At 36.7% G+C, this 136,413-nt stretch overlaps 4 protein-coding genes across 4 annotated transcripts in view; 2 read left to right on the forward strand and 2 right to left on the reverse strand.

Moving 5' to 3' along the window:
* Window positions 1–28,739: 28,739 nt before the first annotated feature.
* On the reverse strand, window positions 28,740–39,730 carry eci2 (enoyl-CoA delta isomerase 2). Its single transcript, XM_073830906.1, has 10 exons — window positions 39,593–39,730; window positions 39,094–39,256; window positions 36,693–36,791; window positions 35,004–35,186; window positions 32,720–32,789; window positions 32,529–32,631; window positions 32,314–32,434; window positions 32,137–32,226; window positions 29,421–29,564; window positions 28,740–29,334 (listed from the first exon to the last, which is right to left on the reverse strand). Exons 1-10 carry the CDS (start codon window positions 39,643–39,645, stop codon window positions 29,179–29,181), a joined length of 1,182 nt encoding a protein of 393 aa, XP_073687007.1. The 5' UTR covers window positions 39,646–39,730; the 3' UTR covers window positions 28,740–29,178.
* A 7,766-nt stretch (window positions 39,731–47,496) lies between these two features.
* Window positions 47,497–84,895, forward strand: LOC141300430 (coagulation factor XIII A chain-like). Its single transcript, XM_073830709.1, has 15 exons — window positions 47,497–47,527; window positions 50,412–50,566; window positions 73,775–73,960; window positions 78,676–78,927; window positions 79,043–79,161; window positions 79,276–79,383; window positions 80,180–80,357; window positions 80,464–80,602; window positions 80,684–80,787; window positions 82,628–82,716; window positions 82,844–82,997; window positions 83,078–83,356; window positions 83,444–83,604; window positions 83,690–83,826; window positions 83,994–84,895. Exons 2-15 carry the CDS (start codon window positions 50,440–50,442, stop codon window positions 84,130–84,132), a joined length of 2,172 nt encoding a protein of 723 aa, XP_073686810.1. The 5' UTR covers window positions 47,497–47,527; window positions 50,412–50,439; the 3' UTR covers window positions 84,133–84,895.
* Window positions 84,896–92,751: 7,856 nt separating this feature from the next.
* On the forward strand, window positions 92,752–98,895 carry nrn1a (neuritin 1a). Its single transcript, XM_073830999.1, has 3 exons — window positions 92,752–93,080; window positions 95,664–95,808; window positions 97,279–98,895. Exons 1-3 carry the CDS (start codon window positions 93,026–93,028, stop codon window positions 97,505–97,507), a joined length of 429 nt encoding a protein of 142 aa, XP_073687100.1. The 5' UTR covers window positions 92,752–93,025; the 3' UTR covers window positions 97,508–98,895.
* Window positions 98,896–130,982: 32,087 nt separating this feature from the next.
* fars2 (phenylalanyl-tRNA synthetase 2, mitochondrial) overlaps window positions 130,983–136,413 on the reverse strand; it is a 107,713-nt gene continuing 102,282 nt past the window's right edge. The window contains exon 6 of the mRNA XM_073830869.1: window positions 130,983–132,841. Coding sequence (XP_073686970.1) covers window positions 132,703–132,841 — 139 coding nt within the window. The 3' untranslated portion in view covers window positions 130,983–132,702. The remainder of the gene's footprint in view (window positions 132,842–136,413) is intronic.

Raw genomic sequence — 136,413 nt, forward strand, 5'->3', positions numbered from 1 at the left:
CAATCCTTTTGTTTTGATCTACACTCCCACGCTCCTCCTCCTCTGCCAGACGCTTTCCTTCTCTCATTTTCAACCCTCCTGGCTGACTGTGATTCACCTTCACGTGACGTCAGTGAAGGTACGTCACACCTGGAAGTTTGTACTTTTGATCTAACACAGAGCACTGTCCTATGCTTGCCGAATTCACAGTTTAAGAGAGGAGCAGAAAACATTATTAGCCCCAGAAGTGCACTTTATATTTTACTGCACTAACCATCATTACTATTATGGACCAGCATGAATATTCCTACTTGTTTTTTTAGTAGGGTTGTCATATTGTAATTTATGGCTCAGATGATTGGCAGTCCCCTTACACTTCACAAACAATTACATATTTCTGTTTGAATAGTTTGCAGTGAAGTTCAAATTGGGGTTATTATAGTAAACTAAAATCAAATCCATTAAAAATGTGTTACTTGAAATAAAATTAAATATACAAAAAAATATTCTATTTCAGCTAAATAAAATAATAAAAAAATAAATTAATGAAAATCTATAGATATACAAAACTAATATAAATGTTAAAAGCACAAAACAAAATAAATTAAAAAAAACATATGAACTAATTCAAAATAATAATAGAAATCAAAGTGATGATACTGAACATGTCGAGTAGCTAGTCGCCTGTTTTGATTTTTAAATATGTAAAAAAAAAAAAAAAAAAAAGTTATTTTGCAGTAATTTATCTTGGAGCTGACTGATTTGGTACATACCTTTTTTATCTTTATCGAAAAAATGAATGGAAAAAAACAACTCTTTGGAACAAAGAGTTGGGCGGATACTGTTGCTCTCTATTTCATCACATGCTGTAGATGCCAACAACAGAATATGTCCAAAAACAGAGATAACAATGTCAGTTTCTACAGTTAAAAAACATTACATCAACTGATTGGACACAGTACACCCTGCTAAAAAAAATGAATGAATAAAATATAATAATAACTTAATAATAAAATAAATAAAGCTGCGAGCATTGATTACCAGGGTTTAAGCGCTTTGAGCCATATAAGCGTTTTTTATTTCTTTTTTATATATTTATGACTATTATAGCACCAGCTGTGGTCCAGATCTCCCTAAAAACTTAAGGGAGGTTTCACAAGGTTTTGTGAAGTTTTAAGCTTTCGTTTATTCTTTATAGGCTTTTTGGTATATTTGGACAGGCCCCTTTTCTAAATGACCCTGTTATAGCCTCTCAAGGGTAAATTTCAACATTTTTTATATTATTGACCTAGATAGTCCAGAGAATTGTACTGCTGTGTTTTTTTTTTTTTTCAGATTTAGCAAAAAACACAGGACTAGTTTGCAAAAGTAGGTTTTTTACATTTTCTCAATCATTTAACAAACAGTTTGACTGATGGCAGTGGTTGTAGAGGCAAAGATGTTATGAATGAGGAGGTCTATCCAGTAATGTGAAAAATCACACAATATACAATCATTTATGCCCTTGAAAAATGCACCCCCAGTGGCCGATGTCTTTCAAATTTCTCACAGACAAACAGGCCCACCAAGTTTCGTTCCGATCTGCCTCCATTAACCTGGTCTAATAGGTGCTCAATTTCTGCCTATGGTGACCATGTTTTTTGAGATACGCAAATGTCCTTATAGTCACTTGCGACACTTTGGATCAAGCCTGTGTGTAGCAATTTTCATGTTGATAAGACAAACGGTTGCATAGTTATGGACGTTTTTATCTTTTTCCCCCTCTTATAGCGCCACTAAGTGGCGCTTTTTTTTTGGTTAAGCCCATCCTCGACCTCTATTGGACCCCCCCCCCCCCCCTGCAGAGGGGAGACTGACAGATGGTATCAATGTCCTCACCAGCTAAAGAGGCCCCCTGTTCCACCGATGCACCGAAGGCCCCCGCAACAGGGCCAGGCTCATACGCAAGCACAAACCCACGCTCCCGGCGGCACACCAACCAGGACCCAAGCCCCCCAGGCCCAGCCGGAATCCCAGCCCGGAAGCAGAGCGCCCCCAGAACCCCAAGCCCTCCCCGGACCTTTTACCCTGGAGCAGTACGGCCGCTAGGCCGGCAACCTACGTCCGCCGACACAGGCCTCCTGACAGCGAATCAAAGACATTTAGTGCAACCAGCGAGATCATCACACACAGATGACTCAATCCGGCTCTTTTAACAAACCGAAGCAGTTTATTTTGATATCTTTGTGTATGTTAATGACTTACAGCTTAACTGTAAACTATTTTCAAAAGTATGTTGTTCAGTAGCTTGCATCTTCAAGATTGTCCGAACCTTTGATAAATGGTGTCGGTGGTCCCGAACAAACAACTGTTATGAACTGCTTCTTTTTAGTGAATCAAAGACATTTAATGCATCACACACACAAATGACTCAATCATCAATCCGGATCTTTTAACAAACCAAAGGAGTTTTTTTTGATATCTTAGCGTATATTACTATTTTCAAAAGTATTACTATTTTTATGCATACTATTTTCAAAAGTATATTGTTCAGTAGCTTGAATCTTCAAGATTGTCCGAACCTTTGATAACTGGCGTCACGTGACAACAACGCATTTGGCCGTGTCCAGTCCATCATATGCTGAAGTTGAGAAACAAATCCAGGTACTGAATTACTGTAATACTTAACAAATGAATGTTGAATTAAGGTAAATGAAATAAAAAAAATTGTAAGTGTTGCCTGAGATAGTTGCTTGCTAGTTATATGACAACTAAATAGCAAGCTTTTTTAATCAGTCACGTTAGCCTTATTACCTTGTTAGCTGTTCGAAATTGTTCAGTGTAGTGTATGTTTGGAAAGTAATAAAGTCTAAACGTCATACTTGTTGCATCTCCCAGGATACTATGAAAAGAAAGGCTGACATCCAGAGTTTTTTTTAAACCAAAAAGAAAAGGAAAATCAGAATCAGATACTGTGGGAGTGGAAGGTACAGATAAGACAGAAAAGGGTACAAAAGAAGTTGTGGAAGACAGAGCAGGGGATGGAGTGTTGGAAGAAAGAAATATAGAAACTGATGACAAAGAGCTAGAAAGAAGTGAAGAAGCAGAAGATATCCAGCATGAAGTGAGTGAAGAGGTGGAAGAAAACAGGTTAAGAGAGGAAGAGAGCTCAGACATTGAAAGAGAGGAGAGAGAGCTTGAAACACCAGCACCCTGTTTGTCAGATGACCATGGTATGTTGTTCATTGTGCTTTTCAAATATTTTTTTACACAAATAAAAAATAAGCAAAACCTATTTGATTTATTTAACCTATAATCATTTAAAAAAAACATAGCTCAATATGTGCTTAACTTTGCTTATCTTGGTTACATTCAGTGTTCTTTAATAGATATCGTTGAGATATATGCCCAAAAAACCTTTAGACAAAGGTTGCTGCAGTAGTAGCTCTACATTAACAATTAGGTGTTAAATGTTTTGTACTGTAACATTTTAATATAAGTGATTTTTATTTTACTTTACTTCTAGGTATATCAAAATTTAGGTCAGAAGGCCCGACCCAGCCAAAACTACATAACTTCCCAAAGAAGACCTTTCCAGGCGGAGTTCGGAGGAGCTTCCGTGCTGATTGGTACCAAACACATCCATGGCTTGAATACTCACAGTCTAAAGATGCCTGCTACTGTTTTGCATGTAGACATTTTTCTCTTCCTGATGCTCCAAAGAGTGTTTTTACCTCCTCTGAGGGGTACAGTAATTGGAAGAAGGCTACATTTAAAGATAGTGGGTTTTCTTCTCATGCCAAATCTGAGAACCATGTAAACGCAATGGTAGCATGGGCAGAGAACAAAAAAATGCAAGACAAAAATACTTCACTGTTGGGTGTCATGGATGAACATTATCAGAAAAAGGTAATCGAAAATACATCAAAACATTGGCCGAAATTCTTTTCCTAACTGCTTCTGAAAATATAGCCCAGCGGGGTCACAGAGAGTCCCCAGACTCAGACAGACAAGGTGTTTTTCTGGCCATGCTAGATTTGTTGGGCAAACATGATCCCATTGTTAAAAAGAGACTTGAACAGCAAGCTAAAAATGCTAAGTATACAAGTAAAACCATCCAGAATGAAATACTGTCTTGTCTGGCAGAAATGATAAAAGAGGAAATCATGCAAGAAGTTCAAGAGAGTGTACAGTTTTCTGTGATTGTAGATGAGACTAAAGATGTTCAGAAAAAAAGAGCAAATGTCAATTGTTCTGAGATACTACTACAATGGTCTGAATTATGAGAGCTTTTTAGAATTTCAAGAGGCAGAAAAGCTTGATGCTGCTGGGTTAACTGAGAAAATAATTGGCTGTTTAGAGAAGTATGGTTTGGAGTACAAGAAGAATCTTGTAGGTCAGGGGTACGATGGAGCCGCTGTAATGAGTGGGGCCCATTCAGGTGTCCAAGCGAGAATAAAAGCAGTGGCCAAGGATGCATTTTATGTGCATTGCAGTGCACACGGTCTCAACCTGGTCATAGTAGATGCCGTCAAAAATGTGCCAGACGCTGGGAATTTTTTTCTTTGTTGGAAAGACTTTGTGTTCTTGTCTGGATCTTACGTCCATCAAAAATGGCTTGAAGTAACCAATTGCTTGAAGATACCAATGGCTTGAAGATACCAATTGCAACATCATGAAAGGCATTCAGGCTTTAAATCCTTCAAGCTGTAGTTTTTTAAGGGAGGAAGATATTGTCTCTTTTGCTAATGCTTATGAGTCAAGTGTTGAAGATCTTAAACATGAGCTTCAACAGGTAGGAAGAGTCCTAGATAGACTTAAGATGAATGGAAAAGAAAGTCCAACTACTCTGATGGAGTTTGTTCATTTTCTGGAACCATAGAAGCTTGTTTTCTTTGAGCTGTTTAGGTTGTGCAAAATAGCTGTAGTGTTACCAGTTAGCAGCGCAACATGTGAAAGGAGTTTTTCAGCTCTGAAGATAATCAAAAATCACCTAAGGTCTACAATGGCAGAGAGTAGATTGTCTAGTTTGGCTGTTCTCAGCATTGAATCAAAACGCACCAAGGCCTTGAATTTAGATGACTTTGTTAAAAGATTTGCTGAACAACATGGCAATCGTCGCATTCAGTTACAGTAGGTTCAATTACTTGCATATTCTTTAGATGCGAGTATGTCTACAACTGTAATGTCAATATGTCTGCAACTGTACAAAGGTTCACCAAAGCTGTTTGTGAATGGTTCAATAAACTGCTGGTCATGACCTTGTTACAGCAAAATTTGTTATTTAGTTTTCGGTCCATGCAAATTTGTTGGTTTGTTAAAAAAGAGATACTTGGACTTAAAGGGACTTTTGTTGCTTTACTTGCACTAAAATTATTAAATTAAAGTGATTTATTTTATTCATTTTGAAGATATTTGTTGGTGATTTAAATGTGGTTTCTGTATATTTATTATGTGTTTTTGACTTAAGGAAACTTGATCCACTGAGACTTTGTATCCATATGCAGTCTGCATTGTTTGTCATGCTTTGTAAATTAAACTTGGCATAGACTTAAACTCGCTACAGGTTTGCATAGAACTCAACTCCAATCCAGATATCAGGTTCAAGTCAATCACACATCAGCCTTTATTTCATTTTTATAAGACAATGTAAAAATGTGCACCCTAGTGTATACACCGAATAAGAATAGCATTCCTTGAATCCACAAAAAACATGCAAGGATGCTTTCTTCAGTGTTGCCACCCCTCATAATTTTATTGCCACCCCATGAATCATTTTCTAGATCCGCCCCTGTGTAGCATCCATGTCAGGCCGATTGGGGTGAGCCTTGGTGACTTGATGACCCTAGATCACAAAACCAGTCATAAGGGTCAATTTTCAATTTAATCATCTGAAAGCTGAATAAATAAGCTTTCCATTGATGTCTTAGGATAGGAAACTATTTAGCTGAGATACAACTATTTGAAAGTCTAAAATCTGAGGTTGCAAAACAATCAAAATACTGAGGAAATTGCCTTTAAAGTTGTCCAAATGAAGTTCTTAGCAATGCATATTACTAATCAAAAATTATGTTTTTACATATTTACGGTAGTAGATTTACAAAATATCTTAATGGAACATGATCTTTACTTAATATCCTAATGATTTTTGGCATACAAACTATCATTTTGACCCATACAATGTATTTTTGGCTATTGCTACAAATATACCCGGGCTACTTAAGGCCGTTTTTGTGGTCCAGGGTCACATATAATGACTTCAAAGTTTTTGAACCAAATAATGATTATAATGAAGTTAACCAGTTGGAGTATACAGTAGTTACATAGTATATAGTAAACAGTTAAACTTTACACAAATATGGTTTATATACTAAATTGTTACACATTATACAAATACGGTTTGTTATTTATTTAAACATTTATTCCATTTAATTTGATTACAACACAACCAATTGCTCATAGTTTGAAGTAGATTCATATCATTATTTTACTTTGTCATTTAGTTGATAATATACTAGATCACTGTAATTATTCTGATTTTTAAAGTAAACATTCTCTTTCCTCTCATTACGACGGTAAACCCAGAACAGATGGATTGTTATCGAGGAATCTCAGAAATAACATGAATGGGTTCCAAGTTACTCTCATGAACAGCTTATTACATCTGTCAATATGAAATTCTTTGCTATTAATTCGTTTGTAGTAGGGAGTTGCTTTGTCACACATGAATTGGCTTGCTGATGGAGCATATCTGATGCTGTTGGGTCCTTTTTTAATACCTAAGCACCAACTTTAAAGCACAAAAAAAAAAAGATGAACATTTTGTACATCTCACTGAAGTCACTGAAGTTTTATTTTGCCAACCACAGTCTTTTTGTCACCCTCATGTTTAATTTGGGTTTATTTCTTGTTTACATATGTATAATTAAAAATAGGTGTGATTTCTCCTCATTTTATTAAAGAAAAGGGAAAACCTTTATGCGTTGTTCTCTTCAAACTGTCCCAAGAAAGCATGTCTAGACAGCCACTTAAAAACGTTATTTCCTTTAATGCAAACCACTTCTATTGGCAAATGCGTTAGATCTGTTTTGTGTTCTTTGCTTGATGTTTAAGATTCCTGGAAATTCCATGAAATAATTAATCAGTGCTTGTAATTCCAAAATCCTCAGGTTTTTGCTGACTTTCACATCCCACACTTGTTTCTTTGGCCCATCCTGGGACTCGCTCTTGTTGGAGTCGTAAATGTCTGTTTGCCTCCAAAAATATCTGTCTTGCCAATAGATTTGTCTGAATATGCTGGAATATATATATATATATATATATCAGGAATGAGATTTGTTTTGACATTACAGTAATGAGAACGAGGATGCTTATTTATGAAAACATTGCGAATAATGTTTAAAGCAGAGTAATGCTTTATTTTTTAAGCAAAGTAATTGAATTTCTTTTTGTTTTTGTTGCGCATTATCTACCCAATACAACTGCCAAAAGCTGACTTTAAAGTCTCTAGAAGTTTCACATGCCAAGGCTTTAATTTGTCCCCTCAAAGCGATTTCCTAAACGCCTCTCTTAACTCCTCCAGGTGTTTAGCCTCCGGACCGTCCAGATGCTTTCCCAAATGCACATAAACAGTTCGTCTTATTCTGCATCTGTGGATTCTCTGACCTGAGCTTTTTTACGACAACATTTTTTTGACCTGTGATAATGTCATCCATGGCTGAGTTTAAATAGTCTATGAGCGTGTCTATGTTGGACGTCGTCTGCCAGTAAATGGCTCTTCTGATAAATCTGTCACAAAGGCAGAGAGATCGACATCCTCCCCTGCTTGTAATCCAGACACACGCCCTCCCTACAGAGAACCGAAGCACTTAAAGTGACACTCACGGCTCTTCACAAGTCATGTTTTATTGCCCGTTATAAAATGGTAATCTTTCTCTCACCAGCAGCCTTCTCTTCTGGAGCTTTTGGCCTGTCTGGAACGAATGGAGTATGGATCTACGGCACTTCGTTTTAATAGACCACTTACACATTCTACTAACTATACGTAACTTTGCAAGTATATGCCAACTTAGGGTGTTTCTACACAGCCAAGTTAAGGCTGCTCTGTGCCTGCTCAAAATTCAGTGAGAAGATGCAATGTTGTATCAAAGCCAGATTAAATTATACCTCCTCAGGCTCACCTCAGCCCTAATATCGAGATATACAGTTGTAATTGCTGTGTAAATGCATTTAAGCCGTCTCTAATAGCATCTGTGTACAGACACCTAAATGGCACTTCATAAGCTTCTGTGCTGCCTTTGAAGTGTAAATTTGGCATTTTTTTTACTGACCATAAACATTTCAGCAACTATTTTAGTATATCTTCTCAAAGGACAATACTATAGAAATGAAACTTGGATATATTTTAGAGTAGTCAATGTGCAGCTTGTATAGCAGTATAGATTTAGTGTCCCCTGAAAATTACTCAACATACAGCCATTATTGTCAAAATAGCTGGCAACAAAAGTGAGTACACCCTAAGTGAACTTGCCAAAGTGTCAATACATTGTGTTAGCACCATTGTGATCTGGCACTGCCTCAATCATCCTGGGCATGGAATTGACCAGAGCTGCACAGGTTGTTGCTGGGATCCTCTTGCACTCCTCACAGAGCTGCTGGACATTAGACACATGGTGCTTCTTCACCTTACGCTTGAGGATGCCCCACAGGTGTTAATAGGGTTCAGGTCTGGAGACATGCTTGGGCCCCCGCCATCACCTTCACCTTCAGCTTCCTCAGCAAGGCAGTTGTCATCTTGGTGGTGTGTTTGGGGTCGTTATCATGTTGGAAAACTGACGTTCTGTCTAGTTTCTGGCGAGAAGGCATCATGTTCTGCTTCAGAATGTACAGTACATAATGAAATCCATGTTCCCTCAATGAACTGCAGCTCCCCAGTACCAGCCTCACTCATGCAGCCCCAGACCATGATGCTACCACCACCATGCTTGACTGTAGGCACGACACAATTTTCTTGGTACTCCTCACCACATGCTGGACACCATCTGAGCCGAACAAGTTTATCTTATAGTCTCATCAGACCACAGGACATGGTTCCAGTAATTCATGCCCTTGGACAGGTTGTCTTCAGCAAACTGTTTGTGGCCTTTCTTGTGAGCCAGCTTCATGCAAACTGACTTGTTGCAGTGTGCGGCGTATGGTCTGAGCACTGACGAGCTGACATTCTACTTCTCCAACTATTAAAGCAATGCTGGCAGCACTCATGCATCTGTTTTTTGAAGCCAGGTTCTGCACCTGACACACAGAACGATTGCTCAACTTCGTTGATCGACCCTTGCAATCATCTTGGAAAACCTCTGTATGACCCTGACCACTGTAGTGTAACTTGTGTTACTGAGTGTTACTAAACCTCTAATAGCCTTGGCCATCTTTGTGGAGAGCAACAATTCTAATTCTCAAATCCTCAGAGAGTTCTTTGCCATGAGATGCCATGTTGAACATCCAGCAGTCAGTATGAGAGAACTGTTTGATACACATGTTTGTATGGTCCTGTCAAGCAGACAAAAGCGTAAACATGATGAATAGGACATGTGGCTTTGAATGGTTAAACAACATACTGCTGTTATCACTTAGGGTGCCACTTTTGTTGCCAGCTATTTTGACAATGATGGCTGTATGTTGAGTTATTTTCAGAGGACAGTAAATATATACTGCTATATAAGCTGCACAGTGACTACTCCAAAATATATCCAAGTTTCATTTCTATAGTATTGTCCCTTGAGAAGATATACTAAAATGGTTGCTGAAATATGAGGGGTGTAGGGGAGACCGGGGCACAACCTAACACTTTTTGAATTTCGCGGTTTATGTAAATCCACGTGGGGTTCAGAGTACAATTTTTATCCACATTATTTTCACACTTGTCTAGTACAAATATATCGCTTTGTTTCATATTTACAGTGTATACGTTTTTCGTTATTTACCTCAAAAGAAAGGAAGTGAAATGTGACAACATGCCCCGTAGGTGTGGTACATTGTAACATCTGAGGGGCACGTTGTAACACGACAATATGACATCTTAAAATGTTATCTGATCGAATGAAAAAAATATACACAACTAAAATATTTTGTCAGTAAAATACATGTTAACTTTTTCAAATAAAGTAATGACGTTTTTTTTTTTTTTAAATAAAAATTATCTAATTTTGGAGTTTGACCGGCTTTGAACGGCCCTGATCTCAACACACAGCTGTACAGTAGTAGAAAAAAAAGTTGTGGACAAATAGATGAAACACATTTAGACATTCAGAAAAACATTCCCGTCCCTCCACACACAGCTCTCATAGAACACCACACACATAAACCAGCCAAAATGCTTTACATTTCTTGAAATAATAACTGAACATCTGAACATTAAACATTGATTGTCAGCCTTTATTCACCTGTTTCTTGTGGTTTCTTATCAAAATCCTTATAAGCCAATAGTGTAAATTGCATCGCTAATGTCATAGAAAAGCATAGTTTAATAACAGCGGGGCATATTGTCACACAGTGTTACAACGTTCCCCATCTGCGCCACTGGAGTTTAAAACAGGTTAGTGTCTTTGCTGGTCTGCCAAGCATTAATAAACTATCTAAACTGATAAATAACAAATTGGAGATTAAAATAATAGCAGTTTTGTCTAATTTTAAATGAATACTAAAAACTGAAATGAAAAGTTTACTTCAGCCAGAAATGTACTTTTACTATGGTAAAATAAATATTCAGCAATATCTTCAAAATGCTTTTGAATTTTGGCGCTCTTTTTTCTCTGCATAGCGTTGCTATGGAAACTAGTAAATACCGTAAATTTGGTTATGCTAGCATGTGTGGAAATATTTGAACCACGTGTGTCACAATTAACCCCGCGTTAGGTTGTGCCCCGCTCACCCCTACTCACTTTAAGTTAAGGCAAGTTAATTTAACATAATGCTGCATTTAATCTGTGGCATCCTTACACTGAATTTTGAGCAGACACAGAGCAGCCTTAACTCAGCTGTGTAAAAATGCCTTAATAGTAGAATGTCAAAAGTGAACTATTGAAATATGTCAGATTTACACTGCAAAGGTGACACAGAAGCACTTCTAAAGAGGTGTCTTTACACAGTTTAATACTGCTCAGAGGTGGCATAAATGCATTTACACAGCAATTACAACTGTACACTTTGATAGTAGGGCTGAGGTGGGTCATAGCAGGCATGATTTAGTCTGATTTTTAGACAGACATGGGACCAGAATGTTTCTCTTGGAGCTGTTTTTTTTAATCAAATGCTGATTAATTAATTGCAATCATATATAATGAAATATTGTATTTAATATTATTACATATTTTATATATTATTAAATATATAATATAAAAAATATACATGCATATATGTTCAGACATTACTTCTGTTATGTTTCACTCTGGCTGGGACCCCTATAATTAGGTGACAGGTCTGGATGGCAGTCCAACATTTTCATATTTGTGCTGCACATAGATCCACTGAGACGATGTGTCGATCTTAGCTATGTCAAATCTTAGCTGTTGAACTAGGCTTTTCCTCTGGGTCAGCATTAGCAGGACCTCCATGAGCCTGGGAAGCAGCCATGATTTAAAGATCCAGCAGAGAGATCCAGACCTGTCACATATAGTGTAGTGCAATCCAACCAGACCAAACTCACTGCCAAAGCCTGTGTTTACTTCTTAAAAATACAGTATGACAAGAGCAAATCCAGGAGAAGACCTGCTGTTATCTCGTCTTAGATCATCTGATGTTCTTATCTCTATGCAGTGACTACAGATTAGACAGCGATCCAACACCTAACAGCACAGAGACATTGCGACCTCCAACCATTTAATTGCATCAGTGTAAATGCTGTTTTAATGGTGTATTTTAAATATGACTGATACTTATTCCATGCAACTTCATGCTGATATAATGAATGGACTGAAGTCACTTAAAAGAGTCTGCCAAAATGCATAAATGTAAATTGTGTTGGGTTGTCAGCCTATAAAGATGCGGAAGTACAGAGAAACGCCTGGAGCTTTTCAGGGTTTGTGCCAAGGTGGAAGCCGTGAAGCCAATAATGACAAATTTGCAGACTTTATTTTGCTGAATTTACTGTGTTACTGCGTGAAAGCAGCAGGGCATGCTGACTGAAAGAAGGTCAGTGTCGCAGAAGCAGTCCTCGTATGACTTTTCCACATTCATCAAATATACATATACTACAGAAATGAACGCAAGAGAATGTTTCACATCTGGAATCAACTTTATAGTCAGTGTAAAGCTTTTCTGTTGCAGTATTCTCTAGGATTTTCTTTAATAAACTATTTCCTCTTTATTTGACCCTAAATCTGACCCTATTTCCATTAACACATGTTCCTAGACTGATGCTTCCACTCTACGTCAGACCAAATAAGAAATAAATGTCTTCAGAACCTTTCATCAAATTGTAACAACTTGTGCTGTCTCTAAAACTTCAAAGTTCAAGTCACCTTGACAATGTAATCTGTTTCCTGACTAAAATGCCTTAGATATAAAGAAATTATCAGTATTTGTACATGTTGAGATCGCATGACCATGAAAGCTGGTTTCCGCCGTGGGATAAAAAATGACTTTTTGCTACTTTTTATCTCACAGTTCTGATTTGTTTCATTTAATTCTGAGAAGCAGAGATTGTGAGATGTAAAAAGTTGAAATTACCTTTATGGCAGAAAGGGAAATATATATATATATATATATATTAGGGCCGGGACTCGATTAAAAAATTTAATCTAATTAATTAGAGGCTTTGTAATTAATTAATCGAAATTAATCGCATTTTAATCGCATGTAAATATTTGACCTGAGAACAGTGAGAATTAAGAATTTTACATGGATTTTTAGTATACCATTGAATAATGACTAAATACATAAGCTTAAGCAACAAAATATTGCTTATTTTTGTTCAACCAAGTCCACCAGACCAGTACAATATTGCCATTAAATGTAGCAAGAGGCACGTTCTTAACGAGTCTTTCATTCCGAGAACTCTGCTCTTGTGTTTGCTTAATTATGCATTTAAACGTTAATGACGACACCTATCATTATAAAAGTTGCTGCACATGGAATATAATGCGGATAACATTTAAAAAATAGTTTTTATCAGGTTACACACTGATTATTTATCACTCAAACCCCTTTCTCTACCTGTCCGTTGGTCGCGTATATCCTCCATGTTTGTAGTTTTTTAACACTTTTTATGCGTGTTTGTAGTTCTAATCGAATCCTCGTTCACGGCGCAGTGTGTTGCGGGCAATATTAGCAGTTAAAAGTGTGCATTGATCGTTAATTGTAGACCATCCGGGAATCTTTGGAATACTTTTTAAACATACTACGATTTGGGACATACAATACTATTTAGGACGGACGTCTTTGGCTTGTCTGAACGCTAGTTTGTGCTCCAGTATAATCGGTCCGCCTAATCTCATCCAGTGAGAAACGTTCCGCGGTGCAAAACTTAGTGCGATTAAAATGCGTTAAAAAATTTTAACGCGTTATTTTTGTGTAATTAATTAATCTAAATTAACGCGTTAAAGTCCCGGCCCTATATATATATATATATATATATATATATATATATATATATATATATATATATATATATTAGGGGTGGGCATAGATTAATTTTTTTAATCTAGATTAATCTAGATTAAATCTTGGAATTAATCTAGATTAATCTAGATTAAAATGGCTAATTTGAGTTCTGCTGAAGGCATTCAGAATATGTGTGCTACCCAAATAATGACTAAAAGTAAGTCTTTGAGAATGGATCATAAAGCTCATAAAGCTGTTCTATGATAATTTGTTGATGAAAATAAATTATGTTCAATTAGATGTACTTGTGTTTACTAACTAACTAACAATGAAATTATTTTTTCTACCTATTAGATTGTGTTTTTTTTAACGTCAACACCTACCCAGCCCATTACATGTTACACCGTACTTTTATTTTGACAGGTTGCCGTGACGTTTCTGTGTCATACAGTATGATATGATGCTAGTTTTCTCAAATAAAACGGTAAAAGTGACACTCACAGCAGTTTTGGAGATTGAGTTTATCTGTTCATGTGAGATGAAAATGCCAAAAATTACCGGGAGCGTCACGTGTGTTTCAGTATGCGTGTAGTAAAAGCTCGTCTCCGCCATGCATACATACAGCTAGGCAAACGGAACATATCGGATTCATATTAAAACGGTCTTTTTGCATTTCAGTTTTCACATACACTAGTCCATATCGCGATTTGAATTAAGTGACTGACCAACATCTGATTTATGAATCCAAAAAACGACGAATTTACGTGGCATTTCGCGCTATAGTAGATTCGGTTTTCATGAATGGAGGACGACGCGATCCTGTCTGTGTTTTGGTGGAGGAGATTTAAACGCGTGACCATATTCGGTATACATCCGCGTTAAACTATCAAGGTGAAAGTCATCATAGCTTGCGTAGTTTAGACCCAGCTCCCAACCCAAATATGAGAATAGATTAACGGCGATATTTTTTTTATCGCACGATAAGAGTTTCGCGTTAACGCAGCACGTTAACGCCGATAACGGCCCACCACTAATATATATATATATATATATATATATAATTGTTAGACGTAAACTCAAAAATAAAGTTTATATCTTTAAAAGTTTAAAAGTACATTTTTAGAAATAAACCCAGAATTTGATTATTACAGTATACTGATTACTACAGATCAAGTAGACCGATAACCAATAGTTTGAACCGATATATATATATGTCTGGTGTAAGAATTAAAATTAATGTCAAAATTAAGAATAACAAGGGCTCTGACAAATGCTTGTAAATTATTTTTAAAATGACCCATACCGATAACCATAAAAATGTTTAATATCGGCGCCGATAATCGGTTGACCTCTACATTACAGTCCAAATTTTGAGGTAAAAAGCTGCAATAGCCTTTATTTTTGGGGGAAAGAAAAAAGTTAAGAACTGTGAGATGTAAACTCAGAATTGTGAGAAAAAAGTTTACATCTCGCAACAGCAAGAAAAAAGTATCCATTTTACATATAAACTCGAATGGTCGACCATTTTGTGTTTTTCAGGGGAGATGCCAATACCAATTATTACAGTTCAAGTAGACCAAAAACCGATAATTTGAACCAATGTATATGTCTGGTGTAAAAATAAAAATGTCAAAATGAAGAATAACAAGGGCTCTGACAAAAACTTTCTTTAAATGCTTTTACATAATTTTATCAGCAAATGGGTTTTGAAGATGACCGATAACGTTAACCAAAAAAATATCTCAACTTAAGCTTAATATCGGCACCGATAATCGGCCAGGCCAATAATCAATAAGCCCCTAAATTAAAGTCATGAGTTTGAGAGAAATAGCTGCAGTTTTTTTTTTCTTCTAAAACTAAACTGTGAGAATTGTGAGAAAATAGTCTGAATTCTGAACTTATATTTTGCAACAGCAAGAAAAAGAAAAAAAAAAAAGAAACAAACTCAGAATTATAAGAATTAATGTAGAGGTCGACCGATATGTGTTTTTCAGGGCTAGACCGATAACCGATATTTTGAACCATATATATATATAACTTAAACTCAAAATTTTAATTATTTTATCAGCAAATCGTTTTTTGAAAATGACCGATGCGATAACAATTAAAATGCTTAATATCAGCTGCAATCACCTTTATTTTTTATTCTGTGGCGGAAAGAACAAAAATTCTCAATTGTGAGATGTAAATTCAGAATTGTGAGAAAAAAAGTAATTCTGAGTTTACATCTCGCAACAGCAAGAAAAAAGTATACATTTTACATATAGGCTCTGATAAATTATTTAATTGCAAACTGGTTTTGAAAATGACCGATAACAATAAAAATGCTTAATATCGGGGCTGATAATCGGCCAGGCCAATAATCGGTCAACCCCTAAATTAAAGTCAGAATTTTGAGATAAAAATCTCCAATATCCTTTTTATTTTTTATTCTGTGGTAGAAAGAAAAAAAAATCAGAATTGCAAGATGTAAACTCAGAATTGTGAGGAAATAATCAGACTTCTGAATTTGTATCTTGCAACAGCAAGAAAAAACTATATGTTTTGAGATATAAATTCAGAATTGTAAGAACTAACGTAGAGGTCGACTGATATGTGTTTTTCAGGGCCTATGCTGTTACTGATTATTACAGATTAAGTAGACGGGTAACCGATATTTTGAACCGATATATATGTCTGGTGTAAAAATTAAAATTAATGTCAAAAGTAAGAATAACAAGGGCTCTGACAAAAACTTTCTTTAAATGCTTTTAATTTATTCTATTGACAAATTGATTTTGAAAATCACAGACACTGTTAACCATAAAAATGCTAACTATCGGCACAGATAATCAGCCAGGCCAATAATCAGTCAATTTTGAGATTAAAAATTGCATTTATGTCCTTTTTATTTTTTTATTCTGTGGTGGAAAGAAAAAAAAATCTGAATTGCAAGATGTAAACACAGAATTGTGAGGGAAAAGGCAGACTTCTGAGTTTATATTTTGCAACCGCAAGAAAAAAAGTATACATTTTGAGATATAAAATCTGAATTGCAAGATGTAAACTGTGAGAAAAAAGCCAGACTTCTCAGCTTATATCTTGCAACTGTAATGAAAAAGTCTAAATTGTGAGATCTAAACTGAGATAATAAGTCACAATTACCTTTTTATTTCTGTATCCCAAGGCAGAAACAAAGCTTTTTAATTATACAGCATGACCATGACCAATGCATTTATTTGCACAACTTGATTAAAATTGCATCTAATTTAATCTACAGTTGGTTTTTCTGCAAGGATCGGTGGACTGAATTTGAATTTGTTTGGCTTTCCATTTGGCTCATAACTAAATAAAGCAGGCTTTGTGACAGTGAAGAATACACTGCATAGTTGACTCAGCAAATGTCTGTCCACACTTTAATGGCAGACGCTCTTAAATGATGTCCTTCATCTATAGAATGATCAAAGATTTAAAGTGAACATGAAGGCAATGAGCTCTTTAAACTCTTTCAAGACAACACCTCTGAAATATAATTTCCCAAAGACACCTCTGTTCAAAAGAACATCAAAGCTTTTGAGTCAACATACAGTGGAGTGAAGTTAACCTGCTTCTGATGCCAAGTCGAATTACAGCACACTCTATCGTAGGACAGCCGTTATGCTTTCTTTATGACACCATCCTCAGGCCGCCGGACGTGTCACCATGTCGTTGTTTTCCTTACAACCACAGTACTTCATTCACACAAGCCCTTTGATGAGAGCATAGAGAAGTGACGCACCTGAGAGACTCTCTCAACACGTAAAACTCTCTCGCTTATTAAACACATGCAGCTATAGCAGACGGCTGGCTACATGAAAGAATGACATCACAGATAGACGAGGTGTTTCCTGCTTTGACGGCAGGATTTGTCAGATGCGTAGCTCAGTGTTTCTGTCATACAGACACCTGCATTGGTCAGGCTTTACATCACCAGCCGGCTGATTCAGGAACGGCTTCCTTTGGACAAAGCTGGAGCTCCGTGGGGGTTTCTAATAAAACATGGCAACCTGTAAAAAGAGTTGATTCATGCAGTGAATCATGAGCAGCTAATGAGAGGCAGTGAAATTTGGCTTTGTGCAGAAGTGCTATTGAATAAAAAAAGGAGCAAGTAGGTTTACAGCCTACATGGAATTAAGTATGTTTAAAGTAATTTTCATTTATTAATTAGTCATTTTGCTCAGTCATTACCTAGCAGGGCTCCAAAGGATTTAAGAAGGTCTGTGATTTTGCTTTGTTGAACCTACACTGCTGTTCAAAAGTTTGGGGTTGGTACGATGTTTTGAAAGATGTCTCTTTTGTAGATTACAGCCTATAGGAGTCGTTCAGCATTTGCAGATGAACTCATTCTTTAGCAATTTGTTGATAATACCATATAATCATGTCATTTGGCCGTAAGTGACCCTCTTGTAACGTCACCGCACATGTCTAGATCTCTCGTAAATGGGCCAGGGTTTACACTAGTTCTGAAATAAACATTTGTGGGTTTATCTGGTGTGTCTCTAGCGTGTCTGGTGGTTGGCACAGTTGCAGGGATTACCTCAGGACGCTCTCCGCCTCGGCAGTATGTTAGGGGGAAACAGAGAAATACTGAATGGTTCGTCACGTGAATGGCTCAGGACGCAAGGCCCACTAAATCCCTCTCAGGAGGAACGTGCCGAGGTCAGAGAGTATATTCCAGTTTCATCTGCTGAGATCTTCCCAAGATTATCCGCTGACAGACTAAACTACAACACAGTCATGTGTAAACACATGCACTCATTCACAAGGTCATGCACATCGCAAATCATTTTAATGTGCTTTGCCAGTGCTTGCTGGAGACATGCTCTATTTTCATGGGACGCTGTGCTTTAAGGAGAAAAACAAGCGAAAGGAATCTTGACCTTAAAATTATTTTTTTCGCTTTATTATGCCAACTCAAAACTATTACTTATTAAGTTTTATACTTCGGCATGTGCTATAGCATCTCCCACATTGTTTGTGATGTGGACATATGGATGCCAGGACATACAGTTTTTGTTAAAATGTTCTTTCATTACAGGACCAAATTTAGTATACAATATACAATAAAACATACTATATACAGGCAAGCAGATGAACCCAGAATATAAATGCAATGCATAAAGTTTCACATTACAGAAACCATTAGAAAGAAATTGCTTAATGTGCAATTTAGTGCATTTTGCTCATATTCTGAGTTTATCTGCTTGACTGTGTATTGTGCGCATCATTAATAACGTGTGTATTGAATTTGATGTTTTAAAACATTTGAGCACATTAAGCGTTTTTCACGTTAAAGGAGAACTCCGGTGTGATATTGACCTAAAGTGTATTGAATCATGATACCGAGTGTGAACGTACCTTGCATATCTCATCTCGGTTTGTGTCCAGCTGTCCGAAATCTGGGGTCAGTTAGCCGATGCTCACAACAGCTTGTCAATGAGAGTCAATGGGGCATCGAAGCAGTCATGTAAATAAATCACTGTTTTACGCCATTTACGAGGCACAAAGTAGCGCCACACTTCATCGGTAGACTTCCAAGGGCCCCGACATTTAAAACGAGACATTGAGAACTCAGAAAAAGCACCGGTAGTTTATTTACAAGAAGATAGTAACTGCAAGATGTTAAGCGGTCGCCGCCATTTTGAATGTAGTCACGTTAAGTCGAGTGACGAGCAGGAAGGAAACAACAACCTGATAAGTTGAAAACCTGATACGTTCCTTCCTGCTCGTCACTCGACTTAATGTGACTACATTCAAGATGGCGGCGGCCGCTAAACATCTTGCAGTTACTGTCTGTATAAATCTTCTCGTAAATAAACTACCGGTGCTTTTTCTGAGTTCTCAATGTCTCGTTTTAAATGTCGGGGCCCTTGGAAGTCTACCGATGAAGTGTGGCGCTACTTTGTGCCTCGTAAATGGCGTAAAACAGTGATTTATTTACATGACTGCTTCGATGCCCCATTGACTCTCATTGACAAGCTGTTGTGAGCATCGGCTAACTGACCCCAGATTTCGGACAGCTGGACACAAACCGAGATGAAATATGCAAGGTACGTTCACACTCGGTATCATGATTCAATACACTTTAGGTCAATATCACACCGGAGTTCTCCTTTAAGGGGTTATGAAATACCTTTTTTTAAATGATTTGCACACAATATTTTGTTTGTTTTTTCAGTCAAAAAGTAAGAGTTGTAATGTTTTTAAAGAAAGTCTCTTATGCTCATCAGTGCTGCATTTGTTTAATCAAAAATATAGGAAAAAAACTGTAATATAGCAAAATGTTATGACAATATAAAATAGTGGTTTCTATTGTAATGTACTTTAAAATTAAATGTATTCCTGTGATGCAAAGCTGAATTTTCATCAGCCATTACTTCAGTCTTAACTGTCACATGATCCTTCAGAAATCATTCTAATATACTGATTTATTATTAGAATGATCTATATTGGATCTATATTGGATTATATATTGCAACAGTTGCCCTGAAAAGTATTTTAGAAATTGTGATATTTTTTCAGGATTCTTTGATGAATAAAAAGCTAAAAAAAACAGCATTTATTCAAAATATAAATATTTTCTAACAATGTAAGTATTTGCTATCACTTTTTATCAATTTAACACACCCTTGGTGAATAAAAGAATTAATTTCTTTCAAAAAAAAAAAAAAAAAGAAGAAAAATTTACTGGATATATATTATATATATATCCAGTACAATACATGGCAAATTTTCTAAAGGAAAAAAAAAATCAACTAATGCTGTGAATGATACATGAATACGAATACTAAATGTTAAAATTAACTAATTGGTAAACAAACACTTACATTACAGTACTATAATACTAAATTTACAATTTATACTAACTTTTTAACAGCTATAATACTAACTTTACAATTACCTAATTAGATTTCTACTCCAATTTGTTTATTGAAATATAAACATTTAAATGCTGGCTGTCATAAAAAAAACTAGACAAATTTATTGAAACATAAATTAAATATTGAAGAACAGTGAACATTATAATGAATGTGTTATATGGTGCTGTATTTAGCAAAATGCTCCTCTCTAGAGCGTTTTCTAGCTGACTAACCAGTTTATGGTAACATAAATGTGACGTTATGTAACATATCAGCCCCTTTCACACAGTAATACCTGTAAATTGCTGTAGAATGACTTTACCGGTAAATACAAAAAGATTTCGTCTTTTACCGATTCACACATCAGTCTCGAAATACCGGTAAATTCTGTGGCATCATTAACCAGAATTTACCTCTAAACGGCTACGCTGATCATTTTGTGTCAAACTTTGACTTTTATGCATTTTAAACATTGTATCACACGACTTTAGACATTTCTTTGACTTCCGGCCCAGAGTAGTCATGTTACGTCTTATGTCAGAACTCTTAATTGCTCAAACCGATAATCTCATTCTGCGTTCACACAGAGCACATTACCGGTAATTTAATGTTACAACTTGTACTCTTTCTTTTAACATGTAACTAGTATTAAAGCAGAGGAGATGATAAGTTAACATTCGCTTTGTCAAGTCAAGATTATTTATACAGCGCTTTTTACAATACACGTTGTGTCAAAGCAACCTTACAGTATTAAAATAAGACAATAAAGTGTCAATAATAATGCAAAAGTTCCATGTTGCCACAAAGTCAGATTGGAGAGGACTCATCTTGTTTTTGCAGTCTTGCGTTGCTGGCCGTCTGGGTGATGAGGTCTGATGATCTGTCTCTGGGACTCATCAAGTTGACATGGATTCTCTTCTGCTTTGTGGTGCCACTTCACTTGAACTGAGGCACTACAGCGATCTGTCACTTTACGTTAAACCACCAAAATATAATTTATACTTTGAATATTGTAATAAAATGGACAGAATTTGAAATCTGACACTTTGTTTCGATTTATTGGCTGGGAGGCGTGCTACAATGTTCCGTTCATTTACTGAAAACAGGCTAGAATTTCTTAGGATTTCTTTTAATATTTTTATTTATTCTAATTTTGAACGCTCTGTTGGAAGGGGCTTGTCTGCGGTGAGACTCAAACGCCCACTGCTTTGAGTGGCTAATGTATTTGCATGTAAAATGAGCACTGGATGTGGAACTCTTGAAAACTTTAACTTCGTTTTCACTATAACAGCGGCCAAGATGAACTAACCATGAAAAGCTATTATAAAGAGAACGATCTTTGATCGATTTCTGTATGTACTGTAAAATAATCACAATATTAATAACTTATGTTTTTTTTTTTTCACTCTACTAACAGGAACAGTGTGAAGTACATTGTTTAGCCACTGGTTTGATTTACTACAACAGAAGAGTAAAAAATAATAATATATATATATTTTTCAACTGTGGAGTCAGTTTTGTGTACTAAACTTGCAGTATGTTTTTTCCATGTGTGAATATCAAGAACATTTTGATTCTCCATTTCGTGACTTTGTTTTAGAATGTCCCAGTTTTGAAATACTGCGGCACAGACAAACTTCCAGTTTGTCCACATATTTTTGTTTTTCTTCTTTTGAGAGGATGTCTAAATATTCCTGGCTTGAAACGGATGGAAAATTGACAGGCCTGTGCTGCAGTTATTTAAATGTTTTGCCCTCCGGGCCTGGACGCCAGTCACATGACTGCAAGCTATGAATATGAGGGGTTTTGAATATTGTGTTTGACAATATAGGGTGCCTCCAAGTAAAACAAAAAAAAGGTTGAGAACCACTGATTTGGCACATGTTTCTTCTGATTATGGTTTCATGGTATGGTTTTACTTTTAAGAGAATGGCAAACATTTTTCACAACTTCTTTCTTGTTCAACAAGAAGGAAAGTCGTACGGCTTTGAAACGACATAACGAGTTTCCTCCAAATGATGATGGTTTCCACCAGTGTGTTGAAGATCTCAACCCCAGCTAGACAAACACTGGCCTGAACTGTGAGCCAGTGCTCAGGCCTGCCAATAGCGTAGCTCTGTGATGGATGTGTTTTGTCTTTCCACACTCCCAGCACCTGGTGGGATTCCTGTGTTTGTACAAGGTGTATCCTATTCTTGCCCCTGGAGTTGATATTTGCAGTAGCATGCGGAGTGAACACCCTGACAATGGATGTGAGAATGCAATGGTGAAAAAGACAGAAAGCTCGCAGACCAGTGAAACTCAGTCTGGGTTTGGAAGAAGATGGCCTTTAAATCACAACCTGCAGCTTTACGAGACTTGGAAAGGTCCATTTTTTATGGTCTCTGTAGGATGACCCAAAAGATACCTAACGTATTCGTTTAGCTGCAAAGGGAATTATGGATTCAGCCACAGGTGACATAAGTAGTCTTCAGAGGAGGCATATTAGCGCATAACTCGAAACATGCGCTCTTTAAGAGAAGCCATGCTTTTTAAAATTTGGACAGAGATGTCTCGTGGGTTTTCATATCGGACTGTCTTAGCAAAACTGGGGCACAGACTGAAATACAAAGCTCAGCGTAGCTTTTCTTTGTCCTCAGCTGTGAGGTTAGACCTCAACTCTGGAGAGATTTCCCCTCAGCTTGGAGGAAATCATCTACCGTTTTGCTGGAGTTTCCACAGGGTCTTATTTTTACATATTAGCGTAACTGTAGGCCTTTTCCTGTGGGTGATTCCAAACGTAAGCAGGATGCTCGTTCATCAGCTGTGCAGCAGCGTTTTTAACTGCTATCTGTCAAACAGTGACTGGAAAGAGGCATGGACCTTGCTTCGTTTCCTCTAGTGTTTTACAAGCATCAGCTTTCAGCTGGGAACACAGTACCCACTGTCAGGATCTGTTTTATTGTATTTATGGGCATTTATGGCCTTTTTAGGAAATAGAGTGACAGAAATGTGATGCATGCCAGATTCGAACCTGCGTCCCCATGAGAGAACCACAGTTCAACACATGCAAACCACAGATCTGCTGTCAGATTCTGAGTTTTGCTGAGCTTCAGATGGGTTCGAAAAGATCATCAGTTCTGCTACAGTTGAAGTCAAAAGTTTACATACACCTTGCAGAATCTGCAAAATGTTAACTATTTTAACATAATAAGGGGAATCATACAAAATGCTTATTTCTTTAGTTCTGACCTGAATAAGATCTCACATAAAAGACGTTTACATATAGTCCACTTATAAAAATGACCCTGTTCAAAAGTTCACATACACTCGATTCTTAATACGGAGTTGTTACCTCTATGATTGTCAGCTGGTTGTTTGTTGCTTTTCAGCATTTTTGTGTATTTGAACCTTGTCCAACATTGACTGTGTAATTTTGAGATCCATCTTTTCACACTGAGGACAACTGAGAGACTCGTATGCAACTATTCCAGAAGGTTCAAACGCTCACTGATGCTCCAGAAGGAAACACGATGCATTAAGAGATGGGGGGGGTGAAAACCTTTGAACAAAATTATGGGTATATTTTTCTTATTTTGCCTAAATATCATATTCTTTTCATTTAGCACTGCCCTTCAGAAGCTACAGAAGATACATGTTCCCCAGAACACAAAAGTAGTTACATTTACCCAGATCTTTAAATTTAAAAACTTTTGTAAATGCATTCCATTTGAACCTTCTGTAATAGTTGCATATGAGTCGATTAGTTCTCCTCAATGTGAAAAGATGGATTGAAAATCATATGGCCATTGTTGGAAAAGTTCAAGTAGACAAAACTGCTAAAAATCCAAAGAATTTGTTGGACCTAAAGGGTTTTTTTGAAGAACAGCTGGCAGTTAAAAAAAAAAAAAGGTGTATGTAATGTATTTAAGTGTATGTAAACTTTTGAACGGGGTCATTTTTATTAATTTAACTATTATTTTCTCTTGTGGACTATGTAAATGTCTTTTATGTGAAATATCCTATTAAGGTCAGTACTAAATAAAATAAAAAATAACATGCGTTTTGTATAATTTCTCTTATTTTGGAAAACCAATTAACATTTTACAGCTTCTGCAAGGTGTATGTAAATTTTTTAAGTTGATATAGCTAAAGCGATGGGTCATATATTACAATTGTGTATGTGTAAATGAATCCAGTCAGTGTTTTAGTCCCAACTCCCAATGGGTATAACAATTAAAACAACTTAAAACAATTACATAAGCCTACCTAAAGTTCAATTCATAAGAAATTTCTAAGAAATCATCATCATTTGGCGTTATGAAGCTCACTTACCAAAAGGAAAGTTATAAAATAAACTTTCTTAATTGAGTTTTGGCCACTTTGACGCCACACTTCGCATCCTGAAGACATTCATTGTGCAGTTCAGCGACAGAATGCAAATGGCTTTTTCCATAGCATCAACACGTTGCGTAATCAGCATGTGGTTTTTCACAGCATTTCGCGTCTGTTAATTTGAATATGACCAAAATACACTTGTTGTTGTTAAATTACTCTTTCCAAACAGAGAAAAAGGTCACTCGACAAGCAGACTGCGCGTCTGACTGAATGATGTGGCAACACTAGCTAGCGCGATTGATTGAATGATAATCCACGAGTTTGCTCCGTTCTCCAGTCGCTCTGTACAGACTCAGACGGGGGAATTAGGTGTTCCTTCCTGCCATTCATAATCCCCGGTAACGTACTGTACAATGAGTCACTGAACCCTCACATAGACAAATCAATACCCACCAACTCCAGACAGAAGTTTTGCCCACGGATGATAAAGAGTTCCTAACCTTTCAGGCGCGACATCACTTTCCCTAACACAACTAGAAAAGGTTTTCGCTATCGGTCACAAAGCGGTTAGGCAAACGAAGCAGGAGATGCAAAGTGTGTGCGGGAATAGCCTACCTGTTACACGTGGCGGTGTTTTCAGATATAGAAATGCAAATGACAGAATTTGTAATGGTTTTACTGGTTATAATGGAAACTCAAATGGACCTTGTGGGGTCGCTTTCTGTTGGTGGCTTGTTAAAACTACCAAATCCTAATGGAATATTTCCCAAAACACACTAGAGGAAACCACTTTTTGGTTACACTTTCTATGAAGCCCCTATTTATAAAACATTATATGTGACTCTGGACCACAAAACCAGTCATAAGGTTAAATTTTACAAAACTGAGATGTATAGAACATATGAAAGCTCAATAAATAAGCTTTCTATTGATATATGGTTTGTTAGGACAGGACAATATTTGGCCGAGATACATCTATTTGAAAATCTGGAATCTGAGGGTGCAAAAAAAAAATAAAAAATCATCAAAATACTGAGAAAATCACCTTTAAAGTTGTCCTTAACAATGCATATTACTAATCAAAAATTACATTTTGATATATTTATAGTAGGAATTTTACAAAAAATCTTCATGGAACAGGATCTTTACTTAATATCCTAATGATTTTTGGCATAAAAGAAAAATCATTAATTTTGACCAATACAATGTATTTTTGGCTATTGCTACAAATATACCCCAGCGACTTAAGACTGGTTTTGTGGTCCAGGGTCACATATAGGTATTTCTAAGGCATTATAATGAATGCAAAATGCCTTTTATAATAGGTTAAATCATCTCATGAATACTCATAACAACGGTTATAACTTTTAGGATTATGATTATTTATAATGCACAATGGACACCATATTAAATCTACTTCATTTATAATGGACTATATTATATAAAGTTTTTTTACATTATATCGCATTTTATTTTGATAGTCTATTGACTATAAGCAACTTACTTACACTAACTTAGGCTTGTTGACATGCATTTGCAGAGTTACTTAACAGAAGCTGTCTATTCATCTGATCTGATACCTGATCTTGTGGCTCTTTGAGAAAAAATATTATTATTAGTACTTAAAAGTGGTCTTTGTATGCTTTTAGTAAAGTGACATAAGTAACATGGCAAGATATGAGACTTATAATGCGTTATAACTATGAGGAGTATAATCCATGGTAACTGAAGTGAATGCAATGTGTACATTGTGTTATAAATAATCATACTTTGTTATAACACATTAAAAATGTTCTCATGAATTCTCATGAGATGATACAACAGATTATACGTTTTTTTTTATAATGCATTACGCATTCATTACAATGCCTTAAGAATACCCTTATATGGTTTGTAATGGTATTATTGTAATGTTTTTTTTTTTTTTGGCAGTTTATTAAAATGTATCCAAAGTGCACTTGAAAACAACATTCATACTTTATTTATTATAACAACTGCTGCATATTACCTAAAGAAAACCATTAACTTTTCACTGGTGTGCTCTGCCATCTGCTGGGTTTACTTTGTAATGACCACCCTTTGGAGTAACATGAGTGATATCTACTTGCAAATTGTAGCCATTACACAATTTAGTTCATATAATCATATTAGTTTTTGATTACTTTCAAATTACTTTTGATCAAACACATTTATACGATACTCTTTTACTACACTACAAATCTTACAGTTCAAACACTTTTGACTGGTAATGTTTTTCTAGAAGTCTTTTCTAAGCACCAAGCCTGCATTTATTTGAATCAAAGTACAGCAAAAACTGTACAATTCTAAAACATTTTTAGTATTTAAAATAATTGTTTTCTATTTGACTATATTTTAAAATGTAATTTATTCCTGTGATTTCAAAGCCGTTTTTTTATCACCATTACTCCTGTCATGTGATTCTTCAGAAATCATTCTAATATTCTGATTTGCTGCTCAAAAAACATCTATTGTTATTATGTTGAAAACAGTAGAATTTTTCAGGTTCCTTCGATGAATAGAAAATTTAGAAGAATAGCGTTTTTCTGAAATAGAAATCTTCTGTAACTATAAATGTCTTTATCAATACTTGATCATTTTAAAACATCTTGAATTTCTTTTCCAGACTTTTGAATGATATAGTGTATTATGTTACAAAAGCTTTTTATTTCAGATAAATGGTGAATTCTGGATCTGTCTATTGATCAAAGAATCCTGAAAAAATGTACTGAAGTGTTTTAAATATTAATAATAATTAATAATAATAATAATAATAATATAATTAATAATAATATAAAAATATGCTGGAATAAATTACAGTTTAAAATATAGTTAAGTAGAAAGCAGAAACATTTTAAATAGTAAAAATATTTCGCAATTTGAATGTTTTTGCTGTACTTTGGATCAAATAAATGCAGACTTGGTGAGCAGAAAAGACAAACATTAAACATTAAGGGGAGATACTGCAGGCAAAAATGCTTTTTTTAATGCACCTGTCAAATGTGAGATTTTGGGCTTTTTGGTTTTTCATAGTGGTTTTTTTAGACTAGTGGAAAGAAACATCCAAAAGACACTTTTACGTGTTTCTTTTATAGCACTTTTTCTGTTTGTGTCAATAGATTTCAATTACAATACATATTTTTAAAGGCCGTTTTCTCAAAATGAGTTTTGTCTCCTACACTGAGCCATAAATCTCCACTTTAGTAGCACTTACACACACACCAAACTTCACATTTTTATTCCAGTCTATATTCTGAAGGTATTTACATTTTTTACATTTGCTTGATTTGATTTTTTTTTTTACATTTTTATATATAATTTGCTTGATTTTTTTTTTACATTTTATTCCTCAAAAAGTTGTAAAAAAAAAAAAAAATAATAATAATATATATATATATATATATATATATATATATATATATATATATATATAGTGTTTCTTGACTGTTCCAAGTTTTTTTCTGAATTATGTGATTTTTGTACAAGAAATGTATGCAAATTAGCACATATTCCAACAAATAATGCCTCCTTTGCATATTTAAATATACATTTTAGAAAACTTGTAATACAAAAAATGTTTGCAGTTATCAATGTAATCAATCAACTGGGTAAGTAAGGCGATACATAGTTATTTTTTTTTACCCTATTCACCTGCAGCGTCTCGCCTTAAAAACTTGACTGTTGTGTATACTAATATAAAATACAAAGAGAAAGAAAATATATTCTATTCGTTGTTTTTAACAACATAAAGTGCAATAAACATTGGGACTTGTGAAGAAAATACTGGGGGTTAAGAGTTTAATGAATAATGTATTGCTATTGTATGAATAATATGTAATATAACCTTAATATTTTCTGGATTATGTAAATCCAGATGACGTAATCACTCACTAACCAAAGTCGAAAATAATAATATAGTTGATCGTATACAGGCATTTGCATTTAATATATAAAATAAGACACTTACAGGTGTTTAAGTGTGTATTAAAACTGTATTTCAAGACATAATGTCAAAGGACTTTACAAATTAATGTATTAATACCTCTGATACTGCACATACAGTATAGCACTGAATTTTGGCCCTCAGATGAAAGCACACAAATGCATTCACTTTAGTAAGGCACTGAGTGTTACAACCTACTAAGTGCACATCTGGTACAGTTAATGGAACATTTTGTTTTAAAATGCTATATTACATAGTCAATCTGTCATAACAGCTCAATTAGACGACCAAGTAAAATGTCTCGTGTTGTGTATACATCATCCAGTGCTATACACACCATATACAATTTTGGACAACATACCGTTTAGATGAGTTGGGAGGGTGCTTGTAGAATATGATTAACTGGAAAAACAACAGCAAGTTAAGAGTTAACTTTGAAAGGAAGCTGAATGGCTCCATGCACACTTCTCAAAGTTTAGACTTGGCCTGGAAGAAGCTCATGATGGCCTGCATGCATTCGTCCGACAGCCAGCGCTCCACCAGTCTCTCCACCTCTGCGTCATTCACGGCGTGAAGTTTCTCTTTCTCCACGCTGCGGATCAGCTGCTTCGACAGAGCCAGAGACTAAAGGGGTAGGAGAGGATGACAAGAAGTGGTATTTGTTTTCATGCAACCACATCCTTTTACCTGAGTATATTTTTTACACTTACGTTCCTGGGCAGTTGGGCGTAGGCCTTCAGTCTGGTCCAAACCTCGGACTGGAAGGAGCTTTCAGGAAAGACCTCGGTCACCAGACCCAATTCACAGGCCTGTGCGGCCGTCAGCTTCTTATTAAATAACAGCATCTCACTAGCCTGGACGGAGAGGAGAGTTAAATAGTCTCTAAAGAACATATGTGACCCAGGACCACAAAACCAGTCATAAGGTTAAATTTTACAAAACTGAGATATATACATCATATGAAAGCTCAATAAATAAGCTTTCTATTGATGTATGGTTTGTTAGGATAGGACAATATTTGGCCGAGATACATCTATTTGAAAATCTGGAATCTAAGGGTGCAAAAAATCAAAATACTGAGAAAATCACCTTTAAAGTTGTCCAAATTAAGTTCTTAGCAATGCATATTACTAATCAAAAATTACATTTTGATAGGTTTACAGTAGGAATTTTACAAAAAATCTTTATGGAACATGATCTTTACTTAATTTCCTAATGATTTTTGGCATAAAAGAAAAATCAATAATTTTGACCCATGCAATGTATTTTTGGCTATTGCTACAAATATACCCCAGCGACTTAAGACTGGTTTTGTGGTCCAGGGTCACATATCTGAGACAAATATTAGCCCAGAGTTGAAGGTGAAGTGTTCTATTTCTGTGTCAACCAAAGAAATTAGAAAAAAATTAAGACTGTTTTCAAACAGGTTTCCAGAATGCTTTTCTTCTATCTGCAATTGGTTGGCTGAAAAGATTGCTCTGCCCCAATCTCGTGTCATTGGTTGACCTGTTGCTGGGCAGGACTGGTCTATGTGTTCATTTGATTGCAACACTAACTCAGAATTCAACATACAAATGACATTTCTCAGAGTTATTTATTTATTATGATTATTTTCACTCAATCACCCACCAGGCTAAAATAGTAAGCCAAATTGTTGAAATTTTACAAATGTTAAAAGAAACTGATTTATTGACTTTGCAGCATCATCAGATGTTTGAACACTGAATTATTTTGCAATGAAATGTCAATACCAATTTACTCCATATTAAAATACAATAATTAATGAAAAAACATCATAATACTACACAAAGTTCTTTTTAAAGTCTGTCATCTTTTAAAAGTCTACACATTTGTGACCCTGGACCACAAAACCAGTCATAAGGTTAAATTTTACAAAACTGAGATGTGTATAGAATATGAAAGCTCAGTAAATAAGCTTTCTATTGATGTATGGTTTGTTAGGATAGGACAATATTTGGCCGAGATACATCTATTTGAAAATCTGGAATCTGAGGGTGCAAAAAAATCTAAATCCTGAGAAAATCACCTTTAAAGTTGTCCAAATTACTAAAATTACTAATCAAAAATTACATTTTGATACATTTACAGTAGGAATTTTACAAAAAAATCTTCATGGAACATGATCTTTACTTAATTTCCTAATGATTTTTGGCATAAAAGAAAAATCAATAATTTTGACCCATGCAATGTATTTTTGGCTATTGCTACAAACATACCCCAGCGACTTAAGACTGGTTTTGTGGTCCAGGGTCACATTTAAGGATCAACTATCAAACAAAAAAAAATTATTATTGCAGGTTTAATATTTGAAAATGGAAAAAAATGAACAGCTGTAAATATTAGTATTGTAATTTCACAGTTGTACTATAAAATAAAATTAGCTGCATAATTATTTTTTTTATAATTTTGAATATTGTATTTTTATAGTAAATCATTCAAATAAGAATATGTAGTATTTTGCAATGTTATTATTATTTATTTTATTTTTTTTTAATAGTGATGTTATATAAACCACAACATAAGGCCAAATCTTGCTTCCCTATAAATGGAGTTTATATTTATTTAATTATTTATTTAAATTTATTACATTTAAGACTTCTTATCTGAAAAAAAAAGAAATAGCAAGCCAAATATTAACAAGGGTTTCCACCAAAATAAAAGCTTGATGGTTTAATATTTGAAAATGAAAAAAAAAATGAAGACAGTTGTAAATAGTATTGTAATTTCACAGCTGTACTAAAAAAAGTTAACTATTAGTTGCATTATTTTTTTTAATACTTTAAAGAATTATTAAAATTTACTATTTACTATTGTGTGTAATATTTTTATTGAGTAGTAGCAATGATAATAAAACTAATATTTACTATTATTATTATTTCATAGTCATGCTGCTATATAAATCACAACACTTCTGGCCAAATTTTGCATTAATGCAAAAAAGCACAGCCAACCTGGAGCTTTTAATTTATTTACTTATTTATTTTTTCATTTCAATGAGATTTCTATCAGAAAAAGAAAAAAACATTACAATTACATTTTACCCCATATAAAATAGCAAACCAAATAAACAAAAATAGTGGTTTTCCACCAAAATAAAAGCTTGATGGTTTAATATTTAAGAAAAAAAAAAATGAATACAGCTGTAAATATTAGTATTGTAATTTCACAGCTGTTCTAAACAAAAACTAAATTTGTTTATTATATTACTTTTTTCAAATAAGAATATTTCACTATTCATTATTTCATAATAACAATTATAATAAAACTAATATTCATCATTAGTATTATTATAGTCATGTTGTTAAATAAAACATTTCTAAAACAAAAAAAAACGTTTTTATTTAGTATATATTTATTTAGTTTCATTTCAATCTGATTAATCTCATTTTTTGTGGATGTTCATACCTTTGCTACGCCCATAAGTTTGGGGAAAAGATATGAAGAGCAGCCCTCTGGACTCTGACCCAGCTGACTGAAGGGTGTGTGAAACGTCGCCTAGAGATAAAACAAATGGGGCAGTTAAGCTAAATAACATTAGACGCACATCATTGATCACTGATACACTGTTGGAAAGCAGCTCACCCTCTCTGTGGCATAAACAACATCAAAAAGTCCCAACACGGTGACTGACACACCCACCGCAGGTCCATTTATGACTCCAACCAGGGGTTTGGGGAAGTCAATGTAGGCTTTTACATACCTCCTAAAACAACACAAGCACGCGTGTCCATCATAACATTCAATCAGCTTTGAAAATAGTATAAACTGGATTAGAGTAAAGCAAAACTAGACTTTACCTCAGTAACTCCCCAGATTCTTTAGCCAACTTCTCTACTCCGCCCGCAGGGATTTTTGTGAAGTTGTTCAGGTCATTTCCACTGCAGTAATAATCTCCATTACCTTCACAGACACGGTTCAAAGGAAGATAAACACACTGATTTACAGAGGAATGTCTGTAAACAGTGAAAGGTAAAGCAGAGAACTTCACCTGTTATCACTGTAATGACAGAATCGTCTTTTCCAGCAAGGTCCAAAGCTTCAATTAGCTCATTGTACATCTACAAAGACGCAAAAAACATCAAAGAAGAACTAGTGATGTTATTGTAAACTAACACTGAAAGTCTTAAAAAAAAAAATACAATCTGTTACTCGAATTAAGTTGAAATAAAATGGCAATATTACATAAAACATACAGTAAATATAAATGAAAATTGAAAAATAAAATAAGCAATAAAAGATAAAGTACTAAAATTAAAAATAAAATAAAACCCCAAAATGAATAATAATGGCATAAGCACATGACAAAACTGCTAAAACTTATTAAAAATAAAAGTATTCAAAACATTACTACAGTTATAGCATATAAATATATGATTTAGGGCTGGGCGATTAATCGAAAAATAATCGAAATCGACATTCAGAACCTATAATCGTTAAAATTTTTCCAGGAAGATTATTTCAATTACTTTCCCTTTAAAAAACACAAGCGCTCCGTTACGTTATTCCGCCGACATGTCGAAGGAGAGCTTAAACAGTATTTATACAGTAAAAAGTATTTACAGGATATACAAGGGTAATTTTATTTAGAGGAGATACTGCTTATTTTCTACTTTTAATATGAAAAACATTGAAAATTATTTATTTTGTTTCCAATAGTGCAAGTTATTTATTTTCACTAATTTAAGAAAAATGTGACTTTTAATTTTAAGCAATGCTTGCTTTAATTTCAGTTGTTCAACACTGATGTTCAATTAATAATCATAGATCGTAGATAGTGTGTTTCCTTCAATTATTTTAAAATCAAGTAATGCACCCTTCATCCAAAAATCTCTCGCTTGTAATATGTGAACATATTTACTGTACAAAACTTGTCAGTGAACTATGAGGGCAAAAAAATAATTATTATATAAATATAATTAAATATAATTTTATTAATAAATAAAATAATCGTTCATTAATCGTAATCGGGTTAAAATGTTCAATTAATCGAGATTTTGATTCTAAGCCAAATTGCCCAGCCCTAATATGATTTATAACACTAAAATAATAAGGATGCACCTAATTATTCAATTCAATCCAATGACATGGCACCATAGCATAGAGGCGCGCACTAATGCAGCAAACATGTCGGCAGAGTGGAAGCATATAAAACTGTCTGAGAAAGACGCAAAAATCATTACAAGCACCGACAGTGAGACTGTTTAGTATCACATCGCATGTCTTCCATCAGTAAAGAAAAAGGGCTGGTTGTTGCTGGATACTGAATGATGACTGAAATCATGAAATGGCCTTAAACCATTTGTAAATAAACTACAGAACGTTATGTTGTCTAATACCTGCATGGATTCTATGTATTCTGACAGAGCTGCATGAGCTCTATAGCCAGGGTTCAAAGTTCAAAGTCCAAAGCGCGAGGGAAATCAGCGCGACGAGAATCATTCATTAATCTGCTGCCGTCAGCAAAAAGTAGTACTGAGGTCTTTTTGAGGTTTTCCGCCAAAATAAAAGTCAACATTCATAAATGTTCTTGTAATTGTTCTGTTGTTTCGCAAAATAGAATAAAAAAGGCCAAAATAATGCTAACAAACATTACAACATCTCTATTAATACATTTATTATAAAATGTTCCTTTGCTCAGCAAGGCTGCATTTATTTGTACATTAAAAACACATGAAGGGGTCTTTAAGATTTAAAAGATTTAAAAATTATTATTTTTAAGTTAAATTGTGCTTTCTTGGTAGGCTATAATGTCTACTAGAATGTTAAAAAATGTTCAGTGTCAAATAAATATTTTTAAATAGTTGTTTTGTAATTGATTTTTTTCTTTGAAAAGGAAGACAAAACTGTAAAAAGCAGATATTGGCTATTTAATGTATGCAATAGTGAAAAAACGTGAAAAACCCTGTTCGGTTTGTTCGGCCCAGTGTGTAATTTTGTTCGGTGCATCCCTATAAAATAACACTGCCTTTTCAACAGACACATCAACCATATAAATTTAATTTTGCCATGTGCCATGTAGTATTTAATTTTTGACAAATACATTATATATATTATATTATTAGTAATGTTATAATATCTTTATTAGATTGTTCTCTGGAATAATTCTGATTGGTCAGTCTTGACGTGTTCAAATATATTGATGTATAATTGACCAATATCCTACACAACTGACATCCTATATAACTGTATAAGTTTAGAGCCTTCAAAATTAAATTTAAAAAATCTTTTTTTTTTCCAAACCATCATTCTTTTTTTTTTTTTTTTTAAATTACCTCCACAGTGATGGCGTTCTTTTTCTCAGGTCTGTTGAGTCGGATGGTGGTGATGTTGTCCTCTGTGCTGACCAGCAGGGTCTGGAAGCCCTTTGTGCCCCCGGTCGGCTGCGCTGACACCGCAGGAGCTTCTGCTCCCACCAGAGACGTGATGAGATCCACATACTGCTGCCTGGCCTCCTCCTAATACAGCCACATTACAACATCGAACCCACAGTCATCATCTGTATGCTGGACACAGTTTTATACAAGCTCTTTCTTTATTTAGAGGACTATTAGGTTTAAAGCATGAGACCTTGTCCTGAGACCTAAAGGAAAACCTTTGGCCTGGTATTGTCAAATCCAAACTTGTTATCAGTAATTGAAATAAAAACGATTAAGATTAAAGATGAATAATATAAGTATTAGATGTATAAAATATAAAATGAACTTGAACTTAAAAAAATGTTACAACTGAATTAAAGTTTAATTTGAAGTACTAAAATTATTAAAAATGATGAAAATGATGAAAATAAAGACAAAAAATAACAAACGCACATAACAAAAGTACTAACACTTACAGTGCCATGCAAAAGTATTCATACCCCTTCATTTTTTTCACATTTTGTTTTGTTGCAGCATTATGTTTTAAATTACTTTTTTTCCCCACATCAATCTGCATCTCGTACACCATAATGACAAAGCACAACACAGGTTTGTAATAACTTTGCAAATTTATTAGAAATAAAAAACTGAAAAGATCCCGCTGCATAAGTATTCATACCCTTTTCTGGGACACTCGAAATTTAGCTCAGGAGCATTCATATTGCTTCTAGATGTTACTACACTTGGAGTGGAGTTAAACTGTGGCAAATTCATTTGAATGAGTCTGATTTAGAAAGGCACACACCTCTTAGAAAAGGTCTAACAGCTGAAAATGCATATCAGAGCAAAAACCAAGTCCTGAGGTCAAGATAACTGCCTGTAGAGCTCAGTAGATCAGTAGAGCGTTAAGGCAATGATCTAGGGAAGAGTTCAGAAAAAAATCTGCTGCACTGAAGGTTCACAGAAGCATTGTCCATAATGGAAGACGATTGGAACAACTAGGACTCGAGAAAATGTCTGCCAGCCCCCATCCAAGCTGACAGAGCTTGAGAGGTGAAAAGGTGAGGCAAAGAATGGCAGATAATTGCCAAATGCAGATGTGCAAAGATTGTCACATCAGACCCCAAAAGACTTGAGGCTGTAAAGGTGCTTCAACTATATACTGAGTTAAGGGTATATGCATTGTACTTATTTCAGGGTTTTATTTTTAATAAATTTATAAATCTGGTTTTTGCTTTGTCATTATTATGGTGTATGGTGTGTAAACTGATGTGGGGGAAAAACTAATTTAAAGCAGTTTAACATAATGCTGCAACAAAACGTGAAAAAAAATGAAGGGGTATGAATACTTTTGCAAGGCACTGTATGTGCATGCAAGTTATATTAAAATTAAAACAAACTACTTGACAGCTATATTTAATAATATTTTATTTTTAATAAAGTAAAAAAAAATGTTTTTATAATTAATTACAAAACTTTGTAATTTGAATACAAGCCTGTAGTAATAAATGAAAACTTGAAACAAAATAGGGTTTTCTTTATATTCACTAAGCATAGTGTGAAAAAATAATTATGTCTTTGATGGTGTGTGGTGTTTCCTCTCACCTGTGACACAGAGCCCAAACTCTTCCACGCGTCCCATTTGGCTTTATTCACAAAGTCCAACATGCCGGGTTTGGGGGTGTTGCAGGGTCCTTGTGTGGCCTGATCATTTACAGAACAGAAAACCATCAGAATTGAGAGATGAATACAATCTGGTCTTGTAGATGGGGTCAACATCTGTTATAACAGTTTGGTTTAGTAAATTTGTCAGTAAAAATGTTTTACTTATGTAAAACACAATAAAATCCCTATTCTTTTATATATATTAAAATGTACAAGTCAGAATAAGCATATTGTTTGAATTTGTACATAAATATTGTGTTACACTAAATGAGAATGTAACAATATTTCAACCAAATTTTGACTTAGGACTATGGGTCAAAGACGAAAAAGGTATTAGAACATAAAAATAATAAGTGTAATACTGCTTGTTGTTTTTCCCAAAAATTTTTTAAAAAGTTTTCTGTTTAATTTAATTGCATTTTTGTTTTTCTGAGCCTAAAATAAATATCATACATTTTCCCTCATTTACAGAAGACACCCACTAAAAAGTAATTCAGAGTAACAATCTTGTCAGGCAAAAATCAATTTAAGGCTTATTAAAAGACGAATTCCTTTCACCCCAAATACTAATTAGTTGTAATTTTACATTTTTTAAAAGTGCCACTATCCTAGGCTTTGCCCATTTGTCAGTAAGAATTTTTTACTCATTTAAAACACAATAAAATTTAAAATGCAAAAAATGTAACATTATTTCAACTAAATTTTGACATAAATATATTAAAATTATTCCCATAAAACATATTTGAATCCTTATAAGTAGACACTTTATTTACATTAAATGTGCTATCTATTGACATGAAATCACTTTTGTAAATTTCTTCTGATGTGGAAATCTTAACGTCTTTGAACATTATAGTAAAACACCTGAACCTGCTGAACAAATGAATCCAAAATATGCTTAAAGGAACACTCCACTTTTTTGGAAAAGGCTCATTCTCCAACTCCTCCCGAGTAAATAAGTTGAGTTTTACCATTTTGAAATCCATTCAGCCGTTCTCCTGTTCTGGCGATATCACTTTTAGCATAGCTTAGTAGGGCTGGGCAATTTGGCTTAGAATCAAAATCTCGATTAATTGAACATTTTAACCCGATTACGATTAATGAACGATTATTTTATTTATTAATAAAATTATATCTAATTATATTTATATAATATTTATTTTTTTGCCCTCATAGTTCACTGACAAGTTTTGTACAGTAAATATGTTCACATATTACAAGCGAGAGATTTTTGGATGAAGGGTGCATTACTTGATTTTAAAATAATTGAAGGAAACACACTATCTACGATCTATGATTATTAATTGAACATCAGTGTTGAACAACTGAAATTTAAGCAAGGATTGCTTAAAACGAAAAGTCACATTTTTCTTAAATTAGTGAAAATAAATAACTTGCACTATTGGAAACAAAATAAATAATTTTCAATGTTTTTCATATTAAAAGTAGAAAATAAGCAGTATCTCCTCTAAATAAAATTACCCTTGTATATCCTGTAAATACTTTTTACTGTATAAATACTGTTTAAGCTCTCCATCGACATGTCGGCGGAATAACGGAACGGAGTGCTTGTGTTTTTTAAAGGGAAAGTAATTGAAATAATCTTCCTGGAAAAATTTTAACGATTATAGGTTCTGAATGTCGATTTCGATTATTTTTCGATTAATCGCCCAGCCCTATAGCTTAGCATAGATCATTGAATCCTATGAGACCAATAGCATCACGTTCAAAAATGACCAACGAGTTTCGATATTTGTCCTATTTAAAACGTAATAGTCAAGGAAGATTGCTGCCGTAATAAGGCCGAAGCAGGCGCAGTAATATCACGCAGCACATTATGCTAACCTAGCTGGGAACTAATTTCAGGCGCTGCGTGATAATACTCCGCCTGCTTCAGCCTTATTACGGCAGCAAACTTCCTTGACTATTACGCCGGAATGGGAATGTAGTTCCTAATCTTATCGGCCTAGAAAATCACAGCTTTACATTTTCCGCTGGTCTTAGTGCACGATATAACTACAGAAGAGTCAAGTTTTAAATAGGACAAATACCGAAACTCGTTGGTCATTTTTTAACGCGATGCTATTGGTCTAATAGGATTCAATGATCTATGCTAAGCTATGCTAAAAGTGGTATCGCCAGAACAGGAGAACGGCTGAATGGATTTCAAAACAGTAAAACTCAACTTATTAACTCGGGGGGAGTTGGAGAATGAGCCTATTTCCAAATAAAGTGGAGTGTTCATTTAATACATACTTTTTTAAAGATTTCTCACTTCTGTAGGCAGGTTTATGTCTCTGTGCTATATTGCAAGATCAATACGTTACTGATCATTTCTCACCTGTTTAAAGAGTGCATAGATCTTGAGTTTGACTTCATTCCCTGGATCCTTTTTCAGAGTTCCTAGTTTGTCTTTGGCCTGGTTGAACTCTTCAACTGATGCTCCCATAACTACAGCAGTGCTGTGCAGCTGAACACACGGTATGAATGCAACCCTACTCGCTCTGGACACAAATCATAAAAATATTACAATGTCAGCACTACAATTCAGTGTCTCAGTATGTGCTTTGATGTGAAAATATTAATGAGAGCGCGTTCGCGTGTGTGAAGTGTGTGAGAGGTGAAGATCTGAGAGCATGATTTAGGATAAAGGTCAAAGCAAACTCAAGGTAGCGCAAGGTACATGAGTATTTCTGTTGCAAAGCACAACATGATACCACACATAATTATGTTCAGAACAATAACAGAAATACAAAAGATTATAATGCATCTTTTGTCTGAAACTGCTCGAAATAAACGCTCAGTTCCACACGTTATATATCTAATAAGATTTCTCTTACCGAGCCAGTCGGTCAAATCTCCACGGCGAGAGAAGTTTGATAACAGCAGCCATAACCCTGACGCAAACTGATCAAAGTTTATGTTCACAAAAACCAGTCGATTCTGAAGCTGTGCGCTGCTGTCAATCACCTGTCAGTTCATCTAACCCCGCCCACTAAACAAGACGTTAGCCAATCAGACAGCATCATATTCTCACTCTCTGAATTGAATGCGGACATGTATTGGTTCGAACACAATACTGCCACCTCTGGGTTGGAAGAATCGGATTTGCTTTTTGGCTTGAGGAAAGAATTACACAGGTATTATTATTATTTAAGAGAATATTGAACTAGGATATTTGAAACAACGCATTATAGGAACGCATTACAACTAACACAAGTTACGTAATAATATTACTTTTCCAAATACTACTAAAGTAGCCTAACGCATTACTTTTTAACTGACAAGAAAATATTATGGTAGTTACTTTTTCAAATAAGTAACGGCAGTTACGTTTTCCCTTCCTATTTATTGATTAAAAGCTCTCTTGTCTCTATGTTGAGAGAAATTGTGAGTAAGATGTTAGCTACTTTAGTTCTATAAATCTGAACATGCATTGATTCATCTCACTCACTAAAAAAAACAGATACAGTATTCACAAATCTGTTAATGCTGGTCTTTTGCTGGTTTATGCTGGTCATGTTGCTGGTCAATGACCAGCATAAACCAGCAAAGGACCAGCATAAACCAGCAAAAACCAGCAAAGGACCAGCATAAACCAGCAAAGGACCATAAACCAGCAAAGGACCAGCATAAACCAGCAAAAACCAGCAAAGGACCAGCATAAACCAGCAAAGGACCAGCATAAACCAGCAAACGACCATAAACCAGCAAAGGACCAGCATAAACCAGCAAAGGACCATAAACCAGCAAAGGACCAGCATAAACCAGCAAAGGACCAGCATAAACCAGCAAAAACCAGCAAAGGACCAGCATAAACCAGCAAAGGACCAGCATAAACCAGCAAAGGGACCATAAACCAGCAAAGGACCATAAACCAGCAAAGGACCAGCATAAACCAGCAAAGGACCATAAACCAGCATAAACCAGCAAAGGACCAGCATAAACCAGCTAAGGGCCAGCATAAACCAGCAAAGGGACCAGCATAAACCAGCAAAGGACCAGCATAAACCAGCAAAGGGACCAGCATAAACCAGCAAAGGACCAGCATAAACCAGCAAAGGACCATAAACCAGCAAAGGACCAGCATAAACCAGCAAAGGGACCAGCATAAACCAGCAAAGGACCATAAACCAGCAAAGGACCAGCATAAACCAGCAAAGGACCAGCATAAACCAGCAAAAACCAGCAAAGGACCAGCATAAACCAGCAAAGGACCAGCATAAACCAGCAAAGGGGCCATAAACCAGCAAAGGACCATAAACCAGCAAAGGACCAGCATAAACCAGCAAAGGACCATAAACCAGCAAAGGACCAGCATAAACCAGCAAAGGACCAGCATAAACCAGCTAAGGGCCAGCATAAACCAGCAAAGGACCAGCATAAACCAGCAAAGGGACCAGCATAAACCAGCAAAGGACCATAAACCAGCAAAGGACCAGCATAAACCAGCAAAGGACCAGCATAAACCAGCAAAGGACCATAAACCAGCAAAGGACCAGCATAAACCAGCAAAGGGACCAGCATAAACCAGCAAAGGACCAGCATAAACCAGCAAAGGACCAGCATAAACCAGCAAAGGACCATAAACCAGCAAAGGACCAGCATAAACCAGCAAAGGACCAGCATAAACCAGCTAAGAGACCAGCATAAACCAGCAAAGGACCAGCATAAACCAGCAAAGGGACCATAAACCAGCAAAGGACCAGCATAAACCAGCAAAGGACCAGCATAAACCAGCAAAGGACCAGCATAAACCAGCAAAGGACCATAAACCAGCAAAGGACCAGCATAAACCAGCAAAGGACCATAAACCAGCAAAGGACCAGCATAAACCAGCAAAGGACCATAAACCAGCTAAGGGCCAGCATAAACCAGCAAAGGGACCAGCATAAACCAGCAAAGGACCAGCATAAACCAGCAAAGGGACCATAAACCAGCAAAGAACCAGCATAAACCAGCAAAGGACCAGCATAAACCAGCAAAGGACCAGCATAAACCAGCAAAGGACCATAAACCAGCAAAGGACCATCATAAACCAGCAAAGGACCATAAACCAGCAAAGGACCAGCATAAACCAGCAAAGGACCAGCATAAACCAGCAAAGGGGCCATAAACCAGCAAAGGACCATAAACCAGCAAAGGACCAGCATAAACCAGCAAAGGACCATAAACCAGCAAAGGACCAGCATAAACCAGCAAAGGACCAGCATAAACCAGCTAAGGGCCAGCATAAACCAGCAAAGGACCAGCATAAACCAGCAAAGGGACCAGCATAAACCAGCAAAGGACCATAAACCAGCAAAGGACCAGCATAAACCAGCAAAGGACCAGCATAAACCAGCAAAGGACCATAAACCAGCAAAGGACCAGCATAAACCAGCAAAGGGACCAGCATAAACCAGCAAAGGACCAGCATAAACCAGCAAAGGACCAGCATAAACCAGCAAAGGACCATAAACCAGCAAAGGACCAGCATAAACCAGCAAAGGACCAGCATAAACCAGCTAAGGGCCAGCATAAACCAGCAAAGGGACCAGCATAAACCAGCAAAGGACCAGCATAAACCAGCAAAGGGACCATAAACCAGCAAAGGACCATAAACCAGCAAAGGACCAGCATAAACCAGCTAAGGGCCAGCATAAACCAGCAAAGGGACCAGCATAAACCAGCAAAGGACCAGCATAAACCAGCAAAGGGACCATAAACCAGCAAAGGACCAGCATAAACCAGCAAAGGACCAGCATAAACCAGCAAATGACCATAAACCAGCAAAGGGACCATAAACCAGCAAAGGACCATAAACCAGCAAAGGACCATAAACCAGCAAAGGGACCATAAACCAGCAAAGGACCATAAACCAGCAAAGGACCAGCATAAACCAGCTAAGGGCCAGCATAAACCAGCAAAGGGACCAGCATAAACCAGCAAAGGACCAGCATAAACCAGCAAAGGGACCATAAACCAGCAAAGGACCAGCATAAACCAGCAAAGGACCAGCATAAACCAGCAAAGGACCAGCATAAACCAGCAAAGGACCATAAACCAGCAAAGGACCAGCATAAACCAGCAAAGGACCAGCATAAACCAGCAAAGGACCAGCATAAACCAGCAAAGGACCATAAACCAGCAAAGGACCAGCATAAACTAGCTAAAACCAACATCCCAGCACCAAAACATACCTAACCAGCATATGCTGTTTTTTTCAGCAGGGGTTAGAAATTGCAGGCTATCTATTTTATAATTACACATTAACAGAAACTAGATACCAAAAGGATTTTGATATAAAATTACACATACAAACGAAAGCTATTAAACATATTTTATCTTGTTAAATGTTGAAGGTAATTTGTAATTTGATTGAGGGCCAAATTAGCCTACTCAGTAACTCATGAATTGGCTAGATTGAAATATTTACATAAAGTAGCCTATTTAAATATTGCCATTTTACTCAAAATTCAATCATTAATTAGCTTACACAATAAATGAATGAAATGTATCATTAAATTGGTGAATTTGGCATTTAATTTCTGAATAGTGACCAAACAGTTGCTGTTATTGTAAATATTTAATAATATTTTGTAAAAAAGGAGTTTATGCAGTCTCTTGGCCAGAAATCAGGTAAATTCTGTATCTTTTTGGTGAAAGCCTGACCCCTAGTGGATGTGTACAGTATATATATATATATATATATATATATATATATATATATATATATATATATATATATATGCCAGAAAAAATTGGAATATTTACAACAGTGCCATCTGCTGGTTCATAAAATGTACACAAAGGCAGAAAAAAAACTATACTATAAATTTAGTTAAACAAATGTCCAAATGTTTGAAATCCACATCTTGGACAAGTTAAGGTGTATGTTGTAAGGTTACATTTTTAATTACCACATATAACAAAAATTAGCCATATAAATATAATTAATGTATGTTATGAAAACCTTTTGATCTAAAAGGCTGCTTAAACTACTTATACACTACCAGTCAAAAGTTTTTGAACAGACGATTTTTAATGTTTTTTAAAGAAGTCTCTTCTGCTCACCAAGCCTGCATTTGTTTGATCCAAAGCACAGCAAAACAGGAAAATGTTTATCAACAGGAAAATAACTGGTTTCAATTTGAATATATTAAAATGTAATTTATTAATGTGATTTTAAGGCTACATTTTAGCAACACCTCTCCAGTCACATAATAATATTACCATAATAATATTAATAATAAAAACTTTTTTTTATATATAATTATTATGTTGAAAACAGCTGAGTAAAATTTTTTCAGGGTTCTTTGATGAACAGCTATTATCTGAACTAGAAATATTTTGTAACATTATCAAGTCATCACAACTTCTGATCATTTTTGCTAAATAAAAGTATTAATTTCTATAACTTCTTTCACAAAGCAATAAAAATAAATGAATAAATACTCCATGCTTTTGAATAATATAGTGTAAAATGTTGCAGCAGCTTTCTTTTTTCAGGTAAATTAGATCTTTAGATCTTTTTATTCATCGAAGAATGCTGAAAAAAATTACTCAACTGTTTTAAATATTGATAATGATAATAATAATAATAATAAATGTTTCTTCAACAACAAATCAGCATATTAGAATGATTTCTGCAGGACCATGTGACACTGAAAACTGGAGTAATGATGCTGAAAATGTTAATTTGTCTGACTGGTAGTTTGAAACATTTTCATTTATACTTTATTTTTACTGTATGTATTTATTTATTTAATTTATTTATTAAAGTAGATATATGATTTTGTTTATTTAACTTTGGTAATTTTTTTATTATTATTGTTTTTGTGTTGATTCACAATTCTGATGACTTCACTATTGAAGTGATATGGGTAAAATGGTAATATTAAAAACAGGCCCAAACTTGATAAGTGGGATGTATAAGTCGACTACACATAAATTATGAATCAATACAGTGCTTGGATTACAAGCAAGGCACAATGAATTTAAGTGCAATAATGAAGCTCATTGTGACACACCTCAAAGTAATAATTATATGGCTATTAAAACTTATTATAAGGTGTGTTGTAACTGAAGACATTTACAGACTTGTTTCAGGACATGTTACAGCGGACTGCAGCTTCTACTGTATATTGTAGCTTGTGTTTTGTTTTGTTTTTTAATGTAATGTCCATATTTGTAAAAACAGATTCACCAGCCCAAAAAGGTATAGTTACTAATTAAAGTTCACATTTTTACTTTAAAATGATAAATATGATGGAAGCAGAGGAATGATGAATAGTGTTAATGGTTAAATTGACTTCTGGTGAAAATCAGTATTGCAACCTTCAGAAAATGTTGATCAGCTGGAACTGGGCTTTTAAAGTTGGAATTATACATATATATTATATATATATACACACTGTTTAAGTTACGGTTAGTTACCTATTTTTCTTCAATTCTGCAAGCCTGTTTTGTGATGTTTTTAGGTGGGTCAAAAATGAAAAAGGGTTTAATTATAAAAACAATAAGTGTAATACTGCTTTTTTTCTGTTTAATTTAATTGCATATTTGTTTTTGTTTTTATGAGCAATATAATGCTTTATTCCCTAATTTACAGAAGACACCCATTAAAATGTCAGTCAGTGTAACAGTCTTGTCAGGCATTTACAACAAAAATCAATTTATGACATATTAAAAAAAGAAATAACTTTCACCCCAGATACTAATTGGTTGTAATTCTATTTTTTTTATTTTATTTGCCACTATCCTAGGTTTTGCCCATTTGTCAGTATGATTTTTTTTTTTTTTTACTATTTTAAAACACAATAAAATGTAATATGCCCCCTTATTCTTTTATATGTTTTAATATGTACATGTCAGAATAAGCATGTTATTTGAATTTTTACATGAATATTGTGTTACACTGAATAACCATGTAACATTACTTCAACCAAATTTTGACATTTTATTCTCCAAAAACGTATTTGAAACCTTAAAAGTGGAAAATGTAGACATCTTAACGTGTTTGACCCAGGTTCATTTGGAACCAGATATTTTTTTCTAACTTCTTGTGAATTTGTACTGAAATTGAAAGACATGATGACTTGTCATTTGGGTCAACACACAAGTTTCGTTTCCTAGTATTTTATAATACTGTCCTCAGAGACACTTCCTCTGTTATCCTCTGTATTAACTCTGTAATAATTGTTAAACTTTTATAAGAAAGGCCTCAGATGCGATCAGTATTCAGGATCAGTAATCCATCAGAATGGATTTCAAAGATTTTATTCAGCTGAAATTCTCCCAGATGTAGCCTTTTTCTTTTATTACTTTTTTATTTGTAGTATTTTATGACATTTATGACATTAGAGCCATTTTCTTTTCAATCTAGTCGAATTGCACCCAAAGTAATCTCAACCGCTCTATTTTATTAGTTAATACAGGTTTGGACAGATTTGATTTATTATATTAGAAACATGGATTCTATGCTGTTATTAGTTCATTAGTCCAACTCTGAGAAGACATGATCATGAACGTTTTATCTGAAGTATGATATTTCATCAGCATCAATTTTCATCCTCCCTATTGATTTTGATCAGAAAAGAGTATTTTTGTTCTTGAAGGCCATTCCTGTTAACATGCAAGTTAAAATGGCGTGCTATTTTTGTACAATAACATTTGTATTTTAGGCCTCAAAAGTAAACCTCATGAAATAAGGGACCATTGGAAATAACATTATAGTACATCATCTAGTCAAATGAAGTGCTGAAATGTATCATTTAAAGGAGTAGTTCACTTTCAGAACAAAAATGTACAGATAATGTACTCACTGCCTTGTCATCCAAGATGTTCATGTCTTTCTTTCTTCAGTCGTAAAGAAATTATGTTTTTTTGAGGAAAACATTTCAGGATTTCTCTCCATGTAATGGACTTCTATGGTGCTCCTGAGTTTGAACTTCCAAAATGCAGCTTCAAAAGGCTCTAAATGATCCCAGCTGATGAAGAAAGGTCTTATCTAGCAAAACTATGGGTCATTTTCTAAAAAAAAAAAAAATTACAATTTACATACTTTTTAATACCTACACAGAGTACACACAGAGCTAGACAAGATGGGCATTTGAGGTTAAAAAGTATATAAATTGTTTTTTTTTTTAGAAAATAACCAATCGTTTTGCTGGATAAGACCCTTGTTTCCTCGGCTGTGATCGTTTAGAGCCATTTGAAGCTGCATTTTGGAAGTTCAAACTCGGGGGCACCATAAATGTCTATTATATGCAGAGAAATCCTGAAATGTTTTCCTCAAAAAACATAATTTCTTTACGACTGAAGAAAGAAAGACATGAACATCTTGGATGACAAGGGGGTGAGTACATTATCTGTACATTTTTGTTCTGAAAGTGAACTACTCTTTTAATGTCAATTTCATTATTTGATTCTTTTGACATACAAAATAAAAATATGGAAATGACAAATGACTGCTATAGAACGTATTTCATAATTGTGTAGTGATAGATGACAAACATTCAGAAGATTACAGTGCATTTTACCAGTAAAGCAGAGTAGCTATGTTAGTGATGGTCTGGAATATGCTGTTGTCATCAAGAATCAGAAGCAAGATTGCAGATTTGTGTGTCAGAATGACCTGATCCTGGTATCGTCTTGACATTGGAGGCTCTGGTTCCATGGAGGTGTTTTTCTCCGGTGGAAGAGGAAGTCCTGAGCCTATATTAATCAGAATGGGGCTCTTCGTGGGCACATCTGTCTGGAGCTTCTCAGAAGACCATCTACCTTCTCAGACTGTAAGTTTAACACTTTTAACGTCTCTTTCTGAACTGAACAACTTTCTGAGCTTTGATTTTAGTTACTGATGCTTTGCTCTCAGTTTGTACTCTGTAGGTTTAGTATTTTCTGCAACCTTTTCTCACATTGCTAAAATAAAATGATATATGTTGTATATTTTAACCACAAATTAAGAACATGCTTGCACAACCTAAGTTGTTCCCTCATTTTAGTTCAATCAAAAATAATTACTAAAAGAAGAACAAATGAGTCAATTGTGGCCATGAATAAACAGGTTGTGATTGCTGTATATATGTGACCCTGGACCACGAAACCAGTCATAAGGGTCAATTTCTTGAGATTAAGATTTATACATAATCTGAATAAATAAGCTTTCCATTGATGTATGATTTGTTAGAATAGAGCAATATTTGACCAACTCTTTTACAAATAAAGGTTTTTCACCGCGATGCCGTAGAAGAACCATCTTTGGTTCCATAAAGAACCATTCAGTCAAAGGTTATTTAAAGAACCATCTCTTTCTTACCTTTTTATAATCTGAAGAACCTTCTTTGCCACAAACAACCTTTTGTGAAACAGAAAGGTTCTTCAGATGTTAAAGGTTCTTTATGGAACCATTTAGACCAGGGGTCCCCAAACTAAGGCCCGTGGGCCGAATGCGGCCCGCCCCCACATTTGGACCGGCCCTCTGAACAATGCCAGAGACATATTTTGAAAATGTAATTTTAAATATATGTTTTACTTATATCATGTCGGTATTTGATGATAAATGTTGGCTTTTAAACTAAAATTTGCCTTAGTTATTAACATTAAGGCAGCCTAATTATTTGTTAAATTCACCAACAGAATGATACATTCAACATAATGTGTCATTGCGATTGAACAGGTGATGCACGAGCCAACTAGAAAATTCAGTGCGATGACAAAATGACTCAATAGCATTTGAGGTGAAACTAGCACTGCTTGTGGGATAGGTGCAATAGCAACACTTCACTCATCTCCCAGTTATCCAAAGTTTTTCAGCTGAGAAACCAGTGGCCCCATTCCCAGTTGAAAAGTCTGTGGAAGCGCTTTTTCCTTCCACTCAACTTTCTGTTAACATGCTTGGATACAGCACTCTGTGAACAGCCAGCTTCTTTGGCAATGAATGTTTGTGGCTTACCCTCCTTGTGTGCAATTTTGACGGCTCAGGAAACCTTTGCAGGTGTTTTGAGTTGATAATCTGATTGGCATGTCACCATATTCTAATTTGTTCAGATAGTGAATTGGTGGGCTTTTGTTAAATGTAAGCCAAATCATCACAATTAAAAGAACCAAAGACTTAAACTACTAAGTTTCACAATTTGAGTTGAATTACTGAAATAAATGAACTTTTCCATGACATTCTAATTTACTGAGATGCACCTGTATATCTTTTAAAAAGGAATTAGAATTTGTCTGTGTGGTGCATAAAAATAATAAACTATTCTGCATTAAAATGTATAATAAATACAGGTAAAATCATAATGAAATAATAATAATAATACTAGTAGTCTGTCTGGCCCATGGAATTTTCTTTTATAAACTGACCCGGCCCCCCATTAAAGAAAAGAAAATTATGTGGCCCTCTCAGAAAAAAGTTTGGGGACCCTTGATTTAGACAAAAAACGTTCTTCTATGGCATCGTGAAGCACCTTTATTTTTAAGAGTGTAGATACAACTATTTAAAAATCTGCAATCTGAGAGTGCGGAAAAATCTAAATACTGAGAAAAACGCCTTTAAAGTTGTCCATATGAACTTCTTAGCAATGCATATTACTAATCAAAAATTAAGTTTCGATATATGTATGGTAGAAATTTTACAAAATATCTTCATAGAACATGATCTTTACTTAATATTCTAATGATTTTTGGCATACAAGAAAAATGTATTATTTTGACCTATACAATGTGCTTTTGGCTATTGCTAGAAATATACCCATGCTACGTAAGACTGCTTTTCTGGTCCAGGGTCACATATATTCATTATTCATCAGTGTGTATAGAATTTTATTCTCTCAAGGCTTGCAGTATTTATCTTACATAAACAGAATAAAAAAGTTTGGGGGTCAGTATTTTTTCTAAGAAATTAATTTAATTCATCAAGGGTGCATTAAATTGTTTAAAAGTTCAAGTAAAGGCATTTAAAATGTTACAGAGGATCTCTTTTTCAAATAAATATTTATATTGATCCTTAAAATAAAACACAAATAAGTTTCCACAAAATTATGAAGCAGCAACTGATGTCAACATTGATAATAATCAAAATTGTTTTTTGAGCAGCAAATCAGCATATTTAAATTATTTCTGAAGAATCATGTGACACTTAAGGCTGAAATAATGATGCTGAAAATTCAGCTTTGATCATAGGAATCAAATATATTGTATGTATTTACTGTATATAGAAAGCAATAATATTTCACAATATTACTGTTTCTACTGTATTTTTGATTAAACAAATGCAGCCTTGGTGAGCATAAGAGACTTCTTTCAAAAACATTAAAATTCTTACAGAATCCAAACTTTTGAGCAACGTTCTGGGTAACTGTGCTAGTGATGGGTCTGTGACAGGAAGGTACTGCATTGCGCAGTTGAGAATGATATTTCATCAGTGCTTTATGATTCTCACAGTTTCACTGAGAGTTTGCCTTTCCTAAAATAGTCTAACACCATATTGCATCATATCTTCCCATGCGGGGAGACAGAAAGAAATAGATAAAGCCTTGTTCATTCAACACACATGTGCATGCATGCACACACATACTATCTGTACTTTTTTCTGCAGCTGCCACGAATCTTCAGATATGTACCAAATGTAAATTCCCTATACTTTAAAGTCTAACATTAATATGATCTGTCCTCCAGGCAAACGTCAAGACATCTTGTGTACATCATGTCACTCCCATCCTACCTCCCCTGGGGACCCCAACGAGGCCGTGTTTCCATTGACACATCAAACTCAGATGAGCTTAACCCACTCGAGTATGAAGCTTTTCCAGGCGTGACACCAAGAGCACCTGGTACACTTCTATTCATATTCCTTTGGAGTATTTAAAAGCTAATGCATTTAGAAGTCAACATGTAATTTTTCCTTAAATCCCTCCACAGTTTTGATACTGTGACGTTAAGGGGATACACTGCAGGCAAAAACACTTTTTTTCACGCACTTGTCCAGTTTCAGATTTTGGGCTATTGGTGTTTTGTCAGACTAGTGGAAAGAAAACATCCAAAAGACACTGTTAAGTGTTTCTTTTATAGCACTTTATCTATTTGTGTCAATACATTTCAATTACAATCCATATTTTTAAAGGCCGTTTTCTCAAAATGAGTTTTTTCTCCTACACTGAGCCATAAATCTCCACTTTAGTAGCACTTACACGCACCAAACTTTACATTTGTATTCATGTCTATATTCTTTTTTTGAACTTTTATTGACAACAGTCAACATAAATACAAACAATAACAACAGTCCTGAGATCGGGCCCGAGCTCACAAATAAAGATATATATGGTTACAATAAAGATCTGAGGAATAAATAAAAATAAATAGACAAACTTCAATCAAAAATACAAACATAAAAGAGACATAAATGGCCTATCCAACAAGGCTTTGAACTGGTCCCCATCTTCTTTCAAAGATGTGAGTCTTCAGCTGTAGTTGTGCTGTCAACTGTTCCATTGAATATAACTGTCTGATTTTTTGTATCCACTGTGAGACCGTGGGTGGTTCAGGTTTCAACCAATAAGTTGTTATCATTTTTCTTGCAGCCATTAGTAAGAGATGTAGCAACGTTTTCTGATCATGGGACAGATAATCCGGGAATTTGTCCAGTAAAAAGGTTAAAGGGTCCCAGGAAAGATTCACTTTAAGGAGCTTTTCTACAAGGCCCCTAACTTCAATCCAAAAGTGTTGAACAATGGGACAGTCCCAAAATATGTGCGTTTGATCACCCACAAGTCCACAGTTTCTCCAGCACTTATCGCTGCCCCAACTCCCAGAGCGGAAAGACTTTAGTGGTGTCCTGAAAAATCGGATTTTAGCTGAGAAGCATTGATGGGGTGTTCCTTTTTTGCACTATTATTTGGAGATTTAAGGCTCTTCTGACATTATCTGTTCCTTGTCTGTGTGCAATGAAACCAGTCTGGTCAGGTTTTACAAGTTTTCTTATGTGGTTTTGAATTCTGTTTGCAATGATGGCCGTAAGTATTTTCAGATCAACACGTAGAAGGCTGATGGGACGATAAGAGGTACAGAGTGTTGGGTCTTTGCCCTCTTTATGGATGACACTAATAATGGCTTCAGACCATGACCGGGGGGGAACACCTTCAGAGAGCGCATAATTGTAGACCTTATGCAGAATTGGAGTCAGCTCTCTTTCTAAAACCCTGTGTAATATTCTCCAGGGAGTCCATCCACTCCTGGAGATTTGTTATTATTAAGTTTCATAATGCTTCTTTTGTAATTGGGCTTGTTATTTGGTCAGCTTCCCCCTCGGTCAGTTTACTAAGATTAATTGATTTAAGCAGATCTTCAATCTTTTCCATCTTATTTGGGCAGTCCTCTTCCCTATATAACTCCTGGTAGTAGCTGGCAAATGCCTTTGTAATATCCTTCGGCTGCTGTATCATATCCCCAGATTTTGGGCATTTTATTTTATGCACCACTCTGTTTGATTGCGATTTACGCAGCTGAAATGCTAACAGGCGACTAGCCCTATTTCCAAATTCATAATATTTTTGGTTTGTGAATCTCAGCTGCCCCTCTGCTTTGTAGGTTAACAAGTTGTTCAGTTGTTGTCTAGTCTCTTTTAGTTTGTCCAGTAAGTCATCCTTCCGAGTCGTCTGAAATTCTCTTTCCAATGCACTGATTTTGTTTTCTAATTAGGGCCCGAGCCCAAAAGGGCGAAGGCCCTATTGTTCTTCTAAGGGTTATTATTTTTTTTTTTTTTTTTTTTTTTCTTTTTTTCAACCTTCCGGGCACTTTTGGGGGCCTTAACATACTCAAAAACTCTTGAAAATTTGCACACACGTCGGAATCTGCGGCCATCAGGACGCCAAAGAGGCTGGGACCCGGGCGTGGTTCAGGGCCTCTACAGCGCCCCCTGGAACACAGTTTGAAAACTTGATGTACTGCGCACACATACTTGCATGTATTGATATGAAACTCGGTACACATATAGATCTCACTGAGCCAAACAACTTTTGTACTCTATGTCATGGGCTCCACGCAACAGGAAGTGAGATATTTAGGGCTGTTTAAAAAGCGCATGCTCTGGAATTTAACATACTCCTCCCAGGAATTCCATGGGATTGTCACCAAACTCGGTCAGCATGATCTCAAGACATTGGGGACGCTAAATTGCGAGGAGATTTTTGATATCTCGAACGGTTTGGCCGTGGCAAGGCGACAAAGTTATGGCGAGAAATGAGAAACAGGAAGTGTCTAATAACTGTTGCACACATTGCCTGATTCTGATGAAACTTCACCAGTTTGTTCGTTGTATGATGCCGATTCCATAAATGCGACTATTATGAGTCAAAGTTATAGCGCCACCAACTGGCAGCAGGAAGTGTGTCATTTTCAAAATGCTTTGATATCAGCCTCTTAATTTTACTCGATTTTCTTTAAACTTCATCAAAATCATGTCAAAACACGGCCGATAAGAATATGTAAAGGGGTCGATGATAAATCGAATGCTGTTGCCATGGCAACATGTCAAACTTTAAAATTAGATTTCTGTCTTTTCGAGGCAGTTAACATGCTTAGAATTTCATGAAACTCAACACACACATCAATATTTATGATAGTTAGACACTGGCAAAAGGTCATAAATGGGCGTGGAGCAGGCACTCTATAGCGCCATCTTTTGACAAAAGTTGGGGTTTTTTTTTTTTCTACAGTCACTAAACTCTGTACATATATTAATCTCATCAATTTGGACAACTTTCTAAATCAAACTCATTAGCTGAGACCAACAGGAAGCCGGCTATTTTGATTTGAATGTGGATTTTTGGAAAAATCAGGCTGTAAACAAATGCACACTACTTCTAAGAACAACCAGCTGTTCACACCAAACTTTTTTAACATGAAGAGAATATTCTGAAGATGTTAAATTGCGACCGGATTTTGGATATCTTGAACGGTGTGGACGTGGTGATTTTTTAAAGATATAGTAAAAAATATTTTTATATCTTTAAAGTGCAGCATCCAAACTCTTTAAAACTTTTTTCACACAGAGATCTAATCATTCTGAGCAATTGCTGGAAATAAAAAATGTATACAAGCTTCTATGAATTAAAGAAAATTTAAAAAAGAACTCAGAAACCTGCTGTCACTCTGGTGAATGTCTCTACAGTATGTGTGTGCGTTCAGTCAGGCACAGAGAAGCTCATTATTGCAGGGGGGAGGGGTGAGAGGCAGAGAGGGTGACAGAGTAGAGAGCCATCCTACAGACCATCTTTGAACAAAATGCACATACTGTATGTAGTGTAATTACATAAATATGTCTGATCTTTGAGAGTCTGATATTTTGAGAAAATATAAAGGGTCACTAAGTCTTTCATTGTTCATTTTTTGCAGTTGTTGTTTTTTATTTATTTTTTACTTAACTGTACCATGAACTTGTCCTATTCAGTCACATAGCAAAAGATTTTAAAAAATACAACTTTTTAGCATGATCAATTTATCTTCATTGATAGACAATATTTACATAGTGTTATTTATTGAATATAAAATCATAATAATAAAAAATTAAGACAAACTTTGACAACAAAACAAACGTTACTGTTATCTCTTCAAAACATCTGAAAACCATAATTTTAAGATCAGTTATATATATGTATCACCCCGTTAAAATACTCAACTTGATTTTTAAAGATATTTTGAAAGAATGAAGCGTTTATAGAGCACTTTATTGTGTATTGCTGTACACCCACATGAACTGTGTTCATGTTCATGTTAATTCACAGTACATAAACTTTATATGAATACTTTTTTTAGCTTAATATTAATTAACATTAATAAATGCTATTTATTTATTGGTCATGTTAACTGATATAGTTAATTTTAACAAATGAAACTGGATGGCAACATTTTATATTTTGTGTGTATGTGTCTGTGTGTTGATTTTAAAGTGTAACCCTTTCAATTCTGTAAACTTAAAATCCAAACTAGCAGATGGTTACTGTGAATGCATGTGCCAACTGGGCACCGTCTTCCTTATTGATTCTTAGTTATGACAACAATTGATTTTATACAAAAATATATTATACAAAAATTGTACAGATAGGTAACAATGACATTTAAGCAGAAGTGGTGGATATAAAGGAAGCAATAATAACATTTTGCTATCATCATGAATTACATGTTCTTATTTGTAGCATACTGGTTCACAGTTGGCATCTATCTGAAGTCCTTGCATTGATTGCATTTAATTAAATCAACATTATATTTGGTCAGTCTGATCTTGAGGCCTTAGAGATGTTAAATTGTGAAGATCTTGAGTTTTCATTAAAGGGCATGTCCGTGGTGGCCTGACAAAGTTTGATGTTTCTGCATAGACATAGAAGTGGTTATAACTTAGCCTGAAAATGTCTGATCTGCCACAGAATTCACAGGTTTGGTAAGAGTCCTGGCCTGAAGACACCTAAAGACCAATATTCAGATATTATCATAGCGCCACCTGTTGGCAGCAGGATATCTCATATATTTCACTAACTCAAACACACCAAGGTCAATCTGCACCAAACTTCATATGTTTGATAATAGTGCTGGCCTGAACACATCTACATGTCAATAATCAGTTATAGGCATAACGCCACCAGCTGGCAGCAGCAATTTTGGCACATTTAAATGACTTATGACATATTTTTTCTATATTTACTGTATTAAAAGCATACTGCCCACCGATTGCTGTTTTCCTGAAGCCACCGGTCGGCGGTGAGCCCGGGTGCGAGGGCCCGTTCATCGCTGCTCGCAGCTTTAATTAGGGCCCGAGCCCAAAAGGGCGAAGGCCCTATTGTTCTTCTAAGGGTTCTTATTTTTTTTTTTTTTTTTTTTTTCAACCGTTGGGGCACTTTTGGGGGCCTTAACATACTCAAAAACTCTTGAAAATTTGCACACATGTCGGAATCTGCCGTCGTCCGGACGCCACAGAGGCTGGGACCCGGGCGTGGTTCAGGGCCTCTACAGCGCCCCCTGGAACACAGTTTGAAAACTTGATGTACTGCGCACACATACTTGCACGTATTGATATGAAACTCGGTACACATATAGATCTCACTGAGCCAAACAACTTTTGTACTCTATGTCATGGGCTGAACGCAACAGGAAGTGAGATATTTAGGGCTGTTTAAAAAGCGCATGCTCTGGAATTTAACGTACTCCTCCCAGGGTTTCCATAGGATTGTCACCAAACTCGGTCAGCATGATCTCAAGACATTGGGGACGCTAAATTGCGAGGGGATTTTTGATATCTCGAACGGTTTGGCCGTGGCAAGGCGACAAAGTTATGGCGAGAAATGAGAAACAGGAAGTGTCTAATTACTGTTGCACACATTGCTTGATTCTTATGAAACTTCACCAGTTTGTTTGTTGTATGATGCCGATTCCATAAATGTGACTATTATGAGTCAAAGTTATAGCGCCACCAACTGGCAGCAGGAAGCGTGTCATTTTCAAAATCCTTTGAAATCAGCCTCTTAATTTTACTTGATTTTCTTCAAACTTCATCAAAATAATGTCAAAACACGGCCGATGAGAATATGTAAAGGGGTCGATGATAAATCAAATACTGTTGCCATGGCAACGCGTCAAACTTTAAAATTAGATTCCTGTCTTTTCGAGGCAGTTAACATGCTTAGAATTTCATGAAACTCAACACACACGTCAATATTAATGATAGTTAGACACTGGCAAAAGGTCATAAATGGGCGTGGAGCAGGCACTCTATAGCGCCATCTTTTGACAAAAGTTGGGGGGTTAGTTTTTCCTACAGTCACCAAACTCTGTACATATATTGTTCTCATCAATCTGGACAACTTTCTAAATCAAACTCATTAGCTAAGACCAACAGGAAGCCGGCTATTTTGATTTGAATGTGGATTTTTGGAAAAATCAGGCTGTAAACAAATTCACACTCCTTCTAAGAAAAATAAGGTATTCACACCAAACTTTTTTAACATGAAGAGAAGATTCTGAAGATGTTAAATTGCGAGCGGTTTTGGGATATCTTGAACGGTGTTGACGTGGTGATTTTTTAAAGATATAGTAAAAAATATTTTTATATCTTTAAAGTGCAGCATCCAAACTCTTTAAAACTTTTTTCACACAGAGATCTAATCATTCTGAGCAAGTGCTGCAAATAAAAAATGTATACAAGCTTCTATGAATTAAAGAAAATTTAAAAAAGAACTCAGAAACCTGCTGTCACTCTGGTGAATGTCTCTACAGTATGTGTGTGCGTTCAGTCAGGCACAGAGAAGCTCATTATTGCAGGGGGGAGGGGTGAGAGGCAGAGAGGGAGAGAGGGGTAGAAAGTGAAACATGCTATCTTGCTTATAGACCATCTTTGAGAAATGCACACATATATATATAGTGTAATCGAAATAAATACGTCTGATCTTTGAGAGTCTGATATTTTGAGAAAATATAAAGGGTCACTAAGTCTTTCATTGTTTGTATTTTGCAGTTGTTGTTTTTTTTTTTTTGTTTTTTTTTACTGAACTATACCATGAACTTGTCCTATTCAGTCACATAGCAAAAGATTAAGAAAAATTAAACTTTTAGCATTAGCGATTTATCTTCATTGATAGACATTTATTTTCATAGTGTTATTTATTGAATATAAAATTTAAATTAACAATTTCAAGACAAACTTGGACAACAAAACAAGCTTTGCTGTTATCTGTTCAAAACATCTGAAAATTATAAAATTTTAAGATGAGTTATATATATATATATATATATATATATATATATATATATATATATATATATATATATATATATCACCCCTTTCAATACTCAACTTGTTTTTAAAGATATTTTGAAAGAATGAAGCGTTTATAGAGCACTTTATTGTGTATTGCTGTACACCCACATGAACTGTGTTCATGTTCATGTTAATTCACAGTACATAAATTATATATGAATACTATTTTAGCTTAATATTAATTAACATTAATAAATGCTATTTATTTATTGGTCATGTTAACTAATATAGTTAATGCTAACAAATAAAACTGAATGGCAACATTTTATATTTTGTGTGTATGTGTCTGTGTGTTGATTTTAAAGTCTAACCCTTTCAATTCTGTAAACTTAAAATCCAAACTAGCAGAGGGTTACTGTGAATGCATGTGCCAACTGGGCACCGTCTTCCTTATTGATTCTTAGTTATGACAAAAATTGATTTTATACAAAAATATATTATACAAAAATTGTTCAGATAGGTAACAATGACATTTAAGCAGAAGTGGTGGATGTAAAGGAAGCAATAATAACATTTTGCTATCATCATGAATTACATGTTCTTATCATCATCAGAAAATAGATAATTTGTAGCATACTGGTTCACAGTTGGCATCTATCTGAAGTCCTTGCATTGATTGCATTTAATTAAATCAACATTATATTTGGTCAGTCTGATCTTGAGGCCTTAGAGATGTTAAATTGTGAAGATCTTGAGTTTTCATTAAAGGGCATGTCCGTGGTGGCCTGACAAAGTTTGATGTTTCTGCATAGACATAGAAGTGGTTATAACTTAGCCTGAAAATGTCTGATCTGCCACAAAATTCACAGGTTTGGTAAGAGTCCTGGCCTGAAGACACCTAAAGACCAATATTCAGATATTATCATAGCCCCACCTGTTGGCAGCAGGATATCTCATATATTTCACTAACTCAAACATACCAAGGTCAATCTGCACCAAACTTCATATGTTTGATAATAGTGCTGGCCTGAACACATCTACATGCCAATAATCAGTTATAGGCATAGCGCCACCAGCTGGCAGCGGCAAGTTTGGCACATTTAAATGACTTATGACATATTTTTTTCTATAATTACTGTATTAAAAGCATACTGCCCACCGTTTGCTGTTTTCCTGAAGCCACCGGTCGGCGGTGAGCCCGGGTGCGAGGGCCCGTTCATCGCTGCTCGCAGCTTTAATTAGGGCCCGAGCACCGATGGTGTGAGGACCCTATTGGATCTGCTTCGTTTATTATTAGGGCCCGAGCACCGATGGTGTGAGGACCCTATTGGATCTGCTTCGTTTATTATTAGGGCCCGAGCACCGATGGTGTGAGGACCCTATTGGATCTGCTTCGTTTATTATTATTATTATTATTCTTCTTCTCCGGAATGAATCGCATTTTTGAGGGCCTAAACATACCCGAAAACTCATGAAACTTTGCACACACATCAAACCTGGCGAAAATGGATGTCTGATATGGGTTTCAGAGATGGGTGTGGCAAAACGGCTCGATAGCGCCACCTTTACACGTTCCGCAGTGTGCGCTTTCAGCTATGATTCTCGTACATGCATGAAAATCGGTACACACATGTAGCTCACCAATACCTACAAAAAAGCCTCCTGGGACAAAATCCGAAACCCAACAGGAAGTCGGTTATTATTAATTTTCTTAGCAAAATTTGTGTCATTTTTGCCATTTTCAGGCGTGGTACTTGAACGAACTCCTCCTAGAGATTTACTCCGATCAACAGCAAATTTGGTGAGTCTAATCTAAAGCCCTTTGTGACGTTAAATTGTGAAGATCTAGAGTTTTCATCGAAGGGCGTGTCCGTGACGGCCTCGCAAATTTCGATGTTTCGCCATGAAAAAGGAAGTTGCTATAACTTAGGCATAAAATGTCCGATCTGTCCCAAACTTCACATGTGTGATAACACTCCTGACCTGATGACATCTACATATCCATATTCCGTTATAGTCATAGCGCCACCTGCTGGCAACAGGAAGTGTCATGCTGTACTCTACAACAAACTCCTCCTAGAGATTTATACAGATCAACACCAAAATCGGTCAGTCTAATATAAAGGCCTTAGTGATGTTAAATTGTGAAGATCTTGAGTTTTCGGTAAAGGGCGTGTCCGTGGCGGCCTGACAAATTTCGAGGTCTCGCCATGGATATAAAACTTGTTATAACTCAGCCATAAAATGTCCGATTTGCCTCAAACTTCACATATTCGATAAGAGTCCTGGCCTGAACACATCTGAAGGCCAATATTCTATTATAATCACAGCGCCACCTGTTGGCAACAGGAAATGACTTGTATCAAACTCCTCTTAGAGATTTAATGATATCAACATTATATTTGGTCAGTCTGATCTAGAGGCCTTAGAGATGTTAAATTGCGAAGATCTTGAGTTTTCGTTAAAGGGCGTGTCCGTGGCGGCGTGACAAAGTTTGATGTTTCGCCATGGACATAGAAGTTGTTATAACTCAGCCATAAAATGTCCGATCTGCCTCAAACTTCACAGGTTTGGTAAGAGTCCTGGCCTGAAGACACCTAAAGGCCAATATTCAGATATTATCATAGCGCCACCTGTTGGCAGCAGGATATATCATATCTTTCACTAACTCAAACATACCAAGGTCAATCTGCACCAAACTTCATATGTTTGATGAAAGTGGTGGCCTGAACACATCTACATGCCAATAATCAGTTATAGGCATAGCGTCACCAGCTGGCAGCAGGAAATTTGGCACATTTAAGTGACTTTGACATATTTCTCCTATTTTTACTGTATTAAAAGCATACTACCCACCATTTGCTGTGTTCCTAAAGCCACCGGTCGGCGGTGAGCCCGTGTGCGAGGGCCCGTTCATCGCTGCTTGCAGCTTTAATTATTATTATTATTCTTCTTCTCCGGAATGAATCGCATTTTTGAGGGCCTAAACATACCCGAAAACTCATGAAACTTTGCACACACATCAAACCTGGCGAAAATGGATGTCTGATATGGGTTTCAGAGATGGGTGTGGCAAAACGGCTCGATAGCGCCACCTTTACACGTTCCGCGGTGTGCGCTTTCAGCTATGATTCACGTACATGCATGAAAATCGGTACACACATGTAACTCACCAATACCTACAAAAAAGCCTCCTGGGACAAAATCCGAAACCCAACAGGAAGTCGGTTATTATTAATTTTCTTAGCAAAATTTGTGTCATTTTTGCCATTTTCAGGCGTCGTACTTGAACGAACTCCTCCTAGAGATTTACTCCGATCAACAGCAAATTTGGTGAGTCTAATCTAAAGCCCTTTGTGACATTAAATTGTGAAGATCTAGAGTTTTCATCGGAGGGCGTGTCCGTGGCGGCCTCGCAAATTTCGATGTTTCGCCATGAAAAAGGAAGTTGCTATAACTGAGACATAAAATGTCCGATCTGTCCCAAACTTCACATGTGTGATAACACTCCTGACCTGATGACATCTACATATCCATATTCAGTTATAGTCATAGCGCCACCTGCTGGCAACAGGAAGTGTCATGCTGTACTCTACAACCAACTCCTCCTAGAGATTTATACAGATCAACACCAAAATCGGTCAGTCTAATATAAAGGCCTTAGTGATGTTAAATTGTGAAGATCTTGAGTTTTCGGTAAAGGGCGTGTCCGTGGCGGCCTGACAAATTTTGAGGTCTCGCCATGGATATAAAACTTGTTATAACTCAGCCATAAAATGTCCGATTTGCCTCAAACTTCACATATTCGATAAGAGTCCTGGCCTGGACACATCTGAAGGCCAATATTCTATTATAATCACAGCGCCACCTGTTGGCAACAGGAAATGACTTGTATCAAACTCCTCCTAGAGATTTAATGATATCAACATTATATTTGGTCAGTCTGATCTAGAGGCCTTAGAGATGTTAAATTGCGAAGATCTTGAGTTTTCGTTAAAGGGCTTGTCCGTGGCGGCGTGACAAAGTTTGATGTTTCGCCATGGACATAGAAGTTGTTATAACTCAGCCATAAAATGTCCGATCTGCCTCAAACTTCACATGTTTGGTAAAAGTCCTGGCCTGAAGACATCTAAAGGCCAATATACAGATATTATTATAGCGCCACCCATTGGCAGTAGGATATTTCATATCTTGCACTAACTCAAATATACCAAGGTCAATCTGCACCAAACTTCATATGTTTGATGAAAGTGCTGGCCTGAACACATCTACATGCCAATAATCAGTTATAGGCATAGCGCCACCAGCTGGCAGCAGGAAGTTTGGCACATTTAAGTGACTTTGATCTATTTTTCCTACATTTACTGTATTAAAAGCATACTGCCCACCGTTTGCTGTTTTCCTAAAGCCACCGGTCGGCGGTGAGCCCGGGTGCGAGGGCCCGTTCATCGCTGCTTGCAGCTTTAATTATTAGGGCCCGAGCACCGATGGTGTGAGGACCCTATTGAATCTGCTCCGTTTATTATTATTATTATTATTATTATTCTTCTTCTTCTCCAAAGTGAATCGCATTTTAGAGGACCTAAACATTCCCGAAAACTCACAAAACTTTGCACACACATCAAACCTGGCGAAAATTTACGTCTGATTTGGGTTTCAGAAGTGGGTGTGGCAAAATGGCTCGACAGCGCCACCTTTAGACGTTCAGCGGTGTGCGCTTTCAGCTGTGATTCACGTACATGCACCGAAATCGGTACACACATGTAACTCACCAATACCTACAAAAAAGCCTCTTGGAACAAAATCCGGAACCCAACAGGAAGTCGGTTAATATTAAAATTCTCAGCAAAATTTGTGTCATTTTTGCCTTTTTCAGGTGTCGTACTTGAACGAACTCCTCCTACAGATTTATTCGGATCAACGCCAAATTTGCAGAGTCTAGTCTAAAGCCCTTTGTGACGTTAAATTGTGAAGATCTAGAGTTTTCATCGGAGGGCGTGTCCGTGGCGGCCTCGCAAATTTCGATGTTTCGCCATGAAAAAGGAAGTTGCTATAACTCAGGCATACAATGTCCTATCTGTCCCAAACTTCACATGTGTGATAACACTCCTGACCTGAAGACATCTAGATGCCCATATTCAGTTATAGTCATAGCGCCACCTGCAGGCAACAGGAAGTGTCATGCTGTACTCTACAACCAACTCCTCCTAGAGATTTATTCAGATCAACACCAAAATCGGTCAGTCTAATATAAAGGCCGTAGCGATGTTAAATTGTGAAGATCTTGAGTTTTCGGTAAAGGGCGTGTCCGTGGCGGCCTGACAAATTTCGAGGTCTCGCCATGGATATAAAACTTGTTATAACTCAGCCATAAAATGTCCGATTTGCCTCAAACTTCACATATTCGATAAGAGTCCTGGCCTGAACACATCTGAAGGCCAATATTCTATTATAATCACAGCGCCACCTGTTGGCAACAGGAAATGACTTGTATCAAACTCCTCCTAGAGATTTAATGATGTCAACATTATATTTGGCCATTCTGATCTAGAGGCCTTAGAGATGTTAAATTGTGAAGATCTTGAGTTTTCGTTAAAGGGCGTGTCTGTGGCGGCATGACAAAGTTTGATGTTTCGCCATAGACATATAAGTTGTTATAACTCAGCCATAAAATGTCCGATCTGCCTCAAACTTCACTGGTTTGGTAAGAGTCCTGGCCTGAAGACACCTAAAGGCCAATATTCAGATATTATCATAGTGCCACCTGTTGGCAGCAGGATATATCATATCTTTCACTAACTCAAACATACCAAGGTCAATCTGCACCAAACTTCATATGATTGATGAAAGTGGTGGCCTGAACACATCTACATGCCAATAATCAGTTATATGCATAGCGCCACCAGCTGGCAGCAGGTAATTTGGCACATTTAAGTGACTTTGATCTATTTTTCCTACATTTACTGTATTAAAAGCATACTGCCCACCGTTTGCTGTGTTCCTAAAGCCACCGGTCGGCGGTGAGCCCGTGTGCGAGGGCCCGTTCATCGCTGCTTGCAGCTTTAATTATTATTATTCTTCTTCTCCGGAATGAATCGCATTTTTGAGGGCCTAAACATACCCGAAAACTCATGAAACTTTGCACACACATCAAACCTGGCGAAAATGGATGTCTGATATGGGTTTCAGAGATGGGTGTGGCAAAACGGCTCGATAGCGCCACCTTTACACGTTCCGCGGTGTGCGCTTTCAGCTATGATTCACGTACATGCATGAAAATCGGTACACACATGTAACTCACCAATACCTACAAAAAAGCCTCCTGGGACAAAATCCGAAACCCAACAGGAAGTCGGTTATTATTAATTTTCTTAGCAAAATTTGTGTCATTTTTGCCATTTTCAGGCGTCGTACTTGAACGAACTCCTCCTAGAGATTTACTCCGATCAACAGCAAATTTGGTGAGTCTAATCTAAAGCCCTTTGTGACGTTAAATTGTGAAGATCTAGAGTTTTCATCGGAGGGCGTGTCCGTGGCGGCCTCGCAAATTTCGATGTTTCGCCATGAAAAAGTAAGTTGCTATAACTTAGGCATAAAATGTCTGATCTGTCCCAAACTTCACATGTGTGATAACACTCCTGACCTGATGACATCTACATATCCATATTCAGTTATAGTCATAGCGCCACCTGCTGGCAACAGGAAGTGTCATGCTGTACTCTACAACCAACTCCTCCTAGAGATTTATACAGATCAACACCAAAATCGGTCAGTCTAATATAAAGGCCTTAGTGATGTTAAATTGTGAAGATCTTGAGTTTTCGGTAAAGGGCGTGTCCGTGGCGGCCTGACAAATTTCGAGGTCTCGCCATTGATATAAAACTTGTTATAACTCAGCCATAAAATGTCCGATTTGCCTCAAACTTCACATATTCGATAAGAGTCCTGGCCTGAACACATCTGAAGGCCAATGTTCTATTATAATCACAGCGCCACCTGTTGGCAACAGGAAATGACTTGTATCAAACTCCTCCTAGAGATTTAATGATATCAACATTATATTTGGTCAGTCTGATCTAGAGGCCTTAGAGATGTTAAATTGCGAAGATCTTGAGTTTTCGTTAAAGGGCGTGTCTGTGGCGGCGTGACAAAGTTTGATGTTTCGCCATGGACATAGAAGTTGTTATAACTCAGCCATAAAATGTTCGATCTGCCTCAAACTTCACAGGTTTGGTAAGAGACCTGGCCTGAAGACACCTAAAGGCCAATATTCAGATATTATCATAGCGCCACCTGTTGGCAGCAGGATATATCATATCTTTCACTAACTCAAACATACCAAGGTCAATCTGCACCAAACTTCATATGTTTGATGAAAGTGGTGGCCTGAACACATCTACATGCCAATAATCAGTTATAGGCATAGCGCCACCAGCTGGCAGCAGGAAATTTGGCACATTTAAGTGACTTTGACATATTTCTCATATTTTTACTGTATTAAAAGCATACTACCCACCATTTGCTGTGTTCCTAAAGCCACCGGTCGGCGGTGAGCCCGGGTGCGAGGGCCCGTTCATCGCTGCTTGCAGCTTTAATTATTCTTCTTCTTCTTCTTCTTCTTCTTCTCCAAAGTGAAAAGTCTTTTTGAGGGCCTAAACATGCCCGAAAACTCACGAAACTTTGCACACGCATCAGACCTGGCGAAAATTTACATCTGATATGGTTTTCAAAAGTGGGTGTGGCAAAATGGCTCGATAGCGCCACCTATAAAATTTCAACGGAGTGCCCCTCGAGCTACGTTTCATGTACATGTACGAAACTCGGTACACATATGTAACACACCAATACCTACAAAAAAGTCTCCTGGTGCAACATCCGAAACCCAACAGGAAGTCCGTTATATTGAATTTCCTGTACGATTTTTGTGCAGTTTTTGCCATTTTCAGGCCTCATACTTTAACGAACTCCTCCTACAGTTTTTATCCGATCATCTTCAAATTTGCTGAGTGTCATCATAAGGCCTTTGCGATGTTAAATTGCGAAGCTTTAGAGTTTTCGTCGAAGGGCGTGTCCGTGGCGGCCGGACAAACTTTGATGTTTCGCCATGAAAAAGGAAGTTGCTATAACTCAGGCATACGATGTCCGATCTGCCTCAAACTTCACATGTTTGATGACAGTCCGGTCCTGAACACACGTCAGTGCCCATATTCAGTTATAGTCATAGCGCCACCTGCTGACAACAGGAAATGACATGTTTAACACTGTTACGGACTCCTAGAAACATATTGAAAAGCGTTAACATAAGTCTTAAATAGGCTAGCAACATGCTACAAACATGCTAAAACATGCTAGCAACACTTAGCTAAGAGCTAAAGCATGCTATTAATACAAATACAAAAGGAAATTGCTGTAACTCATGTATATAATGTTGAATCTGACCCAAACTTAATATTCAACATGCTACAAAAATAATAAAGCATGCTAGCAACACTTAGCTAATATGCTAAAGCATGCTAATAATACAATGAAACAGGAAGTTACTCTAACTCAGGCATACAATGTCCAATCAGCCCCAAACTTAACATGTTTGATAAGAATCCTGGCCTAAACACACGCCAATGCCCGTATTCAGTTAAAGTCATAGCGCCACCAGCTGGTAACAGGAAGCCACATGTTTAATACTGTTGTGGATGCCTAGCAACATTTTAAAAAAATTCAACAACTGTTAAACAGGGTAGCAACATGCTAGAAACATGCTATAACATGTTAGCAACATTTAGCTAGGTGCTAAAGCATACTCTTAATGCAATGAAACAGGAAGTTACTCTAACTCAGGCATGCAATGTCCAATCAGCCCCAAACTTCACATGTTTGATAACAGTCCTGGCCTGAAGATATCTACATGCCAATATTCAGTTGTAGTTATAGCGCCACCTACTGTCAACAGGAAGTGACATGTTTAACACTGTGACACACTATTAGCAACACACTAAAAAAGCCATTGAGTGCTAAACTAGTTTAAAACGTACTCAAACATGCTAGCAACACTTACTTAGTGCTAAAGCATGTTGTTAAAGACATAAAACAGGAAGTTACTGTAACTCAGACATGCAATGTCCAATCAGCCCCAAACTTCACGTTTGATAAGAGTCCTGGCCTGAAGATATATACATGCCCATATTCAGTTATAGTCACAGCGCCACCTGCTGACAACAGGAAGTGACGTTTAATGGTGTTACGGACTCCTAGCAACATAATAAAAAGCGTCAGCAAGTTTTAAATAGGCTAGCATCACGCTAGAATCATGTTAAAACATGCTAGCAACACTTAGCTGAGAGCTAAAGCATGATATTAATACAAAGTAAAATAAGTGTAACTCATGCATACAATGTCCAATCTGACCCAAGCTTAATATGTTTGATAAGAGTCCTGGTCTGAACACAAGCCCATACCCATATTCAGTTATAGTGATAGTGCCACCTGCTGGCAACAGGAAGTCACATGTTTAATACTGTTGTGGATGCCAAGCAACATTTTAAAAATATCAACAAGTGTTAAATAGGGTAGCAACATGCTAGAAACATGTTAGCAACATTTAGCTAAGTGCTAAAGCATACTCTTAATGCAATGAAACAGGAAGTTACTCTAACTCAGGCATGCAATGTCCAATCAGCCCCAAACTTCACATGTTTGATAACAGTCCTGGCCTGAAGATATCTACATGCCAATATTCAGTTATAGTTATAGCGCCACCTACTGTCAACAGGAAGTGACATGTTTAACACTGTGACACACTATTAGCAACACACTAAAAAAGCCATTGAGTGCTAAACTAGTTTAAAACGTACTCAAACATGCTAGCAACACTTACTTAGTGCTAAAGCATGTTGTTAAAAACATAAAACAGGAAGTTACTGTAACTCAGACATGCAATGTCCAATCAGCCCCAAACTTCACGTTTGATAAGAGTCCTGGCCTGAAGATATATACATGCCCATATTCAGTTATAGTCACAGCGCCACCTGCTGACAACAGGAAGTGACGTTTAATGGTGTTACGGACTCCTAGCAACATAATAAAAAGCGTCAGCAAGTTTTAAATAGGCTAGCATCATGCTAGAATCATGTTAAAACATGCTAGCAACACTTAGCTGAGAGCTAAAGCATGATATTAATACAAAGTAAAATAAGTGTAACTCATGCATACAATGTCCAATCTGACCCAAGCTTAATATGTTTGATAAGAGTCCTGGTCTGAACACAAGCCCATGCCCATATTCAGTTATAGTGATAGTGCCACCTGCTGGCAACAGGAAGTCACATGTTTAATACTGTTGTGGATGCCAAGCAACATTTTAAAAATATCAACAAGTGTTAAATAGGGTAGCAACAAGCTAGAAACATGTTAGCAACATTTAGCTAAGTGCTAAAGCATACTCTTAATGCATTGAAACAGGAAGTTACTGTAACTCAGGCATGCAATGTCCAACCAGCCCCAAACTTAATATGTTTGATAAGAGTCCTGGCCTGAATACATTTACATGCCAGTATTTAGTTATAGTCATAGCGCCACCAGCTGGCAACAGCAAATTACTTGTTTTACACTAACTTAAGCATGCAATGAACAATTTGCACCAAACTTGACATGTTTGCCAATAGTCCTGGCCTGAAGACATCTAAAAGCCAATATTTTGTAATAGCGCCACCTGTTGGCAGCAGGATATGTCATGACTTACACTCAAGCATGCCATGTTCAAGCTTCACCAAACTTCATATGTTTCATAAAAGCACTGGCCTGAACACATCTGCATGCCAATATTCAGTTATAGGCATAGCGCCACCAGCTGGCAGCAGGAAGATTGGCACATATCAATGACTTTGACATATTCCTCCTACATTTACTGTGTTAATAGCATAGTGCCCACCATTCGCCACCGATCGGCGGTGAGCCCGAGTGCGAGGGCCCTACCATCGCTGCTTGCAGCTTTAATTCTAATTGTTCTGCAATTCTCTCTTTTTTTAATCTAGAACAAATTGCAATAATATTGCCCCTTAGGACACATTTGGCTCCCTCCCATAACACTGTTGGAGACACCCCATCCTTATCATTAAATTCAAGATAGTCAATAATGCTTTTTTGTAACTCTTGTTTAACTATTTCTTTATTTAATATAGATACGTTGGCTCTCCAATATTTAAAATAGTTATTTGGGCTCATCTTTAATTTCAAACATACTGGAGCATGGTCTGAGATGGTGATTACTTCTATATTACATTCAGTGGCTCTAAAGGAGTCTGCTCCCGACATTAGGAACATATCCAACCTTGAGTGGGTACAGTGAACCTGTGAGAAAAAGGTAAAATCTCTCTCCTTGCGATGTAAGCTGCGCCAAACATCTACCAAGCCTAACTCCCCCATCAGTGTTAAAAGAGCCAGAGATTTTTGGGATTTTGAACCTGAACCAGCAGGGAGCCTATCAACAGCTGCTCTCAAAACACAATTAAAGTCTCCTCCAATCAGAATAATCCCTTCTGCTTTATCTGCTATCAATGATGCCATCTTCTTGAAAAAAATTTGGGTTGTCCTCATTTGGAGCATATAAATTAAGCAAAGTTATTTTAATGCCCCCTATACTTCCAATTACCATCACATACCGCCCCTCTTTATCACAGAAATTTTTCTCATGAGAAAAATAAATAGATTTATTGAAAAGAATTGTGACACCCCTCTTTCTCCCATTGTGATATGAAGAGCTATATTGCTGGTCAACCCATTCCCTCCTCAGCTTCAAATGCTCCTTTTCTGAAAGATGTGTCTCCTGAAGCATAGCTATAGCACAGTTAAATTTCTTTAATTGGTTAAGTACTTTTTTCCTCTTAATGGGGCTACACAGCCCTTTAACATTATAAGTAACACAAATTAGATTGTTCATCTCGTATTATGAACTTATTCATCATGGAGCACAAAGAAAAATGTTTTTTACATATTAGCATTAGTTGGCCCATTTTCAATCTCAGGACATGAAGAACATTAACAACATAAAACAACAAAAATGAACAAAACAATATAGGCTTCCACATACCAGACTGGATCAGTCAGTTATCAAACCTGAAAAATCCAGTCCCCGGTGTTCCCTGGGCAGAGGGTGGTGACTGGTCCTCTTTGGAAAACGAAACTAAACGTTTTGCGTCGCTGTGTCCGGCTCTCAGAGCAGTCCGTTGCACGCCAAGCCGTGGAAAGATGAAATTCCACTCGCTTTTCCTCCCGCCCCGTCCGGCGTTAAAACAGTTTATTATAATTCTCCTAACTGGTATCAGTCTCAAACATCAGATGAACTCGGCGAAGAAACAAAAAAGAAAAGAAAAAAGAAAAGAAAAGAAAGAAACAGCTCACTCCTTTGTGGTGAAAAAGGATTCAATCCCTGCATATGAACGTGTTTGCGGGCCGCTCCATGCTCTCGCTCCCGCAGTGCTCCATCCGCGTCGGGACAGCTCCGCTTCCAGCCGCTCCCTCTCATCCACGCGCACCTTCATCCCCATCTTCTCAAGTACAGGTTGAGCATCTGACATCGTCGGAAAAGGTTTTCTCACCGTCTTCTAGGGCCACTCTCAGCTGTGCAGGAAAAATACACCTGGCTCTGATGTTCTTCGCCCTCAGCTGCTTAACTGCGTCACGCACAAGCGATCTTTTCTTCTGCAGTTCGGGAGAGAAGTCGTGGTCCAAGTATATCTGCCCTTCTTTGTACATTACTTTTTTTTGCTCCCATGCTTTCCTTAGAATAGTCTCTTTGACGGAGTAGTCCAGAAACTTTACAATCAAGGATCGCGGAGCAGCATCTGGATTTTTAGACCTGGCGGTGAGTGCTCTGTGAGCTCTCTCGATGCTGATGTTCATCTCTGGGGGTAGTTGAAGGGCAGATTTAAGCAGCTTTTGTACAAAAAGTTTTCCCTCGCTTCCCTCTGGCACACGGTAGATTCTCAGGTTGTTTCTCCGTAGTCTGTTCTCCATGTCCTCGCAGCGCACAGTCAGGTGCATGTCGCGCTGCAACAAGGTGCCGGATGGCCTGCTCATGGCGCTTCACAGTGTCCTCGTTAGCGCTAATGCGGTCCTCCGCCTCCGTGGTTCTCTTTTCCAAATTTGTCACTTCATCTTTTAGTCCCTTAAAGGCCGTTTCTAGTCTCGTTAAGGAGAGCTGAGTTTGCGTGTGTCCTTCTTGATTGTCTTTCCTCATTTTCTCGAGTTCCTCCAATATTCTTGACCCAGAATCGTGCGTGCTAGCATCCGCCGCCGCAGGTGAACACGATGCTTGTTTCAGAGTCAACTGTTTCAAATTGTCCCCTTTGTCTTTAGCTTGGTCCTGTTTTTGCGACCCCTTACCTCTCAGGGATGATGCCATATTGTCTGAGTGAAGATTCGCCGAGTTTTGTGTAGTTTAGTTAGGAAATATATTCGTATATGAACGGAGCAAGTTCTTCAAGCTGCTGCTAGCAACATGACGTCACCGGAAGTCCTTCATGTCTATATTCTAAAGGTTTTTACAGAGGAATTTGTCCATATATAATATGCTTGTTTAATATGCTTGTATAATATGCTTTTATTTTATACAACATTTTATTCCTAAAAAATGGTAAAAAAAAAAAAAAAAAAAAAAAAAAACATTGTTTCCTGTCTGTTCTAAGTATTTTCGGAATTACTGGCAAAATGAGATACCCAAAATTCCCTGTGTAAAAATATTTGACTCTAATATATCTAAATATATATATACTTAAACAAGAATTTTGAAACTGACTTCATAGAAGTCATAGATTTAACATAGGCTTTAACATAGATTTAAACATAGGCTAAATTTAAGGTGAGACACTGTAGGTGAATAGGGTTAAAAAAAAACTAATAGTTATCACCTTACTTACCCAGATGATTGATTACATTGATTTTACATTCAATTGCAAACATTTTTTTTTTTTGTATTAAAATGTTTCTAAAATGTTAGGTTTAAATGTACAAATAAGGCATTATTTAATGAAATATGCAGTAATTTTCATACATCTCTAGTACAAAAATCTAAACACTGGATGAAGTCAGTTTCAAAATTCTTGTTTAATTTTTTGACATATTAGAGTCAAATGTTTTTACAGAGGAAATTTTGGGTATCTCATTTTGTCACGCCATAATTCAGAAAAAAAAAACACTGAACTGACAAATTGGGGAATAAAATGTTGTATAAAATCAAGCAAACCAATCTGAACAAATCCCTCTGTAAAAAGAGGATATAGACAGGAATAAAATATAAAGTTTGGTGTGTAGAAGAAAAAACTCATTTTGAGAAAACAGCCTTTAAAAATATGTATTGTAATTGAAATCTATTGACACAAATACAGTAGAAAAAGTGCTATAAAAGAAACACTTAACAGTGCCTTTTAGGTGATTTCTTTCCACTAGTCTGAAAAAAAAAAACACTTTATGAAACACCAAAAAGCCCAAAATCTCAAAGTTTACAGGTGCATGAAAAAAACATTGTTTTTGCCTGCAGTGTCTCCACTTGAGCTAATACAGATGTGGCTATTAAGAATGCATATTATGTGAAAAACATTTTAGACACAAGATAGTGAATACTGACTGTTTTTACTCCAAAATATTACCAAACAGAGTCACAGCAAAATATATTTGCATCTACAGTCAACACAGTGTCGTTCATTTTTGAATGATTCAGCATTTTAGATTCAATGATCCATTCATGTTTAATTTCTGAATGAGCTGTTTTTAACAATTAGACAGAGAGCCTTTAAAAATCTCTAAATGGTTTATATTTGGGCTGTCAGTTTAACACACTAACATAATTAATTAGTTAAAAATAACGCGATTCAAGTATTTAAACTCAGTTTGCGCACTGACCCCGCCCCCAGACCCGTACATCGTCTTATATTTCATATAGTTGACTTGATATGACACAGGGCAACAACTCCATAAGTGCAGTTATGCCCCAAAATTCAAGACATTCTTGCACAAAATGCACCTGTGTGCAAATGATATCATGCCAGCAGGGAGAACAGTATTACACGAGTGCTGATTTTGTCCCGAATATCACAAGTTTAATTTTTATTTTATTTTTTATCACAAGTTTAAAGATTTTATTCAACAGTTCAGTAAATAAGTTGATATTGTGTTCTATTTCAAACACAATATTATGTTTTTTTGCTCAGTTTTGCAAAAGCCAAAGCAGAATTGTTGCTCAGCAGTGTTTGGATCTAAAATTAATCGCACGTTTTGAACGATTCATGTGAATCAATGATTCAAAGGCCCATTCATAAACCTATTTACTTCATTCCTGAATAAATCAGCCATTTGAACGAATAGAATGAATGACTCATAAAGACATTTACTGCCACCTGCTGGCAGATTTAGTTTCTTATTAAGAGTATTATTTCATTAAATAATAATAATAATAATAATAAAACATTAATAGGATAGTTCACTCAAAGGTGTATTTACACACCCTGATATGTTTCAGAGTTTGAAATACAATTTTTTATTTTTTTGTGGAACATAAAATAAAGTATTTTGAAGATTGTTGGTAACTAAAGCTACAATTTGTAATATTTACTTGATACATTCTAATTTAACACGAAAATAGCGTTAAATAATCTTTTGAGGGTATTTTCAAAGGCGATTAATTACGAATAGAATGAATGACATTGACTGCCACCTGCTGGCAGATTTAGTTTCTTATTTAGAGTATCATTTCATTAAATAAAAATAATGACAATATTAAACATTAATAGGATAGTTCACTCAGAAACATATTTACTTACCCTAATGTTGTTTCAGAGTTTGAAATTCAAATCTTTCTTTTCTGGAACATAAAACAAAGTATTTTGAAGATCGTTGGTAACAAAGCTGTTTTGGTTGCCAACGACTTTAACTGGATGAACAAAAAATACTGAGATGTTTTCTTAAATAATCTTTTATGTTCAATATGTTTGTTTATTTATAATACATTTTATGTTAAATCAAATTAAATATTTCTTTCTAAAGCTACAATTGTTTTAATGTCTACTTGATACTTTCTCATTTAACACAAAAATAGCTTTAAATAATATTTTGTGGGTATTTTTTCAGTCAAATTTATTTTGCGATTAGTTAGATTAATTAATCGACACATTATGTAATGAATTAAATTAATGATTTGAATCAGCTGGCAGCCCTAGTTTATATTTTGGAAACTTAGTTCTGATTCAACTGCAGTAATGTTAGTATTCAAGCTCATGTACGTTTTTTTTTTCTTTTCTTTTTTTCCCAGCAACACCACCTCTCTCAGTAAAGGGTGTCGATATGCGTGCAATAGACAACAAGAAAGCACACAACACCAGCAAGTACAACAACACCAGCCTCATTGTGCGCCGGAATCAAGAATTCATCATCATCATCAGGTTTGACCGACCCTTCAGTAAGCAGGTGGACAATGTGCAGATAGAGTTTCTGATTGGTGAGCAGATCTTATTTCCAACTCAATAACAATTATGTGTACTGTTATATAACATCTGATCTGTGCAGACATGTATAACTTTTTATTTTATTTTCATTTTTGTTTTGAAGTAACTGTAACTGTCAGTAAGGCATACGCAGATCTTATATGACTTACTTACTAACTTACTAAAACCTAAAATAGTTAGGAACTGACATTCATTTTTTTTTTTTTTTTGTGCAAATTTCTCTTTTGTTGTATTTTTTAAACTATGACTGGTTTCTCCAGACTGAATTCTGTAGGTTAATTAAATATTAATATTTACATAATATATATATATATATATATATATATATATATATATATATATATATATATATTATGTAAATATTAATAATAATACATTTACATAAAATACAATAAAATATTGCAGTGACTAAATTACAGTCTTATTCAACTCAAGATATTTATACATTTACATATTTTTAGAGATTTTATCTCTCAAGTCTATAAATGTTTATTCTGATGCTATCTCATGACCAAATTGTACGTATTTTACGAAGTGGCTAATTTGCATGAATTCGTATGTCCTCACTCATACGATTTTGTATGATTTGTCTAGACGCCTGTGATGGGTAGGTTTAGGAGCGGGGCAGTGTTAATTGTGACTGGCATTTTTGATTAATCTTAGTGTTTATCTTGAGATAAAATGTTTAATTTTAGTCATTTGAGTCTTTCACCATTTTAGTCGACGAAAAGATATTACATTTTTGTAACTTTTAGTCATTCATTTTAGTCAAACTACAGTTACCAACATTTATTTAGGTAGCTTTTTTATAGTCTTCAAATTAAAATAGTCTATTCTCTCTTTTTGGCAAAATTTGAGTCAAGATTTAATTTGGAAAAACTGGAATATATGACAATTTTAATTTCTGGCAAGAGATACAAATTAAACTCATTTTTTCAGATACAGCAGGTTTAATTAACATTAAATTAATTAATTTTAACATTTTTGTTTGGTTGACATTAATGACACAGATAGGTGTATTTGATGTAATGCAATATGTTTATTCAGTTTGAGGTTCAAAAAACATTATTTTCCACATACTGTACATCATTGTGCCTCCTCTCTGCCCCACCTTTCTGAAATGCTTAGTTTTTTACAAAACTCATTGTTGGAAACTGAGGTGTTCTCTGATTGGCCAGCTATCCGGTGCATTGTGATTGGCTGAATACCTCAAGCATGTGGCGGAAATGTTACACCCCTTACCATGCCGTTTCTCAACGTGACGTGACAGAAACAATAAAACCCATTATAAACGAGGCATTTGTAGCATCCAGTGGGGACATAACTACTGATTGTAATGACTCATACTGTCTTTTTACGTGTTGCGTCACGTCGTGCCGCGCTGCATAAACATAACACCATGTCTGGATTTGCGATCGTAGAACGAGAAACAACAAGCACTACTCTACACTGCTCAAAACTCATGTTTGAATAGTCAGCACTGAATTCTTTAAATATGAAAACGTACTTACAGGCCGTCAGTCAGAAGCGCAGACTGTCCTTGCAACATTAGAATTGCCCCACATTAGCCTTAACACTTTGTGTACCACTGGCATTGTAAGCTGATCTCCCAGGTTCAGAAAACAGTCCTCTGTGAAATGTGCATCACCCACTTGAATATTTGCATTGTACTGTTCAGTAATAGTGTTGTAAATATATAACTTAACCACTGATTTGTAGTTGTGTTCTCCTTTGGAAGGCCGAACAAAGTACTTTCGCTTTCGCAATGAAACACACTGTGAGGCCACGATCACGCCGAACGCGTCTTTAGTTCTAAAAACGCGAGGCGCACAGCTCTGCCTTTTTTTGGTGACTTTTAAAAAAACGCAGTGTGCTGCCGTTGTTTTATGTTGCTAGGCAATGACCAAAACAGCTGTCCTGTCAGTCAAATCAAAGGATTATAGTGCCAGCGCTCTAAAATCTTTGGTTTTTGCTGTTAATTAAACTGTCATATTAGCAAAAACCCTAAAAAATACAGCTCCGGGTTACCCACGACAGACACCAAAAGTTTCTCCTCCATTTCTTGCAGTCTCCGGACTTTTTAAGCAACGGTAAACTTTCGTCACCACAACAGAAGGCCCGCCTCTCCATTCATTCGATTGGACAATGGAAAAAATGCGAATGACGTTTTTCCGCTCAGAGTTGCTTTTTTTTTCAACTTCAGGCACTCAGAGCGCTTCTGCAAAAACGCAAGGTGCAGCAGGCGGAGAAAACGCGAGGCGCCCGGGGCGCATAAGCAGCGCGCAGAACGCTCACTGCCAACAGAAAACCATTCAAAAAAGGCGCCTCTCACTGCAAAAACGCGTTCGGTGTGATCACGGCCTGACTCCACAACATGGCGACTGCAACACTACTACAGCCTGTAAAAGTTACACCTTCTTTCTTTCCATATACATATGGGCAGTGTTATGCAAATCCACTCACCCTGTGATGTGGACAGGTTGGACACGTGTTTGAACGAGCCTTTTTAGGGAGGTGTGGCTGAGTCTTAACATTTTATAATAAATATCTCTTTGGTTTTAAACTTTGCAACTTTACAGAACTTATCTATGCACAGCTTTTAACACTCCAAAGACAAAGGGAAACAAGAAACCACATTATATTAACCCCTTTAGGCCATAACTGTCATTTGGACTACTGTGTGTGGTGTGTGTGTGTGTGTGTGTGTGTGTGTGTGTGTGTGTGTGTGTGTGTGTGTGTGTGTGTGTGTGTGTGTGTGTGTGTGTTTGAGCACTGAGAACTGATCACGCACTGTATGAAAACTAAAGAAGAAGAGCATGCGCAAGAGAGAGTACTTCTATCATTGCAATTCCGCCTATTCTGCCTTCACTACCTTTAAGTTAATCAACAACGAAATTGTGACTCCCTGGAAAAACGAGACATCTGGTCACGCAATCCCTAACCCTTCGGGTGCTGAGGCCATTTTTTCAGATCGCTAGTTCGCATTTTACTCGCATTAACCTATCCATCCACTGCGGCTGTCATACTAAGACTAGATATACAAATGCCACTTATGATCCAATGACAGGGGACTTTTTGAATGACATGACAAGAAGTTAACGTTGGCCTATAGAATGCATTGTCAATGTCCGGTAGTCGTCAAATAGCATTCTACCCTGTAAAAAATACTGCATATGCTGGTTAGGTAGGTTTTGAGTCTGGTATGCTGGTTTAAGCTTGTCCTTTGCTGGTTTATGCTGGTCCTTGACCATGAACCAGCAAAGGTCCAGCATTAAAAACAGCATCAAATCCTAGCATATGCTGGCTTTTCAAAAGGGTAGTCCCATCTCCTCTTGTTAACGAAGACGCAACATAAATTTCGTCATAGTTTTTGTCATCAGATATCAGTTTTAGCTTGTCAAAGTCTCATCTTAGTCACAGAAAAAAATATTCATTAATGAATATTTTTTGCCGTCATCTTCCTTGACAAAATTACCACTGGAGTGGGATTAAGGCTAAGTCATTTGGTCGAATTCATATGTGATCGAGTTGATTATTTGTTGGTTAATCAAGATCATTGGTCAAGGTGGAATGACTGTTAAATTTTGTTTCAGTTTTGCAAATTGAATCTATGTTAATATTTTGACATTGTTGAAATGTCTTCTTTTACAATGTAAAAATATTGACATTGATTTATAAGCATTTTGTTAACTTTTTCATAACCATTTAGAATTCTTCTTAAATGCATAATTCACTCCAATATTATAAGAAAAGGAAGTCATCAGTTACTCACCCTCATGTTGCCCCAAACTTGTCATTCTGCAGAACATAAAATGTAATAATGTTGTTAATCAAACCATTGCATGGACAAAAAAACACTGAAACATTTCTTAAAATATCTGCTTTGCCACACAGATTTAGAACTACACAAAGACTGTCAATTATGAAATTTCGTGTGAACTATCTCTATAAGAAAAGAATGTGTGATGACCCATGACATTGCGTCTAGTTAGTATTGACCCTCATAATAGCTGTGGAGGAGCCCACACAGCAGAGGAGGAGGAAAATGACAGCAAGAAATGTAAAGTCCTGACCAGAAGTAGCCACACGGAGATTGAATTACATCAGTGATGTTTTTAATGCTCGAGAGGAACATGACTTACCGAGAACAGACCCATTAATGGACTGGAAATAACTTTCAGACAAACAATGAAACTGAGAAAATATCTGCCCGTCTTCATTAGACACTTGCACGCGTACATTAGCCAGAGCGTAGTGCCATTCTGCAGTTAGGTCAGCTGAATAATTGAAGTGATGTTCCCTTGGCTGTCTCCGCACCATTTAATCCAGTCTCGATGTCAGCTTTACATTCATTATTGCCGGCTCAGCTGCTGCCCTGTGGGAAGACGTCCTCTTGAGGATTGGGCCCTTGTTACTGGAGCCAATCCTGAGAGCACCATTTTTTTTTTTTTTTTTTCATTTTAACCCAAGCAAGCTTGACCAAACGTATCACAGCACTATATATTTATTAATGATTTTTGTCCATACAATGTACATCAACAGGGTCCAGTGTTGTTTTGGACCCACTGGCTTTGATTATATGAGCAAAAAATTCTTCAGCTGCTTCAGACATATTTCAAAATATCATCTTTTGTGTTCATACGAGGATAGGTAAATAGGTTGTTTTTAGGTGAACTATCCTTTAATACTAGCATATATGTCCTCACAGGCAGTTCACCTGATGAAAACAAGGGTACCTACATCATTGTGTCTATTGGAAAAGAGAAACGCGATGGTCGCTGGAAGAGCCGCGTCATTGGCGCACAAGGCAATGAAGTGACAGTGGGCATAACACCAGAAGCCAAGTGTATCGTTGGCCGATTCCGCACCTTTGTAGCAGTAGTGACTGATCTGGGAAGACAACGCACCCAGAGGAATCCTGACACAGATTTCTACATTCTTTTTAATCCTTGGGACCCCGGTGAGTAAAAGTGTTAGACTTTATATTGCATACCGACAACACCTGTATAGATGGCAACAAACTTTAATATTTTTAATGAAGATAATGCATGGATCTTGTATATGTTGACACACAGCGGATCAGGTGCACATGCCCAAAGATACCGACAGACAGGAGTATTTGATGAATGAAGTAGGGATAATCTACAATGGAGAATTCAACAACATAGGCTATCGTTCATGGAACTATGGCCAGGTTGGCAGTTTTCTAAACATGTTTCTTTACAAAGAAAACCAACCAATGTTCTTTCACTTATGGTGGACTATTGAACCTGATATCTTAATTTTTACATTTTATCATTTCTTGTAGTTTGAAAAGGGTGTTCTGGATGCCTGTCTTTTGGTTCTGGATGCTGGGAAAGTACCATTACTGTACCGTGGAAATGCCACTGAAATAGTCCGGCAGGGATCAGCCTTGGTATGATTTAAACTGAAGTCAAGTTAAGCTGCAGTTTTGCTGGAATCAAAAATACAATGCATATACATGTATCAGCCACAACATTTAATCCAATTGCTTAATATCACATAATGTTGCCAAACAGCTCTGATGCATTGAGGTATGGACTCCACTAGGCCTCTGAATGTGTCCTGAGGTACTTGGCACCAAGACATTAGCAGCAAAATCCTTAAGTCCTGCAAGTTGCAGGGTTCCCAAACTTGGTCCTGGAGGGCCGGTGTCCTACAGAGTTTAGCTTCAACCCCAGTTAGACACACCTGAAGTAGCTAATCTAGCTCTTATTAGGCATACTGGAAACCTCACAGCAGGTGCATTGAGGCAAGTTGGAGCTAAACTTTGCAAGAAAACAGCCCTCCAGGACCGAGTTTGGGCACCCCTGCTCTATCTGTTTGAGGTCTGGGCAATTTGGAGGCCAATGAAACACTTCGAACTCTTCATCATATTCCTCAAACCATTCCTAAAAAAATTCCAGTGTGATGTTAAAAGAGACCATCAGGGAGCACCATTGCCATAAAATGGTGTACATGGCCTCCAATAGTCTTTAGGTAGATCAGGGCTATGCAAAAATGTGCAACACTGTACAAGACCTGTATGTCGTAGAATAAACTTAAATCGGTGCTTTTAATTTTTTTCTTAAATTTTTTTCTAAATCAATATAAATATAAGTTATTGTTATTCTCTAACATACTTCCTAAGCAGCTGGTCTTATATGAATACACATAGCATATATTAATGCTTTTTGGTGGCATAATTTTAGATGAACTCCCAGGATGATGATGGTGTCCTGGTTGGTAACTGGAGTGGTGATTACTCCATTGGCACTGCACCCACTGCCTGGACAGGAAGTCCAGAAATCCTGCTCAAATATGCCAAAGAAGGTTGTGTGCCTGTGTGCTTTGCTCAGTGCTGGGTGTTTGCTGGTGTGTTAAACACTTGTGAGTATGCCCACTGCAGATATTTTGTAGCTTGTAAAATTCAGGTTATTTAGAAACGTTGGGAAAATACTGTGGTTAGCAATGACACTGTGATTGTCCCTCCCAGTTTTGCGCTGTCTTGGGATCCCTGCACGAGTCATCACTAATTTCTGCTCTGCTCATGACAACACGGGAAACTTGAAGACTGACATTGTGCTGGATGAAGATGGGAAAGTGGACAGAAGCCGAACAAGAGATTCAATCTGGTGAGATATACAAAGCAAACACAGTCTGATAGGTAATGATGGTTAAATGTTACTTAGTGATAAAGGTGCAATGTTTCACAGGAACTATCACAGCTGGAATGAGGTGTACATGAAGAGGCCTGATCTGCCTGAAAAATATTCTGGCTGGCAGGTGGTTGACTGCACTCCTCAAGAGACCAGTGATGGTAAGATCTCGACATAGACAGACTTTCCTCTGAAGTTAACTAATTAAGTTAGGAGACACTATCTATGTTTAGAGGCTCAAGAGGTGCACTAGCAACTAACACTAGCCGCTCCATCCTTTAACATCCTTGTAAGCACACCCACCTCCTATGCTGGTCAGAATCCCACTCCAATTGGAAGAAGTTGAACTGGAGGGGTTACATTGGTGCCGTGACCCGGGAGGGAGGGAGGTTAATTAGGGTGAGTGTAAGGGAAGCCAGCTAGACAGAGCTGTGCAGGAAAACCTCACTCCCCAGATCTCAACAGGCGCACTAGTGACAGGCTCCACAGGCTGTGGTCTTTAGCTTTCTTGTTAGCTCGCCCATGTCCCATGCCTGTTCGAATCCCGTGGGGTGAGTAGAGACGGAGGGGTTATGTTGTCGCTGTGACCCGTATGTGAGTGAGGTTTAGTGGGATGATGGTAACAGAGGCTAGCTGGTAAGAGCGGGTAAACCTCATTCCCCTGACACTAGATGCTGCAGTTTTCACCTTCCTTCACCTACCCATTTGGGCATATTTTATTAGAACCTTTAGTGTAGATTTTAATTTTATATTAAAAAATGTAGGTACATCACAACTTGTGGTAACAGGGATGAGAAAATTGTGACCAAGTATCAAATTAAAGGGACAGTTCACTCAAAAATGAAAATTTTATGTTTATCTGCTTACCCCCAGGGCATCCAAGATGTAGGTGACTTTGTTTCTTCAGTAGAACACACACACAAAAAAGATTTTTAACTCAAACCGTTGCAGTATGCTAGTGATTTAATGGCAGTGGATGGGCACCAAACCTTTGAAAGTAAAAAAAAAAAAAAAAAAACATGCACAGACAAATCCAAATGACACCATGCGGCTTGTGATGATACATTGATGTCCTAAGACACGAAACAATCAGTTTTTGCGAGAAACTGAACACTATTTATATAATTTTTTACCTTTGATACACAGCAATGTCCCTCTGTCCTGAGCACAAGCTAAACATCCGGCACGTTACATGCGAATGTGCTCTGGCGTAGTATACGCAAACGCCGTAAGGGGAAATCGGTGAACAGTCAACAGTCCTGGATGAGTTCGCTCAAGCAAACGTAATCTTTTAGCCTTAAATCGGTTACCATTTTGAATAACCGCTATACCCACAATCTCTGTGCTCTGTGGAAACAATGAGTGTCGTATACACATGACAGATCACTTCCGGTGTTTGCGTATACTACGCCAGAGCGCCTTCACATGTAACTTGTGTCTGATGCTGAGCTCGCGCTCAGGACAGGTGGACATTGCTGTGTATCAGAGGTAAATAATGAAATAAATACTGTTCAGTTTCTCACAAAAAACGATCGTTTCGTGTCTTAGGACATCACTGTATCATTACGAGCCGCAGGGTGTAATTTGGATTTGTCTGTGCCCATCCACTGCCATTATATGCCTGACAGACTGCAATGGTTTAAGTTAAAAATCTTCGTTTGTGTTCTACTAAAGAAACAAAGTCACCTACATCTTGATGCCCTGGGAAAATTTTTAAGAAGAAAAATTTTACTAGACTTCCAAAAATGTGAACAAAAATACAGCTTGCAAGCCCTATTTGGTACACTGTTCATGGAAAATGTCAAGAGCTTTGACCTTTTAAGGCCTACAGTTAGACCTTCTATCTGCTTGGAGATTTGAGGGATGTGTGAGGCTTGAGGTTTTGGCGTTTCTGTTCATTCACCATCTGTTCTGAATGTATGAATTTAAAACAAAGCAGCGTAACCTAAAAAGGAGTATCACATAACTCATAAATAAAGTTATTTTCCTTCTCTCATTCAGGTCTTTACCGATGCGGTCCAACGTCTGTCAGTGCTGTCAGAGATGGAGAGCTCAGCTATCCATTTGATGCAAGGTTTGTCTTTGCAGAGGTAAGAAACATGTCACTTCTCTTTGATAGCTTTACCTTAAGATTTCCCTACCACTTTAGTTTGCAACATCTTAATCCCAGCTGTAAACTGCATTTGAAAAATTGAAAAATTCTTTCTCTATCTCCAGCTAAACAGTGATGTGATTTACCATCAGTCTGATAAGTACGGAAACTCAAAGGTCATCTATGTGGACACAGTGTATGTAGGAAAGCTCATTATCACCAAAAGGCCAAACAGTAACAACTATGAGGATATTACTTCCAACTATAAACATCCAGAAGGTAAGTTTCAGTTGGTCCAAAACACCTAAACATGGACACGTTTCCTTTCCCCTGAAATCTTTCAACCATCTTGACTCCAGGCAGTGAGAAGGATAGACAGACCATGCAGATGGCGGAGCGTCGTGGCGTTCCTACCAGGGACTACTTTCCACTCAGTGAAGCAGGTGTGGACATTGAGCTCCAGGCTGACACCATCCAAATGGGTGAGAACTTCAAGCTGACGCTGAAAATTAAGAACCAGACCAGCCAAGCCTGCACCATCAGTGCCACCATCAGTGGCTGTGTGGTGTATTACACGGGCGTCACCAGCACAATTTTTAAGTTTGAAAACAAATCTGCAACTGTGGATCCCTGGAAAAGTGAGTGTCACTTTACAAGTTCATTGTAGGATTAGGTTACATGCATTTTAGAAATAAATGAGTTAATTGCTGAAAATTATTTTACAGCCACAAGCCTGCTGATAGATGTCCAAGCTGTGGACTACATGCCCTTCTTGGTGGAACAGTCCAACCTGCTCTTTGTGGTGTACGGACACATTAGGGAAACCGGCGTTTCCCTTTCAACAATGAGAGTTGTCACCCTTCGTCCTCCCGAGCTCACAATGAAGGTATACGTCCTCCATAACCAATCGTAGAGGTACATGTCTGATACATTTGATCTTATATGTCAGGTAACAGTCATTATAACTTCAGGTGACTGGAACACCCCGAGTTGGAAGAGATCTCATGGTCATCGTGTCTTTCCGAAATCCCTATAACTTCATCCTGAAAAACGTTCAGTTACGCCTTGAAGGCCCCAGTCTGATGATGACCAAAGTGAAAACATACGAGTAAGCTGGAAAAACCTCTGTCATATTTATCTTTGCTATTTTATTTTGTTGCCAGCATCATTTGTAAATCACATCAGTTTACTTTTAACTGTGAATCTGAAGTGAGGTAGTATATATGGTATTTTTCTTTTGGCATGCATATGCACTATATCCATTTCCACTTGCAGGCAGATTCTACCTGGTGGCTCAGTGCAATATACAGAGACGATCACCCCTCGGTCTCCTGGGAAGAAGGTGCTGATAGCGTGTCTGGACTGCGCTGCACTGAGGCAGGTCTGCAATCAGCTGGAAATCATCGTGCAGTAACAGACTGCCACGAGGGAACCACAGAGAAAAGATAGAGGTGAACGAGAGAAAGGAAGGGTCGAAAGGATTGGCAGTACCATTTTGTTGTTTTGCTTTGCTTTCTTTACCAATGTTATTGAAATACAAGCTAATGTTCTTTTTTTATTATTATTGTTATTTACAAACCAGCCATTCCTGCCAACATTGGGTTTTTAAAAATAGAGAGATTTTCATTGGCACTGTTCAACCACCATCGTGTGGTACAATTATTGATCCTAGGAATACAATACATTTTAAGTTGTAAACTCATTTAATTTTACGAAATACACACAATCAAGTATCTATACAGCATGTATCAGAAGAAGTTTTAAATTGGGAGTGGGAAAAAATAGGAGAAACACAATAATATTGGGAGTGTTGGCAGGTATGCATTTGAATTTCACTTTTCGATACTCACAGAAAAATATGACCCACATAAACCAGAATCAGTGATATGAAACTTTTTTTTCCAATACATCTAAGTATAGTCATGCACATTGCACACACAAAAGTCTGAGTGTGTAAGAAAGAGAAAGCTATGAAATTAAATATAAAGGTCTATTAAAATGTAACCTTTCTGAAATTATTACACATGAATCTAATTTACATGACTGTTGTTTTTTGTTGGGTGCCTTATTTGACATAACTGTATTAATCAGAATATATTGCATATTTTCTCTGCTATAATGCTATTGAGATGTGTTTTACTAATATAAACTAACAATAAAGCTTTAGCATCAAAGAATTTTCGACGAATTTGTTTTTTATATATTGCAAATGTTAACTTCAGTGTCAAGGCCCTGTCCACACAAACACGTTATTTCAAAACTGCAGCTTTTTCTGTGTGTTGTTGTCACTCGTCCACACACAAACGCAGTATCGGCTCACTGAAATCAAACCTTTTGGAAACTCCAGCCATTGAGGAGCTTTTTTAAACACTGATTGCAGAGCCGGGGGATAGGGATGTGCACATCAAAGCTGGAGTATCGATATATCGATACTCAGAAGCTTCAAATTTGGTATCGATATGTTTTTAAAGTATCAATATTTTTTGTATATTAATATTTTCTGCATAACTAAGGCCCCGTTTACACGAAGGGAAAACGCAGATATTTCCCTGCGGTTTGGCCTCTCATTTACACGAAAACCCCGTTTTTATCACAGAAAACGATTATTTCTAAAAACTCCGGCCAAAGTGGATAAATTAGAAAACGCCGTTTTCACGTTGTAGTGTGGACAGTAAAAACGGAGGCTTTGGAAAACGATGACGCATATTTATAGTCATGTGACGAATATTGTACCAATAGATATCTATGTTTACAGCAGTAATTGTGCCTGTGCTATTTACACACTGCTGCTAAAGAGATTTACCTTGTACACTCTTCAAATTACAGTCCTAAAATGATGACAGAAATTTTACTCACAGTTGCTGTCCTGCAAAACATGACGACAACTGCTTTTCAGATAAAATATGAATGAGCGTGATATAGACGCGTCAGTGGATAATGAGATATTTCCGTAAATTATCCCGCCAGAAGAATTGCGTGAAAACTTATTACGTCTGTATAATTTTGGAGACTTTACGCATGCGCAGTAAGGCGAATTTGATGTTTTCCTACGTTTCAGTGTGGATGAGAAACTTTTGGAAAACGGTTGGAAACGCAGTGTGGACGGAGAGCGTTTTAAAATTAAAACTCCGTTTTCAAATGTATCCGGATTAATGTAAACGTAGCCTAAATGTTTTTAGTGCTGTGTACAGGATGGTCAGTGACGCTATGTATATATGACGTTACACACGGAACGGTCTGTGGCAGAACGTAAGCGATCATGTGCCTTTCATCTACTTAGCACACATGCACGCTGCACACTTTACATTACAGAATGGCATGATGGCAGAGAGGAAATGTAGCGTGGTGCTACTTCTCATCAACAGAAAAAATATTGCATGTTGCAATATTTTGTAATAAGAAAGCAACAATACAAGCAACCTTTTTAAACACATACATACAACACAAGCTGAAACTTATAAAGAAGAATTCCAGTAGAGAGGCTGTTTTATAAAGTCTTAGACGAAATTGGCTGAAACCAAAAAATGATCACGTTTCTTTTCTTAAACTCTAAAATACAGCTCAAAGATTAGGAAATCTTTATCGACAATTGCAGCAATCTTAAAGTGTTTTTCTGAGCATCGCTAAATACTACAAAAATGTAGAAAGTTAAAAACAAGTCTGATTAAAATTAAGAAATGTGTATGTATGCACAGTTTATGTTGTTGGTATTGTTTATTTTATTAAGATTTCTGTTTAAGCAATATTTTTGTAAGAAGGTTGTTTAAACATTTTGACTTTGCCAAATTTGCTTTTTTAAATCCATTTGTTATTAATGGCCAGTATGTGTTTGTAATTTGTCTTTACATGTAATGAATTATAATAAAAAAATAAATTATTTTGAAAAATCACATTCACATTAAAAATAGAGTTAAAATAGTAAGTAGTATCGGTATTGTAAAAATGTTAACAAAAAGTATCGGTATTGTATCGCATTAAAAAATTGTGGTATCACCCATCCCTAGCTTGTGATGTCGGAGTACATGCTTTTTCATGCTTCTGATTGGCTTTATGAATAGGGCTATATCGCCACCTGTTGGTTTCGCATGCTCTTGACAGTCTGTTTTTGCAGTTGATACACCCTTTGTAGGTCGCTATGCAGTGTTCGGGGTAACGCAAGTTACATAATAATATTACTTTTTCCAAGTAACTACTAAAGTAGTGCATTACTTTTTAATTGACAAGAAAATATCAGAGTTACTTTTTCAAATAAGTAATGCCAGTGACTTTTCCTCTCCATTTATTGATTAAAAGCTATCCTGTCTCCATGTTGAGAGAAATTGTGAGTAAGATGTTACTTTAGTTCTTGAATAAATGTGAACATGAAAAAAACAGATACAGTATTCCTCAAAATGAATAAAAACAGTGAAATTCAACGCAATAGTTAAATATGTTAAATAGTACAGATATCCTTTATTTATTTAATTCCATTTTATTAACCGAAGTCTTTGCTGCCGTCCTTCAATGATCCAATTCATCCATACTAATAAGCAAAAATTAGGGGAGAGTGGGGACAGTTGCAACACTTTTTGCATTTCCTTTAGTTTCTCAGAGAACGTTTGTATTAGAAAGCCGACATTTTAATACAATACAGCCACATCTGTCAGCTATCACCCATATCGCTGCAACATGTGTACATAATGATAAAATGCAGACAATTTACACTTAAATAGACAAAGTGAAATTTTGCAACTGTCCCCACAGTAGGGACAGTTGCAACATTCAATAAAATGTAATTAAATCATTCTTTAACATCATTTTGCAATTTCTTAATTTTATTTGTGCCCAGTCAGGGTCTTTAAAAATGTAAACTGGCTGTACAAAAACTAAGAATAGTAAATGAAAAACATTTTTAAATAACAAGTACATTTTTTACCTATTCACTTTTGCCTTATGGCACGGTGCTCCATCGTGCTGGAAAATGCATTGTTCTTCACCAAACTGTTGTTGGATTGTTGGAAGAAGTTGCTGTTGGAGGGTGTTTTGGTGCCACTCTTTATTCATGGCTGTGTTTTTGGGCAAAATTGTGAGTGAGCCCACTCCCTTGGATGAGAAGCAACCCCACACATGAATGGTCTCAGGATGCTTTACTGTTGGCATGACACAGGACTGATGGTAGCGTTCACCTTTTCTTCTCCGGACAAGCCTTTTTCCAGATGCCCCAAACAATCAGAAAGAGGCTTCATCGGAGAATATGACTTTGCCCCAGTCCTCAGCAGTCCAATCGCCATACTTTTTGCAGAAGATCAATCTGTCCCTGATGTTTTTTTTGGAGAGAAGTGGCTTCTTTGCTGCCCTTCTTGACACCAGGCCATCTTCCAAAAGTCTTGGCCTCACTGTGCGTCCAGATGCGCTCACACCTGCCTGCTGTCATTCCTGAGCAAGCTCTGCACTGGTGGCACTCCGATCCCGCAGCTGAATCCTCTTTAGGAGACCATCCTGGCACTTGCTGGACTTTCTTGGACGCCCTGAAACCTTCTTAACAATGCAGTGGAAAGTTTTTTTGTTTTTTTTTCAGGATTAAGTTCATTTTCATGTCAAAGAAAGACTATGCAATTCATCTGATCACTCTTCAGAACATTCTGGAGTAGATGCAAATTGCTATTATAAAAACTTAAGAAGCAACTTTTCCAATTTCCAATATTTGTGTAATTCTCAAAACTTTTGGCCACGACTGTACACTAAAAACAGTAAAGAGCCGTTTTTAATGTAGCTTGCTTTGCTCTGTAAGAAAACTATCAACAAGCTTTGTTTTATCGACTTAAAGCACAAAATTAATTCACTGCTTTTCTTCATTCTTATCATTTAAATTATTCCAGGTAGAATCTGCTTCGTACGGTGGCCGAGAGAGCTCAACGCGCAACAAAACGACAACAAATTAAGAAAACATCTTCATCAGTTTGACAACACAGGCGCTGCAAATCCTCGCAACGCAAACACAAATACGGAAACTCAGAAACGCGCTGCCAACACACGAATGCACTGCAAATAGCACGGTCCACAACGGAAATGTTTCAGGGGGACCTCAAAAAGTGACACACCCATCTATCACCTTTTAGTGATATAGTATAGTATCACTAAAAGGTGATAGTGATATAAATAATAGAGTTGTGACGTGCGCGAACGAACCGATTCTTTTGAACGGCTCATAAACATGAACGATGGGAGCCGAGTCGCGGCTGGGGGGGAGCCGTTCTTTTTTTCCTATGCGTGTTTCACACAGATGAACACAAACTAGCTCTTCCGCGAGACAGTATCTACAGTATATGTCTAACACTTTAAATATTTTTGTTATCTATCAAAATGTTCTTTTGTGATACTGTTCTTGTATAGAAATTTTTCACTAAAAGCTGTTTTGCACAGACATTCATTGCAGCCCACTTTGTTATTGTTCATTTAAGACTTGAAGGGGCTGATGTCCTATTTGCAAAGTTTACAGTTGTAATAGTAGTAATAGTGGACTGTATGTAGACATTTCCATTTTATTTATTCTAATTTTATCTACAGTAGGCTATATATTTAAAAATTTAAATATTTTTGGTTTTCTATCAAAATAGAAACAGAAATTCATTGCAGCCGGCTTTGTTTTTGATGTTTATTTGTGAGTATTGTATCAATAACATAAGTCAACGTAGCTTTACACATACACACACTTTGTACTAAAGGTAAATCCAAAATAGTGATGTCACTGTCTAAGCAGAGGGATGTTGTGCAACCCTATATAGTCCACACATGACAAATGAGGTAATAATCAATATTTCAGAATAATTCAATCTCAGATATTGGTGTGTGATATCTGAGTTTTAATTATTTGACTACAAATCTCACCTCATCATTCCTCCCCAGTGATTATTTCCAGGATAAACTGAAATGCCCCCAAGCTGGCTTCTTAAAACTGACTAAATATTTAAAGAGAGCCAAAAGAGCCGTTCTTTTGAACGGCTCTTTGAAAGGAATGGATCGTCCAGATTCCGGATCCCCTCAAAGAGCCATAAATCCCATCACTAATAAACAATCAGGTAATATAGTGATATAAATAGGCTGTGTCCAAATTCAGGGTCTGCATCCTCCTTAGGATCCTTCCTACCAGGTTGAAGGAGGAGGGGTCCGCCGAAGACCGCAAAACCTGGAAGTAGGTGTCTGTGAATTTGGACAGCCTACCCTTCTTTCAGTTCCCTCCCTTACCTGTTGCTCATATCCGGTCGCCTAGCAACCGTGACAGCACTAAGCAAGAAGTAAGGTTATCTGTACTGCACAAAACAAAATAACTGCTCTTTCGTCCCTAAAAGCGTTAAAAACAGCTTCAATCACTAACAAGAAATTAGCTGTGTGTAAGGGGATATTCACACAGGCAGTAAGAAAGAAGCTAGTTTACGAAAGTGATGTTTTTAAACATATAAACATACAAATGTAAAAAAAAAAAATAATAAGCTTAACGCTAAAACCAAAGGCCTAACTAGACAACCGCTGTAAAAAAATATTTTTTGAAACGCCAGTTTTTTTTTTAAACTTAGGCATTACTGCCGCTCGCTTCGTCCGCCATTATTTGAAAATTCTGGAAGCGCTCTGCCGAAAGGAATTATGGGATAGGTAGGACGGGAAAGGATCCACCAGACCCATCCTTCCAATTCAGGGAAAAGGAGGACGTATTTGTGGGCCGCATTTGAAGGATCCTACGAATTTGGACAGCCTTCGTCGCGGCGCTGTAACGTAACATCCTTCAAATGAGTCCTCCGAAGGATGTAGACCCTGAATTTAGACACAGCCATAATCAGGTCCCAGATGGGTTCGTCACTTTTTGAGGTCCCCCTGAAACATTTCCGTTGTGGACCGTGCTATTTGCAGCGCGTTCCTGTGTTTGCAGTGCGTTCGTGTGTTGGCAGCGCGTTTCTGAGTTTGGTTGTGTTGTGAGAATTTGCAGCGCGTTTCCGTATTTGTGTTTGCGTTGCGAGGATTTGCAGCGCCTGTGTTGTCAAACTGATGAAGATGTTTTCTTAATGTGTTGTCGTTTTTTCTGTTTGCATGTGTTTTCTTAAGTTTGCAGCGCGTTGAGCTCTCTCGGCCACCATAGCTTCGACTGTTTTCACGAAAGAAAGGAAAACTCTGCTGACGCATTTGGCGCCTTACCTCATTCACTCCACTCCCTCCATATTAATGAAACATGCTTTAGACAGACCGCTCCACTGCATCAATGCTGGAATACCCCCTTCTCTCTCTCTTTCTGTCTCCCCTGCTTTCCCCGAACCCTCCCCGCGCCCACCTGAATGAGTCACCGCGGAAAACCTCTCAAGCTACGGAGTAATTGCTGGGTAGAACGGGGACAAACACATTAAACAGGGATTCCCTATGCTGTCGAAATGACAGTTTATTTAACTCCGTTCACTCAGGAGTTCCTGTGGTTCCTGCAAGACTGGCTTTCCAATATTATGGGTATCAGCCAAAATATTGGCTTTTCTGATCAAAGAGATCACATAACCTAAATATGTTATATATTTGCTGTTGCACACCTCCGCCACTAGATGGAGACAAAACATGCATTAAAACCTACAGTTGTTTGGACTTTATAGAATTCTCTATAAATTAAATCCACGATATTGCATCCCTTCCTGCATTGCAACACACCATGCAGGCTTTTTTTCGGTTATGCAACTGCTCATTGTTCTCGAAAGGTTTAACGCACGAATTTGCACAAATTACAATGCTCATGCAGACATACATTTAGCCTACGTGAAAAAGCTTTGCGTGATGACAAATATAGTCCGCCATTCATTACACGTAATGTTAAATAGTAGAAGTCATCCATACTATCAATGACCAAAAAAATACGATCATATTATGAAGAGTCCCTCAGGGCATCAGTCTCCTGGGTTCTGTATAGTCTGGACTCTAAATGAACTGTCAGGGGACCTAATTACTCAGCAGCGAGGAGCACACGGTTTCTACTCACTGGTCGGATTCTCCTTCAGCTAGAATGCCCTAGGTAACTTTTTAGTATTCTCCTCCTGAAGTCAGTGTCTATGAAAAAAAATGGTGTGCATCAATACTCAGTACTCATTGGTTGGCTACAAATTCTGCTGACGTCAGCAGGGTAAGAACTTTTTTTTTTCAGTGATACAGACATCACCTTTCTTTCGGTTGTAACGTAACTCATCCCAACCCATATAAAATGATATTTAATCTTTCATACGGCGTATTTAATATTTTTCAATAACCCAGATTACAACTTGTAGTTTATTAATATTACTCGGTAATCGGTATGTAAAAACATAGCAAACTTGTAATGTGCATTGAAAGTGTGATTTTCTTTTTTTTTTTTTTTTTTTTTTTGTTATAGCATTGGTATCAAATTCTTTTAGCTTTATATAGTGTATTAAAAGTTCTTAATGAGCATATATAGCCTAATCTTCTCGATTCACAAAAAAACATCCCGTCAGAAATCATCAAAACACTACAGTCCGCTTCGTTTACCTCAAATCACCTCAGACAGACCTTGATAACCTTGCTGGAGTATTTAAGTCATAAACAGATCATCAATAACGATTAGTTCTGCAGTAATAAGACTCAAAATAAAATGTGGGCACTTCATTAATCAAACTGTGTTATAGCGCCAACTAAATCTGCTCGGTGCAGGGTCACATTTCCATAAATTATCCTACAAATCCATAATTTACTTGATGCAGTTTATGCACAATACATCACAGTCATATCATTAAGAGGGAGTACGGCCTATAACCTACCCCAAGCAACCTTAACTACCTCAATCTCAGCAGTCTAGCAACATTCATGCATGCTCGATCTAAGCACCCTTGAGCAATAAAGTCTGCACGTGTATCCATATGTGGGTCACGGGTCCACGTGTAAGCTTCATTGCATGAGGGTGGATAGGTGAGACCACCGGAGAGCAGATATATGCGGACATCTCCGCAATCCCTGAAATGCCAGTACAGTGCGAGAGGGGGGAGAAGCGGGCCAGCCCGGTCTAGCAAATGAGAAAATAGAGAAGTGGGGAGTCCGACGGTGAATTTTACGTCAAGCTTGAGATGTGGGCGTGAAAAAGGGAGAGAAAAAACACGAGGCATTACCGCCTTCTCTTAACGGGGTGCACCATTTCACTTCACTGCGCTGCGCCGACAACGGGAAAAATCACAAAGAGTTTCTGAATAGCTGCGTGAACTAAACAGCGATGTTCAACTCTCAGATTTGGCTATCTTTTCCCCTCACAACTATCTAAAATTGGCATATACTCCAATGGTTTTACTGGACGTAGGATGGGATTAACTTTGTCTGGAAGATATATTTCATTGTTTCTTGCTGTTCAAATAGGTAAGCCGATCATTTCTGTCGTAGTATATTTTGGGATGGGCTGACGTTTCCTTTTTAATCTCGTTCATGTATAGATACGTGTTAACATTTATAATTCGTAGTTAAGGCTCGTTGAAGCTTGTAATGGTATAATTTTGTTCTATACATTTGCAGAGTGTATGTTTGCGGATATTTTAATTGCAATGCTACTGTCCCGACTGCGATTTAAAAGCGGGCGACTATTAGATCTGGGTCTTGGCTAAGAAAATACATTTTTAATGTATGACAATGGAGTAACATTGCTTTGCATCTGCATTCAATGTTGAAGACTGTTCCGAAAAATAAAACTCAGTAAAATCGTATCGGAGCAAGTTGGTGAAAGTGTGGGACCGCCCGATCCTCTCCGTGATAAATTATTCAAACCAATATCAAATAAAATAATACGAAACGGGAAATATGCTTTAAATGCTTGCGTTAAGAGATTTTACTCGCAAAGAGTGTTTTATAGCCTACAAGCGCCTTCAGTTTTATGTGGTCCCATGTGTCCATTTACGAATAACGCATTAACCACAAAATATCATTTGCGTATAATTTCATAACCATTAATTGGTGGGCACTTGTAGTTGTAGAATTTACAAAAGATATGACATGTTTTTGCAATATTGTGCGTTTACTTGTAAATGCTGTTGCGTGGCTCTGCAATGAAATTGCATGTTGTGCATTAAAATGAAATCAGTAGCGATGAATTGTGGTTGTTACCTAGTTGAACTACATTAATTTGCCGTAAACCCCCTCTTGACTTCATTGAACAGATTATGCGGTGCCAGGTTGACACCGGTACCACTGACAGGGTCTAGTAAAGTGGTCGTGACCACTAGTACAGTAGGGTAGGTGAGTCTATATTAGATGCTCAGTTGTTTCTAATTATAGATCATCGTGCCTACAACGAAAAACGTTTTTAAAAATTCACGCAGTGTTGTCTTTTGTGACTGTTAATTCGAATAAAGAAAATAAAGACGGGGGACTAAAATGTATTTTAAATATGAAAGAATGCATCGTATTAATACGCAGATTTCCAAAGCAAGCTGTATGAGCATCTTTGTATTTCGCATCCTCATATCCGCCATGTTGAGGTCTGAACATTTCAATTATTTTAATAAAAATGCACGAAACAGCTTATAGAGAGTATAATGCAATGCTTCGCATTTACGCTTTTATTTTTGTTCAGTATGATCTGTTGGAGGAATATGTTTGTAATCTTCATCATACGCGATTCGTATAAAAGAAAAGGGCGATCTGTCCGTGATATCACAATTATAGCGAGATAATTCGTTATGTAAGCCGTCAACTGTGCGGCATTAGCCTTCTCAGTAACACCTTTAATCCAGTGTGTTAGGAATCTCTACAATAATTTAATAATTCGAAGTGTTCTGTATTAGTTTAGTATTTTGTGTCATTGCTGGATGCGTTTTTTATTTATTTATTCCGTGGGCGGTAAAGAATGCACGAAACGATTGTGCTTCAGCTATAGCATCAACATCGACTTTTTACGATTTACGAAAATACAGACAATATTAACAGTCATGATTGCATCTAGAGTTTTTGGTTTTTTTCTTTATTTAGCGTATTATGCTTGTAGAATAGAAACTAGGACTGTATAGCATATAACAAATATAAGATCCTATAACGTAATGCATATAATGTGGAAACAAATATACAACGTATATATAATGTAATGCATGTGATATAAAGTAGGTATAGCTGTATTGCATAAAATACAATATAGCCTATAATGGATCATATAGCATGAAACGCATATAATATAAGGACATTGACTAGAGTAGGCTATATGAACGACGCAGGGTGTGTAATGCACATAATGCAAAGCATTTGATATAATGTAAGGACGTAAATAATTCTAATCTATACAATGTGTATGTGGTGTGTAACAGGGTGTGTGCATCTTGCCCATATTTCTACAGTGGTTAATGTGCAGAGGCCCAGTGAAACAACTTAATCAATTTACGGGATCTCGCTGTTTAACGGACCTGAGAAGAAGCCACTGGCGTTTAAGGTTCGTTAAGCAAAGGGATCTGGTCAGTTGATCAAGTTGTGACCTCCCAGTCCATCACCGAGTTCCAAATTAAGAGGGAAGGACAAGCATGTGTGTCCAAATCTTCTCATTTTCCCTAATAGATCTGTCATCAAAAAGAGACTCTTTTCTAGATGTGTAAAAAAGGGGAGGGGAATACAAATCACTCAGAATGAAAATCTCACCTCACACAAGCCCACATACCCCCACCCTCATGTAAACCATTACATCATCGTTTGTCCACGCGCCACCCTCATGTTCAACACACACATTTCTTCTGAGCAACACACACCTATTATTGTGTGGAAGTGTTTTATGTCTTAAAATCGCTTTGACTTTATTTATTATAATGAGAATGAGATAAGCGAAGAACAGAATATAATACTAAATCATTAAATATACAATGGCATAATCGCAACGCCCTTCTAAAAATGAAGGCTATTCTCAAAGATTCAAATAATAAACATTAAAAAAAAAACAACGTTTATTTATGGTCATATCTCGTTTTTCAGCCTATCTGCTGCAGGCGGTTCGAGCGGCTGGGAAATGTGAAACAGTGTTCAAAGGTTTCTCCAACTGCCTGCTTCAACTGGGAGAGAACATGGCCAACTATCCACAGGAGCTGGACGAGAAGGAAAACCTTCAGACCATCTGCACGTAAGGGAAACATGCATACACACAACAGATGAAATATACGTGTGTGAGAGCAGGGAGGGAGAGAAAAGGGTAAAAAAAAAAAAAAAACAGGGACCAGATGGCACAAGGGGCCCCTTGTTTAATTCGACAGCTCCATGAGCAGAAATAGAGCCGTGCTGGCAGTACGCACTATTCACATTTCACCAGTTAATTACAATTAGATGAACCATCTCTACACGCCGAGGCCAAAGGTCAACATCTATAATTGGATCAGATCGGGAGGTAATGCACGATTATTGTAAGCGATCCGCCCTATAAAATAACGGGTTCTTTTACAGCCGTGACTGAGCGTATCAAAACGGAACAGTTTCTTATTACACGGGCTGAAATTATACTTCCCTTTCCTTGACATTTTTTCCCTCCCGAAATTAAGTCCACCAGTCGTTTTTAATTTCATATACACTCAGCTTCGTTTTTAGATCATTTAGGATTATTGAATTATTAAATTACTAAAATTAGATGCCTATAAATGACAAAGACGAAGGTACACTGTATTTATTTTCTATATACTATGCTATTCTTCTTTTTTTCTGCTGAAGTAAAAGCATTTTCTTTCTCGAAATTCTATTGTATTCTAATTTATTTGGAGCGCGTCTACTTGTTGTGTCCATTCGTAGAGGCAGAGTTTAGAATGTGGGTGTGTGTTCCTGAAATAAATTAATAAATGATAGGCTTGAGAGTGGGATAGAGGAAGGGGGTGGGGCGCAGGAGGGGAGTTGTAGAGAGCGGGAGAGATGGGGAGGGCACTAGGAGTCACGTGATACGGAGACTTTCCCTTTGGAGCCGCATTACAACTCGGGTTTCCCTCGTGCCCTGTCTCCTCCTTCACGTGGCTACATGAGGACTCATGCATGCTATGGATTCTACGTTAGAATTTCTAATAATTGTATAGTTATGTGGGTGAATAATTTTTCTGGTTCAGCGTTTTTTAACTACACTAATGTTAGCTATATTTTGTTATAAACGTTTAATCTGAATAATTCAAATTCATATGAATATGCTATAATGTACAAAACTGATGATTTTCTAAACAAAATACGATACTCAAGTGTTCACTTAATGTTATTTCTGTAGTATTTAAAATAGAAACGAAAACGTAAGTTAAACGTTAATGCTGTCAAAAACCGAACTGTGGCATTTTTAAACTGAAAGCAAACCAAATCTCAAAACTGCTTTCCACATATAGGATATTTTAAAATGACAATTTCAAAAAAAAAAAGAAAAAGTGTTTCACTCCATTTCCACAAGATTTGGGATATATTTTACAAAATACATATCCAAGTAAATACAAATAAAGATAATAAAAATAACAAAACAAGAGTAATGTAACATGTTCAGCCTGAATATGTAGCTAAATGCAATGTGAAGCGTGACTCAAATCAGACATGAGTAATGATTTCTTTCTTTGTGTTTGAAATATTTGATTTGCAGTTACTGGGATGATTTCCATTCATGTGCGACCACTGCTCTGGCAGACTGTCAGGAGGGAGCCACAGATCTGTGGGAGAAGCTGAAAAAGGAGTCCAGAAATCTGGACTTTCGCGGCAGCTTGTTTGAACTGTGTGCGGGCGGGAACGGCGCGAGCCGATCAACTGTTCCGTTCGGCGTAACGCTGATCCTAACTGCACTGTCTACGCTTGTGACGTGTATGCAGTTTTAACCCACGGGAAAAGAAGGAAAAAATCAAAGAAGAAAAAAAGAAAGAAAAGAGAGCGAGAGGAAAAGACCAGACAAACCATCAACACAAGAATAAAAAAAAAAAAGAATAATAATTAATGACGATCCAAATTCATCCTCACCCAAATGGATTTATATACCTATTTCATCTGGAGAAAAAGACGTTTTTTTGCAAGAGACAATGGCAAGAAGAAGTCTTCTGGGAATGCTCAAGCACATTTGCCTGACTCTGGGTCGATTTCATGAAATATTTATCAGATATTGAGTTGAAATGACGGCCTGAATTTCTGAAAGGTCCTGGTTAGAAGAGTAGTATTTTATAACATTACCGTCTGTTATGAATGAATTATTACTGTAGGCTTTTCACATTCTCAACGGCCATCATGCATATAGAAAGATAGGAAATATTCTCCCATCCGTTTGTTTTTATATGCTCTTTGTCAATATTTATTTTTTTCATTTCTCAATTTTTTTTTAGTCAAGCCAAGTATATGGAAGATGTGTAAGGGGGTTAGATGGTTTGCTGACCCACCAATCTAGAAAAATATAAGGAACGTCTCTAATATTCACGATGCTAATAAAAGGCTATAAATAATAATAATAATTATTATGAAAATAATAATTATAATAAACAAACCTCAGGAATGACTAAAGGCATCTATTTAGTGGCATACAAGAGAGCAGAGAAAGAATATATTACAAAAAGATTTTATTAAGGAACAAAGAAATGTCAAATGTAGCCATGAGAGGCTGTGAGATAGTTGACTGTTGCCATTTTTGTTTTTCCAAAATGCTATTCTATTCCATTCAAAGAAGATTTGTCTCTTTATATGTAGGACACATAACAGTATAAAGGTAACACTTTACATTACAGTGTCCACATTGCATATAACAAATGTGTAATTACAAGCAAGCAGCTCCAGAAATTACAATTACACAGCAAGTACAAGTAGTTGATTACTATTACGCAGTACTTACACAGTAATTACACTGCAGCGTAAAGTGTGTAAAGCCTGTATTTCTCCCGACAGTATCGTAGCACGAGATTATCTGGACCTTGACATTACTAGTTGGATGATGTGAATTTTGCTAGCTTTATTTGATGTTGCCAAGGCATAGACCACGTTTCACTGCCTTCAGAAGATGTGTATTTTGTTTGTTCGTTCGTTTGTTCGTTTCTGGGGATGTTGCATATGAAATACCTGATTATTCAAAACCATACAAGTAAATAAGAGATGTATGTGCAATGAAAAGAGAGATACTTTAACCGAAACAGTTTTAAAACAGATTGATTATACAGGTATATAAAATAGACTGCTAAAAAGAAGTATTTAAAAGTATTAAATAAAAACAGTTACTGTTTGAAAGCGATCTGTGTTGTTTTTCATTGATGTTTAGCCTTTGTGGTGATTACAATTACAATCTCCCTTATATCTAAAATCTAATATAGCCTAATCATACACAGTATGATTAAATTAATACTGAAAAATAGATCAAATTTCTGAGGCGCAGGTTCAACACACAGGGGTTTCTCTTCTAGCTCCTGAAACGGGCGTGAACGAGCACGCATGCGCGCGCAAAGGCGAGACTCTGTCGAGTGAAGACGTATTGTTTCATTATTAATAAGGTGGCAGAGAGAGTCATTTCATATTGATTGTCCCGCGCTCAGCGCATTTCTGCAGCATATAAAGGCGCTTGTCTGAGCGAAAACAACCTCCAGATTGAAAAATGATAGGCGAGGGGAAAGTATTTATTCGGAACACATTTTGAGAAACATTAGTCTGTTAGCCTACCTTTTCGAGAGGCTACGGCCTTATGTTGAAAGTCAATGACAAATAAAGACATTTAAAATAGATTTAAAATAGGCCTGCATTTTTTTTTAATATATTTTCAACAAATAATTAGAATTACTCTAAACACATCAAGTGGTGCAACCATTCAAGTAAAAAAAAAAAAAAAAAAAAAAAAAAAAAGATTTTCAACAAATACCCTGAAGTTTTTGGTTACGAATATCAAGGCGTATTTTTACGTAATTTACGAAATGACCTTGACACAGTACCGAGGGTCTATAGGGAACCTTTTTGTTTAATGGATTTCTTATTGCGTTATATAAAAAGGCAGCCGGCATTTAAATTTTGCCATGCCATGATAAATGTTTTTTTTTCGAATATTAATAACATTAAAACAAATCTCTAACTTTAAGAAAACAAAAATAAATATTAGCTAAAACATTCCTCATTTCATTTCGATTAGATTAATAACACCACCTAGACATTTTGACTCAACAAAAATATCAACTAATTCAGAAACTAAAATCATGCTTATCAAAAGAAAGTCATTAACTGCATTTTGAATGCATTTCTGATTATGTTTGCACACAAAATGGAAACTGAACCAACAGTAATTGCATTTTAGCGTTTAACGTGGTTTAGAGACAGGAATAACTCTTAAATTATTTTTTTAAATCTTTGAAACGTACAAAAGAAATAAAATATGTACGTTTTTACAATAAAAATGAGAGTTAAAACTATCACTTGTATATTTTTACAACAAATGCACTAAAGCTACTTTGATACGATAAATAAAATAAGAGTGTTCTGTTTTCGCTCATTCATTTACAGCTTTTTGGGAAATCAATATAAATCAGACCTTGTATAAAAAACAACTCTATTTGATACATTGAGAAATAAACAAGCTTATTTGGACCAGTGGTAAAATGAGCACTAGTATTCTCCCCGGAGGTGTGAGACTGCATGAATGGGACTGAAGTCCTGGAACGCATTTTTTATTGCTCCTTTTTGAGTTTGAAAATGAGATTGGATTTCATTCTGTCCCTGGAAGGGGATGACGACTACATTTGTAATCTCATTAAAATGCATGTTATTCTGTTGCTGGCACTGAATATATTATCCTCCACAGATCTTTCTGTGTGCATAGAGATACATTTTTCTTAGCTAAGATTTTTTCCCCCTTTCAATTCTGCAACACTCATTGGAACATTTTCTAACCACACAAAATGAGAAGGCTATACTGATTTTGACATTTAATCTTTAACAATGAAAGTAGAGGACATACACACTCACACTGAGATGGCTGGCTCCCCTACGGCTGCTCCACAGACTATGCATGACCATTTTTCAGGGCTGGCAGGCTTGATCAATGTGCCCATGCCAGTGCCAGGCAGACATGGCACTGCTTGTTTAGCTGTGCCTTTTTCTCACAGTGCTGTGAGTACAAAGGCAGGGCATTACAGTCACACAGAGCATCATGGACGTTTTTTTTTTCCTCAATAACACGGTCAGCTAGAGCTGTTTGATCCACAGAGCAGAGAAAATGATTTTAGCACTGAAAAATGTTTGAAAAGGACCCAACATAATATTTTGATGCTGGTCAATTAATCAATCAATCAATTAATTAAATTACCGGGGTTGCTTAGCTATCAATGTTCGCAAGTTCTCTGTTGGTGTTCTCCGAATCCATACTCCAACGAACATTCGCCAACAGCATCGCAATGTAGTGTGATTAGTATTAACTATGTATCTTGTTAGTATGGCATCTGACTTAACTATGCTCTTGACAAAAATAAGCGATCTAACATTTAGTAAAAACTATTTCATTCCATACATATACTAATTTTAATCTACGTCCTTTAGTTTTAAGGAGAAACAAAGCGCAATTTTTTAGAGTGCGCATGTGCGTGAGTAGGTCATCGTACCTTTCAGGGACAGTCAGAGGATTCGCTAAAAAAGGCTTGATTTTGCAAAACCAGCCTCACGGCAGTTCGTGACATTAAGAAGTTACTCCCTATTGAAATACATTAGACTGAAAGTCGTGCTGAGTGACACACACACACACAAAATGGGAAATTCGTGTCCTTGAACACGAATCAATAGATTAAAATTTTGTGACTATGTCACCGTAAGAGATTTTGCAGCGCTGTGGCATTAAAGACTAAGTCCTATCTACTTGAATGGGGAAATCCTGAAATTTGACTTATTCCGCCATATCGTGTCGCACTTTCTACAGTTCTTTTGTAGGCCTAATGTGAATGCATATTATTTTTATATTTAAAGTCTTTGGTACTTACTGGGAACCACAGGAACACAGGGGATCCGCAAAATTCAACAAATAAGACCCTGTTTACACTAGTGCGTTTTTGTTTCAAAATGGCATTTTAAAATGAAAACGATCCTGGCGTTTTCACTGCATTTCAGAAACGATCTCCGTCTAGACTACACAACCAAATCGACTATAGAAAACCCAAGATGTGTATGACTGGTATAGTTCTTAATGGCGAAAAAATCATAGACTAAAAATGTGGACATAGTGTCCGTGACGTCACTTGTAGTATTTTTGAATCTCATAGTGGGCGGGAGTCGACGGTCGCCGTAGAGACAGAGCGCATTTAGGCCACGCCCACACCGGGGGGAAAACAATCCAACGCTCTCCATTGACTTTGTATTGCGGGAAGCTGACTCCTTAGGTGCGTTCCGATCGACAGGGTCCCTACGCAGTGTTCACTGCTCCCTACTCCCTTAGCACGGTACATCCGTTGAAGTGGACTTCGCTGACAATAATCGCTCATTTGGAATGCCCTGGAACATCATCAAAGCAAATCAACGGCAGGGTCACGCAGATTATGATTTAACATAAATAAATATTGTAATTTATTTTACTTTCAAATTTAAATAAATATAAAATACATATAAACGTATGTATCTAAAAAAATATATTCCAAATGTATATGTTTAGACCGTTAATAGATTAACAGATTGTAGTGGTCTTATCTCACGCACTTTTTTCCCCACACAGCCTATATTTAACTATCCTGTGGTAACATTAAATAAAACAAGACAGAGCTTCACCTAGCCAGTTTTACTTTCATTCATAAAATACAATATGCAAATGTAACATGAATCGCCATAACCATTCATAAACACTCTAATTTGCATAATAATAACAACATTTATTGCAACCGCTCCATTGCAGAGCCTTTAAAATACTCCAACGGCTCTGCTCCATCATTACTTCTAACTAGTGACGCAGTGCGCAATGACAGTTGGGTAATTTTCCCCGTCCACTTCCTGTGAAGTGAAGTACCGATGTTCCCTTATTCCCTATGTCGTTCGCAGTGCCTTTCGAACTGAACATGTTCGCTCCCTTCGGTTTGGAATCTCACTTAAGATGGCGGAATACCCTGTGAAGTCCACTTCGCAGTCCACTTACGGTCGAATGGAACGCACCTCTTGTCATTTTTGACTTATAACAAAAAACAGAACAATGTCTAAAAGCTGCTATGAGACAAGGTGTACAGTAAACAGGCTAAAAAAAAACACATAACTACGTTTTTATAAGCTGTCGACACAAAAACGAGTGTTAAAAAGACAAAAGTTGTAGATGTCAGGGCATTTCACGTTGGGCCATTCAGTTGGATTATTTCTCCAACAAAATGAAGGTAAGGAAAATGTGCACTGACATAGACCAATAAAATTTAGTTCCTCAATATATCTCCTCCTTTCAGGGTGGTGAAATAATCCTTTGACATTAAATAATGTATGTTTACTGTCGCCGTTAAATTTCCCTCCAGCGGGCAGTTCTCAGAGTGTTTTTTAGCTTGTTTACTGTACTTGTCACATAGCAGCTTTTAGACATTGTTCTGTTTTTTGTTATAAGTCAGAAATGACAAGGAGGCAGCTTTCCGCAATACAAAGTCAATGGATAGAGTTGGTTTGTTTTCTCTCCCGGTGGGCGTGGTTTTCAGATTATGACACATGTCGCTATGTCTCTATCTCGGAATCGTGTCATCGCACGTCACTCCCGGATAAACGAAAATGGCCAAAGAGGCGGGACGTGGGTGGAGCTGGTTGCTGAAACCACGCCCGTCTAGAGTGACGGTGGCAATCCACCTGTTACTCAAGTGTCCACGCCCTTAATTATGCAGAACTCTAAGGCTTAATATAATTTAAATGGATGAGTTATAAAAAAAATTCACCCACCTCACATTTGACAGGAAGGGCAACATTAGCTAAATAGACCAAAACCACTTTTTGTACCAGGCTGTAAACATATTTTTTTCTGCTGTAAAGTTGGGCATTTTAACATGGGGAGTCTATGGAGCCAGTCTCTAGCGGCCAGTCGATGAATTGCAGTTTAAGTCACTTCCGTGTTGGTTTTTAATATAGAGAGCGGGAGGTTGCTGCTTGGGAAAAATGCAACGTTTAATATAGTCTCGCGTAGCCAGACCTTCAGACTAACGGCTGAAGGTCTGGAATTCATGGCAGCTTTCATTGGCCAAGGCCCGCCCATAAGACCGTTTGACCGACATGTCAAACAACCAATCACAGTTTGTTTCGTTCAGCGTAAAGTTTCGGTGTGTGGAAATGCCCCCACAACAACAGAATGGCATGCAACAAGTCAGTCATAGAAATAACCAGCATTGAAAGTTAAATAAGAAGAGGGAAAACAAGCAGCAATTCAGTAATTTGTTCGCGAACGTCGCAAATGTGTATAACAACAATGGCGTCTGCATAAGCACATTTTAGCAAAACGCAGAGTAAATCAATCTGCGCTTTGTTTCCCAGCAGACCGAAAATAAACGCGACACTCGCGTCTCCCGGAAATCTGATCAAATTCAACTAATCAGATGACGACTTCGAAATTCCTGAAGTGTTTCAAGTTAAGTGTACCATATGCATCAGACGTTTAGCCAACATTCCGTGGGCATGACGTCTGAGGCTGAGACTAAATTTAATATGGCCGCTCTTTTGAAGGAAGCCTCGCCCTCTGAGTAAAAGAGCCAATCGCTAATCAGCGAGTCACTGCAGCTGCCTATCGGTTGCTGTAAAAAAACAGTCAGTGTTTTGAAACGTGTGCATGTGCATGGGCTGATCTAGCCTGAAAAATAGGCTTTTTCTAATGCTATTGGAGCATGAGGAACAACATTTATGAGGTAGTTGTTGTAAGATTTCATTGGTGATTTCAAATATAAATATAAATCGTATGCTTGGTGAACAGTTTTGGAGAATTTGACGTTTCCCCATTCAAAATGATAGGAGCTGCATTTGCATGCCCTAGAGGCGCTGTAAACATGGCTGCCGAGTGAAATGACTTGTCTTAAAAGAACTTTGACACAACCAAAAATGCATGTCACATGACCATCCATTTTTGAAAAAGTTATGCATTTTAAAAAGAAAATGCACTAGTGTAAACGGTTTAAGGTGAACAAAAATAGCAGTTCTCAAATGCCATTGACAGCAGCATTGCCCAAAAACTGAAGTTATTGAAAACAATACTATTAAGGTGTCTTGCATAAACTACAAAAATGCAAATTTGTGAAAACTATCCACCTAAGTATCCATTTGTAAATTTTATGGTTTTCAGTCTCATCCATGTCTAGGTAGTTTTGCTGCTTGATATTGCAAACTGGTGTGTATTACCATATTATTTTAATGTATTATCTTAATTATGAACACACTGGTTTGTAGTGCAAACAGTTTTACAGTTTAGTGCATGTTGTTATTCTTCTAGTTATTTCTCTAAAGCGGCTAATGAACCAGAAGTCCCATAGACTTCCACGTTGAAGAATAAAATGGATACGGTTATGCAGATGCTTATTACATGTTCACATAGCAGTTCTTTACAAAGTGACATCGCCAACTACTGGTCTGGCATATGCATAACTTTTGAAGTTGTTTTCCCAGATCCTTGTGAACAGGATCATTTTACAGCGTTGTCATTTGTACATAAAAATTGCAAAGGAAAAACCTTTAACATTCGTCAAATAAATAAATAAATTCCAATATAGCAGAAGTAAGTTTGTAACCCTATACTTCCAAGTCCGAGGTCTTTCATGAGAGGTTACTAATGACATTAAGTTTCGCCTTCAGCAAATAAATGAAAAAATTAATCAAATTATTGTTGACTTAACACCTTCTAATAGCACACATGCCTCATCATCTCACCTCACGCTGAGCTGCTCAGTAAAGGGTCATAATTAAAAGCCCAAAGCGGGTTAGTCCAATGGCGTGTATGTCCGAGCTGGCCATTTCCCTGCATCTGGGAAACAAACACATTGCTCTAATGTAATTACAAGAGCTGGGTAATCCAACAGTACCTATTAGTGCCAACCAATAATGAATGCGATGAATTGTAAATTGAGGCAGGACAATATTTCAATAACGGACCTCAGTGTGGTTAACTAAACTTGGAAACATGGAAACATGGAGTCAAGGAAATATGTTTGGTTCTCCTTTATGACTCACTGTTAGTCAGGGTTGTGCTCTTGAGCTCGGACAAAATGTTCATTTACTGCTGTCTCAATGCACGCCTCAATTTGACATAGTTTGGTGAAGATGGATTGGTTGACACTCAGACTCATATGATGAGCTTGTATAATGCACCACATGGATCCCAACCTTAATGGGACAAAATTGGATCATGTAGGGGTGAAAATTGAATTAGGGACCATATCAGCTGTAGGGACTACTTGAGCACATTGTTCTCTCTCCTGGATGATGGTGAAGACTGCTCATCAAGGGGCAATTACATAAACATGAGTTTCACCTCTCTACAGCTTTGCATTTTATAAATAGACATCTTTTCATTTTTGCCAAAATGTCTGTAAAATCACACATCAACGATTGGCAACAACTCATTGTAATGGTTATTGCTTTCAGCCTTGCTGTTTCTGAAATCTAACACCTTTATTCACATGGCAAGTAAACTGCTTCTTCACGCTAACATTCAAAGGTGAGCCCTCTGACATGATTTATGTTGACGTTATTGGCAGAATTCATAACTATCAGCTGCTACTTGAGGAAAAATGGCCCTGGATAGGACTTCACTGCATTTATTTCCTCCTCTCATCTTCTTTCTCATAGATATTAAGCCATAAAGGGTATAGGACCTTGGGCAGAAAATAATCATTTAGCATTTAGCAATTCCTCAAGACTTTCAATTCCTTGTTAAATCAAAGCATCAATCTTTAACACTTGCCAATGTTCTACAAAGGAGGAGTCAGTGTCCTGCAGCGGCTACAAAGAAAAATTACTTTTTAGAGGTTATGGTGACCTATTGGATATTGGTGGGAAGCTTGTACAATCTAAGGGAAAAATAATTAGTGACGTATGTTTGATTTATGTGAAACTTTTCTCCTTTTTTTCAGATATGCAGTCATTATAGCCACCCAGAGACATGTAGTTGTGTTACACACATTTCTCATGTGTGACTGATTCAGAGTTTACTGTAATTAACGATTATGGTCCCTTATTCATAACCAAGACTGAATAAATTGCAAGAGTCTGGTGATACTTCATTCAGAAGAATGGATGAGTTTTGAAACCCAAAACTGTTAATATTCCAGAACAACAACATGACTGCGAATAGTTCAGTGAAGAGGAAGTTAATATGGAGTAACTTACATTTTGTCTGTTTTTGCTCCATCAATTAAAAATTTACACCCAAACAAACCCTCAGCAGAAACATTACAAGAGTAGTGGTGTTAGACTTAGAAAGACAGTTGAATAACTCATACCTTAACGAATCAGGGTTTTTGAACACATTAGTTGAGTAAGTGATTCTTTGACGCATTCATGAAGACAGTCGATTAATTCCTGAATGAATTAGCAGTTTTAAACAATTTGTTGAGCAAATGATTTGCTGACAGATAAATTTAGCGCAAAGTCAATGATTAACTGTATTTATACAATGCTTCCTTATGTTCCCACATTCGCAAAGTATAATTTAGTCATGATTTACATTATGAGAAGATTATATGTTTATCGCAGAATTGACACATCATCGCTGCCTGATTTATCAAAACACCACCTACTGGTAAACCTCAGTGTTGCCAAGTCTGTGGTTTTCCCTCTGGAATTGGGTTACTGTTATAGATAACAAAACAGCTGGTGTTACACAGACCTGGCAACCATGGTAAACCTGCAAAAAGAAAAACACCTACCACTAATGCACAGATACATACAAGGTGCATAAGTTGAACATCTACATTCCAAGGAACTTACTTTCTTAATGTCTCCCTTTATAATACTGAACTTCTGAACTACAGATGCTTTATATCGCATTTGTGGTGATGCCTAAAACACAAATCGACTGTCTCACCTGTCTGCAGCTGTGAAATAAAAGTGCTGTTAGACTAAAGATGTTTTATTCCTTAGTGAATCAGTGTTTTTGAACACATTAGTTGAGTGAGTGATTCAGTGACTCACTCATAAAGACTAAATGTCCTATGCCACCTACTAACAAAACACCACCTACCAAACCTCAGTGTTGCCATGTCTGTGGTTTTCCCTGCGAAATTACTTTTATAATGCAGCCATGGGCTATTTTTTAGTCTGTGGGCTGAAGCGAAATCCCCTGGTAGGACTCCCTGGAAGTAGGTTTTGACCCCCTGAATAGCCATTTTCCTCCAGAATGCGACTGGGCTGGTTTTGTTATGCAGACCTGGCAACCATGCTAAACCTGCAAAAAGACCCCCTGAAATATACCAAAGTCCTTTTAAGACAAGTCATGTCACTCGGCGGCCATCTTTGAAACGCCTCTCGGGCATCAAAGTGCAGCTCCTATCTCTTTGAATGGGGAAACATCAAATTCTCCAAAACTGTTCGCCAAACTTACGATTCAATTTCATATTTGAAATCTCCAAAGAAATCCATCAAGAACTGCCTCATAAATATAGTTCCTTGTGCTTGAATAGCGTTAAAAAACGCTTATTTTTCCGGCTAGATGAGCCAGTGCGCATGCGCAGTACTGAACGCATGTCTTAGAGCGCCGGCTGTTTCTATAGCAACCGGGACTTCTAACGGCAGATGCAGTGACGCACTGACTTTACTAATCAACGATTGGCTCTTTCACTAATAAGGCAGAGCTTCGCAGCCATGATGACCGTTTCATTGCTCCCCATTCAAAACTACTCGAGTGACATGTCTTTGGTATTCTATAGTCTTTGAATATACCCACCACTAAAGCACAGATACATACAAGGTGCATAAGTTATACATCTACAATCCTCACAAAGATCTCATCACAAGGAACTGAGTGCAAAATTTACTCTCTTAACTCTTCCTTTATAATACTGAACTTCTGAACTACAGATGCTTTATATATCCACTTTGTGGTGCCTAAAACACAATCGACTGTCTCACCTGTCTGCAGCTGTGAAATAAAAGTGCTGTTAGACTAGAGATATTGAGCCAATGACTTACAAAGACAGTCAGATGTTTCATTCCTCAGTGAATCAGTGTTTTTGAACACATTAATTGAGTGAGTGATTCAATGACTCACTCATGAAGACAGTCGATTAATTCTTGAATGAATTAGCAGTTTTGAATAATTGGTTGAGTGATTTGCTGACTCTTGAAAACTGACACTTATTGTGACTATAAGGCAAACAGTGAATTTAGCTCACACATACCAAACATTAAATACTTTCTATAAACTATTCTATAGTCATTTATAATGGCATGAATATGACTGAAGCATAATAGTCAAGCCTGATTTGCTATACCATCATTCAATGCTGTTAGACTAGAGATGTTTCATTCCTCAGTGAATTCATATTTTTGAACATATTAGTTGAGTGAGATTCAATGATTCACTCATAAAGACTAAAGGTCCAAGACCACCTACTGGTTAACCTCAGTGTTGCCAGGTCTGTGGTTTTTCCTGCGGAATTGGGTTACTTTTATAATGCTGCTGCGGGCTATTTTGTAGTCTGTGGGCTGTAGCAAAATCCCCTGGTAGGACTTCCCGAAAGTAGGTTTTGACCCCCTGAATAGCCATTTTGTTATGCAGATCTGGCAACCATGGTAAACCTGCAAAGAGACCCCCTGAAAAATACCCACTAAAACACAGATACATACAGGGTGCATACAAGGATCTCATCACAAGGAACTGAGTGCAAAATTTACTCTCTAAATGTCACTTTTTATAATACTGAACTTCTGAACTACAGATGTTTTATATCCAACTTAGTGGTGATGCCTAAAACACAAATTGACTGTCTCACCTGTCTGCAGCTGTGAAACAAAAGTGCTGTTAGACTAGAGATATTGATCCAATGACTTACAAAGACAGTCAGATGTTTCATTCCTCAGTGAATCAGTGTTTTTGAACACATTGATTGAGTGAGTGATTCAATGACTCACTCATGAAGACAGTCGATTAATTCCTGAATCAATTAGCAGTTTTGAATAATGGGTTAAATAATTGAATAATAAGTGATTTGCTGACTCTTGAAAACTGACACTTGTGACTATAACGCAAACAGTGAATTTAGCTCACACATATCAAACATTAGAAACTTTCTATAAACTATTCTATAGTCATTTATAATGGCATGAATATGACTGAAGCATAATAGTCAAGCCTGATTTGCTCTAAGGTCCTTTACCACCTTCTGAGTGTTGCCAAGTATGTTGTTTTCCCTGCGGAATTGGGCTACTTTTACAATGCTACCACAGGCTATTTTATTTGTTCATGGGCTGAAGCAAAATCCCCTGGTGGGACTCCCTGGAAGTAGGTTTTGACTCTCTGGAATGCAATTTTGATAGCCATTTTCCCCCAGAATGCGACTGGGCTCGTTTTGACTACCAACTGGGCTGGTTTTGTTACACAGACCTGGCAACCATGAAGAATATCCACCACTAATGCGCAGATACTTACAAGGTGCATAAGTTATACATCTACAATCCTGATGTCTCATCACAAGGAACTGAGTGCAAAATTTACTCTCTTAATGTCTCCCTTTATAATACTGAACTTCTGAACTACAGATGCTTTATATCCACTTTGCAGTGATGCCTAAAACACAAATCGACTGTCTCACCTGTCTGCAGCTGTGAAATAAAGGTGTTGTTAGACTAGAGTTCTGGGCCTCTGGGCAAAAAAAAGCCTGTCTGCTGCTGGAGGATCAACCGAGCATTATTTGGTATCCTTTCAAGTCTTCTCTGGGCAGCCAATATAAAATAATATTGGCTTTGTTTCACAATAAAGAACAGCTTAACGGCACCCATACCATATTTCTGAGCTGACGGTGCCCACACAATTCACATCCAAGAAGAAGGGAAAAAACAAAGCAGATATATTTAAAGTACAATGAAGTAGAGGGTCAAAGAGAAAGTATCGAAAGAGAAAGTTAGAGGCGATTATGTAGGAAAAAGGGGTGAAAAAAGACAGTAGAGAAACATGGGGAAGAAAGGAAGAAAACTGACAGACAGCTTCTCAGACGAAGTGAAAGCGGTAAATGGAGACAACAGAAGGAAGGAGAATGAATGACTTTTTGCGAGAGAGTCAAAGGAGAGAGAAACTGCGACAGAAGACAGAATGAATAGAAGAAAGACAGGGGAAAGAGAGGAACTCAGACTAATTGCCTCAATCCTGGATTTGCGCCCGTCAGATGCTGCGCAGTGACATTAAAATTGATTTCTTTTCTGCCACGGATCACCTGCGCCGCTGGAGAGAGATCACAGACGGCCTGCCAGCGCGAGCCTCGACTCCAAGAGCCGCCGGTGCAGGGGCCGCGGGGTCAGATCGCCGGCCCTTCAAATGTGTACGTGAGGAAGATGTTTGTGCCCTTTATGCTAGAAAGACAATTAGACCTGAGAAAGATGGATCTGTAAACAGATAGATAGATAGACTGAAGCATTTTCTCAGCCAGACTGAACCCGTGCAGATGACATCATCTCTTTCACAGATTCGCACTCGCACATTCCTCGCTCTCCCTTCCTCCATTTTTCTCCTCCTCCCTCCATTTCTCTCCTCTTTCTACACCATTTTAAAGCGATAACTAGATTTCCTCACGTCGGTTGTTTCTGATCTAAAATTCTGTGGCCGTACAGAGAAAAATGTCTTCATCAGTTTCTATCAGATGTGAGCTTTGCGGTGAAGCCGACTTCCCTTGATAAGGAGACTGTAGCTGCTGCTGGAGAGAGTGTTGCACCACCTTCTAAAAATACCTGTCCTAAATTCTCAAAACCCAAACGGAAACACAGAAGCACTGATTACATCTCGTCTAAAGCTGACATCCGCTAAAATGAGCTGCCATCAGTGATGTTTGCTGTTTCTTTTGTGTAAAAGGCAAATCATGAGAAATCGTTTTCACTAGGCTTTGTTCCCATGAAATTTTCAAGTGCTAAATGCTGAATACACCAGTAAATTCCAAACCTGTTTGATTAGATATGTGTACACTCTTAAAAACAAAGGTGCTTTAAAAGGTTCTTCACAGTGATGCCATAGAAGAACCATTTTTGCTTCCACAAATAACTATTTAGTCAAAGGTTCTTTAAAGAACCATCTCTTTCTTACCTTTTTATAATCTGAAGAACCTTCTTTTGCCACCAACAGAAAGGCTCTTCAGATGTTAAAGGTTCTTTAGAACCATTTAGATATGGCATGTGAAGCACCTTTATTTTTAAGAGTTTACATTTGTTTTTAAAGAGCACAAATCTAAAGGCTGTCCAAAATGTAGATGAGCTTGTTTCTTCATCAGATTTGGATAAATCCAATCACTTACCCAGCAATGGATCCTGTGCAGTGAATGGGTGCCGTCAGAATGAGAAACATCCAAACATCTGATAAAAACATCACAAATAAGCCACAAGTAAACAACACAACTCCAGTCTATTAATTAATGTCTTGTAAATCTAAAAGCTGTGTCTGTATTAAACAAATCCATCATTAAGACAATTTTTAACTGTGTCAGACTAAAATACGGATCCATAATTCATAAAAACACTTCCTCCAGTGAACAAGTCCATCCCCTGTTGTTATTTCTCATCAAAATCATCAAACATATTTGTTGTTTTGGTTTGCTTTTGCTTGTGAACAGTGCTTGACCTGCGTATATTTCTCTCCTGATTCAAACAAACTTTTTTTCACTGGAGTTAAAAAGGTCTTAAAGATAGATTTGTCTCTTACAAACACACAGCTTTTCACTTCTGAAAATGTTAACTGGACTGGAGTGGTGTGGATTACTTGTGAATTATGGTGATGTTTTTATCAAGTGTTTGGACTCTCATTCTGATGGCACCCATTCACTGTAATGCTACATTTCTCCAAATCTGTTCTGATGAACAAACAAACTTATCTATACACATGTTAATTTTTGGTGAGCTATTCCTTTAAACATAGTGTGTTTCGCCAGGCTTGGTTCCCATGAAAATTTCAAGTACTAAATGTTGAATACACCAGTAAATGTCTGTCCCCAATGGTTCTAATTTTTGAGGTCTCCAAACCTGTTTGATTGGTGTACATTTGTTTTTAAAGAGCACAAATCTAAAGGCTAAAATACGGATCCATAATTCATAAAAACACTTCCTCCAGTGAAAAAGTCCATCTCCTGTTCTCATTTCTCATCAAAATCATCAAACATATTTGTTGTTTCGGTTTAAATTTTGCTTGTAAACAGTGCTTGCTCTGTGTATATTTCTTTCCTGATACAAACAAGAAAACTTGAGAGAGAAAGAAAATAGTTTAGAAAGAGTTAAAAATGTCTTAATGATGAATTTGTTTCTTATTAAACAGTTTTTTGCTTTATAACATGTTAACTGATGGACTGGAGTGGTGTTGATTACTTGTGGATTATTGTGATATTTTTATCAGCTGTGTGGACTCTCATTCTGATGGCACCCATTCACTGTAATGCTATCCAAATCTGTTTTGATTAACATACAAACTCATCTACATTTTGGAAAGCCTGTGGGTGAGTAAATTTCAGCACATGTTAATTTTTGGTGAGCTATTCCTTTAAACATAGATTGCAGTGCCAGCGAACACTGAACCCAGATTCTGAACCAGATTTTGGCTAATTCAGAGGGAAAATTACTGAACCAATAACAAACAAAAATGCATTATTCATGCTGTGATCTACAAGCTTCAATCCTCTGCCAGTCTGGTAAATATCCGAATGCATTTGCATTTCTAAGAGCCCCTGGGAAAAAGGAGTGCGCCTTTGGTTCCCTTGCCTCAAGGTGCTGTTATAGCATTGGTTTGAAACAATATCACCATGTTTGTTCTAGAAGATATTAAGTATCAGTTTAATGCTTATTGATGTGCAATAATGCTGTTTTCAATTAGAATAATAAGATGAAAAACTAAGGCTTCAATGTCAAAATCCACTCAAGAATGAACACGAGATCCATTTCAAAGATTGCATATTCAGAGGAGCAACAGTGATCATGCCATGCTGAAAAAGACGGCATATACAAAACAAGAAAAAAAATCATAAGTGGAGTTAAATTTCTAACACTAGGAGACGTGTAACATCTGTTCGAGATATAAATGCGGGCTGGGTTTCTTTCTGGCAACCTAGCCAGATTGGACTTGAGCTGAATTTCCATGGCAACCACTTTGTACCACCTCGGTTGCTCAAATCTGGTTGAGTTTCATGCATGCTGGCTGAGGCTGCATCTTGTTCTTGCATGCTCTGAACAGTCAATCTTCAACACTCTTTATGGCGTCACTACAACAGAGCACGTGCTTCAGCTTCCCTGGAGAGCAGCTTGATTTCGATTTCAACAAGACTTTCTTGACTTGCTCTGAATCATTGTGCAATGATTCCAATACTACTCCCACTGTTTGAATCTTGGTCATTGTTTCAAATACTAACCGTAGCTTAAATCTTTGATTTCATGTTGTTGTTGGGCATCTGTTCAACTCTTATACATCTATTTTAATAATTTTGACTGTCTGAATCATGTTTATTACAATCAAGCTTTTTTGATTCAAAGTCCCGTTCATTTTATTAATTATTTCATTTTCAGTGATTTAGATATTTTCCGTATTTGAATCAAGTCCAATGATTCAATTATTCAGTTTTTTATGATTCAATTTATTTTCACATACTGAGTTCAATAATTCAATCAGAATGCCCACTATTAGAATCTGATTCACCCTTTTGAAAGAAAGATTCAAGATTCAAATACTAATCAGATCTAACTGTTTGAATCATGTTCAGATTTAAATGCTACTTTCCTTACCTTACTTTTCACGCTTTGAATCATGTTGAGTTATTCAAATTCTACATCCCCCGTTTTAAGTTAAGTGATTTAAATACTAAGCTACTCTCACTACTTGAATCATGTTTAATGATTCAAATGCTACTTCCCTTATTACAATCAAGGTTTTTGATTCAAATTCTACTACCTGTTCATTTTATTCATTTTCAGTAATTTAGATACTTTCCTTATTTGAATCAAGTTCGATGATTCAATTATTCAATATTTTTCATGATTCAATTTATTTTCACATACAGAGTCATGTTCAGTCATTTAAACAGAATTACAATTAGAATCAGATTCCCCCATTTTGAAAGAAGTGTCGTGATTCAAACTAATCCCCCTATATTTGAATCAAAAGCTAAAGTTTAAAGATTCAAATACTAATCAGCTCTCACTATTTGAATCATGTTTAACGATTCAAATGCTACTTCCCTTATTACAATTAAGCTTTTTGATTCAAATTCTACTACCCATTCGTTTTATTCATTTTCAGTGAGTTAGATACTTTCCTTATTTGAATCAAGTTCAATGATTCAATTATAAAAAAAAAAATTATGATTCAATTGATTTTTACATACTGAGTCATGTTCAATGATTCAAACAGAATTACAATTAGAATCTGATTCTCCCTTTTGAAAAAAGTTCAGTGATTCAAACTAATCCCCCTGTATTTGAATCAAAAGCTAAAGTTTAAAGATTCAAATACTTATCAGCTCTCACTGTTTGAATAATGTTCAAATTCAAATACTACTTTCCTTACTTGAATCAAGTTCAATTAGTCAAATACTATTTTCACTTTTTGAATCATGTTGCGTTATTCAAATTCTACATCCCCGTTTTGAGTTCAGTGATTTAAATACTAAGTTATTCTCACTACTTGAATTATGTTTAATGATTCAGATGCTACCTCCTAAATTTGAATGGTTTAATTATTCAAATTCTAATCAAAGTATTTGAATCAGTGATTAAAGTGTTACTTTCCATATTTGAATTAATTTAAATACTTAGTTAATGAATTAATTACTTAATTAATTAATTTAGTTATTCAAATACCATTCCCATTATTTGATTCATGTTAAAAGATTCAATGTATCCCACATATTTAAATCAAAAGCTACTAAGACCCTAAGCTAATCTAAGATACTGAGCTAATCTTATTAAGGTTCCACTCATGCTATTTAAATCATGCTGAATGTTTCAGGTGTTACTTTCCTTATTTGAATCAAGTTCAGTGAAGCACTTGTTGAATCAAGTTCAATTATTTGGAGTCAAGTTTAATGGTTCATATACCATTCCCACTATCTGAATCATGTCACACAAAAAAAAAAAAAAAAAAAAAAAAATTCAAAATCAAAATTTACTTCCAAGTTTAATGATTCAAACTGAATCAAGTTTAATGATTCAAATACTAAGCTACTCTCACTATTTGAATCATTTTAAACAATTCAAATGCTACCTTCTGCATTTAAATCAAGTTCATATTTGTTGAATAATGTTCAAATATTCAAATTCTGTCTCCAATGGTTTAAATACCATTTCTACTATCTGAATCATGTCAAAAAAAAAAAAAAAAAAAAAAAATATATATATATATATATATATATATATATATATATATATATATATTTGAATCAAGTCTAGTGATTCATTTTATCCCACACATTTGGATCAAAAGCTACTTCTCTTTATTAAATCAAGTTCAGTGATTCAAACACTAAGCTACTTGATTCACTACACTACACTTAGCTCACTATTAGAATCATTTAAAATTATTCAGATGCTCCTGCATTTGAATCAAGTTCAGTTGTTCAGATTCTACTCATACGTTTTGAATCATGTTCAATTATCCAAGTAATACTTTCCTCATTTGAATCAAGTTCAATTATTCAAATATTATTTTTACTTTTTGAGTCACGCTCAATTAGAATGCCCACTATTTGAAAAGTGTATCTCCCATATTTGAATCAAAAGCTATTCCCCCTTCTTGAATCAAGTTCAATGATTCACATACTAATATATTCCTATTATTTAAATCATGTTCAATTATTCAAATACTTATTTCTTTTAAAAATCAAGTTCAATTATTAAAACACAATTTTCACTTTTTTGAGTCATGTTCAAAGATTCACATTCTACCTTCCCCTTTTGAGTCAGGTTCAGTGATTCAAATTCTTCCCTGCATTTGAATCAAGTTCAATTATTCAGATTCCTCCCATTCTCTTTGAATCATGCTAAATGATTCAAGTGCTACTTTCTTTATATTTTGTATGTTTATTTTTTTTTTTTAAATTTTCCACATTTTCATCTTTTTCTTTTCAGTTAAGTTAAATTATTAAAATGCAATTTTCACTTTTTAAATCATGTTCAAAGATTCAAATTCTACTTCTCCTTTTTGAATCAAGTTCAATATTTCAACTACTATTCGCATTATTTGAATCATGTTAAAAACTCAAAATTGACTTTCCATATTTGAATCAAGTTCAGTGATTTATATCCCACATAAAACTTACTTCCCTTTATTAAATCAAGTTTAGGGATTCAAATTTTAAGATAATTTCACCACATCATGTCCAATTATTAAAATTCATTCGAATCCAGTTCAACTATTCAGATTCCACTCATTCTATTTGAATCATTCTGAATCAAGTCGAATGATTTGAACCATATCTCCCTTATTTGAATTAAAAGCTACTCCGCCTTTATGAATTAAGTTCAGTGATTCACATACAAATCTACTCCCACTATTATAATCATGTTTATTGATTCAATGCTTTTTTTTTCTTTTAATCAAGTTTAGTTATTAAAATACTATATATTTGAATCGAGTTAAGTGATTTGTATACCACTTATTTGAATCAAAAGCTACTTCCCTTTATTCAATCAATTTTAAAATCACTAAGTCATGTTAACTTATTCAAATTCTACCGCTTTCATTTGAATAAGTTAAATTCCCCTCATTCTATTTGAATCATGCTGAATGATTCACATTCTAATTTCTTTATATTTGAATCAAGTTCAATGATTCAAACTCTATCGCCATATTTGAATTCAAAAGCCACTTCCTCTTCTTGAATTAAGTTCAGTGATTCAAATACTAATCTACTGTAACTATTGGAATCAAGTTAAATGATTCAATGTTTGTGTCACGTATTGGTCGTCTTGTCATCATTAACTCTTGCACTACACATCATGGACTTCATTCCCCACAAGCCACTGCACTAATCACTGCATTCACCTGCTCCTTGTTTCTCACTGCACTGATTACCGCTCACAGCTGCACCTCATCACACTGACTGCATTTAAGCTTCTCACACACACAGCCACCTGGCGAAGCCTTATTGTTCCGTATGGTCTTTATTTCCGAGCGTTTCTTCCCGAGTTTGTTTTCCCTGTGTTTTGATTCCTGGACTCCTCCCCGTGTTTGATTCTCGCTGCCAGCCCCGACCTTTCTGCCTGTTTTTTGACGACGATTTCTGCCTGCCCCTGTGTGTTTGTTTTGTTGAATGAATGCTGCAAATGGATCCGAACGTTTCTGACCCTACCTGTGACAGTTTGTTTTTTCATTTGAATCAAATTCAATTATGAAAATACTACTTTCACTTTTTAAATCATGTTCAAAGATTCAAAATTTACTTCCCATATTTGAATCAAGTTAAGTGATTTGTATAGCACATATTTGAATCAAAAGCTACATCCCTTTATTCTATAAATTATAAAATCACTACATCATGTTAAATGATTCAAATTCTAACGCTTGCATTTGAATAAGTTCAATTATTCAGATTCCACTCATTCTGTTTGAATCATGCTGAATGATTCATGTTCCACTTTCTTTATATTTGAATCAAGTTAAATGATTTGAACGGTATCCCCATATTTGAATTCACTGAAACACTAATCTATTGGAACTATTGGAATCAAGTTTAATGATTCAATGCTTTTTTTTCATTTTAATCAAGTTCAATTATGAAAATACTACTTCAAATTTTTAAATCATGTTTAAAGATTCATTTGGATCAAGTTCAGTGATTCAAATTATATCTCCCATATTTTAAATAAATGCTGTTTGCCAATCTTGAATCAAGTATGATTCAAATACTAAGCTAATCCCACTATGTGAATCATGTTCAGTGATTCAGATGCTTCCTTCTGCATTTGACCCACTCAGTGAAACAGATACTAATCTTATCCCTATCTCTATGTTTATCTCTGAAGCTTGCAGAAACATTGCTGTATTCTGTATTGATGGCAGTTGCATCAACATTGATTTCACTTGTCCAATCCCCCATTTGAATCATGCTCAATAATTTAAATACTACAACATATTTGAATTTAAATAGTTCAATTAAGTTTTAAGAGCTTATTATACTGTCTCAAAGTCCCTTATGTTGTCTTCTCAGCAGCGGATTCTCCTGAAATATCAACTGTGTTCTGTTATCACAATGTATTATTAGAGAAATGATAGAAGCAGATGTCATCCGCAGCTCTCACTTGTGCGACCAAGCAGCTGGGGACTTACAGAGCAGAATTTGCTGACAATGACAAGGACCTTATTCTTTCAGTGCAAGCCCCTTGAGGTCTGGAATAAATTTCATTTTCTTTGCCATACATATTCACAGACCTCTCCACACTCCAAACGCTAGCTTGGTTTAGAGATGCGCTCATGAAATCTGAATACAACAGCATGACCGACACAGCATGCACAGGATTCACCGAAAGTCTACATAAAATATTCTGCATGACACCAAGACAACTTTGGACTGCCACGAAAAGTGCTATGCGCTCCTGACATATTAAAAATTAAAATTTTAAAGCGTGTTTAAATAATAAGCTTAGTTGACTATGACTTTCAAAAGAAAAGAGGAAAGTCTGAATGTCAGCTTATGAGAAGATGATGGTAACTAAAAATGATGTTTGAAGTGGTTTTTAAAATGTAAATTAAGTAATTTAATTATGCATGATTTTTTTTTAGGTGGTAGAGTCTAAGAAAAACATGAAATCCGATCATGCTGCCAGTGTCACAATGAAACAAAATACTGTCTGTATAAATATAGACTATTTCCTAGAAGTAATGTAATATATATATATAATATTACCCTATTGTTGGCTTTCCAATGGCTGTTTCTAGAGAAAGGCAAGCATTTTGTGTTTATTTTTTTATGTTTGTTTGTTAATTTGCAACAGAAAATTAAATTGTACTAAGTCACCATTTTGTTTGGTTTACATTTGACCACAACTTACGATTGTTTGGAAAGCTACACTCTTAAAAATAAAGGTGCTTCACCATGCCATAGAAGAATACTTTTTGTCTAAGTGGTTCCATAAAGAACCTTTAACATCTGAAGAACCTTTCTTCAGATTTTTAATAGGTATGAATGGTTCTTTTCTATTATTTCCTCATTGAATATCTTCAATAAGTCACATACACTCTTAAAAATAAAGGTGCTTCACGATGCCATAGGAGAACCTTTTGTTGTCTAACTAAATGGTTCCATAAAGAACCTTTAACATCTAAAGAACTTTCTGTTTTACAAAAGGCTCTTTTTGGCAAAAGAAGGTTCTTTAGATTACAAAAAGGTTAAAAAAAATTGACAAATTGTTTTTTTGTGGAACTAAAAATGGTTCTTCTATGGCATCGCTATGAAGAACCTTTTAAAGCACCTTTATTTTTTAAGAGTGTATTGGAAAGCATGTGACTAACTGGTTTAAACTGCCAAGTTTTTGATATTTGCATATATTTGGTTTGATATTTCTAGCAAAATCATTAAGAATTAAACATTTCAGGTCCACTAGATACTGGAAATATGCAGCGCCGCTGTGAACAGGTTTTGGGAAGCGTCTGGAAAATGATCTGTTGGTAATTTTATTACAGGTTAGTTTTGCTGCTATTACCTCTGGATGAGCTCTCAGGATCCTTTTAGTGTCCATATCAGGTGTAGGATGTTTCTGCCAAACTAATAGGGTTGCTGTCCTCAAAGTCCTCCTGACTGCTAAACGCTTCTGCTGTAGTGTGTGACTTTCAAGTCTCTCTGAGACCGGTTCAATAAATCTTCCGTCTCAGAGAGAGACTTTAATTTTCTGGACCCCTCTCCATTTCTCTTTTCAGCTCTTGTTTTTCAGATGACACAAGCACAAAACAAATAGCCCTGGAGTACCCGAGAATGAAATATAACTGGAGAGCACTCAGAGAGCGGTGAGAAATAACTTTGTGACATACACGCAGCGTGATGCGCCAAACCCTTGACTATTTGGAAGATCGGGGCTACAATTCACAAAGGCCTACCTCACACACCTGAAGTTCTATTAAGTCTAGATTCATGGAGGCAGACGCAGACAGAGCGAGGCCTCCTTCAAACGCACTGACAAGAGGAGCAACTTAAACATCCATTGCTGAACAACATAACAAGGAGTGAAGAGCTGAAGGCAGAGTCTATTTCTCATGTGAGACATTGCGTTAGATGCTAAATTAGTCCTGCTGATAGTCAACATGATTTTCAGTTGGAACAAGGGTGTCTATTAAAGTAAAACAGGAGTCTGAGGACTATACTGTGCTATTCTATTCTATACTACACTCCTAAAAATAAAGGAGCTTTAAAAGGTTTTTCACAGCTATGCCATGGAAGAACCATTTTTGGTTCCACAAAGAACCATTCAGTCAAAGGTTCTTTAAAGAATCACCTCTTTCTTATCTTTTTATAATCTGAAGAACCTTCTTGTGCCACAAAGAACCTTTTGTGAAATAGAAAGGTTCTTCAGATGTTAAAGGTTCTCTATGGAACCATTTAGACAAAAAAGATCCTTCTATGGCATTATGAAGCACCTTTAATTTTAAGAGTGTAAACTATACTACACTAGACTACACTAGACTACATACGCAGAATCTCATTTCTGCGATAAAATAAAATAATTGTGATTTTTGTCTTTGGACTTTGTTCCTCACAATTCTGAAAAGAAAAAAAAATCAGAAATTCAAGATATAAATTCTGACATTTCTTCCACCCAATTCCGAGTTTACATATCACAATTTTTAATTTATATATCCTAATTTTGACTATTTTCGCCCTTAGAACTTCTACTTACTCTAAACCAAATTAAACAAACTTAAAAATGTATATATATTTGAATTTTTTTTATATATATATATATATAAAAAAGTAACTTTTTCTCTCACAATTGCAAGTTTATTTCTCACAATTCCAACTTTTCTTCTCAGAACTGTGAGTTTGTATCTTGCAATTTACTTTTTCTATAAATTGTGAGTTTATAAATCACAATAAAGGAAAACAATCAGAATTATTAGACAAAAAGTCACAATTACCTTTATTTTATCCCTTATTGAAATACACAATGCAATGTGTATTTCAAAACACTAACATCGCACACTGTGCTCCAGGGTTGCCAGGTTTTCACAACAAAACGGGGCAGCCGTGGCCTAATGGTTAGAGAGTCGGACTTGTAACCCAAAGGTTGCGGGTTCGAGTCTCAGGTCCGGCAGGGATTGTAGGTGGGGGAGTGAATGTACAGCACTCTCTCCACCCTCAATACCACGACTGAGGTGAGTCCCTTGAGCAAGGCACCGATCCCCCAACTGCTCCCCAATGGCTGCCCACTGCTCCGGGTGTGTGTTCACGGTGTGTGTGTGTGTGTTCACTACTGTGTGTGTGCACTTGGATGGGTTAAATGCAGAGCACCTCCTCACGTCACCTCCTTTCCTTTTCCTTTCCAAAACCCCCATATTGATTTTGTCTACATGAAGGTTAGATAGTTGAGTTACATCGTTCCATTTTAGAGGCACAGGTTTGTGGAAAACTGCTATTCTGTGTATTAAATTAAATATCTCGGAATAAAGTTTGAAAGCTGATCTCCATTTTTGCAATTCAGGGCAGCGCTTATCTGGTGAACGCTGCACATTTCTCTCCTCTTTTTCCCTTCAGGCCATTGAGGGTGAGAGTGCATCCTGGGAGTTTTCCAGGAGGGGCGGCAGCGGCACGGTGTGATTAATATGGGTGTCACCTGGCAGCTCCATCGCGCCTCATAACAGCATCCGATCTGAATAACCTCTCGGCTTAATGCGCCCTCCCCACCGCCCGCGGCTGGTACTTTAATGCCATTATTAACCCTTTTCCACCTGCATCAGACGTTCTTACTTACTCCTGGAGACACAAGCTTGATATATGACACAATATGGCTCTGAAAGAAACCCTTATGTCACAATAGGAGCAGATGGAAAAGGAATTACCTTGCAGCTGGTGAGGTGAGGAAAATGGAAATGAAAACTTGAATTCCAAATGCAACTAACTTAAGAACTGTACAATGTTGGGAAAGCAAAATATGATTAGATCTCGCTGATGTGAAAAATTGTATGGATAATATTAACTCTCTGGTTAAGCTTTTACTCTAAAACTGCAAGAAAATCAAAGTGATAAATCTAAACAAGCTGTGTTCCGAATTTGAGGTTGATCTAAAAAAAAAAAATTGGCCAATGACTGTTGTGTGAATATGTTAATCTTTTTAAATCATGTCTAAGATTTGTTTTCCAGTTTGCATAGCAAGTGGCAAAACCTTTACCAAGTTTCGTACCATTCTAATAAAGTAAAAAAATGTTTGGTCAATAATTACCAAAGTCTCGTGGATGAATTTAGGATAATTGTTTTTTTTTTTCCAAGTTAGTGGTAAAAACTATCCCAGTTTTTTCCCAATTCATACATCCACCATATTGCGTGCTCTGTCTACACACATTTATACTGTCTCTGACATGACAGACACATAAATATTAAAGTCGGAAGGTTTTACATTAACATACGTCCATAGAGATCTAAAAATATAGGAAGTAGATATATTGCTCGTATAGGTCACACTCATAAAGTCATGACAGATGCAGGTCTATGGGGATGAAATCTGCTCTACAGTATATGATGCTGTACTGCATCTGGTTTCAAACATTTACTGGCCAAACCAATGAAACTGTGACTTTATCATCAGTAAACCAACATAAAATAACATATGTCAAAAGGCAAGTGCCAGAATCGAATCATGTTAGTTAATACAACATCTTTGACTATCCAAAATGCATTTTTCCTTGTTTGACCACTTAATGGCTCCAAGCTCATTTGATTATTTTTTTACGACAAGACTCTTAAGAAGACGGTGTAATCCTGAGGAAGAGAAAATTGCATTTCCTTCGCAAGAAAATTGGCTGTAAAGACCTCCTACACGAATTCCCAGCTGAGCTGTTGCACTTTGCCTGAGAGGAAACAATAAAAAGGGATTTAAAATTTATCATATCAGATTTAATTTATTTGTGCCTGTCTTTGAGTTTCAATAAATGGTAATAAATAAGCACCTGCACTTTAGCCCAACACTTTTTTTCTGGTTCCATGACGCTTTAGTGATGAATAGAAACAGACAGATGTGAAAAATGAGCATCTCGCGAACTGAGCGTAGACAAAAAAAAAAAAAGACTTGGTTTGAAATGGAAGAGTTTTTGGTAAAACAATTGGTAATGACTCAACTCTGGAGTTTCTCAGAAGTGAGGTCTTATGTCGGTTTGAGCTCGAGTCAAGGGCCAAATCAAATTTTGATCTATTTTAAGAAATGCATTGATCTTTCATGCAGAATCTGATCCTAGTGTTGGGCCGGGCGCTGATTCTCCTCCACGTAAAATTTCAACAACAAAAAAAATCTCAATGGAAGTGGTTCTCTAGCCATATACTTATTCCTAATAAAGATGGTGAAAGATTGCCCTTCTCATTTTCCTTCTTCTAATTTCCCTTTATTGATCCAGTCAATTTCTATGTTGTTTGGCAGGCTTTGGTAAGAGTATTGATCCTGGAAAATCAGGAATTTCTCAAATCAAGTTGTTCATTTTCAATTTAGAGAAGCAGGAATTCAAGTTAAATTTTCGCATTCTCCAAATTGGTAAAAGGCCAAAAGGTGGTGAACTTTCAAATTAACATCAAACTTTGCTGGAAGAGAATTACTTAGAATTACTTAGAATTACTACAAGAATGAAACTTTAAGCAGTTTTATCAGATCTACTGATGATTTCTATAGGGACTACAACATACAACCATTTTTTGTTTCAAATTAATGTACAAATAAAATGTACACTACAGTTCAAATATACAGTCAAGCCCGAAATTATTCATACCCCTGGCAAATTCGGACTTAAAGTTACTTTTGTTCAACCAGCAAGTTTTTTTATTTTTTTTATTTATTTTTTTTTGACACAGGCTTCTCCCGAAAGATAAGACAATGTACAAGAGGCATCATTGTGGAAAAAAATATTTCTCAGCTTTTATTTACATTTGAACAAAAAGTGGCATGTTCAAAATTGTTCATAGCCTTTGCAAACTGTCACAGTCTATGGGAAAATCCAAAGTTCTATACCATTCCAAATAGTCCAAGCTGTTCTAAAGCATCCTAATTACCCTGATTCATTGGGAACAGCTGTTTTAATCAACTCAACAGGTGAAAAACAGAAGCTCTCTGCTGTTGGTTTGTGGACAGTCATGGCTAAGATAAAGGAGCTCACTGAGGACCTGCGGATGCGCATTGTGGCTGCTCACAAGTCAGGAAAGGGCTATAAGACCATATCTAAATGTTTTGAAGTTCCAGTGGCTACAGTGCAAAGTATTATTAAAAAATACAAGATGCTCCACACTGTGAAACATCTCAGAGGACGTGGTCGGAAGCCAAAAGTGACACCTGTGCTGGCCAGGAGGATAGTGAGAGAGGTAAAAAAGAATCCAAGGATCACCACCAAGGCCATCCTGATGAATCTGGGCTCTGCTGGCTCTGCTGGTGGCAACACCTGTTAAAGGTAGACAGTCCAACGGACACTGCACACCACTGGGTTCCACCGATGCAGACCAAGGAGGACACCACTTCTCCAGATAAGGCACACAAAAGCCCGCTTGGCCTTTGCTAATGCTCATCTGGACAAAGAAGAAGACCTCTGGTCCTCTGTTTTATGGTCAGATGAAACAAAAATTTAATTGTTTGGCCACAATAATGTAGCCTTCATTTGGTGTAAAAAAGGAGAAGCCTTCAACCCTAAGACCCCACCATCCCCACTGTCAAACATGGTGGTGGGAACCTAATGTTTTGGGGGTGTTTTTCAGCCGGTGGACCAGGGAACCTAATCACAGTAAACGACACCATGAAAAAGGAGCAATACATCAAAATTCTCAACAACAACAACAGGCAGTCTGCAGAGAAACTTGGTCTTGGGCACCAGTGGACATTTCAGCATGACAACGACCCAAAACACACAGCAAAAGTGGTGAAGAAATGGTTAGCAGACAAAACATTAACGTTTTGCAGAGGCCCAGCCAGAGTCCTGACTTAAATCCAATTGAGAATCTGTGGAGGGAGTTAAAGATCAGGGTGATGGCAAGGAGACCCTCCAACCTGAAAGAGCTGGAGCTCATCGCTAAAGATGAATGGGCAAAAATACCAGCGGAGACACGCAAAAAGCTGGTCAGCAATTATAGGAAGCAAGCATTTCTATTGATTATTGAGAAGGGTATGAATAATTTTGGACATGCCACTTTTTAGTTCAAATGTAAATAAAAAAAGCTGAGAATTTTTTTTTTTTGTACATCATCTTATTATCTTTTGGGAGAAGCCCGTGTCATTTCCGGTCAAAAAAATATTGCTGGTTGAATAAAAGTAACTTTAAGTCAGAATTTGAATAATTTTGGGCTTGACTGTATATAAACTGTTTTCAACATTGATAATAATCAAGCATATTAGAATGATTTCTGAAGGATCATGTGACACTGAAGACTGGAGTAATGAAGCTGAAAATTCAGCTTTGCATCACACAAATAAATTTTAAAACATATCCAAAAAGAACCTAGTTATTTTAAATTGCAATAATATTTCACAATATTACTGATTTTACAATATTTTAAATCATATAAATGCAGCCCTGGTGAGCAGAAGAGACTTTCAAACATTAATAAAAAAAAAAAAAAAAAAAAAAAACATTTAAATGGTGGTGTGTTTGTACAAAGCAAATGGTTTTATTTTGCACATTTCGTCCTCTAAAATTGGCATTTAAACGAGTGATCAAATCCTATCTTACATAAATCAGTAGAAATGCATTAACACATGAGAAGTAGCCCCGCCGGACCGTCTCGTGCTCTGCAAAGAGTGTCCCATTCATTCAGGATCTGATTGCAGCACATCAAAAATTCATTACTGGGATTCTAATTGAGCTTGTTCCCCAAAGGAAGATCCCTGTATTCTTTAGCCACTCCTCTGAAACAAGAGCGCGACACATGGATCACACCATAAGGGCTCATTAAGATGCAGAGGAGTCTCTGGTCTGCTCCAACAAATGCCACACTGGTTGGGGTCAGTTTTTCCAATCTGTCTCTGTATACATATGAAGCAGGGCCGGGATAATGGGGATGTATTGTTGACGTTGGATCCAAAAGGGTGACCTGGAGATGAATAATATGTCGCAATCTAAAAACAAATATGACATCTAACAAACAAAAAAATGAACAGGCAATGAAAGTAAAAGAAGGGTTCATTTTAACACTTGCTTATTTTATAAAAAGGACTTGTATATAACAGTTGAGTATAAAACAGCCTTGCAAATAAGATCATGCCAGTCGCTTACTAATCATGCTAGAAACATGCTAACAACATGCTAGTGACTTGCTAATGTTAAAAACATGCTAGCAACATGCTAGTAACTTGTTAATGTTAGAAACATGCTAACAACATGCTAGTAACTTGCTAATGTTAGAAACATGCTAGCAACATGCTAGTAACATGCTATTTATTCTAGACATGTGCTAACATCATGCTAATCATGCTAATAACATGCTAGCGACATGCTAATCATGCTAACAAAATGTTAACGACATGCTAGTCATGCTAGAAACATGTTAGCAACATGCTAATGACTTGCTAATCATGCTAAAACATGTTAATAACATGCTAATCATGCTAGACACATGTCAATGTCTGTAACTTGTCAATGATCGAAACATGCTAGCAACATGCTAGTAACTTGCTAATCATGCTAAAATGTTCACACCATGGTAATGATGTTAAAACATGCTAATCATGCTAGCAACATGTTAGTAACTTGCCCATCATGTTAGAAACATGATAGTAACATGTTAGTAACTTGCTAATAATGCTATAAACATGCTAGCAACATGCTAGTAACTTGCTAGTAACTTGCTAATCATGCTAAAATGTTCACACCATGGTAATGATGTTAAAAAATGCTAATCATGCTAGCAACATGTTAGTAACTTGCCCATCATGTTAGAAACATGATAGTAACATGTTAGTAACTTGCTAATAATGCTATAAACATGCTACCAACATGCTAGTAACTTGCTAATCATGCTAAAACATGTAAATAACATGTTAATCATGCTAGACACATGCTAGCAACATGCTAATCATGCTAAATCATGATAACATGTTAATCATGCTAAATCATGATAACATGTTAATCATGCTAAATCATGATAACATGTTAATCATGCTAAAACATGCTAGTACCTTGCTAATCATGCTAAAATGTTCACACCATGGTAATGATGTTAAAACATGCTAATCATGCTAGCAACATGCTAGAAACTTGCCCATCATGTTAGAAACATGATAGTAACATGCTAGTAACTGGCTAATCATGTTAAATCATGCTAGCAACACTACTAGTAACTTGTTAATCATGCTAAAATTCTAACAACATGGTAATCAAGCTAGCAACATGTTAGCAACATGCTAGTAACTGGCTAATCATGTTAAAACCATGCTAACAACATACTAGTAACTTGTTAATCTTGCTAAAATACTAACAACGTTGTAATCATGCTAGCAACATGTTAGCAACATGCTAGTAACTGGCTAATCATGTTAAAACCATGCTAACAACATACTAGTAACTTGTTAATCATGCTAAAATGCTAACAACATGGTAATCAAGCTAGCAACATGTTAGCAACATGCTAGTAACTGGCTAATCATGTTAAAACCATGCTAACAACATACTAGTAACTTGTTAATCATGCTAAAATGCTAACAACATGGTAATAAAGCTAGCAACATGTTAGCAACATGCTAGTAACTGGCTAATCATGTTAAAACCATGCTAACAACATACTAGTAACTTGTTAATCTTGCTAAATTACTAACAACATGGTAATCATGCTAGCAACATGTTAGCAACATGCTAGTAACTGGCTATTCATGTTAAAACAATGCTAACAACATACTAGTAACTTGTTAATCATGCTAAAATGCTAACAACGTGGTAATCAAGCTAGCAACATGTTAGCAACATGCTAGTAACTGGCTAATCATGTTAAAACCATGCTAACAACATACTAGTAACTTGTTAATCTTGCTAAAATACTAACAACGTGGTAATCATGCTAGCAACATGTTAGCAACATGCTAGTAACTGGCTAATCATGTTAAAACCATGCTAACAACATACTAGTATCTTGTTAATCATGCTAAAATGCTAACAACATGGTAAGCAAGCTAGCAACATGTTAGCAACATGCTAGTAACTGGCTAATCATGTTAAAACCATGCTAACAACATACTAGTAACTTGTTATTCTTGCTAAAATACTAACAACGTGGTAATCATGCTAGCAACATGTTAGCAACATGCTAGTAACTGGCTAATCATGTTAAAACCATGCTAACAACATACTAGTAACTTGTTAATCATGCTAAAATGCTAACAACATGGTAAGCAAGCTAGCAACATGTTAGCAACATGCTAGTAACTGGCTAATCATGTTAAAACCATGCTAACAACATACTAGTAACTTGTTAATCTTGCTAAAATACTAACAACGTGGTAATCATGCTAGCAACATGTTAGCAACATGCTAGTAACTGGCTAATCATGTTAAAACCATGCTAACAACATACTAGTAACTTGTTAATCTTGCTAAAATACTAACAACGTGGTAATCATGCTAGCAACATGTTAGCAACATGCTAGTAACTGGCTAATCATGTTAAAACCATGCTAACAACATACTATTAACTTGTTAATCATGCTAAAATACTAACAACGTGGTAATCATGCTAACAACATGTTAGCAACATGCTAGTAACTGGCTAATCATGTTAAAACAATGCTAACAACATACTAGTAACTTGTTAATCATGCTAAAATGCTAACAACATGGTAATCAAGCTAGCAACATGTTAGTAACTGGCTAATCATGTTAAAACCATGCTAACAACATACTAGTAACTTGTTAATCTTGCTAAAATACTAACAACGTGGTAATCATGCTAGCAACATGTTAGTAACTGGCTAATCATGTTAAAACCATGCTAACAACATACTATTAACTTGTTAATCATGCTAAAATACTAACAACGTGGTAATCATGCTAACAACATGTTAGCAACATGCTAGTAACTGGCTAATCATGTTAAAACAATGCTAACAACATACTAGTAACTTGTTAATCATGCTAAAATGCTAACAACATGGTAATCAAGCTAGCAACATGTTAGTAACTGGCTAATCATGTTAAAACCATGCTAACAACATACTAGTAACTTGTTAATCTTGCTAAAATACTAACAACGTGGTAATCATGTAACTTGTTAATCATGGTAGAAACATGTTAATAAATTGCCAATAATGCTAAAAGAAGCTAGTATCTTGCTAATAATGTTAGAAACATGATAGTAACTTGCTAATCATGCTAGAAACATGCTAGTAACCTGCTAATAATGCTAGAAACATGCTAGCAACATACTAGTAACTTGTTAATCATGCTAAAATGCTAACAACATGATATCATGCTAGTAACTTGCTAATCATTTTAAACTTCTAGCTTTTAAAACATTTTCTAACTTTCTGTTTTAGCTTTCCAACTTCAAAGTTTTTGTCTTGACAAACTTTTTTATCTACAATTTAAAATACTTGTTTTCTATGTGAATATATTGTAAAATGCAATTTATTTCTGAGATGCAAAGCTGAATTTTCTCCAGTTTTCAGCGTCACATCATCCTTCAGAAATCATTCTGATATGCTGTTCAAAAGACATTTCTAATTATTATCAAAATTAAAAACAGTTGTTTTTTTAGATATATAGATATATTCAGAAAGACACTCCTTTTCTATCTATCTATCTATCTATCTATCTATCTATCTATCTATCTATCTATCTATCTATCTATCTATCTATCTATCTATCTATCTATCTATCAATTAATTAATTAAAAAATCTCACTGAGCCCAAACTTTTTCAAGTGCAAATCAATTCCTCCCATGAATTTGCAGTGTTAATAAAGATTTTAGTATTGGAGTAAGTACTACTCATTCTGTATATATATATATATATATATATATATATATATATATATATATATATATATATATATATATGTGTGTGTAAATAAAAGACACAGCGACACAATTACACCTCTACACACTTTTATTTTCTACCACAAACGATGACCTGTTAGCCTCCCGTTTGCCATTTTACTGAGGAGTGACTTTGAGGAAGCGTTTCATTATCTTGGTAATTTCTGGGCAGCAGCTCATTACAGGCTCCTGCATATCTTTCTTAAGAAAACACAAATGTAGAAATAACAGCTCTTGTTTCTTGCTTATCATCAGGCTGGCACAGATCCAGGTGCATTAAAGTCCTGTTTGAAATTTGTGTGAAATCCGGCTGTTTGTACCATGAGAAAGCTAGTGCCAGCCTGGAAAGCTGGAAGAATCAATCAGGCCTAAAAAGGTTATGATGACCAGAAAGTTATTTCAAGGTCAAATCTTGCAAATGTTTGAGGCATGATTCTTGCTAAATTGCAATTCTGTCATTATTCAGTCAATCACATTTCAAGGTCAAAAGTTTACATCCCCCTTTCAGAATCTGCAAAATGTTATGTTATGGGATCATACAAAATTCATGTTATTTTTGTTTAGTACTGACCTGAATAAGATATTTCACGTAAAATATGTTTACATACAGTCCACAAGAGAAAATAATGCTTGCATTTAAAAAAATACCCTGTTCATGGCTATAAATCCATGTTTTTTTTTCCTTCTGAAGCATCAGCGAGTGTTTGAACCTTAATAGTTGCATTTGAGTTCCTCAGTTGTCCTCAGTGTGAAAAGATGGATCTCAAAATCATACAGTCATTGTTGGAAAGGGTTCAAATACACAAAAATGCTGGAAAACCAAAGAATTTGTGGGGTCTGAAGGATTTTTCTGAAGAACAGCAGACAGTTTAACTTTTCAGGACAAACAAGGGATTTATGAACAACTATCACGAAAAAAAAAAAAGAAAAAAAAAACACAGCTGTGGATCATTCAGGTAACAGCACAGTATTAAAAATCAAGGGGATGTAAACTTTTGAACAATTTTTATAAATTCAACTATTATTTTCTCTTGTGGACTACATGTACACGTCTTTTATGTGAAATATATTCAGGTCAGTACCAAATAAAAAATAACATGCATTTTGTATGATCGCATAACATAACATTTTGCAGACTCTGAAAGGGGGATGTAAACATTTGACCTCTACTGTATTGTTTTTTTGCCGTTAGTTTTTGTGATCATGTCTGTAAAGCTCCAAAAACTTATCATAAAACCTCTATAAAGCATTAAAAATATAGTCATCTATAGCACGAAAAATTGAGTTTTAAAAGGAAGGTTTGCCGAAAAAAGAAAATTCTGTCATCATTTACAATCATTTTAAACCAGTATGGAATGCAGTGGAAGTCAATAATCAATATAATGGAAATCAATAGTCACCAAAATTGTTTGGTTACCAATGTTCTTCAAAAAATATCTTCTTTTATGTTCTGCAGATTAAACAAAGTCATACAGGTTTGGAACGACAGGAGGGTGAATAAATGACGACCGGAATTTCATTTTCGGTACAACTATTCCTTTCATCATGTGTTTGTTTGGAAAAAAATACATACAGATTCTTCAAAATTCTTTTTGTAGGTTTAGAAGAACATAATGAGTAAATAATGACATTATTTTCATTTTTCAGTGAGGTGTTGCTTTAAGAAACTACAGCTGGAGTCTTCAACTAAGTGCAGTTGTCTTTGAGAGTTTCAATGTTTTATTTTACCACCACAGAGAGACCACTGAAGATGAAAGACTATCCTGATGGTTATTGGGAAAGCTCAGTATCTTCCCTGCACTCCAAGCTCTTTTTGAACTGCCTCCTCAATGGCTGCATGGATGATACGCACTTCTTCCTGGTTCAGGGTCCTCTCCATGTGACGGTACGCGACACGGTAACAGTGGCTTACTCTGTTTGTCCTAGGAGAGTATGAAAAGAGAAAAACATTATTTGACAACAGTTCTACTGACTAGGAATCGATCACCAAAATAGTTATTTAAGTCAAGTCAGCATTATTTATGTAGTGCTTTATACAACACAGATTGTGTCAAAGCAGCTTTACAGTATTAAACAGGAAAATTGTGTGTCGTTTTCCAGTTAAAGTCAATTCATCATTGATTCAGCAATGTCATCGTCCAGCTCAATTCTGTTCAGTTTATCTGCTTATTCAACGTCCTCTGAAGTCATACAATCATAGTTCACCACATAGTTTTGTGTGATGAACAGATTGAAGTTGACTTGACAATCTTCTCCTTCAGTGAGCTGTTATACACTAAAACCTAATTATTGTGTCAGTGAGTTATGAACTTGTGAACTGGATCTGATTCATGAACCAGTCATTGAGTTTTGTGAACCACATCAACCAGTTTATTGAAAACATTTGACTCAAATCAACAATATCTTTCAATTATTTGGTTCTCGAGTTCAACCCACTGCCTCGTTATTCTGGTCACAGCAATTATGGAGTCAGGAGGGTTGAATTATCAATAATTATAATAAAAAAAAACATAAATGTCAACCTGTTTTTCATGTAAGCTGCAACCCAGGCTCATTGGAAAAACGTGCCTGTGATGACATTTGCACAAAATTATATTACATTGCTTCTTCGCAGCACTTTCAAAGTGTAATGTCCAGTGGGTGGCGCTAATTGCAAGTACAGTTTTATTTATTTATTTTTAACAGATTAACATGAATCTGCCAATATTTTATTGCATTGGTTGTTGTATGTATCTTAGAAATTTGGAAATTAAATGTCTGAGCTAAAAGGTTAAGGCTCTATCGTGTTAGAAAAAACTCACTACCTATAAATCAGATAGTGTTAACAAAATCAAACGTGAGATAAAAACACATTTGCTGAAGCAAACATGCCATTTTAGCTTGCTTTTACAAGTTGTGGAACTCTTTTATTGTGAATCGTGTTTACATGGACTTGTACCAGAGTGATTCACATAGTAAAAGCAATGCTCTACCGGGTGCGCTAACAAGCAAGTTTACAATATCAGAAAAGCCATACACATGGAGCTGGTTGAGTGATCCAAATGTATTTGTTTACAAATAATGCACTATTGTAAAAGTGTTCTGAGGTCATACTATGGTATTATGCAATAAATCACATGAAAATAAGACTTTATTAATCGATAATCTGCCCCTGGAATCATACAGTGAGAAAAAAATATTTGATCCCCTGCTGATTTTGTACATTTGCCCACAGACAAAGAAATGATCAGTCTATAATTTTAATGGTAGGTTCTTTTGAACAGTCAGAGGGGTCAAAGGGGTCAAAAAACGAAATTTCAAAAGTTATAAATTGATTTGCATTTTAATGAGTAAAATAAGTATTTGAACCCTTTGGAAAACATGACTTATTACTTAGTGGCAAAACCCTGGCAATCACACAGGTCAGACGTTTCTTGCAGTTGGCCACCAGGTTTGCACACATCTTACATTTCCTCTTTGCAGATCCTTTCCAAGTCATTAAGGTTTCGAGGCTGCCATTTGGCAACTTAAACCTTCAGCTCCCTCCACAGATTTTCGATGGGACTACGGTGTAGAGAATGGCTAGGCCACTCCTGGACCTTAATGTGCTTCTTCATGAGCCACTCCTTTGTTGCCCTGGCCGTGTGTTTTGGGTCATTGTCATGCTGGAATACCCATCCATGACCCATTTTCAATGCCCTGGTTGAGGGAAGGAGGTTCTCACCCAAGATTTGACAGTACATGGCCCCGTCCATCGTCCCTTTGATGCGGTGCAGTTGTCCTGTCCCCTTAGCAGAAAAACACCCCAATGAATGTTTCCATGTTTGACGGTGGGGATGGTGTTCTTGGGGTCATAGGCAGCATTCCTCCTCCTCCAAACACGGCGAATTGAGTTGATGCCAAAGAGCTCTATATTGGTCTCATCTGACCAAAACACTTTCACCTAGTTCTCCTCTGAAAGTGAAAGTATGGTGACCCATACTCGAAATTGGTCCTCTGCATTTAACCCATCCAAGTGCACACACAGTAGTGAGAAGTGAACACACACACACACACACTGTGAACACACACAGGAGCAGTGGGCAGCCACTGCTCCAGCGCCCGGGGAGCAACTGGGGGGTTCAGTGCCTTGCTCAAGGGCACTTCAGTCATGGTATTGAAGGTTGAAGGAAAGAGTGCTGTTCATTCACAATCCCCACCTTCAATTCCTACCGGTGTGGGAATCGAACCGGCAACCTTTGGGTTACAAGCCCAACTCCCTCACCATTAGGCTGCCCCTGAATTATGCACATGTGCTTTCTTGAGCAGGGGGACCTTGAGAGAGCTGCAGGATTTCAGTCCTTCTGAACTGATTCCACACCGTTCTCATGATGATTGAAACTCCATGAGGTGGGATCTTGCATGAAGCCCCAGTCAGAGGGAGATTATTTTGTGTTTCTTTCATTTGCAAAAAATCTCAGCAACTGTTGTCACCTTCTTACCAAGCTGCTTGGCGATGGTCTTGTAGCCCATTCCAGCCTTGTGTAGGTCTACAATCTTGTCCCTGACATCCTGGACAGCTCTTTGTTCTTGACCATGGTGGAAAGTTGGAATCTGATTGATTGATTGCTTCTGTGGACAGGTGTCTTTTATAAAGGTAACAAACTGAGATTATGAGCACTTCCTTTAAGAGAGTGCTCCTAATCTCAGCTCGTTACCTGTATAAAAGACACCTGGGAGCCAGAAATCTTGGTGATTAATAGGGGATCAAATACTTATTTCACTCATTAAAATGCAAATCAATTTAAAATGCGTTTTTCTGGATTTTTTCAGTGAAACCATGTTGGTAAATTGTCTTTTTTGGAACTACAGAAGACTTCCAGATTACTTTTAGGTGTTTTAATAATTTTTTGGAGATTAACGGCTGTCATTCGATGGAAAACTGCTGTGTGAAGATTCTTCAGAATATCTTCTTATGCATTCCACAGAAGAAATAGTCATACAGGTTTAGAAAGACATAATGGTAAGTAAATGAAACAAAATCTTTGGCTGAACTCCCTGCCGAAAAAACAACTAAAACCAGCCTAGGCTGGTCAGGCTGGATTTAGCTGGTGGTCTCCCAGCCTGACCAGCTAAGACCGGCCTGGCCAGACTGGGAAAGTGGACGAAACCCCTCTAAAACCACCTGCTGAGCAGCTATGGCCAGCTAAAACCCAGCTGGTTGACATTTTTTTTTTCACCAGGGATGGCATAGCCCTGCTGAAAAAAAAACAAACAAAAAAAAAACAGCTAAAACCAGCCTTTGGCTGGTCTTAGCTGGAAATAGCTGGTCAACCAGCCTGGTTTCGGCTGGTCACCAGCTAAAACCAGCATGACCAGCCTGGCCAGGCTGGGAGACCAGCTACTTCCAGCCTAAACCAGCTAAAACCAGCCAACTAGCCAACCAGCCTAGGCTGGTTTTAGCTTTTTTCCCCAGCAGGGATTAGTGTTAGTTTTGTTATTGTAGTGCAGATATTTCTGCTCAAGTAAGTTATAC

The sequence above is a fragment of the Garra rufa genome, chromosome 24 (genome assembly GCF_049309525.1).
Source record: "Garra rufa chromosome 24, GarRuf1.0, whole genome shotgun sequence".
Classification (NCBI taxonomy): domain Eukaryota; kingdom Metazoa; phylum Chordata; class Actinopteri; order Cypriniformes; family Cyprinidae; genus Garra; species Garra rufa.

Coding starts and splice junctions, on each gene's coding strand:
- nrn1a (XM_073830999.1), top strand. CDS start 93,026: ATGGGATTAACTTTGTCTGGAAGATATATTTCATTGTTTCTTGCTGTT. Junction 93,081..95,663: donor GTTTCTTGCTGTTCAAATAG/GTAAGCCGATCA, acceptor CTCGTTTTTCAG/CCTATCTGCTGCAGGCGGTT. Junction 95,809..97,278: donor AACCTTCAGACCATCTGCAC/GTAAGGGAAACA, acceptor TTTGATTTGCAG/TTACTGGGATGATTTCCATT.
- eci2 (XM_073830906.1), bottom strand. CDS start 39,645: ATGGCTGCTGTTATCAAACTTCTCTCGCCGTGGAGATTTGACCGACTG. Junction 32,790..35,003: donor AGAACGCCATCACTGTGGAG/GTAATTTAAAAA, acceptor GCGTCTTTGTAG/ATGTACAATGAGCTAATTGA. Junction 32,227..32,313: donor TTGTTTATGCCACAGAGAGG/GTGAGCTGCTTT, acceptor TTTTATCTCTAG/GCGACGTTTCACACACCCTT.
- LOC141300430 (XM_073830709.1), top strand. CDS start 50,440: ATGTCACTCCCATCCTACCTCCCCTGGGGACCCCAACGAGGCCGTGTT. Junction 79,384..80,179: donor TCCGGCAGGGATCAGCCTTG/GTATGATTTAAA, acceptor GCATAATTTTAG/ATGAACTCCCAGGATGATGA. Junction 82,717..82,843: donor CAAGGTTTGTCTTTGCAGAG/GTAAGAAACATG, acceptor CTCTATCTCCAG/CTAAACAGTGATGTGATTTA.